Source organism: Amblyomma mixtum, chromosome 1, assembly GCF_055824585.1.
Source record: "Amblyomma mixtum isolate Tamu chromosome 1, ASM5582458v1, whole genome shotgun sequence".
Taxonomy (NCBI): Eukaryota; Metazoa; Arthropoda; class Arachnida; order Ixodida; family Ixodidae; genus Amblyomma; species Amblyomma mixtum.
This window is the reverse complement of record NC_143012.1, coordinates 317656906-317762987: the sequence shown is the minus strand read 5'-3', so window position 1 is coordinate 317762987 and position 106082 is coordinate 317656906. Positions and strand designations below refer to the sequence as shown.

At 47.6% G+C, this 106082-nt stretch overlaps 2 protein-coding genes across 4 annotated transcripts; one reads left to right on the top strand and one right to left on the bottom strand.

The window, feature by feature from the left end:
* The first annotated feature begins 20414 nt into the window (after positions 1-20414).
* Positions 20415-90540, top strand: LOC149372605 (sushi, von Willebrand factor type A, EGF and pentraxin domain-containing protein 1-like). Of its 2 annotated transcripts, XM_089567107.1 has the most exons (19): positions 20415-20616; positions 23902-24115; positions 38692-38849; positions 39574-39775; positions 53762-53971; positions 56488-56646; positions 64793-64984; positions 69208-69390; positions 71397-71597; positions 73817-74071; positions 74845-74972; positions 76076-76184; positions 78935-79135; positions 81259-81563; positions 83288-83501; positions 84412-84573; positions 86419-86580; positions 88963-89124; positions 90333-90540. In XM_089567107.1, the coding sequence occupies exons 1-19, from the start codon at positions 20539-20541 to the stop codon at positions 90413-90415; spliced, it is 3378 nt and encodes a 1125-aa protein (XP_089423233.1). In that variant the 5' UTR covers positions 20415-20538; the 3' UTR covers positions 90416-90540. The 2 variants fall into 2 exon arrangements, with proteins under 2 accessions (XP_089423233.1, XP_089423234.1); XM_089567108.1 differs by lacking the exon at positions 69208-69390.
* On the bottom strand, positions 90262-104842 carry LOC149372604 (dehydrodolichyl diphosphate synthase complex subunit Dhdds-like). Of its 2 annotated transcripts, XM_089567111.1 has the most exons (8): positions 104776-104842; positions 101194-101411; positions 97841-97983; positions 95917-96033; positions 94872-94973; positions 92788-93010; positions 92196-92334; positions 90856-90995 (listed from the first exon to the last, which is right to left on the bottom strand). In XM_089567111.1, exons 1-7 carry the CDS (start codon positions 104792-104794, stop codon positions 92200-92202), a joined length of 957 nt encoding a protein of 318 aa, XP_089423237.1. In that variant the 5' UTR covers positions 104795-104842; the 3' UTR covers positions 90856-90995; positions 92196-92199. The 2 variants fall into 2 exon arrangements, with proteins under 2 accessions (XP_089423236.1, XP_089423237.1); XM_089567110.1 differs by lacking the exon at positions 92196-92334 and having other exon boundaries at positions 90262-90995.
* Positions 104843-106082: the final 1240 nt, after the last annotated feature.

Below are 106082 nucleotides of genomic sequence, written 5' to 3'. Positions count from 1 at the left end.
CCTGACTCGACGTACGGGTGCCGTCGGGGCCTGGGTCAGTCGTCAGGGGCCCCCAGGCGACAACGTATGCGACGGTGTCACGTTTGCTTGCTTCGTCACACTGCCTTCTCCGCAGCGCGAAACAAAGGACCGTCTGTTCAGGTTGATTTAGGTCGACGAAGGGGTATGGCCCCGCCGAATGCTATCCCTAGTTTCGTCTAAATGTTGCGCACTTTGATATCATGCCGTGATGCATTATTTCCTGCTAGAAGAGAATGGAAACACAATTTCTTAGGGCCAAAGAGAGGTACAGAATAAGTCTTTTTGTTTCTTCATCATCGACGCCTGAGGCGCGAGTTCCAACTTACAGTTCGTCCTGCCCTTCCTCGCCCTGATCGACCACCAGAGACCACAGGGTACTTGCCGAGGACCGCTTGGAGAGCAGGCCTAACTGTCTCAGTTGCCCCGGTGTCATTACTTTTTGCTGCTAGCGGTACGCTGCGTGTGTGTATTGTCTTGGCATTTCACTCAATACGATATAATGGGACCCCCTGCAAGTCGCTAAATGTGCTGTTGGGAGTTCTTTTGTCAGGTGTGTATAGGGGTTATCCGCAGTCAGGCTGGGGAGTAGTCATGCAGCAAGCGAGTGCTACCGCCACTTCTGGGTGCATGAAAAACAAACAGGTCAGGGAAGCGACACGGGCGTCGGCAGGCACTGCAGCTTGTGTTTGTCTCTTCAGTTTTCCTGTCCCTCTGCCAGAAACAGTGAAGCGTTGCACCACGCGCTTTTCCTCTAACGCGACAACGGAGGGCGTCTGTCATTTTGTTTGGCTGCTTGAAGCTGCCGATTGCTCACTGCATGAATTTATCACTGTAACTGTAGAAGGACGCTGTAAGAGAAAACGGAAGTTTCTCAAGCTTACCCAGTGCGACAGATTTCCCCAGACTTAAAAACATGCACTGTGTGTGAAGATTTGTAGAGCAAAGAAGGATCATCAATGTTAGCTCTTGAAAGCAGAACTTACAGGCTGATATCAACATCAGCCCACTTGTATCCTCACCAGGAAAAAGCCTCCTCCAATGACTTCCAATTATTACTGTTTTATATGGAACATATTAGATTGTACTAATGCATCGAAACATGAATAACAATTCAAATAAAGTAATACTGCGAGTCAGTACCGTGACATCTTTAGCGCAGGGTTTGTTTACGGGCAGGGTTTGATAGTTCATTCGGGGAACACAGAAATTCTGGCGTGGCTTGCATTTTCCAGTAATCTGCGATAACCAACCCATACCTTTCTTTTTTCATTCTGGCATTTAGGAGTGAATCAAAAAATAAACATTCATCTCCACTACCTCCTGTCTAGCATAACACAGATGGCGTATATTCGCAGATACTCTATACCAGAACACGTTCGTGAATACGACGACGCAAATATTGACGCGACTCTAGTACATACTAAATTTGCTAGTTAGTAACAATGTTGTCAGCCTCGAAAGTACCGTGATAACCTCGGGCCCTTCCTTTTGCGAAGCACGCGAGGACACCTTTGCTCAGTTAGTTCAAGGTAAGGGGACGCAACCTCTCGGCACATATACGGCAACACGGGCAGTGAAAGTGGCGCTGCTAACGCACAGAAAATGCATTTCGCCCACACCGGCACGCTTGCTTGCTCGGATTGGCCTTGATCGCGTACTCCGCGCTTGCTCATGCTCACGTTGCTATGTCTGGAGCGGACGGAGCATTGCTAAACTACTCGAAGCCTAACCACGTACATTGCACCCCCGCGTTGCCTACGAGGAACTTGCGCAAACGATGCGTCAAACGGCCCGCTTAAAAAGGTGTGAAAGACCCGATTTTTGTAGATTCTCGTAAACAATCATATTGTCCAGTACGTGCCCATGAGCGTTGCTTGTCGTTTTAAAAGGAAATAACTAGTGAATCGTTAAGCTGTTGAAGTCTATAGGCCTGTTGTTTAAGATAATTGCGGTCGTCCTTTGACATGAAGCGATCGTGTCGTGTTTCGGCAGTGACTGCGACATGAGCAGGAAACATTTCTTCTTCCTTGATGAATATTAGGGCTAGCCTTTACTCCTGAGTTGAACAACCGAAGGTGTTCAACGAAAGCTTCTCCAAAAGCATTATGCAGATCTTCACACATGTGCTGGTAAGGTACGATGGATTTGTACCGACGTTTTGTGCCCTGTAATACTGGATGTTTGAACCAACTACCTTTGCATAGATGCACCAGACACTATAGGCACCTGCACTATCCGTGCATATCGCTAAAATACACCAAGCAACTGCACCGTTCGAGCTACCAACGTGTAAGATAATGATTCAGCAGAAAACTGTGCCCAAATCTGGCTACACCAAGTAGCCACACTATTATAGCACAACAAGATGATGACCCAAGCCGATGCGCTGATGGTAACTGCCTAGTTTACTGGATCCTTGAACGAGCTATCCGCGATTATCCTGGCGATGCACCTAGTAATTGGGGTAATTCGTGGTTTTTTTTAATGCTGATTGCTTGGTTGGTCTATTGGGGTTTAACGTCCCAAAGCAACTCAGGCTATGCGGGACACCGTAGTGAAGGGCTCCAGAAATTTCGACCACCTGGGGTTCTTTAACGTGCACTGACATCGCACAGTACACTGGCCTCTAGAATTTCGTCTCCATCGAAATTCAACCGCCGCGGCTGGGATCGAACCCGCGTATTTCGGGTCAGCAGTCGAGCGCCTTAACCACTGAGCCACCGCGGCGGCGTTTTTTAATGCTGAGTTGAGCTGTTTATGCGTAGTAGTGTGATGCACCGAGACTCAGAGCCCGCTGCTGACACGCCGCAGGTCATGTTCAGTGCACAACGAAGCGGTGTTACCAAAACATATCCTGATTCAGCACCAGCGAAAATGTCATCAGCCTTATGTGGGTGGGGTGCAAGCTTCACTCTCAAAGCCTACATAGAGACAGACGCCGCCATTCTCGTATTGTGACATTAATACTGCTTACGCAGTAAAAAAAAAAAAAAAAGAATATATACACAAAGAGAAGTTACGTTTTGTTCGGCAGAATGGCGGGGTAGGATACCTAACTGAGAATACGTAAGTAATCTACGATTTGCCGATGACATTGCTTTGCTAAGTAACTGAGTAGACGAACTGCGAACCATGATAGAGGACCGGAGGCAAAGAAGACCGGTGAGTCTAAAATTAACATGAAGAAGTCTAAAGCAGTGGTCAATATCCTCAGAAGAGTACATCAGTTTACAGTAGCAACGAATCATTAGAAGTTGTGAGGGGATATATTTAATTAGGGCAGATAATACCGCCGACGTGGACCATGAGAGTGAAAAAAACTAGAGGAATAAGAATGGGGTGGAGCGAATTTTGCAGGTGCACTCTGATCATAAATAGCGACTAAACAGTATCCCTCAAGATGAAAGTTTATAGCAATTGTGTCTTGCCAGTACTCAGTCATGGGGAGAAAACTTGGAGGGTAACGAAAAGGCTTGAAATTAAGTTGAGGACAGGACAGCAAGTCATGGAAATTAAAAAAGAGAAAGGTGTGACGTTAAGAGACAGGAAGAGAGTACAGTGGACCAGAAAACAAACTCCAGTTAACGATGCCCTATTTGAAACCAACAACAAGAAAAGGTCCTAGGCAAGGCATGTGTAATGCGGAGGAAAGCGAAATGGATTCCAACGTAAGGCAAGCGTAGCGGGGGCGGCAGAGAGTCAGAACGGCGGATAAGGTTAGAAAGTTTGCTGGGATAAGTTGGCCGCGGCCAGCATATGACAAGGTTGGTCATCATCATCATCATCATCAACCTGACTACGCCCGTGCAGGCCAAAGACATCTCCCATGACTCGCCAATTTACCCTTACTTTGCCAGCTGCGGCCTCCGTATCGCCGCAAACTTCTTAATCTCATCCGCCCATCTAATTTTCTGCTGCCCCCTGCTACGCTTGCCTTCTCTTGGAATCCACTCTGTTACCCTTAAGGACCAGCGGTTATCTTCCCTTCGCATTACATGCCCTGCCCAAGCCCATTTCTTCCTCTTGATTTCGACTAGGATGTCTTTAACCCACGTTTGTTCTCTCACCCACTCCACCCGCTTCCGATCTCTTAATGTACTCCTCTCATTTTTCTTCCATAGCTCGCTGAGCTGTCCTTAAGCTGCCCTGAATTGGTTAATATGGGGGAGGCCCTTGTACTGCAGTGGACGCAGTTAGGCTCATGATGATGATGGTGGCGGTGGCGGGTAGTCAGCACCCCATGCTGCTACATCGCGAGGCAGAACTTTTATCCCTTACCCGCTTGCCGACAGTTTGCTTCCTCACGTGCAAGACACGGACGCAACATGTCTTGACTGTTGTCACGGTGTAAGAATATATTCTTACCCTGTGCTATTCTCTAAACCACCATCAGTCACGTTTTCTAAAGCTGAAGAAGTTTGAAACGCTTCCACACAGCCTACAACAACAAACAGGATTCATTTTCCCTGTGCCTGCTGTTTACGTTTCCTCCGCTTTGTGACATGGGCGTATGCAACCGCGTGCAACAACGTGCGTATAGGCGGAAACAGGGAGATGCGCAAAGGCCCGACATGTGCAAATGAAAGAGAGAGGAAGTTCGCGTCCGGATTGCTGCTTCCACTTTGCGCTTTCTTCACCCGATTGCGCTCTTTCGGTTCCTGCGGCGCCTCACACTGAGTCAGATCACTAAAAAAACATTCCTAACGCTTCCTCAACTATATAGTTCTGAAACTGAGGCGCTGCAGGAATTTCACGTTCGAGTTGTGCTTAAACTGACCTCTAAGGCACTTCTTACTTTCCTCGCTCCGCAGAGAGAAAAGAATTATCGAAAAACATGCTTTCGTAGCCAAAAGCTTGACGTTTGTATTCTCTGGTGCTGTAAGCTTTTAGTGTCAGGTCCTTGTGCTTCACATTATTTGCCTGGAACCGGTTTCAGTGTTACGTATTTTTTCTCAACCATGTTTGTATAACAAAATTTCTTGTTATTTAACGGTGATCTATCTAACGGTCAAGTATTACTGAACTGTTCATATGCAGATTGTTTGCCACTGCCACTACAGAAAGTATTGGTGTACTATCTCAGTTTTGTGATCTAGTTACCGCATTTTTTTTAGAAATAATAAAACTACTGTTTGTATTCGTATGCAAATGTACCGTACGTCACTGCCGATGGGTGAATGGAACTCAGTCGAGCCGCAATGAAGCCGCTTTTTCTTCGATCACCCTTTTCGCTGTACGTTCTATGCGAAAAAAAAATTTATTTATTTATTTATTTATTTATTTATTTATTTATTTATTTATTTATTTATTTATTTATTTATTTATTATTTATTTACTTATTTATTTATTTATTTATTTATTTATTTATTTATTTATTTATTTATTTATTGTCTGAGTGAGCGATTGATTATTGAACGAAGTGTGTTTATTTCGGATAAAGTGTGTTGCAGATAAGAATGGAAAAAGTAAAGAAAAATAGTTTATTTCATCAAAAGTGACAAGGATTACATCGAATAATGATGTGCACTTTGGAGGCAACAAGAAGGGCACATTTGAAGGCAGGCATTTAACGGTACTTACAGATTACAATTTTTCGAAATACAGGTGTTTAAGGTTAGAAGCTCGAACGAAGTTAAATAGCTTCCCGAAATAACTTGTCACTGCTATGCAGTCCAAGAATGTATGTCGGTAATGAATCATTTAATCGTTTCAATCTTTGTCAATGCGACTCAAGGGTGGAACGAGTCCAACTCAAAGAAAAAAGAATAAGAATTTCTGTCTGGACATATATGAACATGCTCAGCCTGGGCACCTCGATATTTAGCACCTGTAGCACCCATTCCAATACAGGCCTAATAGTGCTAGCATCGCAGAACTACTGCAACTTGGGGTCATGGTTTATAGGAATAAATTTTTCACAAGGAAATCTCACGAAACGGAAAAGAAATTTCGACAAAAATTCGGCCCCGGAGGCGTGCAGTCTAGCGCGATTTGAAGGTTATCACGTTCGTTCCGGTTGAAACGCCCCAAACCTTTTTTCCTAGCAGGCATGACAGTCACTTATTGCGCAACACACATGACGGTGCAGGATAGCGAAATCCTTCAGCTAGCTAAACTAATGTATTCGTTGCAGCGTTCTTACGAAAATAAACCGCTTTAGAGCAGTCCAATAGGAGAAGGTTAGGCCTGAAGAGATCGCCTTCAAATCGCCTTCAAATGTACAGTCTTTGTCAAAAGTAACCAGGCTGCATGGTTTGCTTCTAGCTCGTACAATGGAGCCCTTACAGCTTCCCTGAAGCTGAAATGGTCGCTAAAGGTAAGGACTGGGGGTCTTCTTACCTTCCAACACCTTTTGAGCTTTAGGAAAGCCACAAGGGCTCCACTATACAAGCTAGAAGCAACCCATGCAGCCTGGTTACTTGTGACAAAGACTGTACATCGCTGCGATTTTCTTTTATATTCAGTGTTTGCCCTCTTCGGCATCGTCCAGCGCTGCCTATGACACCAGAGCCAGCGAACGACAATGCTGGCTTGCTGAGCCATGATGCTACAGGCGAAACGGACAAAAACGAAATGAAAAAACAACGAATTTAGAGAAATGTTTGCGAAAATTAGGCTATTGTCTCACTAAACGCGCAATATATCGCGACAACTCGGCCGCTGTCTAATATGACGATCCTGTCCCTGCTTTCAATCCCGTTATATCAGCTCACAGCGCTGACTGGCAGATTCCGGCGTTAGCGCAGGTGTGTCGCCGCTAGAACCAATTGGAAGAAAAGGACAAAATAATAAAATTTCTGTACATTTGCGGCTTTTCCTAGCCCTGCAGCTGCGCTCAGCTCATCGGGTGTCGAGTTCGCAAAACTCGTTTGCACGCAAAAGACATGCCTCCGCCTTGGCTGTCGCGATTCGCCAGTGCAGCGGGTGCCGCCTAATCAAAAAATGGTATCAAAGACTTTTTGGCGAATTGTGTCCCGATTAGGTGGCATCAGGGACCGTATTCTATGTGTTTGATATGACCCGACACATTTGCCTATCGCTCCAGCACTGGCTGCTTCTGCCTGTGACATCCGGGCAGGTAACTATGAAGCAATTTTATCGGCAGGACCGCTGTCGCAAGTAGGGCTCACCAAAGACGAAGAAGCAGAAGGAACCGGGAAAATATTAGTCGCAAAAGTACGGCCCCCGATTCTGTGTAGGCTCCACGAGCCTGCGCGGTATTAATGGGACGCCTACTATGTGTGTGGCTGGTGGGTCCACATTAAGAATCACAACTTTCGTAACTCAGCACGTACAGTCAATGTCATGAAACGCGAACAAGGCAATGAAAATGTAAAGAGCAAATTGACAACATTTAGCTGAAGGAGAAGGAATACTAGTGTACTTGAATTTCACTTGGATGATGCGAAGACCAAAGGGTGGAAGTTTAGGTCAACTAAGCCTGTGCTTCTTCTGCAGAACCTAATATTTCTGCGCTCTTGCGTTCTTCAGCCAGTCGGACGACTGCCTGAAGAGGTCGCCGCGGCACAAGACCTCCCGGCCAGCTTCTAAAGCGGTGCCTCCTGCTTCCCCAGCCAAGTGCCGAGGTGGGTGGCGAAATGCCATTTGTTGGACATTAAATGTTCTTTCATCCTCCTCCTCCTTTTCCTCCTCCTTCTCTTGTGTTCACGTTTCATTTATACTGTTTGCGTTTCATTTGGCACTGATGGTACATTACTCAGCGAATACGAGCCAAACAAAGGGTTTGCCTCGTGTGCGGCATAATCGCACACTTACCGTTTTTCACTGAATGGCGTGGCACGATGCGCCGCGGTGCGGTGAGGTGCAATAAGTTTGTTGTGTGCGTGATTTCTTGCGTGTGTGCGTGCGTGCGTGCGTGCGTGCGTGCGTGCGTGCGTGCGTGTGCCGTGAGGGTTGAAGCTATCGTCGGTTCGTTTACGCGCGACGAACACAACTCTCAGGTCAGTGCCAAGTTTTGAGTTTCCCGCACTCTCCATACTGACTGGAGAACTAGGCTACGTTAAGCACGTGTATACATTAGGTAACGGGAACTGGCACTCACATTTAAGCCAACAATTTAGCTGACGTAAACTTCCCTCTGAATATAGCTAAATATAGGTACCGCAATATGGGGAGAAAAAGCTAGTCCGTGGTTCAAATGCCCCTCCAGCTCAACGAGTCACATTTTTCGCTACATTAAGTTTTCTCTAACTTTGTCAGACTTATGCTTTCGCCGAGGCTTATTTTAAGCATCACTGCATGCTGTTGTACAACTTGAACTTTGCTTTATTCTTTGTATATTGAGTTTTGTAGCTTAGTTTTACAAGTCTTTCGTCCCCGTCGGGATCACAAGAAGCGGCTTGTTCGAAGTCCAAGTCTCATCAGTAGTCGCAATGACTCACTTAGACATTTGAGGAGCTACCTCAAAATGTCACGTAAAGAGCGCCAATCTTCTCTACACAGACTTAGAGTTCGTATATTGGAGCACCAGTCTTACAGAAGGACATCTACGCAATTAAATTTGGCGTAAAAAGCGCCATCCGCCTCTACAAAGACTTCAAGCGTGCCTCTAATGAAATCAATGCTCAGACACCAATTGCGATAGATTCGCTTCGATTTTTTTTTTAATCACTTCTGTCAATTTTGACTCCAACTCTGCCAGCTACCTTGATGCCGCCTCAGAGTCAGAGCGCGCAGGAACCCGCATTCCAACGCTCGAAGATCCCGTATCTGCAACAGGTTTGCCAAGCGAGCTTCGCCACACTCGGTGACGTCGCCTCTTCAACCTTTCACGGAAACCAGCTCGGTTTTCGAGGCATAAACCCACTGCAGACGCTAACATGCAGGCGCTACGGCTTCCCTGCGTCTTCCGCGTTGTACACGAGTATTTACGCACGCGCGCTGTTGCCACGCGCGGTCTTCGGAAAAATTTATGCGCCCCTAATTTTTCACCGCCGGCTCTCTTTCACCGGCCGCAAGGAAAAGAGGAAGAGGAAGAAAGGCAACAGCATCTGAAAGCGCCGCGTCGGCCGGCATCTCATACTTGCACTGGCGGGATGCAACCGCGAGCTGTGGAAGCAGCCTCGAGACGTCGTCGCGCACTCGCGCTTCGAGCTAAAACAAACAACGCCTCTGGTTGCGCGCGACCCAAATACGCGCCGAGGCTGCTTACCGCCGCCATGACCAAAGGGGAGTCGCTGTTTAATAATAGGGTTCGGTAAATCGCCCCCGCGCGTGCACACACCACACGGCCGCGCGGTTTTACGACGCCGACTCCACAGCTGACCCGATCCTAATCCAAACCGCCTGCCTGCCTAGCTGGCTGTTTGACTTGGCTGCGGTTCGTCAACTGCCTCGCCGAAAGGAGGCGCTTTTCGCGCGCTCACAACGCGGCTCTGCAGCGCACGTGACGGCGGCATTCCTCACAACGCTATGCGTAGTGCACTCCTACGTGCTTGGGCGACTGTTGCGCAGCCTTTTTGCGGCAGCTGGCTACTGTTGGAAAGCGCCCCGAAGAAAAAAACGCGAAAAATTCCCGAACCATTGAAAGAGTCCACTCACTTTGGAACCGCAGCCCACGGAAAAGTTATTGCAGCAGGAAGTAACTAAGTCGTTTTTGCTGGTCCCCTGTTTACTCGGCTGCCGTGTATTCCTGGTTTACGGAAACGCTTACAGCACGTGTACAGAGTGCGATGAAAGCTTCGGAAGTTATTGTGTATACATGTCGCGTTTATAGCCTCGAGCTGGTCTCATGAAATGGTTCAGCACTTGGCCAGACGTCAAAAGCAATCCAGGCATGATGTAAACGATTGCGAATCCTTTTGCAGCTCTTTTGCGGCATTTACCTTTACGAAGGGAGCGGGTTTCTTATATTTCGATAAGGTATATAAAACCCTGTGCCCTTTGGGTTATCGACTAGAAACATCACGTGGCGGTAATTTAGAGAGCTTAGGGCCTGTCCTGCTCAGCGCGCAGCTCTTGAGCCAAGACTTCGACATTTGCGTGTGACGTCACTCGGTTGCCAGTGCCAATGCGGTTGCATCTCTCACTTCTGCGGGAGGTCATCATGGACATCGGTGTGTGTCTTGAATTCGTTTTCTTCATACTCCTGACCGGCTACCGAGCAAGTTCACCGTCCAACTTCGACCTTTCTTGCTACTGATGTTTATAAGAACGTCTGCTTGAATTGCGTTAAAACTCTGAAAAGCCATTCATCGAGAAAGTTTGCGCAAAAGAGATAATCGGAATGAGATACAACAGTGATCTTGACCAGGGATTGTCCTGCTGAGACTGACACAGACTGGTAAAGACTGGTCCAGTCGTGTCTATTGCGATCGTCCCTTGTCCACAGCCTCTTTAGTTAATTCAACCTGCACTAACTCGTCCAGCAATGTATTCTGCTGAATCACTACAACATCATCCTTTTGAAAGTCTCTTGACCTTCAATATGTAACAGGCTATAACCCCTCTCTTGCGCAGTATATGCCTATGGTTATTCTAAGCATCATAAACACAGTATGGACGGCTTTTAGGCGACAAATGCATACCTTCATGGACATTAACAGGTTAGGCAGGAGTCCTCAAATCGTTATGCGTTGTTACTCGCTACGTGTGCTGCGTCGCAATGGCGTTGATGTCGATATATATGCTGATGGAGCCGATATCCATTGATGTCCATAAAGATTAGGAATATAGAGACAGAAAGATGGTAGTGCGGGCTAGTAAAAGGCTCAGCAGAATCCACAGTTGATGCCTCCAGGCATATGAAAGTGGCAGTCACATGCGACAAGGCCCATGCGCTCCAACAGTGTTTGAGGACGGTTCGGGGATGTCTCCCGAACTTATTAGTCTAGTCGGACAGCGAACGCTTCTTATTTAGCATGAAAAAGAATGGATATCAATGAAGGAGCTGTAGCTATGTCTTTAATGTCAGGTACACCTGCTGCAGTGCCTGCCAACATATCTCAAAACCATCCTCACACATTCAATCTATCCATTTTTTTAAAGAAAAAGAAACTATGTTGGCAGCTCGGTGAAATAATAGGGCAAACTCAGCAGCAGAAAGCTATGTGTTCCATAGCTTTGTCCCAGACATCGCGAGAAAGCAAAGTTTTGGTCACCTCTCCCGAAACCATCGAAACCATCAAACTTCTGCTCTTTTCTTCACCCCAAAGTGAGCGCGAACGAGTGTCCCATCGTCACTCGTCGTGAATATCTCATAGCCGCTCGCTTGCGGTTTCTTGTATATCTGATTGGAGGCAACCTTCAGGAAGCAAGCAACTGCGCAACGAAGCTTTGTTATTCCGTCTCGCAACGTTAGCGCAGCGACGCCGTTGCTATCTTTGAGCACCTGATACGGCACTGCTGCTGCTCCTAGATGCCTCGATCCGAAGGGCGAATGCAGACCATCCCCTTCGCGCGCACAAACCGCGCCGTCTCGGCGTCGTCCGCCAGAGCCTCGTCGGCGCCTGCGCCAGCAGCCTTGAACCTCGCTGCGAAGCGCTCGTGCGCGCATTCGTCATGTTGGCGACGCGCGTCCACTGGTCTCCGGCGCATAACGGGACACCTTCGCGCAGACTGCGCGCGTTGTTTGTGTGTGTATAAATTTGTAACGACCCGTTCTGGCAAAGACAAGTATGGTAGTAGCCTGGGAGGGGATGGGGTGAAGGGGGTGTGCAGATAGGGCTTCCGGCCTGCGGCCCTTTTGTTGAGACAACCCTGATCCCGACCTTGGAACTTGATCGTTTCGGAGCCGCTGGTGTCAACAGAGAGCCCTGCCATCATCCCGCTCCTGCTGGCCGGGAGCTCGTTGTTTAACGCTTGCCTGCTCGCACGCCTGTCCGCCTAGCAGCAGCGCATGGCAGAGACCGTTATTTTGCGAACGGCGGGGAGGACCGTCGGCTCGTTGCACGGCTGGCTCGTTACCCGCGCCTGTTTGTTTTCCTCGCGCCGAATCGAAGCTACAGACGACCGGGAAGCCAATCAGTCTCGTCCTGCAGACAGCAGCAGGTCTTCTTTCCTGTCCCCTCCCCCTACTGCTGTTCTCCCACCGCTGAATTGCACGTGCAGGCTGCGTTGCGAGTCCGCGGCGTTCGTTGGCGCAGCCGGTTTTTGCTGTTACCACACGACTATCTCTCACGCTGGCCGAAGGACACGTCAGCCCCGAGCGAGAACTGCGTGCGACAGAAGGCAGCGCTTCTTTTTCAGCGGGTTTCGCTGGCTCGTCGCGCTTTCGCGTACAGCGGTTCCGGCATGGTTGTGGGTAGAGTACTGCACGGGCCGTAATTATTGGCCCGGGCCCTGCCCAGACCCGGTACCATCTACCGTTAGCCGTCCGAGTCCGGCCCTGTTTCTTTAATACATTCTCGTACCCGGACCCAGCCCACGAAGCTCTCACCCCGGCCCGGCACGGCCCGACAAGTGGGTGGGCCCGGCTCAGGGCCGAAACAACACTAAAGCTATAAGCGTGCTACAGAAGCGCAAATGATGTTGTTACTGGGAATTTCAGGGGAAAATAGTGCGTCATTATTAGAATAAAGGTCTAGAATTTTTTAATTTCTGCTTCTGGTTGAGTTGGCACATTTTTATTTTTGGCCAGAAAGGAGGCACAGTGCCTTGAATGCCACACATGCCAATTTGCTGAAAATGATAAACTGAAGCGCGTTTTATGCCTCTTAGTTTCAGATTCAGTTTTTGCAGCAAGCATATGTCAAACAGCCTGTAACATTGCAATAAGTTCGCCAGAAGTTACGTGAGACCACAAGGCAGCGAGACGTCCGCTTGTGTCTGTTCGAACAGCTGCTTCTACCAATGTCGCTTGTATCTTACCATTCAGCAAAAAGAAAACACACAACATCAACTGGGCTCAGATATATTACGCAATGAAGATGTTAACTTCTACAGGCTCCGTACGTCTCTGAAACTAAGTCGTAGCGCTGTCGTATCTTTTACCATGTATGTAGAAAGCTTTTGTAGAAAAGAGCCAAAGAAATGGAAAAAAAAAGAAAGGTCTTGACAAACAAAAAAGAGAAGTCGCATAAGTATTATGCCATATATTACGAAAAGAAACTTAACACGAACACACTGAGAAACCACACTACACCGGCGTTATGAGCTAAGAATTTATTGCATGCATCCTCTAAGGCACAGACTTGCCCCCACGCGTAGCCTCCTATGTGCTCCGGGAAACCCGGAAAAGTACCACCACGAAACAAAAAAAATAATACTACAACTATCAGGAAATATGACACTCGTTAATATCGAGCGTGGAACATTACATCGCCAAGGCGAGTGCTGGGGAGGATCGAGATAAGTGTGACGCAATCAGAGCTGAAAATTTAGCACCAAAACAACGAAGTTAGTCTCACAGTTCCTGCTTGTCTCAGGCTATATCCGAATGAGTAAAGAAATTTTTTCGTCATTTCCTGTGTGGACGCCGGACATATGCGTCCAGCGTCCAGCATTACGATTTCGCAAAGCTAAGAAGGTGGCACGAACAAAATACTGCGTCGATAAGGCTTTCAGTGCTTCAGAACATGAGAGCTTTGCAAAGAGTGCCAATGAGCTTAAGTAGTACATAATGGCGTATATGCTGTTTAGCCTGAATTATTTTGTGTTTTCCGTATTGTTTTCTTTTTTTATGCACGATCAACATATCACATGATATATTACCGAAGATTAATAAGCTCGTATTCTGGAAAAACTTGAAAACTGGCTCTAATTGCCTTGACCTGCTGTTTGTTAACCCCTTGAGTACAGGACGCGGGTGTTCAGTGAAAGTATTCATTCACTACGCAAGCCCGAGCCCGGCTCAGGCCCGTCATTATACAGGCCAGAGCACGGCCGAGGCCGGCAACCCAAAGCCCGGGCCCGCCCCAGGCCCGGTAAAAAATTGCTGCACCCGGCCAGGCCAGGCTTTCGGGTAAGCCTGGGCCTGTTCAGTGCTCATGTGGGGTAGAACGACGCCGTCCTCACTCGGTGCTCCCACGTAGTTACAGTGCGAACGGATGGACGACAGAGACCGAGGACATTGCAACGAGCATTGAGCTTGGACTAAGCGTGACGCGAAGTGTTGCCATCAAGTTGAGGCTGCTGGACTCATACAGCGCTCCAATGTTTTACTAATGTCAGGGGAGCGTCAACAAGATGGTCGTTCAGCGCCCATGCAGGACCGCCGCGGCGAAACGGACGAGAGTATATATGCGCATGCGCACAGGGCGCCTGCCAGTCGCAGCATCGTCTGCTGAGCTGCTCTGATGACGGGACACAACCGCGGCTGCTCGTTGCAACTGGCAAGCAGCGAGGCTCCCGTGATAAAAAAAAAAAAAATTCCCTGGACACTCCTGATCAAACATCTTGTCGAACTGTATATCTAACTTACTCATTGCACTCGCGGCGTGCAGCACCGAACCACGAGCAAACCCGAACAAATAGCAGAGTAGGCATCCTTCGCTCTTTTCGGGCAGAGTTCCGCTTGCTGACTCTACCCTACTACTGCTACTACTACACAGGACGTTTTTATCTCGAGGGCACGAGATAAACGAGAGAGAAAAATACGCCTGCATCCGCACGGGCGCGTGCAGCTAGATCCCCTCGCGACCATATATGTATGCAGACGAGCCTCACGCGTTCCTTTTTCTGCGATGGTTTCGCGTTCGTATCCCTTACGTCACCGTCAGCACATGGTAATCTCCCCCTGCGCGTTCAGCGCGGTGAGTCAGAGGCCGGAGCTCCGGTGGAGGCTCCTCTTCCCGCCAGCTCGTGTTGTGCAACCGGAGATAACGACAGTTCCTGCGCCCGCGCGGAGCTTCTTGGCCGTCATCGACGGGCAAGGGCAGCGGCAACCGTGTAAACACGCGCGCTAATCGGCCGCGTCCATCAAGAGCGCCCTTGGTGTTTGGCGCGCATCGACGAGCCGAAGCTATATCGGGACGCTCACGCCGGACGCCATGTGCCCTGACTCAGGGAATCGCCGCTGCTCGCGGAGAAAGCCAGCGATGCACAGCGCCCTTCCTCCAAACAGGAAGTCGTCGTAGTTCGGTGAGAGGGTGGGGGGGGGGGGGGGACAGAGCTCTCAATAGAGGTGTTATGGATCGTCGAAAGATACGGTGGGCTTTAATGGAGCTGCGAGGGGCTTTCTGTTCAGGCTAAGCAAGTTCGCGCGAGATTGAACGCTGTAATTTTCTGACGACAAAAAAGATTGCATACCGCTACGAATTCCCCTGCTAGCAATGATAGCACTACTACCACTACTATTTCAACATTTACAGTGTTGAAGATTGAACTGGAACGAAACCTGCTAAAAGGGCATGGCTGCTGGACGACGGGGACGCAGCAGTAACCAACGGGCAGGAAGTTATCGGCGCGCCAACAAAACGACATGATGCTCGGGCCATTGATAAGACTGAGTCTCACTCGCACCTTTCTCGTTCTCCAAATAGTCAGCGGTGGAGCAGCACGCCGTAAGGAATGAGATGGCAGCAGGGCACGCGTGATGTTCAATGTTCGAACAGAACATGGTGACATCTCGAGAAAAAGAAATTGCTGTTGGTACATGCATGGGCTGTCTCTATGGGTCTGTCTGGCTAACAAGTATGATCCAGCTCCCGTCCAGTTCCTGCTTACTCCGCCACATTATTAGGCCCCTATTGATTAGTAAGTAGTTCGGCTGAGGCTTACTGGCGGCTCTTATCAAATTAGAACCTATTATTGCGAATGAAAGTCACTAGTTTCAAGTCTCGACTGCATCAAAAAATAAATCGCAGACGTCGCATTTTTCATTCGAATGGTATCATTGTTAATTACATAAATCTTCTGTTGTATGCCTCCTAGAAATACGTCGTTCAATTAAAATAGTTTTAGTTGTATATCAAGTTCTGCGTAAAACAATTTTAAACAGCGAGAAACATAGAAACGAAAGTCCGCTACAGAGCAGACAGCAGCGTTTTATGGCGTATCACATATCAGCTTATCCACAGCGTCGAACATATTCGAGTGATCTAGCAGAGCGGAGACGTACTAGGCACAGCATGCACGTACATGTTGAGAAGCTAAACTATGGACGAAGGACACTTACTAAGGAAACGTCGGACGCAGTGAGCACTGCGCGCGACCTGCGGAGGTTTGTTTCGGATTCCACCAGCGGCGTGGTTGTTTTCTTTCTTCTACTTTAGGGGAAATTATAATCTATCTCAACGATTCAGCGCCGCCCTAGAAAAATAAGTTACATTACACCATGCTTTCTAAGGTTTCAGTGATTGTGCGCTGCGTTAAAACTGTCAGATTTTTTTCTTTCAACTAAACATCTTCACTAGTCTGCTTTCGGCAAATATCACCAATACAATCTGCAAACTGTAAAAACACACAATTTATTTCTTTCATTTCATTGCAGCAAATGCTCATGTACAGTAAATATGCAAAGACAGAACTGAACGCAAAGCCCAAAGGGGTCTCACAAGCCTTCTCATTAGAAAGTCTTTCCGGTCACATTCACGTAATGTGAGCCGCTTCCATCACGTGATTCATTATGCATAATGATGGTGACATCTCGCACGGGCGCGGAAAAGCGGCTGCTCCCGTTCTTTCTCACGTCATTAAAGTCCGGGCGCTGACTGTCTCCGGAAAGAAGGCGAGTCGCCCTGCTTAGAGACTGGAGGCCCTCCTCTTCGGCCCAACAACTGATCCGCCTTGGCACCGGCGTGTGTGGACCGACGCTCGGGGATGATTGACGAGCTTCAGCTTCCGGTGATTCTGGGCGCAACTTCTTTGCTACGTCACACACCGCAGTGGTGGATCCTGAGTGACACAGCCGATCGCCTTCCGCTTTAAGGGCAGAAGAAAATAATACAAAGGGCAGCTCCTTTTGTTTTATTCCAAGCCTTTGGTCGAGTTTTGCAATGCTGGTGTCCGTGTGCTCGGAGACGTGAAATGCTATGAAATACGTTCCCATACTCAATAATGAAGGAATCATCGCCGACGAAGCGTACGTGAAAAGCTCTCAAAAAGGATATAGAAGCAGCCTTTCCTTCCTTTGTCTTTTTGTATCTCCCGATTCTTTCGAGTTAGTTCACTCCCGTTTCTTATCTGGATGGTATCTGCGCTAAGTATGCGCGAAAAAGTTTCAGGACGATCAGACATCTGGTGCGACAGTTCTGCGAAGACAGCTGGATTTGCCCTTGATCATTACCTTACTCTACTGAATGCTTTTCTACTCGAAGCCGAGGCTTCGCACAAGCGAGTTTTTTTCTGGAGGGTGCATGATGGCGGGCGGAAGCAGGTTGGCGGTAGAAGTGGGTGGGCAGCTTCCTAGCTATGGGTGTGCGGAGGTGGCTGGAGGGTGGTGCTTCAAGACCGCAGCTGGCTTTCTTACTACGTCTCTGAATTCGATTTCGCCGTGGCTTTTTCGTACCGCTCTTGCGTGGGCTTCTAGGGGGAAGAAAGCGTTGCGGCGGGTGCAGGTAAGCGGGTTAGGGGTGAGTGGCGATTCTGGAGGATATAGTTAGGTATAGGCACTTCTGGGGGGTGGGCAGTCCCCTAACTAAGGGGTGGTGGACAGGTGGCTGGTAAGTTGTGCTTTCTGGAGGGTGGTGGCTCCTCGTTTAGTGTGGAGGCTTCCGCTTTACAGAAGGCTTCCCGTAAACACACAAAATATTTCCGACGGGGCTACAGTATCACTGTTTTTGCGACAATAAAAATGATGAGAACTGCACTAAAATCAGAATCGAAAAGCCCTTCCTTCCTTCCTTCCTTCCTTCCTTCCTTCCTTCCTTCCTTCCTTCCTTCCTTCCTTCCTTCCTTCCTTCCTTCCTTCCTTCCTTCCTTCCTTCCTTCCTTCCTTCCTTCCTTCCTTCCTTCCTTCCTTCCTTCCTTCCTTCCTTCCTTCCTTCCTTCCCTCCCTTCCTTTCCGTTCCTTTACCTTCCTTCCTTTCGTTTTCTTTCTTTGGAGATTGAAAAATTGGAAGGCACTGTTACGGAAATATGGAAGGTATTGGTCCATTCTTCTGATATGTAGCAAAATCTTTCTTTTATAGTGTTTCTGTCGATCGCATCGAACAGTTAAGGCTGCTTTAGGAAACCACTGGAGAACCATTTTCACAATAGCAAAAACGTTAATAGAAAAAAAAAATGCGAGGCCGTCATCGAGTGATCTGGATGTATATTGATTGTTATAGTGAAATATTACATTGTATGAAAAAAAGTGAGCTCAGGAAAGGTTTTCCACTCAAAAATACTTTTGTCCAGAATCGTTGGATGTGTTTTAGAGCGGCGTCTGCTCCTGCGTTCTGCGTCGTAGTCGGCGTCGGCGATATCGGCGTAACCAATTGGCCAAGTAGTAGAGCGAAACGCCACCTGCCCCGGTGAGAGAGGAGGAATGGGCTAGCGGAAGGTGGCTGCCACGGGAAGATCCCGGAGGGTGGCTGGCAGCGTAACAACGCCACCTGCCAGCTGTGGCAGGTGGTGGCGTGCCAAGAGCTGCGCTCTAGTTTCGCATTACCGACTGTCGTAATCGTCTGTCAGTTTTTGTTGCGAAAGCAACACTACGCGAGTCGCCAAACCATTTCGCGGAGCTGACGAAAGGCCATACTGCGCATGCGCGAGGAGCAGTGACGTCACATGGCGCACAGCTGGCGCGCCGCCGCCGTCACTGCGCGGGTGACTCAGAGGTGCCGCCGTCGCGCTCGCCAGTTGCGCATGCGCAGTAGCGGCGCATAGGTAGCGTGCCCGGGCCGCCGCCGCTGCCGCGCGCTCTCCATCGCCTCTCTCTCTCCGCGTTGCTTTCGCAATCCTCCAGGTTTGACCAGAGTTAAGCCACTGTCAGTATTTTTTTCACTCCTGCTCACTGCGTGCCTCGAGAGCAGGGTCAGCCCAAACACCGCGATCAAACTCCGTGAGGTACGAATCGGGTTCATTACGTTACACGTACCGAACGGAAATTAACCGATATCGATGTACTCATCACAGAATGACGCTCACAGTGTTCAGCCACCGAGTGGGGCTTGTGCGGACGGTTGAGGTTGGTGTGAAACTTTTTGTTCGGGGCATTATGATGAAAATATCATTCCAATAACATACATACCAGTGCTTTTTGCTTGGAGTATTTCTTTTTTCACAACAGAACTGGAACAAAGCGCACTCTCTCATAGGCTGGGCAGTTAGACGCGATACGAATACAAGCTAGCAGAGGGCGGAATCATCTGAAAAAAAAAAAAAAAATAGTAGTGGGATATGCGCACAACCGCGTGAAACTATACAAAGCTGTACAAAGAAAAACGGAAGGGCAAAAGCAGTTTCCCTTGCGAGAAGCACCTAATTTCGAAATCATTTCTTCAAATCCCTAAATTTCTTATTGTTCAAAGGAAATCTTATCTAGCGTTATCGTTTGTGTTTGGCCAGCACTAAACTGCTAAACTGGTCAACTAAAATCGCGAAGCCATGACTGAATGCAGTTGGTAGAGAATCCTGTGCACAATGCAACCCACCGAAAAGCTACTTATCTCGATCGATCGATCAATCAATCAATCAATCAATCAATCAATCAATCAATCAATCAATCAATCAATCAATCAATCAATCAATCAATCAATCAATCAATCAATCAATCAATCAATCAATCAATCAATCAATCAATCAATCAATCAATCAATCAATCAATCAATCAATCAATCAATCAATCAATCAATCAATCAGTTTTGGGTCCAATTAGACGTGACATACAACTATGCTAACGAGTTCAAGTATGAAACCGACGATACATATACCAGGGGATGTAAAGCAGCTGTGCTGCTGCGATGTCCTTGAAGCGCCGACCGTTGTAAAGAGACAGGTTTTCAAAAATTTAAGCCGGGAAAATTTCGTGATTCCTCGCGACGTTGTGCAGCCCAGACTCTTCACAACCGAAAGGAAAGATCTCAAGAAACAAAAAAAAAAAATCCCCTGCGATTCAATTTTATCGCAACGTCCCTTTTACAAAAAAAGAAAAAAAAATCTTGTTCACTGTGAAAGACAGATTACTGTAAATCTACGCAATAGCGTTGGGCACGGCTCAGAAAGCCCGCGCGAGAATTCCTCGAGCACGAGGTCGGTCGGGATGCAACTTCTCAAGGAGAGCGTTGCTTTTCGCTTGAAAGAAAGCAACGCAAGTTTTATTTGTCGATTTTTTTTTCGTAAGTTTGCTGCGGCGGAAGCAAGCACGTCGGCATCTGGAGTTTCCACTAGATATATATATACTCTCTGGCTTCCTCTTCTCGATGCGCATCCGTTCGTTCCGTCCACCAAGTTAGATGGTGCGCTATCGGACCAATGAGAGCCGTGTGCGGCCGTATTGCAACCCGTGGCGGCATCGCTGTCTCTGGTGTTGCATTACAGAAGTCTGGACGGTCCCGAAACGCCGATAAGAGCGCCAAGAACGAAAGAAAGCGCCAGCGAGCACACATCTTCCCTCCGGCGAAGGATATCGTGCCTCTCGAGTGCGACAACACGCCGGCCGGCTCACTCGGGATCATTAGGAGTCGCTTAACGATGGCACCGGCGCTGCGGGCTCTAAAGGCGTGTTGCCTGATCATCTGTTTCCTCCACTGCAGCCGTTCATGGGCACAGGTAAGAAGCCCTTTCTTATCTCGAAGCAAACACTCTTCATGAACGAGCACTTGAGATAAGAAACTCTCCAGAGGACTTACCTCTGCACCCACGAACGCTTCCTAGCACTTCCTCCGGGCTGTGAGTCAAGCCTTCGGAGGGCGTGTGTTGAATCGTCACTGTCACTCAGAAGACGAAACATTAACGGAACGCACTGCGTCATGCCTCACACGAAAAAGGGAGCAACTGTGGCTTTGTGAAAGGGACAGTTTTGGGTAACCTTTGGCATTGGTAGTGTACTAAAATGAAGCACTTGGTCTGTCTAAGCGCGCTGCATGGCGGTGAATTTCGTCTCATTGTTGTGAAATAAAGTGACCACAATATTGTAATGGTAGACAACGCAACAACAATCGGAGAGTATTTCGCGATAGCAAGTTTTTAGGGCTTCGCGACTGTAGTTTAAAAAGTGATGACAGTTAGACGGCAGGGTTGGGAACGGAGTCCCGAATTCACGAATATCCTTGCCACATGTCCTAAAGGGCTTTCGCTAGTTTGATATTCATTTTTACGACCGTACATTTGACTAACGTCTGACAGGCGAGAATGATGTAAACTACTCCTAGTCTTTGTTATAATCGGTAACGAGTACCGCGTTATTTGACCTGTTATGTTCCGCAGGAATACGCACCTCTTAGAATACTCGTTACGTCCGCACTTCTCAGTAAGTGACAGTACTCTCCTACATGTTTGCATTTCTTCAGCCATATCTGGCCTGGAATGTCGAACCCCATATGGAGACGGTATTCATCAGCTTATAGAAGCAAGGCTTCCGTTTAAACTGGCGTGTTAAAAATAGATTCATCCGAAGCTCTATCCATTTATGGCCGGATTGTGCCATGCGCGGACGATGGAATGCTAGTTCTCTTGCTCCACGGTTCGGGTGGCTGTTGTGATAGTTTCGGAATCGTCTCCCGATTCCTCCACATCAGACAAACCTGCTTCCGCCCCACGAAACCCCTTGAAAGAAGGCAGAAGAATGAGTCACTTCTCAGGATGTTCGGCACATTATCGTGCCGAAAGTGCACGATGACGCATTTAGCCCTTTAGCAAACATGTATTCCGAGAGCACTGCCTTATCTACTGGCAGTCTTGAACCGCAGACTCATCTGAATGCTTTCCAAAAGCACTTGACTTTTGTTTGCTCAACAGAGTGCTTTCCGTAGTAGAGTGTAAGACCGTCTCCTGTGATCTGAATAACGTCCTTTGCGGCGTCTGCACGGGTCGTTGCTTTGGAGAACAAAAATTTGGGCCAGTTGGCTCATGCTGGTCTCTCCGCGTTTTTCTTTGTATTCGTCTTTTGCGCTGTAGAATTATGGCATCGTTACCTTAAAAGCGGCGATGACGACAAATTGATATTGGATTGCACTGATAGATTGTAGCTCGACTGCAGTGATTGGACACAAGGACGAAACGATACAAAGGCTTAACGTGGCGCAACTATCAACTGAAAATTTATTTGAGGGAAATGTAATTAAAGAAAGTGAGACGGCCAGCCTTCGTCTCGTTTCGTCCTTGTATCCACTCAGCGCAGTCAAGCTACAAAGCAATACCAACTAGTCTTTTTTGTCGCTTTACTAAGTTTACATGATAGACTACCACATCCTAGCGACAAAGATTGTCCTTTAACTGAAAATAACGGAGCTTTTGTACCCTAGAAAAATAAAAACAAAGAAACACAATTGCCGCCTTCACCAGCCGATCTCGAAAGTTAACTGCGCGTGCGTTGACGCAGTTCTTTTGGGCGCGAATCCCAGAAACTAAGCTTCACCACCACTGACTTCAAAACGGTGATCCCTGAGTCCTTTTCGGATTAGACATCACGAGTTTGAATAGAGCGCCTGGAATATTGTTTTAATACAGTCTTCTCGGCAGTGAATATGTCCTTTTCTGTTGGACAAACATGGACATACCCAAGTATAGAATCGTTTTTTACTGAAAAAAAAAAAAAAGAATTGGATGGTATTGTCCTCAGTGCCCCTTTAAAGAGAATGATCATTTGTTAGGGAGACAGTTAAACTCCTTTCAATAGAGTTGCCATTAAACGTATGTATACTCAAATTATTACATAAACCTTTATATTTAGCTAAGTTTTCGCAATGCTGCTTAGACCTATAGCCAAAGGCTAGCCGAGGATCAAAGTACCTGTGCGCAAAAGCAGAACACCGAGACAATTAAAACAGGCAATTTGTTTAATATAGAAGATAGAAAAAGCAAACACAAATCTAGATGAAAAGAATTCACACACCGGGAAGTTGAAAATTAAGAAATGCAATTAAGACAGCAGTAACAAGTGAATAAATGAATACAGGAACGAAAAAGACATGAGGAGTACAAAGAAATTATTAACCTACCGAATAAATTGATTATGACCAACAGATGGCTTCGCAGAAATCATATTTTTCAGCCAATATATATGCTATTAGCAAAAATGGTGAGATAATTTGGAGCCTGGGCTGTTCAGTTTAATGGGATACTGCTCACTTGCATTACGAAAGCGTTCATTTGGTAAACAATTCATGGTATGCTGCTCTGAACCTAGGTTCAAGTAAATGTTGGCTTGCTAGACATGTTTTGTTCGTTAAATTGCAGAATGGTGTATATGCACGTGTAAACTGTTGCAGGTTTCTAATATCTTGGTTTCAGCAAATTTAGTTAAATCAGTATATAAAAGCGACACCACGTGTAGTTGAGTCATTAAAGATTACTGTTCTTTCATCGACATTAACTTAAAACCTCCAATCACCAGCACTTCCGTTGCTCAACAAAACATATTTTTCACCTTGTGCTTCCCGTTGCTGGCGGACCCCTTAGAAAAAAAGGTCCATAGACAGTCTATAGAATTCTTATAGACTCTATTGTCTTCCTATAGATATTTCCTTTTGTCGATTCATAATCTCTAGACTGTCTATAGACAAAAGTCTACTAAAAGTGTATGGCCATAAATCTATAGATTGTCTATAGATTGCATATAGCATTTGTATTGCCTATACACTGTTCTCTAGGATTGTAGATTGTTCTCTAGGATCGTCCGTAGAATTCATAGACAGAAGTCTGTGAACAGTCCATAGACTGTCTAAAAAAATTTTGCTAGAGGAGGAAGGAGGATGTTTTTGTTGGATTTCGAGCTTTGATTTCTTCCTTCAATCTCCCTGCCTCTTCCTGACCGCTGTCATTGTGCACTGCTTGATTTATCTCGTTAAAACTTATAAGCGTTAAAACACTTTCCTACACTGCTGCGACTCACAGGAGCATAACCCGGGATACTACGACCTTAGTCGTTTCCCATGGGAGAGCCTGCCGCCCGCCAACACCGACCTCGTGTTCCTGCTCGATCGTTCGGGCAGCGTCGGTGCGGCGGGCTTCGAGATGCAGCTCGGCTTCGTGGAACGCTTCCTCAAGTACTTCGAGGTGGCGCCCAACTCCACGCGGGTGGCGGTCATCTCCTTCAGCGACGACGCAGGTGAGGCCCATCTACAGCCCCGTGCTTTAAAAGACCGTTACGCTGAAGCATCTGGCTTCAACTAGACAACAGCACTAGTAAGCGTAAAGTCACCACCGCCACTATACCATCACCGCCAGCCTGGCTCCGCTGTAAGGTTGTAGTTGTCCCTCGGGTTCAACGAAAACCGAGAACAAAGGCTTCCAAGAATGAATGGAACCATTTTGCACCTGAAAGATATCTTACAAACAACGCACTGTGTGTGGCCACATAATATGCGGTTGCCTCGCCAAACCTTTCTTACACCCTAAAATATCGCCTGTAACGCTAAACAGCGCGAGTACGTGGTATCCGCGCTGTATAAGTTCCAAGCGTATACATCAGCTCGTAACAATGCTTCAGGAGCACAATTCATGCCACCCGCAAAGTATTCCAGAATTCATAACCATCATCATCAGCCTGACCCCCAGGCCTCTCCGATATCTCTCCAATTAACCATGTTTTGTGCCAGCTGCAGCCACCCTATCCACGTGCGGCCACCCCACACTATCAATTGTGAAACTATATTAGGTTTCAAGCCAGGGCTTTCTCATGTTCTGTTTTCACAGAATCTCGCAGAGTCTTTCCTTACCATTTGTCTCTATCGGTCAGTCGGATAAAGTCTCCGCAGCACCGCAACGCCCCGAGGTCATCTTTGAGTTTCAGCCTACCACTTAACGTCGAAGAAAAACGTGGAAAGATAAGTAAAGAAAACGACTGACGACACTGGTTCCACGAGAATTAAAGGGTTGGCTGACCTAGGCCCGTCAAAGCAAGTGAAGAGCTTGCAATGCTGCCGGCGTAGACACACGCTTCTTGTCGCGGGAAGAAGAAAACACCCGAGTATTCGTATTGACAGAGACGGCGGACAGCTAAGGCGTCTGGCGTAACGCGCGCTGCATGTTGAAAGATGCAGAAAATTATTGAACATGCAAGTAAGAAATACGACGGTACCAAAGCGCTGTCGACGCCAACCTTCCGTGGCACCTTTGCGTAACTTATTTCGAGGCTGTAATTTAGTTCGTTTGTCACCATTCCGTGCTTAGCTCTACTGACGACCTCGAGAAACAACCCCCCATAGCCTCCTGCTTTCGTTGTGACTGTGGTTATTTCGGGGGAAAGCCGGGTGGGGAAGACCGACCAGAATAATTTCCTCCTGGGATGCGCCTAGAAATTATAGTTAATTTCGCCCTGTATTTTCAATCATCAGTCTCCCCGGGCCCACATTCAAAGGAATCCGGCAACGTTAGTGCATAACTGAAATCGTACAGCATCATGCCACGACCATTTCCTAGGTTTCTGTGACGTTGTTCAGCAAAGCAGACATTTGGGCTAGTTGGTGTGAATTCATGGTGGAAAAAACAGCGCAAACTAAGACAGAAAACACAGAAAAGAGGGGAGACACTACAAGCGCTGTAGTGTCTCCCCTCTTTTCTGTGTTTTCTGTCTTAGTTTGCGCTGTTTTTTCCACCACGTTGTTCAGGTTGCTGTGCACGCAGGCACTACCAAAATAGGAACCAGGACCAGAAAAACCCAAGGTTCTCAAGCTTGCCGAAATAATGCCCTTCCTCACCGTATGCACTTAGCTTTTTGCTGGGAAAACAGCGTGGGCCTAGACAGGACGTATGAAGAGACTGAACCAACACGAACGCTGTCAGTCTCTTCCTACAACCTGTCTCCGCCTAGCTTTCTTAACACGATCTAGCACCGAGAAGCCCAAACTCCAAACTGTCGTCAAGCACTTAGCTTCCGCCTGTTCGGATTTATTTGGCACTTCAACATGTTTATCCGGTGGCACGCTGCACGAAATTCTTGCAGCAGGCCGATTCAAAAGTGGACAACACGGGCACTGTGTCCGAATCCGGTTGTGAATTGAGGAACGCATTTTGAAAACTACCCGAAAGAGGCTTTTAGCCTACTAGCATGAACGCTCTCGTTTTTACCGCCGTACATTTGCAACGGTTTCTGCATTCCATATACGACATTTTAAATAACCACCTAAATATGAGAGAGCAAACTACTGCAGCTAATGAGGTTCGTGTTACATTCACTTCCCTTTTCCTTGGCTTCTCAGAGCGCATTATGGTGACGTCACGATTTAGACAGGCGTGCGGGCCGCAGCTAACAAGTGCAGAGAGTGACGACAGAGGCTGTGACATGCCGAGGCGCGTTACGCAAGAGGGCCGAGGCTCGCGCACGCATGGAGACTTGGCTGCTCGCAGAGCACGCGGCGCGTTCGTCACGCCTCCTCCGCCTCCACTTTTCCTCCTCTCCAACTGCCGCGCACTCTTTTGGAGCCCATGAGTCAGGTGTAAACATTACCAGACACGGGGGGAGAGCTCCTGGCACGAGGTAACGCCTCGAAGATGGGAGGCAAGGACAAACTCCACGCGTGAGAAAGTCGAAATCTGGCGAGGCAGAAAAGTGCATAACGATGAGCTAAGCTGGAGGGAGATGAAGACGAAGAAAGAGCATGGGGGTGTTGCACGTGAAGCAGGGGCGGGTTGAGTGGCGCTTTCACGCTATTCTCGGCCCCCATTTATACGAAGCAGAGAGGGAGGAGGGTTGAAAGAGCGAGGGTAGGCCAACAGCGGATGAGGAGCAAAGTTGGGATCTCCCCTTTGCCGCGTCTGAAAAAGTAGGTGACAACGCGTAACCGACCCGCGGCGGGCAACACGGCGCCCAAACTCCGGCGCGGTCCTTCGAGAATAGCAGCGCGGCCCTGGTTGCATCAGAGGCGCCTATCCGCTGCAGAACGCTAGGCCGTGTTTCCTGCCGGCGCTGGCGCGCGCGGCCTTTTTTTTTCTCTGGCACACTCTGCAACGTTCCGCGCTTCTTCTCGGAGAAGGGATCCTTGCAGTCCTCTTGCGTGGAATGTGGAGGGGGGAGACGAATATACGTGAGCGGGGGTCCATGAACCCGCTGTGTTTTGTTTGGGACTAAAGGAGCGGGCGGGAAACGGCCGACCGTTCCGTCCTCGGAGTTCTGCACAACAACGCTCTCCCTTCTAGTCCATAGTCCAGCGTACACACACACACACGCACACACACACACACACACACACACACACACACGCACGCACGCACGCGCGCACACACACACGCACGCACGCACACACACATACGCACACACACAGACACAAACACACACACACACACACACACGCACGCACACACGCGCGCGCACACACACGCACGCATGCACACACATACGCACACACACACACACACACACACACACACACACACACACACACACACACACACACACACACACACACACACACACACACACACACACACACACACACACGAGCGCGCACACACAAGCACGCACGCACGCGCGCGCGCGCGGAGACTGACGGTTGCGGCAGTTACAGGTTGGACAGCAGCTTGGGCATGTTGGTTATTCATTCTTGATGGAACAGCGCAAAACATCGGGACAAGAGACAAGCGCTGCGCTTGTCTCTTGTCCCGATGTTTTGCGCTGTTCCATCAAGTTACAGGTCGCCGTGTGCATGTTCTAATTCCGTAAGCACTGCGGCAGGTCATCTGACTGTGAATAACTGGTGCGTAAGAACAATCCGGGTCGAGGGGAGGAACGGTGTTCGGTTGTGCTGCTCGAGTCGCATGGTTGCCTGCCAGAGCGCTGTAGCCAGTGTTACAGTAGTGCGAAAGTAGGCTGGAAGAAGGCTGGTCGTTGTATTTGTGTAATGAACCACTTGCTTAGGTTCGCGAGTTCAAGCTTGAAGAGAATCTCGCTGACGGCAGAGCAAGAGGATTCGTGTGAGTGTGGTCCTCCCTTCTCCGAATAGATGTTGGGGAGGAGGAATAACCGCAAACTTGACAGGACTGAAGATCGAGAAGAGGACAGGACGAGCGGTAACTAGCAACTGAAGTTTATTGAAAAAAGACATGTTGCAGCAAAGGTTGCATCTGCGCATAGCGTACGGGAACTAAGATAGTGACACGTGGAACACACAAGATAATATACATCGAAACGAACAAGAAACGAACAAAAAACAACAAAGAAATGCCCGTCACAGGTTTAACAGAAACCGGGTCTCTTTATCTAAAAGCGCCACGGAAGGCTCACTCACACACATATCAAGCCCAAGTTTGCGCATGTGTGCCGCCTCTAAAATCTCTCTTTCGAGCCTCGACCTGCCCCTTCCGATGATGGTGGCTTTGTTGAACTGTGGGTAGCAGCCATCGCATTCCCTGCAGTGTCTCGGCAGATTTGCGCCATTATCAGGTTTCAAGGAGCGGAAGTGCTGTCGCTATGCGCAGATGCAACCTTTGCTGCAACATGTCTTTTTTCAATAAACTTCAGTTGCTAGTTACCGCTCGTCCTGTCCTCTTCTCGATCTTCAGTCCTGTCAAGTTTGCGGTTATTCCTCCTCCCCAACATGTCTGACCAACTGGCCCAAAGCTTCCCCTTGTTGAATCTCCGAATAGAGAGTGGGCTGTTCTTCACCGGTGTCACACTGCAGTTCACAGCTGCAGGGTTGTGGAATCAAGCGATGGACGGGGGATGAGGGCGTAGAAAGAGAACCGAACGCAAGCTCTACATCTGCGTGAGGCTGTTGATGATGATGATGAAAACTTTATTTATAACAAGGGAGTTTTGGACACGTCGGTCCTTGGGCCCCCGCACGGCCCCACTGCACTCAAACATTCATGTCCCGGAGGCTCATGACGCTGGCAGCCCGGCCGGTGGCGATGGCTTGCTTGGCCGGGTCCTCGGAGCGCAGTAGGGTCTCCCAAGCCTCCCATGAGGTAAGGTGCTCCAGGCCCCGCGGGGGAGGATCCGCCGGGCAGAGGAAAAGAATATGGTCGAGGGTGGCTTTGGGGTGGTGGCAGAGGGTACAGGAAGGGTTCGTGTGGACTGGGTGATATCGCGAGCGTATATAAGGGGAGGGTTGTTTTTGTCGGAGCTGAGAGAAATAAAGAGGTGCCGTTTTAAATAAACTAATAGGACTAAGCTTAACTTCTCTTTGGCGGTGCAAACCGATATAGACACGCGGGCGTGTCCGTCGTTATTTGCGCCACCGTTGTGCTTCATATGAATGGAAAGCTAGGGGAGTTGGTAGTCGTTCATGCTCATACAACTCAAAAGAAAAAGTGACAACACCTCACAGAGACGGCTCGCAGATGGGTAACATGCATTCTTCTATTTCCGTTGCCTTGCGTTGTCTGTTTTTGTCCCCATATTGTCTGTAAATGTAGGAGTTCCCAGCGGCTAGAAGAAGACCCATTCATTGAGACGTTATATGCTTTTATATTTTTTGTCTCTCTTGTTCAGTCATCCAACAGCGGAGCAAAGAAGCAAGGAAACACACTCGCTACGGCTTGCGACAAAACATGAACTCAGCGGAGCATAAGAGGTCACATGACGTGCACGGTTGCAAGATCATTAGTGTATGGAGAGCACGCGGATTGTTGCCAAGATATATTAGCTAACTCGTTAAGTGGCGATGTTCTCACGGACTCGCTTAATAAAGCAGTTGTGTCTGAGTTTCCGTGCAACGCAATAGTGGGGCACAATTACACTTGTATTGCGCATGACGACACTTTTTTTCAGTCATAGTCACTCAGAAGTAGATTTATGTGGTCGTTAGAAATGAAGTGCTTAGTAATTATCATCTTCTTTCAGTTCTGTAACCTCGGGAAAAGCGTAGTGCTCAAAACTATTTGTTGTTTTATGAGCGAAATATGGGCTTTTGGAGGGAGTAAAATGATTAGGTAGCATTATAATGTTATAAACTTACAAAACACGGTGGTACTCTTCAGGTGGTCCATGCAGTCAGAGCAAGGGTTGGCTGATGTTAACCAAGGACAGTTTTGCGAGTCAAGCCACTAATATGGGTCCTGCCTCGCGAGTTCTGTTTAACTAGGCTGCGACCAGTAGGCTCTACCGGCGCATGCATCGATGAAGGCGTACAGTATAGCGCGTTTTGAAGGTTATCACCATCATTCCGGCTAAAATGGACCAACATTTCTTTCCTGGTGTGATGGTCACTTAGTCCGCAACAAACATCGTAGTGCGGGTTAGAGGAATCCTTCGGCCAGATAAGTTCATTTATTCGTAGCAGCCGTGTTGTAAAAATACACCGTGTTAGAGCAGTTTAATCCGACTAGTCTAATTAACCCGGAAGTGATGACCTTCAAATGGCGTTGGGCGGTACAGTTTAGGCTCCAAGTCATTACATGGCGACGATGCCGACCTTTCTTGTTTGCGCCTGCAAACGCTACACACCCACAGGATAGTTAGGAGAGCTGACCCAGTGTTTACACCACCTGGATCCACCGCTCGTCTCAAGTTCAGCGCTCCACTCCTTCTTTGCACCATTTTCAATACAACTGACAGCCCAGGCGAAAACTGTTACCCCTGGCGACAAACCCGTCCGGAAAGGGGACACGTGTAGCAGCCAGGCCTCACGGTTGCTCCAGAGGGTATTCGTGAGTCAGCGAGTTGATTCCGTGATTTCGATAATTAATTGTACCGCGCCAAAGCCTGACTTTAGTTTTTCCCTGTGAAACGTACCATCAGAGTTCTCAGAGTGCACGTATCATCGTTGCGATGCTTGGGATCCTAACGACTACACCGCCATGCTTTTTAAAAGGGGAGCATTTACAGGACCAATTCTGAACATCGTTTTTTCGGTGCGCGGCGTAGCTTCGACAAAATTCGGTGTTGTTCAGGCGAACGCAAAACATGAATGAGGTGAAGACACGCCTCAGTGCTATCCAGGTAAATGTGGAAGAACGGAAATAACTGGTCAGCACAGTCGCCCGATGCTATGCAGTAATATTACGAAACAAAAGACGAGAACACGAGGAGTTGCATGCGAAGCTTTCCCCAGGTATGCGCACGAGGTGCTTTAACGGGCACCAGACGGTGTTGCTGTGGGGCTGCGGCTGACGACAGCAATGGGATGACGATGATGATGATGATTGGCCGTTATTTCAGTAGGTATAGGCTTCGCTTGACGATATCGTTACCTTTTAGTTAAGCTATGGATTCGACACTTGAAAAAAAAACTGATGTGGTGCCAAGGGAAGTGACTTGGACTATTATCGTACTGTAAGGCGGCAGCGTTCCAGAATTGTCAGCGGGAGTGCACCCGCGACAGCGTTAATTAACGCTTGGCCAAGCAGCAATGCAACCTTGGCATCCGAGTCGATCTGCAGTGGTTAGCCTCGCGCGTGGGCGTGACGGGTTTTGGGGCTGTCGACAGTCTTGGGCGCTAAGTCCTGACGTTCATGTCATCTATGACGGCAGCACTAAGCAGTCAGAGACTATTAAAGCAAGGTCATGTCATAGGCTGCTTCCGGGCCGGGTTCAAGAATAAACTCCAACCAGGTACACAGCTCCCGCTATGGTGGAGCGAATAAGGCGCAGTACCGAGACAATTCAATATAGCGAAAATTTTCCTTGTATTTCAATTCATTTCTTAACGCCCGCTGGGCCGAATAGCAGGTCCTCGAGATAGGCGTGGTGTGGCTTTGCTTAAGATAATTACGAAGACGAGAAGGACCAAAACACAATAGAACTGTGTTAATATTGGTATGTTCACATTGAGCCATCAATGCCTAAGGGCGTCGCTGCTCCTTTCATATCGCCCACCCAGTATGCACCACTGGCTTAATGTCGTAAGGCAGACGAACTCTGCCGTCGCAGTTGACCGCAGGGTCGACGATAATGCTAGATGAATCCCTAGCAGCCCTGATGTATACATTAGCATTAAGGAAAGCGGGCTTTGAAGACGCAACGGTCCGAGATTTTCCCCAAATGCATGAGTGCCTCTGTGATGTGGTTGCTAAGAGTGTCGCTCGAGCGGAGCATGTGGCTTTGCCCCTACACAGGGCTAGGCCAGCCTGTAAACAAGTGTGACTTTTTATTATGATCTTAAGATGTCCTGTCTACATTTGGTATGCCAGGGCACCTCAGTCTCGAAAGGAGATGTTTCGATATATGGCCTCGTGAATTTATATTTGCTCCCCCAAGTCGTGCACGCTCAAGCATTACGAAAAGAACCACCTCCCTTTTCACGCAACGAAAGACTACTTGCCAAGTATGAATAAAAAGTGAACTTGTGCAGCATTCGCTGTACGGGGGATTTTTTTCCCTGGATCAAGCTGTGTAATCGCCGCTGTCGTATCATGTGACAATTGGAAACTCCCTTTTTCACTAGATCTGTGCGTGTGTCTCCGTGTGTGCATGTGAGTGTGTGTGTTTGAGGGTGGGGGGGGGGGGGGGGGGGGCGCTAGAAATGCTTGTGTCATGATTGTAGCTTGAAGTCTTTTTCTAGGAGGACCTAAGGTAATCTTTTACAAAGGCACTGAGTGCGGTAGGGGACGGTGGGTGGCTCATGCCCTACTATACGGCACTTCGAGGAGCACAGTGGCCTAGTGTGTTTGGTCTGTGGGGGGAGTAGTATCTGCTCTGGTTAATCTTTCATACTTCTCATTGTTTTCAGCTCTCATCATTATGCTAGCAACAAGCATGAATGAGGAAAACACAAAACTACAGGACTTTCGGAACCCAGTGGTATAATTAAATTAATAAACTGAGGGGTCGTACACATGAGAAAAATCTCATAAAACTGGCTTGTCCATGAAAGCCGTATACTAGCTGTCGCAACGAGCTCATAATCCGCGAATCTCTGCTGGTCGCCAGTCATCCTCCCCGGTCAAAATATTCTCAATGAGGTCGTGAATGCGACTCGGAGGCACTCAACAGATTTCGGGCCTCTCATTATGGTAAACAACTTGGGCGACAAAGTCGTTTCCACGCGCGCCGTTTCGAAACAGCGCCACGCGCCGGACGCGCGAAGGGACGAATCCCACGCGGCGCGGCGCTACTACATCCGCATTCAAGACTCGGTACGCGCGCGTGCATACGCGACGCCAACTCGAGGTCTAGCCCATATCCCTCGCGGCGTCCTTGCTCAAAAGCGACAGCGGCGGCGGAAGAAAACATATCAGCCACGCCGCCCCGATTGCCGCAGACGCCGGAGACGAAAGACGCGGGATTTACAAAACTGTGTCAGCGGGTCAAGTTCTCGCTGGCGACAGCAGTGCGAAGGAGAAGGGGCGAAGCGTTGGCGCGCGCTGAGCGCGACAGACAACGAGGTGCGGTGACAGGGCGTCAACTACGCTGGGGCACACTATGGGGGAGCTCCAACCCGTGCCAGGTCGTGTTTGCCTCCGAGACCGAAAAGAGGATGCTGTAGCGCTTGCGAAGACTTTCTGGAGACGCTATTTAGTCGCTGGAGGCGTAGTCTGTGAGGCCGCAGCAGCTTGTTTGTCCTCCGGAGGCGATGACTGAGCCGGAAGGAAGAGAGAAAAGAAAGGGAAACAAAGAGGAATAAGTAAGAAAAAAAGAAATGAAGGAACGAAGGAAGGGAAGGCGAAGTAAAGAAGGAAGGAAACAACACGCAAGGAATCAAAGAAACAATGAAAGGAACGGAAAGGAAAGGAAAGGAAGGAAGGAAGGAAGGAAGGAAGGAAGGAAGGAAGGAAGGAAGGAAGGAAGGAAGGAAGGAAGGAAGGAATACAGAAAGAGAGAAAGAACGACAGATGGGAAGAAAGAAAGAATGAAGGAAAGGAAGAAAGAAAGAATGTAAGAAGGAAAGAAAGAAAGAAGAGAAAGAAAGAAAGAAAGAAAGAAAGAAAGAAAGAAAGAAAGAAAGAAAGAAAGAAAGAAAGAAAGAAAGAAAGAAAGAAAGAAAGAAAGAAAGAAAGAAAGAAAGAAAGAAAGAAAGAAAAATTGTTTACGCCAGGTCGGATATGTCGACAGAAAGCGATGTGTCCGCCTGCTCTTTATTCGCCAATGTGTTTCGTACGGTGGAGCACATAGGAGGGGATTTGTCGTGATGGTAGGAGAGCGTCGCATATGCAAGAAACTCCGCCACTGAGCATGCTGAGGCCGCCGGTTTCTCTCTTGTGCAAGCGGCACTTCGCGCACAGTTACTCAAGTGACCAAGATGATCCAGATTATGCGGCGTCTTCTATGTCGAGCATTTTTTTTGAAGGAAACCATACCTGTTGTCTCTGCAGCGAGTTCTGGAGGGTTGCGAGCACGCGCTGTGAACAGTGGCGGCGGCTTGCAGAGCGAGCATTGTGTGCTTCTTTCCAACCGTGTTTTCACTCGGCTGCGTAAAAATAGGTAAGGCTGCTACCAAGGCCTCGTCCGTACTCCGCGTGTTGTCCTGGGCAGCTATGCGTCAAGAGTTCTAACTGGGTGCGCGTAGAAAGAAAACGTAATTATACTAGGCGAACGCTAGCAGGTGGGCAGAGGGAGTAGAAAGCTAAAACTGTATCCAAATACACACCTTCGCTTGCTTCAAAACAACTGCACAGAAACCAAAATACACGGGCGATGAGTCAGGCAGCAAAACTTGGAAAGTATAATAAACAAGCCAGGCGAAGGAAAACAAGGACTCAGCTCGTGATGAGAAGGGGGGGGGGGGGGGGGGGGGGGCGTGGTCGTGACGATGCACTTACTTGGGCTTATGTGTGCCCTGCATTTATTTGTGTTTGTGGGCCCGGTATATAAACTGGTGCGCGCAATACTGCTTATTCTTGATCGCGGTATCGGTGGCAGCCTCGCCGAAGAGCGCCCAGCTAATGGTTTGGTTTGGTTTATTGGGTTTAACGTCCCAAAGCGACTAAGGCTATGAGAGACACCGTAGTGGAGGGCTCCGGAAATTTCGACCACCTGGGGTTCTTTAACGTGCACTGACATCGCACAGTACACGGGCCTCAAATTTCTCCTCCAAAGAAATTCAGCCGCCGCGGCCGGGATCGAACCCCAGCTAATGGATACGGAACAGTAGACTTACTGCAATGGAAGTAAATCAGCAGTAGCCTTGAGAAATATTAAGTGGCTTTCATGCATGCAAACTTCACAGCCGTTTGCCGTCCATAATTTTGTTGCAGCTCACTCTCTGTAGGTGCTCAGGTACCTTAAAAGTGATTTTTTATTGTGAATGCGTGTTGATCAGTCGGGTCCTATGCTATGCTTGGCCCTGAGGGACGCTTATCAATTAAAGTAAAATGGCGAAACAACGCAGAACAGAAATATACTGCGAAAAGAAAAAAAATGTCAGTCAATTTGCGTAATTAGGCCAAATTTGAATTAGGTGAGCTAGAACTTCAATTTCTCACTTAGGTGCCGGTGTTTGGATCCGTTTTTAGTTGTTCGGAGAGCGGTAATGGGTTAATACACATTATATGCGGAATTAGCCGTACTCTAATTCACAATCATAGATTCCTGGGAGTTGTCATACCACTCAGTGGTGCAGCGGTTAATTAAGCGATGCGCCACTGCCCTGCGATGGCAGATGCTGCCATCGGTGGGGCTTCTGAGATACAGTTTGCTCTCCCCGAGCAACCTCTCGAGACAAATGAAGAGTTTAACTGCCATCTGCCACGGTGAGCAGTTTGCTCACAATCCAGTGTGCAGGGCTTCACTTCTAGGGTTTCATTCCTAGGGCTTCGCTTAGGGCTTCACCTATGGATTCACTCTGCTCGGCCACTTTCTCCGCGACGTGTCCCCTCTAAGGCTCATGCATTAGAAAGACATTGGAGGCACATACTCAAAACGCTCGGTTCAAGCGGTGCAGAACTGGATCCCCACCGACTGCCCACATAAGACCATGTGTATTTTACCAAGGCTAACTTCTACGTCATGCAGTACTCCTCCTACTGCTCGACCCCGTCTGTAAGCGCAGGCGTATAACGACCCGGATGTTCTCTATTCTTATGCAGATCATCTTGGACAGTGATCATTATGCAAATGAACTCTTGAGGGCGGACATGAAGTTGGGTCTCCGAAAATCTCTCGTGCAAGCCGCAAGCTGTAGATCGTATTACGGCAATAGAAAACAGAGATAAAGAAGCAGAAGTTTAAATTATTTGCTGCATTTTCTCTTATATTTTGAAAGTACGAAAAACCGCGCAATTCCTCGTTTCTGAAAAGCGACTGCTCCGTATGCTTGCAAAAGTTCCACCGCTGCCCGCACATGAGGGCGCTGGGCGCGCGTGCCGGCTCGAGGAATGCTGCGCGCACATGGCCACCGCGGAAGCGACCTCCGCCAGGGGCATTCCGCGACTCGCAGTCGCCTGCCACCACAACGACGCCGGCGTTCAATGCCGAACTGACTGGCGATACACTTCCCCTTTCGTTACGTGTTTATTTCCTCTCCGAGAGAAGAGGAAGGAGCGATGATAATCTTCTCTGTGAGCGGACGTGGCCTGATCTCGGCCACTCGCGCCATTCGCGCGCGCAAGAAGGCGGACCCCTTCTCTTCGCAGTTCGATTCAAAGCTTGAGTTGCAACCCAGTGCATCGCTTTGTGCGGGTGGCCCTGCGTTCTCTGGCGGTTATGGGAGGTGCTCCTGTAAAGATAAGGAAGTAAAGAAAGGAAGAAAGAAAGAAAGAAAGAAAGAAAGAAAGAAAGAAAGAAAGAAAGAAAGAAAGAAAGAAAGAAAGAAAGAAAGAAAGAAAGAAAGAAAGAAAGAAAGAAAGAAAGAAAGAAAGAAAGAAAGAAGGTCGACGACACCTCAGGCAGTGCACTAGTGAGAGTACAGCGACAGGTTTCGATGCAGGGTTACTTCAACGCAGCTCCATACTTAAGTCATTCGAATCGTACGCTTGGCGTCGTGCCAATGGAGAAGAGGGCTGGCAGTGAGGGTTGATGTCGGTTTCTTTTTTTTTTTTGATGAAGGGGAAGCATCCTCACTCCCTTTATAAACTTATAAAGCATATTAATGCATAGTACTGTTCGTAGCTTTTGAATTTGTTATTTGCTGGCAGAAACACCCTCGATGTGAAATGCACGTGCACCGTTTGTTGAGGAGCATTATAGAGAGTTTCTTGATGCGCGCGAAACGCCTGTATTGAAACGCTGAAAACCACACGGCTCCTGTTCGGAGCTGTCTTAAACTTTCCAACTTTTGTATATTTAGCAGAAATTCTGAAATTCTGCGTTATGTGCATATGGCAGCGTTAATTCGTATAGATGAACGCAAATGGCTTTGTTTGTGATCCACGTGGACGCAGCGCAACAACAACAAAGATAAGATTCGTGAATGCGCTTATTCATAGTGTGTGACGAGGAAACTTTTTCGGTATTTGTGTAAAATGTCGCCGAGGACTAGCAACTGCCGAAAGTACTACGCCAGCAGCAATCTAAGCCAAAAACTTTTCTCATCATCCCGGGTCTTTACCAATTTGTTTTTTTTTTATCTTTTCCTTAATATTTTCTCTGCACATCTGCCCTTGCTGGCAAGCGGCACTGCACTTCTTTGGGGTATTTAACCGGGTGTTGCTTCGGGCCATCCGTAAAATCTATCACTTGTCCTTGTACTTCCCCGCAGCATTTATAAACAATGCATGTAAACAATTTCTGCAAAATGCAGCACTGGTTAGGGCGATTTCAGATAGAAATACCTTATCAACAAGAAGCTATCAGGATCCATTGGAATTAAATAAAAGAAGAAATATTGCAATTTTTAGCACGATAGCGATAAGGAACTCTTGTTGCAGAAAAGCGGGCGTCTGCGACGTTGTCTCGCGAAAATCCTGATTGGTCTATAGGGTCACAGCCACGTGACCTTACGCGGGAATTTCAAACTTGACGCTCACGTGAAATGACATCCCACAATAAAGCCCGAGGTTTCGTCGACCGGGCAGTGGATGAGTCTGGCTCCCTGAATTTCACGAAGAACTCCATGATCACATATCATGATCTCACCAATAATTTTAAACTAGAGAGGAGAATTTTTCCCCCTCCAGACAAAAGACTTACTAAAGAACAAGAGGTTACGTGGCGTCGTCTACAGACGAGATCGATACGCACCCCATCACTCCTCGCGCACATTTATCCAGATCTTTACAACCCAAACTGCAAACACTGTGGCCAACGTGCTACCTACGATCACATCCTGTGGGACTGCAAAATAGAGCCACCTCCGGGTGATCTAGTTACAGCTCCTTCTCTCGAGCGGTGGGAGACCGTGCTGGCTAGCTCTGACCCCGGAACGCAAGTTTTGGCGGTGGAGTGGGCTGACAAAGTCGTCGAGGGCTATGTACTCTCGACCACTTAACGCGACCTCTTGCCAAGCTCTTTCCGGCGAATAAAATGTTTTACAATCAAAACATCACGCGTGGAATGAAATTGATTAAAACATGACATGTAAAGCAAATTCTTAAATGATATAACTTTATAAAGTAGTTCATTTCGCTTAGATTAAGAATTTTAGCCGGAATTCAAAACCACAACAGTTAGGTTGCCAGCCAGACGCGTTACCGGCTGCTAACCGGCCACGCAAGGCACGTTTGCGCATCTTGGGAAAAAGCGGAGGTTTATGTGTATGTCGTGGGGTATTTCACGTAAAGTGGCAGCTTACAACTGTATGCCAGTGAGTATGTGTATAATTAGAGAGGACTACAGGCCGTTATCGCTTCATACTCTTAAGGTGGAGCCTAAGTGTATCCCTGACTTTTTGGTCAAACGATCGCCGACACTTTCCCGTCGTCCTCACGCAGAGGTGCACGCCGACTTCCTCAAGGAACCCGGCAACAAGTGTCAGCTGGTGAGGCATATGCAGGGGGCGAAGTACTTGAACCACTACGCCACCAACACGGGCGCCGGTCTGCGCGAAGTCCGAGAAGTATTCCAGAACAGCCGCCCACAGGCCCACAAGGTGAGTGCGGTGACCTACGCGGGTTGGCGCTCGTGCACGAAGCGCGATGAAACCATTCCCTCTTGCCCATCGCTGGCTCGGGAGCCATGCAAGACGCATTCGAGATTAACCGAGCTTACTTACTGAAGTTCAGTTCAGCTGAACTTAGCTGAACAAATTCCAAGTCAACTTTGGTTATCCTATGGTGTATGCGACTGCAATAAGAGAATGGCCGACGTCCCACGAGCGGTAAATCAACTCGTGATACATGTGCTCCGGTCGGAGAAGTAATGATACGCACATTTCTTGATTGATTTATAAGTCTGTAAACAAAAAAACGAGTCCCTGCTCTTTTTTGTTTTTACAATTGATTTCTTAATTCATAGTTTTGTCTTTTTCTGCGTCTCTCATAGCCTCAGTCACTTAGGGGCGTTAAATATAATAAACCCATTTTGTATTTTTCTGTGTTGACAAGCTCACCTTTGGCTTGATTGGCACTGCTTGCTGCAGCTATCAGTACTGATGTCACTCAAGTTGCATCAGTTGGCAAAAAAGTTAATCATGTAAAGAACAAAGTGCCGTCCAACTATGCGTAATTTTTAATTACACTCTCTTATTGCAGGCGCTAAACTGCGTAACCCCTTCTTTTCTTGTCTTTACTGAAGGGACGGCTGGATGACCTCGTGTGTACGAGATACTTTTCTCGTCATGGTTCTGTTGCACTTTGCGCGCCATTCAATTGCAGGTGCTGGTTTTAGTGACCGACGGGATAGCAACGACAGGCCCGGATCCTGTGGAAGAGGCGAATAAGCTGAAGGAAGCCGGCGTCGAGGTATTCGTGTTCAGCATTGGAAGGTCCATGAGGAAGCACCTGGACAGTCTCGCTTCCTCGACGAAGCACGTGTTCGAGTTCGAGAGTTTCGCCCAATTCGAGACATTCGACAAAGGCGAGTGGGCGCTATCTTTTAAATACATGCATTGTGCGTTTTCTTTTCTTTTTAGTGCTGTGCCCTCTTTCTTGAGGTGAGACCGATGACGTCGCCTTGACAGTGAGTGATACTGACCCCGGTCGCAACAGTTATTTTTCTACTGCAACCATTTCTCACGCTTCCATGTCTTTTTCGGGCTTTTTTTTTAACAGTTTCTGCGCTGATAAGCCCCAAACTACTTCTCATCCTGTTATATTCTAACCACTTCACATTTGTCTCAACGCTCTGGTCATAAATGAGCTTTTAGTTTTTCGTATAAGTACTAAATCTCCTAGCGTCTCTCTAACCCTCTCGCCTATTTGTCTAGAGCGGGTTACACTGGAGTAAGGTACTGTTTATGATTTTTAAGTCTTTTGGGCAGTCCTAAATAACGTGACAGCTCAAGCCCCCAGGACATTCTGCCAATTCATTGTCCGAAGTTCCTCTAATGCTGCTGGTGATCTGAGTGGACGGGTAAGCGAGCCTTCCGCTTTACCTACAGTTTCGGGCTGTGGAGAATTAGGATCAGCAACACGCCCTCTGGTAACTGCGGGGTATGGTGGTGCACTGGTAACGTGCGGCGTCCGTGCATAATTTTGACGCGGCCGTTTAAGACAAACACAGCCTTCATTCAGTGCCAAGGAACAACGCGGCGCCCAATTTCTGCGCTGCACTTTCTGCGCAATTTCGATGAAGCTAGTTTTTGATATCTGTTGTAAGAGTGGCGAAGCCTGTACCTCAACCTTTCCCTGTTCTACAATAAAATGTAGGTGAGTGCTTGACGCAACTCTTTGTGGAATATGGCACCGTCCTTAAACAACTTCGTGAAATAGACTATATTCTAATTTCATTTTCCTTTTCATTTTCATTGACAAATGTGAACGAAGACGTCGGTGCCTGCTTAGCAGGCAGCAGCTACTCTTTGCCACTTAAGCGAATAAGAACTCCTGAACACTAAAATTTTTCATGGGAAAAGGCCAACCGATACGAAACATATAACACCTAAGTTACCTTACACAACGCAGAACACAATACGTCAAGTTGTTGTCATGGTGGAACCAGCGGAACACAGACGCAGGACAAGAAAAAGGAGGTACACCAGCGGTGTGGTGTGTGTACCTTCTTTTTCTTGTCCTGCGTCTGTGTTCCACTGGTTCCACCCTGACAACATTAGGAACCAACTAGCCCAGCAATTTACACAATACGTCAACAGTGCTAATAACAGATTTGAGAGAAGCAGCCTTAAACATCACAGTAAGCGAAAGCAAACCTGGTGTCCCACTGTTAAAGCTTCTTGCTCGATTAAACGGTATTGGTTGACCGCAATTTTTTGCTCTAATAATACTTGAGAAAGCCACGACAGTGATCACGATCCAGTACCATTCTTAGATAATGTCAGTCTTGTATTTAAGTGCACAATGTATTAGTGGTGCGAGCAAAGTCTTCTGTCGACCTCAACCTAGAGTCTGTCTTTCTTGTCTAAGTGTAGTTTGATAGTTCAGGCAGAGATTCGCTAGCGTGAAGTTAGGAAGCTGAAAAAAAAATGCATTTGAGCGACCTAAGTAATGCCGAGGAGAATTCAATTTGGCAACCCTGCAAGAAGGGAAACGACATTTCTTCTTCAGTGCTGGAACTTGCTGCGTTAGAGTAATAGTTGCTTTTGAGCTGCGGCGTAGATCATACGCATGCTATGCAAGCGCATGGACGTTCTCTTCGGGATCTCAGTTGCGTAGCTCATTCGCAACAAAAGCTTTTCGATCACACGTGCTTCTGATTGTGTCGTCTCTGGCGAAGTACAACACCCCCTGGCGCAGTTGTCACACGATTCAGCCTGGTTGTCCTTGAGTCAGTACCGACAGTACTACGGCTCCAATAGTTACCCGTAAAAGAAAGTTAAACGCGAGTGAAAACTGAACCGTCGTTCCACGTCTGAGAGCACCAAAGACCGGATGCGCGATCGCTCAGGCTGCTCAGCTTCTGTAGACCACATGTTGCGTCTGGCGGAAGGCTTTCACTGCAGTTCGACGTTGCAGTGGCTTTTGTTTTGTCAGTGGTGCGGGGTAGGAGCCAACGTAAATATGTGAGTCGAGCCGTATGCAGATGGACGTTGTCGTTCCGAAGCACTGATGCGTCCCCCGAACCCGGACCGCATCGCGCTGTGCGGAGTCGAGTTACCCTGCAACTCAACCGAAATCAAGATGTGCGACAGGACGACTGAACGCCGGTCTGCTGTACGCCTGACGCCACACGTCGTGCCTTCGGGGATTCGCGAGTCCCAAAACTGATTGATGGCGCAGATGTGACGCACTTAAACGATGCCAGGGTCGCTCGGAGAGGGATACCGGGGTCGCCTCGGAGAAGCCTTTTCCCGGTTGACGCGGCAAAAGCTAACAAACAAATATTGCCGAGGAACACTGACGACTCTGAGTGTTGTCTATGGCAAGCGGTACTTCCGTCTTCCGGGTTGCGTGACTTGTGGTCCTTTCTGTCTCGCAGTGAGGTTATTGTTCGAGGATCTTTATCTGATCCTGACAGCATAGCTTACTTGCTAACATGGTGTTGCCTTAGTGAAACTCGCCCTGTCCTTGGTCACCAGCTCTACCTTGACAAAACCCAAAACACGCTCTTTCTTCCGTATGTCTTCCTTCTGCATAGTCTATAATAGCCGTAAGTGCAGCGAAAGGTTGATCTTAACAGGACCCACTAAAGTGAAAATAATTAAAGGCCTTCGTGGCTGTCAGAGCACAGGATTGATTGACGTCTAATGCGAGAGTTCTTTGTACCGCAGTGCATGCAACATTTCTCATGACGATGATAATGACGGATCCGTTGTTTTCGTCACTGCTTTCTGATCGCTAAAATTGCAGCACTACTTAAATACTCTTTCTGCCGTTCGTGCAATCGATTTCGACCTTACTGTGTTGGTCAAAGTACTTAATTTTGTGCGTGCCTCGAAATTTTGAAATAGAGAGCAAGAACTCCTCACCGGACATTTTGGAGCACCCACTTTTATTATGCAAAATCAGCGGTGGCCTCGCTGTCAGCCGACCAATGAAACGAACTGGTCCGCGAAGGAGATGGAACACGTGCTGGGCGCGGCGTATGCAAACAATCCCGCGAAGAACAGAGCACGCGCTGCGTGTTCCAGGTGAGCCTGCGATGCCGGAACGACTGTGAAGCGGGCGTCACTCAACGGGACAGCATGAAGCATTCCGGACGGGGCGAACGGTCGCACCGTCTATCGAATACCGTGCAGCCTTGGCGAAGTTGTAGCTCGCGTGTCGGTCGATAAAGGACCCCAACTCACAGAGCTGCTCCCTCTTGAGTGAAGACCGAATCATCCTTATTTCTTTAATGTATTTTCTGATTGGTACTGCTAGCCGTACGGTCATTGAGGGGTCTCCTGGAAACAACGCACATAAATACACTTTGTCAGGTGTTTCCAACCGCAAGCTTAACAGCTTAATCAATATGCAAAGGTAGAAAAATAAATTCGAAGACTATCGCAACTCAGGTGCTACCATTGTGCAAATGTAACCATCAGTACAAATAAAATGGGCTTCCAGTGTTGAGGAGATTACGATCGGTATTCATACCACGCATTGTAGCACATAACGGCACAGAAAGCACCATTACGAGAGGCAACGAATACCGACCATAACAGCAGGTAACAGCTGCTGATAATAACAGCTGCTGATAATAACACCATGAGATATGGAATTGCTAATAAGCCACAGCATTGAGTAAAACAAAAGTTTCAGTTCACTCGGAAGGTCTCCTCGCATGAAAGGAAAGCAAAATTGCCTTCAGCTTTTGTCTTGGGATATTTAATTTAGTATTTAAAGGAGCCAGTTTTTCAATCCATATTTATTAGCGCCTTGAAGAGGTGAAAGTCAGAACCTAAGAGTACAAGATAGAGACTTCAGTTCATAAAATCAGTGAAAGCAAAAAGAAATAGCCCAGATTTCTAGCCTACCGAGTTCATTCGAGCCAATATGGTTGGCAGCTGGTTCTCGTGTGAACTTCTAATCGACCGATGTGAACACAGTTTTAAACACAGGCCGGCGCTAAAATTAATAATCGTTAACAGTTAACGTGGTCAACCATGTCGCTTTTCATCCCCGTTGACCTGCGAACCGATTCCGTAGCGCTGCATGGATTTTAGCGAAACAGAGCACAAGGAGGAAAACGGGAGAGGGGGGGGGGGGGGGGGGGGGCAGCAGCGGAGACGGCGCAGGTCACTTTCTCCGCTCTGTGGGAACACGTTACCTTCCAGGAACGAGAGAGGTACAACGAAAAGGAATACCTGCGGGCGTGGAGCCGTGCCCCCTTGATTGCGGTCAAGGGCCTCGGTTCAAACAGACCGTGTGAGTGTATGCGCCTGTGTCGTTCTCGTTGCATTACTGCCAGCAACCAGCCGCATGAGACACTAACAAGGTGAGAAAAGGCGAGGATTGCTGCTCGCTCCCTACCGAAGTTCAGAGAAAGGAGGCAGAAGAAAAAAGAGTGAATAAAAGAGGCACAGAAAACGGGGTCATCTTTTTCCCTCGACGTAAGAGCATATGCCACCCGGCGGCCTTGGCTTCCGTACGCTGGCCGTTTGTTGCTCGCCGTCACTTCCTAGTTCTGAGAGACTCCCAACGGTGCCAGGAATGCCCCCCCGTCGTGACTGGCAAAGCTTGGACGTGGCTCGCATGTCGGAAATACGACTTGGCAAGGAAAGTGTTTACAGACAAATTTTTTTTTTTTTTCAACCACGTGTGAACGATTCAAAAGACCGGAAAGTGAGACGCTCCGTGGAGATATTTTGTGCAACATTTTAGCCCATCCGTTTGTTCTAGGCGAGGGACGATGAATATGGTGGGGTTGAAGTACTGTTTGCACGGGTAATGCAGCCGCAAGCGAGCCCGTGCAGTATAAATACTTAAATTTTCCTCCCGCTGCTTCTCTACTCAGTGTTCTCAAACTCATATACGCCTAACATGTTCGCATCTTATACTACAACTGATTAACTTAAGTCATATGTAATGGTCATTAATTTCAATTGCTACCAATTTTTTCCTCCTCCCTTTTTAAGCCCTTCATTACCCTCTCCCTGCTCACAAATGTTCTGGTGCCAGCTGTGAGCCCAGCAGTTAAAGATGGGGCCGGCATGCTTCATTTTTTTTCTATAATAAACAATATCCCCTGCATCCCCACTAGTTTTAGAGCTGCTAGCCTGATGCCTTAGGATATTTGACTTGTATATTCGCTGGCTATCTAATGGAACTTTCTGCGTGAAAACGAGCTGAAACTGCTATAGACCTGTGTTGAGAGGCGTTTCCTGACTTTATAAAAAAAAGCAACATCTAAAGTGATAAGCATGTTTTAGAACTTCAGACTAAGCCAAGTTAACCAGAAAGTGGATCCTTTGAACATACGGTGCCCGGAAAAGTGTGTCACGGGCGAGCTGATGGGCTAGCTCATTGCCGTCAATCTCTGAAAGCCCAGGGACCCAGCGGAGGAAAACGATGGAAGGCTGCGGTGCGGAGACCGCTCGTTCGACCTCCTGTTGGAGAGAAGGGGTTAGGGTGCGGTTCTGTATGTGGTGTATAGCGGATTGTGCGTCTGAATAGACTGCGCACTCTTGGAGATAGGGATGGAGGGCAAATGACTGGAGGGTATCCGCAATGGCGAGGACCTCGAGGGACAGAGCGTCCGGAGGACGTAGATACGGCCCACTAGTGTGGGTTTCAGGAGCGGGGAGATGGGGATGGTACAGGGTGCAGCCGCAGGAACCTCGAGGAGCCACGAAGATTGGGAGCCGGGGTGGGAATAGGAGAGGCACACGGGGAGATGGGAATGAGCGAGATACCCGCTTGAGTCAATAACCACTGACCCTGACAGGTAATGGAAAACTGAGCAAGCTGCGAGTCACGATGCAGGATGAGAAGAGAGCGGAGAGGATGGAAGAGGCCTGTGGCAAAGAGCTTAGCGGTAGAGGTAGTGACAGGGAGGTGGAGAGCTTGTGGAGGCCCACAAGGGCAGTCTCAGGAGCGTTACGTTGAGTCTGAGTGAATGAAACGTAAGGAAACTCGGTAAGGAAGGGTAAGGAAACTCGGCACGCATGAGCCTCGTGGAGACCTGAGCGTCGAGTGACCACGCGCCGCAGGAGGTGAGTTACCGAGTAGCAGGCGGTGACAGCGTGGTGGAGGGCTTGTACATTCTTGTTCGAAAGCAAAGGGAAGCCAAGAACTTTGCACTGCGTGACGACATGAATGGGAGAGCCAGAAAGGTGCAGAGAGGCGAAGTGATTGTGTGAGCGCTGGTATGAGGAATGGTTGAGAAGGAGAAATCCGAGCTTCTCCTTCTCAACCATTCCTCATGAGCGCACAAAAGAGGTCTACCTCGAGCTCCGCCTCGACAAAAACCTTTACCCTACCCCTCATCCATCACTCACTGTGGCTTAGGCTTGCCTTCTTCGGCACATTCAGATGAATGCAGTCATCATCCCGTCCCGCCTCTATCTCTATCGCTATCGATCGGACCCTTTCTGTCCAAACTGCACATGTATATATGCGGATCTGGCCCATTGCCTCTTCTATTGCCCGGTTGCTCAGCAGTCGAGTTACTAACCCCCACTTTATCACCTGGCTCGACTGGCTTGGTGCTGAAGGGGAGGAAGAACAGCGACGTCTGGTCGCCCAGGCGGTCGACATGCTAGGCCTGTAAATTATGGCCGAATAAAGGTCTACTACTACTACTACTACTACTACTACTACTACTACTACTACTACTACAAGAAATGCGTGTTTGAAGTCTGAAAGTTACTTTTAGCACCTGGAATACTTCATGACTAAATATCTGCATAATTCTTGAACTCTTGAATCGATTGCTGTAGTATAGATTTAATTTTTGTTATCATACTATCATTAAGTACGAAGATAGAAAAAAAGGACCCCAAATGCAGTCACTGGGAACATTGCAGCCTTAGAATTGGGCATCCAGGAGTACGACCATCCGCATCCACTTGTTACCGCTCGAAGAGGATTTCTCTTTTATCGTAACAGTAAGAGGTGATATGTTCCTGGCGATCGCCCAAGGACAACGATTCCGATTTTGCGTCTGGGGTGCGAGTCGACGTGTGTGGAAATGTGAAATAGATTGTCGCCGGTGATAGCAAGCAGTCCGAATGACAGACATTTCAGTGAAAGTCATCTGATCTGAGCAAACAGATAACTCCTTCGAGAGAAACAGATTAGCACGAAAAAGATCGGCTGGATTCGAGCGAAGAAATTGTCCCTGCACGGAGCAATCTACCATTTTCCATCAGAACCGGAGTGTTTGATCTGAAGGCGTGGCAAAAAAATGACGACATCCCAATGTATGAAGTGTCACCGACGAAATAAATAAAGAAAAAAAAAAAAATGAACCGATATTGCCCAGGTGCTTGAACGTAACTCACGTGATTTGGAGCAGTTAGCTTTCCAGGAAGAAAGGTATCTTACGCTGGATCATGCTAGTTCTCTGCCGCAAAATTGATAATCTTCAGGGACCAATATGGGAAGCTGATAGTTGAGCACTGGGAAAAATGGTCTTAATCTTTTACCCGAGGAAATGCTTTCGCAGATTGTTTTATCAGGGTTCATCATTCAGAAGGGGCTCCTTCTGAATGGTGACTGACGGTCATAGGAAGACATATGAGGCGAATTAAAATTGCTACAAATTTCACTTTTCATAGAGTTGGGCTTCAATCACGACTCATTTAGATCAACTGAAGTGAATTCGATAGCAACAGTCGAAAGCAAGCACTCTGTCTCAGGCCAACGAACTTTGACTTTCCGTCCATAAAATTATCCCTTGTAATTGACTGGTCAAATGTTTGAAGAAATTATGACATTAAACCGCCGTCCTAGGAGAAACCACGGCAGGCATAGAAGGAGGTTTAGCACCGTAAAAAGCCCCCTTTCTCGGCTTCTTTTTGGACCTGCGCTCCTATCGGGAGAGTACGGTCAAAGTGGTACTTTTTCTCTCCTCTTCGGGAGCTCTGAAAAAAGGTAGGAGTGAGTGGGAGCGCGTTTCACGGTGAGGGAGAAAAAGAGCGAGCGGACTCGCCTGTATTTCAAAAGATGTTAAAGAACTTTTAAGCAGGAATAGCACTCATAATAGTGCAAGCAGCACATATAAGCATACACTGGAGCGAAGAAGGGAGTCTACTTTACCTGTGCGTTTTGAAAATAACATGATTTTTTCCAGCACACATCCAAAAGTTCGAAACGCAACAAATGATACTTCAACCACGTGATGGATCCTAAGTTATCACATCCTTAGCTACTGAAAAAAATCGGAGGCTCAGCCAACACTCCGGGTCTCAGGAGCTTATATAATTCTCACGGTATTCGCTACAAGAATGACTCTCTGCGTTGCGCGGGCAGCAGGGGCAACGCTGACGCCTTCACGTCGAGGCACCGTCGGCTCGTGCGTGCCAGCAGTCACGCCTCATAGCGACAGATGGCGGAACGTTTTGGGTGCCCTCCTCTCCGCTCTCTCTCCTCGATGGCGCGGGAATGCACGTCTACGCAACACGAGCACAAGCGGCAGGCTTCGGTGCATTCCACGGTTCAAACACCCTGCCTTATTCCCATCTTGCTTAGCCTTGCGTTCCCCGGTGGATCCCTGGACCGAGCCGTCCAAACGGAGCTCCGATCTGGCCTTCAGAAACCCCTCTCCACTCCATTGTCGCACCGCTCTTGAGGCCTCTATGGGTCAGCCGCTGCTCTTGTCTGGGGACAAAAGAGGCGTCGGGAGCTGCGCTTCTGAGAGTTTTTGGTGTATCGGAGACCGCAATGGCTTCAAGCGTAACACCCGCCTTGCAAGGACGAGGGAATGCGGAATTGCATTGTCGCGTTCGTTTAAGAGGAACAGGCGCGCTTTCGATCGCGCTGATGTTGGCTTTTGCTGTCCACCTTGCCAGTTCAAAGCAGCGCTGCAGACCGAGTCACCGAGTCCGAGTCCTGCGCCGACTAGTTGTCGGTATCTTATAGAGTGCGATATTCCACTGGAACAACTCGCTTCGTAATATTTTGATAGTTTTGTCCGGAGGGGGGGGGGGGGGGGGTGGCTAACAAAGAGAGTTCAGCTTAAGTTAAGGACAACGCAGCGAGCTATGGAAAGAAAAATGGTGGGTGGAACGTTCAGAGATCGGAAGCGGGCGGAGTGGGTGAGAGTGCAAACGCGGGTTAATGACATCCTAGTTGAAATCAAGAGGAAGAAGTGGGCTTTGGCAGGGCATGTAATGCGAAGGCAAGATAACCGCTGGTCCTTAAGTGTAACGGAGTGGATTCCAAGAGTAGGCAAGCGTATAGCAGAGGGCGGCAGAAAATTAGGTGGGCGGATGAGATTAAGAAATTTGCGGGAATATGGGGCCGCGGCTGGCGAAGGACAGGGTTAATTGAAGAGACATGGGAGAGGCCTTTGCCCTCCAGTGGGCGTAGTCAGGCTGATGATGATGATGATGTCTGGGGGTACCTTAAAGGAGTGGACAGAGCAAATTTTTCGGAGTGTGTTTGGCCCTGGATTGATGCGTACGACAAACATGGATCACCACGTGCAATTCATCAGCGCTAGATAAAAAAAAATTGCAATTAATTTTTTTTTCTCTGTGGTTTAAGTTTCGGTTTCAGTTGCCAGGCGATTGTTGCGACGTCACAAGTGAGTATGAGATCACGTGAGGTGCGCAGAAACTGTAAGATAACCGCTGCTTTTTAATACGAGAAGAACTGCTCATTCGCATCCAACCAAGCGCAGTCACAGGGCTACAAAAGAAAGCATAGCTTGGGTGGTTGATAATTAGTATTTACTCCATCATTACAAATCTTGGACTAATAATCACAGCTTTGCTGTTCTAATTCATTCAAAACTCTTACGCTGAGCTGCTTCAGAAGCCGGAATGACAGCAAGGGAAGAAAGAGCTATTCCGTTGTAGTTTTTATATGTCTCACATGGTGGGGTGCTCACTTGTGACGCTTAAACCGTTAAGCCTTTCATGGATCGCCAGTTACTCTAGCGCTACCAAAAGATGGATTTTAGTGGTCTGCCTTCCTTACACACAACTGCGCCACGCAGAAAAAAAAACACAAAGCATAAAAAGCCTCTCAGCAGATCGTAGAAGCACAAAAAAACAGCGACAAAAATTATAAGGCAAACAAAGCGTAGACGAATGAATCAGTATTAATAATGGAAGCAACTTAGAGCGGCGAACTGTGCCGCCTGTGGGCCATCCGTACCACTACAATTAAACGAACACTCTTGATTTTTTATTTTTTTTTACTGTGGTTCCTTTTTGACACTGACGTTAACATTGGGGGCTTACAGGCGCTCAAATATCTCAATGAGACTTGCGTAATTCTTTATGTGGTGCCGCACCTGGCTAACATGCTTCCGTGAGATTCCTGCACTAAACAGCGCGAGCTTGTACAAAGCATTTTTCTTTCTTATTTTTTCTTTTTTTCTTCTCGGTGTTAATCTGCTCAAGCAGGCGGATGACACCACTCTTATTATTATCATGTCTTGTAGCGCTTTTTTGTACTTTCTTTACCATGTATGCTCACTCCTGCCAAAGGCCTTCTGCGAAGGCTGGCAGTACCTCTGAAAATAAAATAAATAAACGATCATAGTTTATGGCTGTTTGGTGCTGCCGGTATGTTAATAGACGTTGTACACCCTGAGAGTGACAGCAAGCCGAATCTCCTGTAGAAGTGTCTTGTATTTTAAACACGCACTTGTCGAGTTATCCTGGCGTGTGAAGTATCCACGCTGATGCTGTCGAGAAACTGTGGTACTCGATCAAAGTGACAACATGGGCTTGAGAGTGAACAAGTCAGAGTTTAACCAGACGTGCCCAAGTCGACATTCTTTTGCGCGCACCACTCTAAAGTCTGCATAAGCGCTAGCAGGTAAGCGAGTAGAAACAAGAATTCTTAAGCGAAGTTGTATGTGGACAGATACAGGTACTCGTATTATGAGTAGATAAGCAGAATATATTGCTGTTACGGACAGGGTTAATTGGAGAGATATGGGAGAGGCCTTTGTCCTGCAGTGGGCGTAGTCAGACTGATGATGATAATGGTGATGATGATTGTTCTTGTTCCTTTATATTCCTCGCTTTGCATAGGCTCATGTGGTGTATGCGGCGGTAATTTGTCTGAGCTCTCATTCAAGAACAAATTACTGTGAAGTCACGTTGTTAGGGTCGCCGCAACGGCGACCTCATGGAGTGACAATAAATGCTCCACTTCCCCAGAGACATTGCACACGGCACGCATGTACGACACGAGACGAACAAGTGGTAATTAACCGGCACCAATAGAAAAGTCCATTAATTATTACGCAAAACACGAGGGACCCCTAAACGACAACTAGAATAATTATCAGCTCTCAAATTGCCGCCCCATACCACTGCACAACGATCCAGTTGCCTGAACACCGTTCCCTTGCCACCATAGAGGAGCGTGCGGCTGGCAAATGCTAATTGCTTGCCGGCTGCAGCATAGTTCGTGCCGAGAGTGTGGAGTCAAAAGGAGAGCCACACCCAGTAGCAGGAGCGTGATTTATCGAATTATAGATATCGGCCATCTGAACTCCATACCAGACCGCCGAAGCCGTCCGTTAGCGTTCGCCTAGGCTCTAACAAGTGCGCTGAATCGAGAGGCGCTGAAGCAAGGAGCGGCGGTCTCCCCGCTCAAGGCTCCTTCGACGCTGTTGGCCCTCTCTCTTGCCCTCCTCCTCCGCAATCTGCGCGTTTCTGCAGCGGCGGCCGACGCCTCGCATTGCGCCAACCCTTTCGCGTGTACAGAGGCCGCCTGGGGCCGAAGCGCCTGCTTCTCGTGACTTCTTTTTTAGCTCCGCACTGCGTGACTGGTGCGGTGTGCTTGTTTTCGTTGCCTCTGCTATCGCGCCTCCTTCTGTTTTAGGACGCCCCTCCTCGGGGTCAACTTAAGCCGCGACTTCCCGCGAAAAGCGCCGGCGACAAGCACCACGTCGCGCAGCCGCCGCAGTTTCCAGCGCGCCATTGCTCTTAATGAAGATGGGCCGCGCGCGTGTCGCCCCCGTCGCCTCCTTGCGACGGATCTTTCCTCTTTTTTTAGCTCTTTCATTTATTTATGTTTGCCGCAGCGGCTTACGGAGTGGCGTATCGTAGTAGGAGCGAGCAGCGATTCAGGCGCGCCGCTTCCCGTATCGTGTTTCGCTCGAGAGATATAGGCCACGCTCGCGTTTGCAAGAACCACACATCCTGCGTGGCAAACAAGGCAGCTAATTTATGACACCCGCCGCGTCGGTTCGCCACACGGCTTCTGAGATTTTTCTTTTTTTTCTTCTTCTGGGGAGCGTTGTACCGGCGGCGCGTGCGTTCGTCCTTGTGCCGCGGAGCTGATCCTGTCCTTTTATGGGATTCGGACCCGACACTAGCGGAGGGCCGCGGTCACGAAGGACTGCCCAGTTTGCTCCACTTCGCATCTCTCCTAATTCTGTTCTCTTAGTTACGTTTTTCACGAACTGTCGGCCTCTGTAGTGTTTTGTGCCTTACCTTGGAACACGAACGAGCGCTTCTCTTTCCGCAGGAGACGGTAGCTTGTAAAGCTCTGAGAACGCGAAGACTTTTAAAACACCTGGAACATTAAGCAGCTTATGTAATAAATTTTAGTTGCACCTCAGAGAGAGGATATGTTCCTTGGCTGGAGCCCATCATTTTGGAAAGTCATTGCGAGAACCCAACCACCTCCGCTACCCCCCCCCCCCCCCCCCCCCCCAACCTCGACACTACAACTGCATATTTTATTGATGTGAAAGTGTCACCAATCAAAAGGAACGAATGAACACAGGCGATGTGGCGTTCCCCTTACACCAACTCTGAAACTCAGGCTGCATTCAAACTGAAAAAGAAGTATCAGGCTGAGATACCGCGTACCACCTGAGGGTACGGAATACCCATCCTCCAAGTGTCGAGCGAGTTGTTGCACCAAGTGATCTACCGAGTCCACCACCCACCACTATATCCTTGTGGGTGCTCTCTCAAACACGCGCTCCCTAAACGTCACCAGGTCGCTTGCTGAACTGTTTTGATCATGTGGTGGCAAACAGAGGGCAAGTAATTGTACGAAAGAGCCCAAGAGACAGCCGTTTTGAGCCTCAAGTGAAAGCAATACAAAACGTCTGTATGCACTAATATGTGGGCTAAGGTTCACAGCACTGACGAGTGTGAAAGGAAGTGAACATCACACAACCTGCCATGGTGCCAGGTATACAAAAGCATAAAGCTATGGCGCTCACGAAACACTCGTTGGTGGCGCAGCGGAGTCCTTGTGTTCAATAGTCAAGAAGGATCCGATGCAGGCAGGAAACCATAACCGTGAATTTGAATGCCTTCCACGCATATCGACAGATAATGCCTATGGGGCAGAAACGTGGAGGCTAACAAAGAGGGTTCAACTTAAGTTAAGGACAACGCAGCGAGCTATGGAAAGAAAAATGATAGGTGTAACGTTAAGAGACCGAAAGCGAGCGGATTGGGTAAGAAAGCAAACGCGCGTTAATGATATCCCAGTTGAAATCAAGAGGAAGAAGTGGACTTGGGCAGGGCATGTAATGCGAAGGCAAGATAACCGCTGGTCCTTAAGGGTAACGAGTGGATTCAAAGTGAAGGCAAACGTATAGGTGGGCGGATGAGATTAAGAAATTTGCGCGAATGCGGTGGCCGCAACTGGCGAAGGACAGGGTTAATTGGAGAGACATGGGAGAGGCCTTTGCCCTGCAGTGGGCGTAGTCAAGCTGATGATGAAGATGATGATGATGACAGTACAGTGCTACCTCTAACAACCGGCAGTCCGCACATACATAGATCTGACTGATGCCGAGCAATGCGACTGAAATACTGCCTTGCCGACATGCATGCCCAGTCCACGACACTCATTTTAAGATGGTCCTCAGATGGTCCGTCCGACCGGTGGACCGTGCGTGACAGCCCCCGGGACTGCGACCGCCTCTGCCGCCGCTCCCTGGACAAGGGTCCGGACGGCTCCGAGCTCGGAAGCTGCTGCGACAAGAACGCCGTGTGCGGATGCTCCCTCTCGTCGGGGCTGAGCTCATGCCTCTGCGGACCAGGATTTCACGGGAATGGATTCCGAGGACAATGCACGCGTGAGTGCTTGCTAGATGTGCTTTACCATGTTCACTTGTTGATCGAGTCGATTGACTGACTTATTGACTTATTGGTGAAACATTTAATTCCTTGATTTATTGATGAATTTATACATTTATTTTACTTATTTGTTTATTGTGGATAGTCTTCCTACGCTGCGCTTTCCTTGAACGACTAATGAGTGTGGCTAGGTGGTAAGGTTAGTCAAAGACATTAATTAAGAAATAAACCTTAACTGACACGACAATTTCTTTCTGGTTCGCATTAGCACTTTGCACAACATGCATGTCGTGTTGTTTCCCTATGCATTTCTCGCTAGGATTCTTTCACTCATTTTTAGCCAAGGTTCCATACAACTTGAAGAAGTTGTTTAAATCGCCCAAATTCAGACAAGCAGAAACGAAACAAAGAAACGGATCCCTTATCTGCGTCTTGAGCTCTGTCAGTAAATAGAGAAAAAACATACCGCAATCTACAGGTATGCATATTGTATCAAGCTGCGATCGTCTATCGCTACAGAAACACCTGCCAGGAAGCACCGGCTCTGTACTCCATAAGCGTCTATATCTTACAATGAGAAAAAATGCATCACAGCGACCTGGTGGTATAGCTGCATTTAAGATGGCTGTCGCCACTGTCCGCCAATCATTCTCACCACACGTCTTCGATGTAAAGAAAGGCAAGAAACCTCGTCCGAACCACCTCTTTTTCCCACGAGCATCCGTGCGTCTGCAAACCCAGGTAACGTACGCCCATAACACAAAAGGCCCATTTCAACTTCATTTGCACTCCAGGTAGAGACGTTGATGATGCTCGTCTGTCAAAAAAAGCAGGAGTCTTGTCGATATTGAAGCAAATGAAGTTCGTTGCTAGAGAGGCTGTGCTGCTTAATTTTGGGTATGCCAGGCGCGGACGAGACCTTGGATAAGTGCCTTGCTCTTGGAGAGGGAAGCCTAGCGGTCGTGTTCTTTGCAGCGGTGGGCCGAGACCAAATTAGCTCGGGTTTATGCACAAAATAAAAGGGTCTGCGTGCCCCTCACCCTCAGCGAGGACTCGTGAGAAAGGAAAAGGCACGCTCTGGAGAGGTCGTTTTCTTAAGCCTATCGGAAGCGTCACAGTGAGACGCACGAAAGTGAGGGGTTGAGAGGCGAGGTGAACAGCTACACCGGTCGGCGCGCGCTAGATTGATAGAGACGGATCACGAGCGGAGCAGACCTCCTCGCACCTCGTTAGACGCGCGCGGAGACGAAAGCAGTCTGTCACTGTACCGCTGCACGGCAGCAGCACACCTGGAAAACAGGCGGGAGGGTTGCGGATGATCTCACAGGGCGTGGGAGAAAACGTTACGCGTCATTAAACTCGGGCCTTCCCGGCATCGTTGCGGGGTGAATGGAATCGATATATTCGTTTTCATCCGGCTGATTGTGCGCAAAAAGCAGGACTTAAGAGCAAAAAATAATCTACTTACTACTCGAGTAGCTTAATGGATTCAGCTTTGTTGAATCGGTGGCAAGTCATTGACTCTTGCAACCAAGTATACAGATCTTTACAGCGATTGGTTCTATGGTCCCGGCGTGCCCACAAAGCAACGTGTGGAAGGCGTTAACAGGTTTTTGTCGTCTCAAATACCTTTACACTTCTAAAAAACTGATGGCAGAAAAGTGGCCTACTTCTGAAGCCATGGCTTCACTGGCATGGACTCAGTGTGCAGCTTCAGCTTGTAGAAGATAGCTTTCGTGCGCGGTAAAATTTGCATTTTATGCAACATTACTTGTACATCATGTCCTGACAATCCAGTAACACTGAACACTAAGTAACCGGAGGGAAGAACAATGAAATTAAGACTTTGTAATACCGCTTTCGCGAAACTGAAAATAAAAATTCAGTTGAAGAACGAGCTGCCAGTAAAAATATAGCAAAATACACCTCATTCATAAACCCCCATAAACACGGACATGGAAGTTAGGAGAAACAGTGAGACCGGGCAGAACAGTGAGTAAATTTGTCCGTACGAACGCACGAGCTATCGAGTGGCGAGTGTGCGTAAAAACAATGGGAAACAATATGCCGTGCATAGAGAAGTACTAAACCTAGCCTATCATTTCTTGGAGGTTGGAAATGACAATCCCGTTTCATGGGCTCAAGGTACGAGCCGCCCCAGAGAAGTGCGAAATACTATATCAAAACGGTGAATACAGAGCCTGATGCAATGAATTATTCACCAAACATAGCGAATTTATGTTGCTAGAAGCATGTTACAGGCTCTAACTCTGCCGAATATTCAAAGGCCATATGGGACTACACACGCTAATTGCAGGCACTAAAATGTCGTTTCATCGATTTTAGGTACTTAGCAGATTGATGTCGGCAGTTATCTTCTCTCGTTGTGTCCGGCTGGCCGTTTAACCGTAGTGCGAAAATTGCTTTCGTGTACTGTTCATCGTTCCTTTAAAAAAAAAAAAAATCCCGGAAGTCCAATTCTGAGCACTCCTTATGCGGTTTCCCATCGAGACAGCCTGCAAGCCGGACACCTACAAGGACACCTACGACAGCGGTCCCTGCTTGAGCTGCCCAGCGCACAGCGGTACAAATCACGAAGGAAGCCGGTCGGTGAAGGACTGCACCTGCGAGGAGGGTTACGCTGGAGATCCCAGCGCGGGAGTGCCCTGTGCCGGTGAGTAAATAATAAACTGCTAGACAGCCATCAAAGATGCTGCGAATTTTAGCTCTAGCTGGCTGCTTAAGCCCGCCTCACTACATGTCGTTGCTGATTGATGAGATGGTTAGGCGTGCAGTATACCGGTGATATCCACAGAACCTTCTTGTGTGCGTCGCTGATCCCAGTACAACGAGCTCGATTTGAACTCACGCTAAAACGCCCTAGTAGCATAATCGTGGCTCGTACCACCATATAGGAAAGGTGCTTTTTAAAGCGGCAGATCAGAAGCCTGATGGGGCCAAAATCTGTCGCCTCTCATAAAATTTAAAATTCGCCCATTTGATGGGGAGGAGGATAGTGATGTCACCAGAACGAAAGTGACGTCAATTCCGGTGAAGGCATAAACAATTTCTAATGCGGCTGCATTGCCAATACGGAATGTAATTAGGTGTCCCTGTGAATTATTTTTTTTTTCAACGCTGATTCATTAGCGGATGGGGCGCCTATACTGCCCGAGCACACCTCGGATATGCCGCCGCGGTGGCTCAGTGGTTATGGCGTTCGACTGCTGACTCGAAAGACTCGAGTTCGATCCCGGCCGCGGCGGTCGAATTTCGATGAAGGCGAAATTCTAGAGGCCCGTGTATTGTGCGATGTCAGTGCACGTTAAATAACCCCTGGTGGTCGAAATTTCCGGAGCCCTTCACTACGGCGTCCCTCATAGCCTGAGTCCCTTTGGGACGTTAAACTCCTATAAACCTGTAAACCCATAAACATCTCCGATATGCTGCACCAAGAGCGGCAGCAGGAGCTGCTGTGGCACAGGATCCGACAAAGCGATCGGTGCGTTTGTGTCTGAGATGCGATGACATAGGGCACTATCCTTCGGTCACCCTTAATGCAGAGGGGGCCAAATTGATATCTGCCAAATTGATATCTGCCAAATTGATATCTGCCAAATTGATATCACGGTTGTGCCACACTTCGCAGTGTGAACGTCATGGTGAGCCAGTGTACCCCAGCACTCAATAAAGTGTGCGACTTGCTTGGAGAGAAACTGCATAAGCGAACGACACGCATTCGGTCGCACAACTGAAGAAATACTTTGTTAGAACCTTTCCTGGTTCGCTCGGGAATATATATAAAAAAAAAATAATCGCTGTTTTCCTTTAAAAGAAAAAAAAAAGTCCATTAAAACCTGTGCCTTCACTTCTACAGTCGTCCGGGCAAATGTAAGTCGTAATGAAAGGGATACGTATGCTATGTGAGGCGATCTAATTAAGTAGCCTGACAATCGATACCATGTTCGTTTTCCTCATGGCCATTCCTCTGTCGTAAAGCAGCTAATCTCGCCGATTATGTAAACGTATTGCAATCTTATTAAGTCTGTTAAGTGTTACAGTGGGTCAGTGTATTAGGAACTTGTTCTCCCGAAAGAACAAAACAGCGTGGTGAGGTTGGGGGCATGAAGCGTCACTGCCATTCCTTTTCTGGCTAATGTTTCAGTAAATGTTTCTCCTGCCAACGGGCTCAGGTATTCAACAACTGCCGGACTGCTCATAGTCGATCTGGAATGGAGCCGTGGCTACGCAGGCAAGGCACATGTGCCAAATGTCTCTTTAAGAGTTTGCGTGTGGCTTTCGGGAGTAATATTCAACAGATCTTTACATGACGGATCTTTACCGGATGACTGGAGGACAGCCGCGATTAAACCTCTGCACAAAACCGGAAAAAAAGCACACATCGAGAATTACCGACCCATATCTCTAACTTCCACATCATGTAAAATTTTAGAACATATAATTCATAAACATATATTAGGTTTCTTGGAACAGCACAAAGTACTTACCGATTTTCAGCATGGTTTCAGGCGTGGGTTTTCCACAAGTACACAATTAGTTGAAACTGTGCATGACTTTGCTCAGTCGATTAACCAGGGGAAACAAACAGACGCAATATTCATGGATTTCCGTAAAGCATTCGATAAGGTGTCACATAACAAACTAATTCATAAATTAAGTTATTACATTAAAAATGACAGGATACTTGCATGGATTAAAGCTTATCTCTCGAACAGATGTCAGTTCGTCACTCTGAACAATATTTCTTCTAGCAGTGTCCGGGTTATGTCTGGCGTCCCCCAGGGATCTGTTTTGGGACCACTCCTATTTCTTTTGTTTATTAATGACATTGTGGCAGATCTTTCAGTTCGCGTGAGGCTGTACGCGGATGACTGTATCCTTTATCAAGTGGTGTCTTCAGTTGACGACCAGGTGCGTCTAAATAATGACCTAGAGAAAGTGGTTGCGTGGTGCAACAAATGGCAGATGTGCATTAATTTTGAAAAAACCGTGTTCATGAAAATTACAAACAAGAAAATGCCTCTTCATTATGTGTACGGTACTAACAGCATATCATTATTAGAAGTCACAGAGTATAAATATTTGGGCCTATGGATTACTAACAACCTTTCGTGGTCAAAACACATAGACGCTGTAGTAGCAAACTCAATGCGGAAGTTATTTTTCTTGAGGCGCTCCCTAAAGTCATCCCCATCTAGTGTTCGTCTATTGGCCTACAATTCTCTCATCCGTCCATTACTAGAATATGCCGTAATCATTTGGGACCCTTTCACGTTAACAAACATTCAGAAATTAGAGCGAATACAGCATAAAGTGGTTAGATTTGTTTTTAACTCATATGGCCGTGCATCTATAAGTGAGCTCGTGAGGCGAAGTGGGTTACCCCCCGTCACTGAGCGCAATCGTGTTTGTCGACTGAAGTTTTTTTTTCAGCTTATAAAAGGACATTATAAAGTTGATACCTCTAATTACTTTTCTTACTCCTCAGGTTATAACACGAGACAAAGGCATGCACTAACAATCACCCCTTTGAACGCGCGAAATAACTGCTTTAAATATTCTTTTTTTCCGAGGACAATTACTGATTGGAATAAACTTAATAGCGAGACTGTTAATCAAAATTCTTTACTTCTGTTTGAAAAGTGCCTGTAAATGTTGTGAATTTGTGTGTGTTTATATGCTTGTATTTTGTTTTGTCCCACCCTGCTATGATCTGTACAAGATCGCAGTATCTATAAATAAATAAATAAATATGGCGCGTGTTCTTCCGCTGTGAGAACGAGACATGACAACTGCTTGAACTGAAATCGCAGCCAGATGAGAAGTCAAGTGAAAAACAAAACGGCATTTTCGAAAGCTGGACGTTTGAGTTCAAGGCCCTTTCGTCTGGCTTCGAAGTTGTATTTAGCGCAATGTCTCCGTCATGGATCCCTCGACTATTCAGTTTTACGTCACGTAATTTGCGTGTTTTGCATCTCCTGGAGTCTGCTACATCCACGCCTACATTCTGTTCGCAAGAGTAATGACTTCGTTTACGCAACTGCGTCCGGTCAGATGACATCTGCACTTCTTTCATACACATCTTCAGGAGAAGCAATTAAACGTCGGCGGTGCTTTGTCGATGACGCAAAGCGCAAGACGCGGTGACTGAAACACCTAAAGCATCTGCTTGTGCGCCCTTACTTTCTCGCTGCAAGCAGTCAAGACAAACCGGTCAAGGCTGTTCGTTTGAACTACCTCGACGGCGACCGTGAAACTATTCAAGTGCAGCTGCTAATCTGAGACGTCGTTAGTGCTCCATACGATGCTTCAGAGACGGGCTTAGCGAAAAAAAAATGACAACTTCAGTCGGCCGTCCGTGGTCGGTTAGTCGTTCATAAACCCGAGTACGACAGCTGAGACATCTGCCTAGCTGGGTATCCCTTAATAACGAAATAGAGACGAAGTGAGCCTTCTAGCCTGCCCCATCTTGTTATTAAGATTGTTCATTCAAGAACCTGGTCAAGGCCGTTCGTTCGAACCGCGTTGGCGGTTGCTCGCCAGACATTACAGCCAGCAGGCAACTGACAAACACGGACCCATATCTGACGCCTCAGCCAGCCGTTGTCAATCACGGTATGACTCAGGAGAATGGCGTCCTGTCCGGGCTAAACGGTTCGTGTTACTACCACTAGCACCGCCCACTCTGAAGCCGAATGCCACGCGATTTTTCTTTCGAGACGAGGGGATGGAAAGAGGGAAGGGGGGGGGGGGGGGGGGTAAGATGGGGGCGGCATATCTGGGCATACATAGCGCGGGGAAGAAGGCTGGCGGACGCAGAATGGCACAGCGGACGTTGCTTCGACGTCGCATCCTGAAACGAGATCCCGTTCGGCGGTGATGCAAAAGTGTGTACGAAGCCGGGAACCACGTCGCGGCTCGCGTATGTATGTACGTGCGGAGAATGCGTGCGCATATCTGCGTTCCGGGAGGGAAAAGGCAGTCGTCAACAGAGCCGTGAAGAGTGACAGGCTTGTTTTGCCGACAGTTCGAGGGGCACAGTCATTCGAACAGAGAGTCTACAAAGCTGCGCGCCAGACGCTGTTTCGCCCTCGAAGGAAGGGGGCCCGGCTATAACTCATCGAGAAGTCGTCGTCGTCGCCGCTCGGGCCGGCGAGGGCAGGTTGCTTCACCGACGCCTCTTTTGCATGACCCCACGCAATAGTTCGCAGCGGGTGCGCGTGCAGAAGTCTTTTTTTGTTTGTTTTCCCATGCGTTCGACTTAGGCCACGCACGCACACACGCACGCGTGAGCGCGCGCACACAGACACACGGTTTGGCTCGTCGCCTTCACAACAAAAGCAAACGCACAATGAAGGCTGCTGGTTGGACGGAGAGGGAGGGAGAGGGAAGTTGACCTTGAGCACGCCGAGGCATATTTGGTGTTTCAGGCAAGTGGTATGGAGAGCGAATAAGTGCTGCTGAGTTTTTTCTATCCGATGCTGTGGCTAAGTGGCTACGACTTTCAGAGGGCTGAGCCCAATACCGAGGGATCGAATACCGGCCGTTGTGAACGCATTTCGATGCAAGAGAAATGCTAAAACATCCGTGTGCTGTGCGCGACAACCCAAAATGGTCGAAATTAAACCGGTACCCTCCACTACGGCGTCTCATAGTGTGCATGCACAGCTTCGGGAGTACCGTGAGAGTACTGTGGGAATGAGTACTGCCCCGGCGTGTGCGCGTGTTTCCAGACATGCACCTACTACTCCGCCAGAAAGTACTGCTGGAAGGTCCTTCACAGCCTCTCCCCATTGGCTGTGGTCCTGTTGCCGCTACTCTGTTTAATCGGTAGCGCCCCGCTCAGCCACCGAAGGATGCTGGCAAGGGAGGCTGAGTAAATTTTGTCAACTTTGAAGCTGAGGGACGTCGTAGTGGAGGGCTCCGGTTGATCCTGGATTCATTAATGTCCGCCCAAGCATAACTCTCGCGAATATGCTAGATACCTGGATGGGCTCGTATGACCCACTGATCAACAGGACAGACATCACGACCAGTGCACGGGCAAGACAGGGGTGTGTTATATTCTTTGCTGCCTGTTTTAGTCCCACTAATTGTTTATATCTTTTTTCGTCTAGATATAGGAGGCGTAAAGGCGGACCCCTTGGCTAGAACCAGATTCAAAACTCCTGCCAAATTGTCTTTCGTATGATATGTGAATGCACAGGCACCGGCAAGTCACCGTAACGTATAAGACAGCATTTTATTTTCTCTGTCAGGACATATAAATATCTCAGCTGAACTGAACTGCAGTTGAGAGCCCAAATGCAGTTGGTACTAGATCACTGCACGGGCCGCGTTCTGACGCACGAGCCCGACCCGAGCCCGAGACGCATAGCCCGAGCCTGGGCCCGATTCTGGCCCACTACATTATCACTTTGCTGAGCCGGGACAGACCCCGAATACCGGTCTCGACAAAAAGGATTGAGCTTAAGCCAACCGAATATTATGCATGGTTAGGCTCACTGTCTTTTCTCTTTTCATCGGTACCTTCTGCTAGGTGTGTGATTCCTTATCAATAAGGATATAACTGGCAACATGCGGAAATTCTTAAGCATTAACAAGAGGATGGGAGTTACCGCAATTAAGTTTTTTTAAGAAGTGCCATTAACGGTTGTGCAGGCCCAGACACCTAAATCCTGTTATGAAGAGGTAGTCGAAAACGTTTATGGAGACATGTAATCGTAAATGAGTGCAGTAAAACACAGTATACTGCACTAATGGGCGACTTAAATGCCAAGGTGGGCAAGAAGCAGGGCTCAGTATGGCATAGGTTCAAGGAATAGGTTTGGTTTGGTTTATGGGGGTTTAACGTCCCAAAGCGACTCAGGCTATGAGAGACGCCGTAGTGAAGGGCTCCGGAAATTTCGACCACCTGGGGTTCTTTAACGTGCACTGACATCGCACAATACACGGGCCTCTAGAATTTCTCCTCCAAAGAAATTCTAGCCGCCGCGGCCGGGATTGAACCCGCGTCTTTCGGGTCAGCAGCCGAGCACCATAACCACTGAGCCACCGCGGCGGCAAGGGATAGCACTTGGCAGTTATTTGGAGTTCGAAGAACGAAATAGTTTACGGATTATGAATACCTTCTTCCGCAAACGGGACCACGCAATGCGGGCAACCTTGTTAAACAGTTTACAATAGGCAGCGAAGCATTGGAAACAGTCAAGGAACTTTTGACAGGTATAACTCACCCGCACCAGGATAGTTAAATAATAAGAATTGAAATTGGTTGGAGTGCATTTGGCAGGTACACTCAGAGGTACATTCAGAGGCAGGTAAACTCGGCGTCCCTCATAGCATGAGTTGCTTTGGGACGTTAAACCCTAATAACCAACCAACCAATCAGATTATGGATAGAAGCTTACCAGTATACATCGAGAAGAAAGTACACAACAGCTGTACTTTGCCAGTACTTACCTTGTAGGCGGGAGCTTGGATTCTGACGAAAATGCTTCAGATTAAGTTGAGAACGGCGCGACGAGCAATGAAAAGGATAATGATGAGTGTAACTTTAAGAGACAGATAGAGAGCAGAATGATCCAGGGAACTAACGCGGATTAATGATGTCCTAGTTGAAATCAAGAAGAAGAAATGGGCATAGGGAGGGAATGTAATGCGAAGGCAATATAAAAGATGGACCCTCATGGCAATCGAATGCATTCCGAGAGAAGGCTATCGCAGCAAGGGTGAGTCCGGTTGGCGGATGAGATGGGATTTTGAGGGGTAAGGTGGCCGCAGTTTGCACAGGGCAGAGATAATTCAAGAGACACGGGAGATGCCTTCATCCTGCAATGGACGCAGTTATGCTCATGATGATGATGATGGTGATGGTGTAGCATACCACACCATACCGCAACATACTCTACCATATCAATCCCTATCATACCATAGCCTGTCATACCATAACACAATAAAGAACGCACCATACCATAACCTACCGCACCTTAACATACCATACCATACCATACCATACCATACCATACCATACCATACCATACCATACCATACCATACCATACCATACATTACCTTACCATACCATACCATACCATACCATACCATACCATACCATACCATACCATACCATACCATACCATACCATACCATACCATTCCATACCATACCATACCATACCATACCACACCATACCATACCATACCACAAACTACCGTATCAAAGAGTTTCTCATCGTGATTGATTTTCTTTTACACTTATTTGAAATATGCGAGAGCAGCCCAAAAAAGACACGGACAAAGGAACACGGAAGACAGGACGGGCGCTGGCTACCAGATGTTTATTGTGAAGGAACCCATCATAATATAAGCCTACAAGACGGTGCCACGTGGCAGCCAGGTAGCCAGTGAAGGCGGATTAAAGGAAACTCATCAGTTGATGGCAGTGTTAATACCGAAACCGAAGAACCACAAACAGTGCGCTGTAACATGTGCGAACAGGTAGCAAACAGAGGCTAAAATCGCGAATCGTCTCTTGAACGTGTTACAGCGCACGGGTTCGGGTACTTCAGGTTCAGTATCAACACTGTCTGCAATTGATGAGCTTCCTTTAGGGTTCCTTTATTGACGCCCTGATTGTCACGTGGTCCAGTGTTATAAGCTTATGTTATGCTGGTTTCCTTGACAATAACCAGCTGGTAGCCCGCGCCCGCCCTGTCGTCAGTGTTCCTTACTCCCCGTCTTTTTGCGCTGGTCACATGTTTCAAGTCTGGACCGAAGGACCCTAACTGAATTCTTGCAGTTGTGAGGTGCCCGCCACTCCAGCCGCCAGAGCACGGTCGGATCGTGGAGTGCGACAACAGCTACGACGGACAATGCATGTTCGAGTGCGACGACCAGTACGAGATGGAAGTCGGAGAAGGCGACGAACACTCAGACAGCCGCTTATGCCAAGCCGATGGCACCTGGAGCGGCACGACGACCGTGTGCAAAGGTAAATCTCTTTCGGCTGAGAAGCGCCACTCCGTTCTCTGTCTAATAACTCACTGAATTCCTAGCGAACATCTCTGCTGCGTACATACGACAGACTCGAAACATGTACGGGAGCAAAGCCTCCAGAACGCATGAGCACGGGAGATCTGTGCCTGCGATCACGTGATTTCACTGGCCCACATCAGAGAAGACAAGCTCTGCTTTCGTCTGTACATATGCCATCTCGAGCCATCGGGTGGTAACTATCCGCTTCGATTGCCACCCGCACGATCGCTGTACTTTTCTTCCCTGTAGTATACCGGGTGTTTTTTTTTAGAAGGTCTAAAATTTTTTAAAGAAAGGTAAATTTCTTTATATTTATTTTAACCCTGGGGCTATACTGAGGGCTACGGCGGACGCCAGGTAAGAGGCAAACTACTTTAATTAATTCGCTCATTAACTGAATATATTTATTAACTTTTATAATTCTTATTTTAGGGGATATGTTGTATTAGCAGAATTGGAGATTGTCTTCCAAACAGTCCAGAAAAGAAAAAAAATTTCATGAAAAAATTTTTTCGCGCGTTACGAAGCGAGAAAAAGTCACCCTGGTAGGCAGCTTCACACTGTAGCACAGCGTCTGTGAGCGCCTGTGACGTAGTTCGCTCTGCCCTGCGCTTTGTGTCAAAGCGTTTTTGTTCCAACGCGGCATTCCGTGAGGCCGCGGAGCGAAGCGAAACAAGCAGCGATAGCGCAGGCCGCCCGTCCGGGCTTCAGGTGATATCCGCCGTGTGACGCAAAGCGCAGGGCGGAGCGAATACGTAAGAGGCGCTCACGCCGCTGAGTTACGGTGTGAAGATACCTACCAGGGTGACTTTTTCGCGCCTTGTAACGTGCGTGAAAAATTTTAATTAAAATTGTTTTTTCTCGGTTGTACTGTTTGGAGGACGATCTCCAATTCTGCGAACACAACATAACTCCTAAAATAAAAATTAGAAAAGTTTATTATCATATTTAGTTAATCAGCGAACTAATTACAGCAGCTTTCCTCTTGCCTGGCGCCCACCGTTGCCTCCAGTATAGCCCCAGTGCTAAAATAAATGTAAAGAAATTTACCTTTATTTAAAAATTTTGGACCTTCTAAAAAAACACCCGGTATACAATAACACGCTGCTGGGCTTGTTCATTCGCGGCTCCGTAAAACGAAAATGCGTGTGCTATTGTAAGTTCAATCTTTTCTTGTTTACAAGGCACTCGCCTGCCGAAGTGTTGCAAAGGCGCGAAGAAAGCTCTTGCTGCTCGCCTCATGCTACTCCGTGCACAGCGCATCGTCACATTTGAGAGAAAGCTGCGTGTGCAGTCGGCGTAAACTTGTGCGCAGCACTCAATAGCGACACACTGCCCTAAAAGCAAAGCGGCCTCTTGCTTCAGCCGCTATGTTCGAGAGGCACCGTTTGCGCGAAAGTATGGCGATACAGTTCTGCAAGCTAGTTGGGCATGGACATGTTACTGAGTCATGAGCTGATGATTAATATCTCTCTACTGTCTCCTGCGCACTGCTCAACATTCTGAAAAGGTTTGTTGCATACTGTACTTTTCCTTCTCGTCTTTTTTCGTCATCCCTTCATTTCTTTTATCGCTCCTTTTGCTCTGACCTCGAAATATTCGAGAAAAAAAAAAAAACTGCGTTAAAACGGCTTTATTTGGTTCGTATGCGTACAGACGCAGCTTCAGTGTGCAGCCACCTTGCAGCAATAAGTAACCATAAGGCGTCTTTGTATCTCGAAGCTGATGCCCTCCCGGCGTTCTTATTTTTGTGGTCGGGAGCCCAAGGCGGTACAGGTAGGTGTCGCAAGTTGTTTCATATTCGATAGCAAATTAGTTACAGCCTTTCAAGAGCCCGTCAGGCGTTAACCGGTTATTCAGCTCTCACGGACAACTGGGCGTTAGCTGAAATATAATCACGCGAAATCTCCAATGGCCATGGTTTCTTCTGGCCTTAATAAAAAAAAATTATTCGAAAACGAAAGTCGGCTTCCGTTCACGGTGTCGCAGTAATTCTTCAAGAGTTTCAAATATCGAACGTAAATTTGGTTTCGTAAGCATTAAATGCATTTAGGTCCCATTCTCGGCACATTAAGTAAAACATCGTAGGGAAACCGCGGCTAACTTCAAGCAGAACATGAGGATGAGCATAAAGCCAAACGTATAGAAAACATTCCGAAATTTTCAGTCCGAGGTTAGAGCATGCACTCATCAAACGAGCCTCTTCGGGCGCGTGTTCTAACTGGTAGCCTGCCGCACTGTATGTTTAGAATCATCATTCTCGTTATCTTTCGTCCCTTGGTTATGCGCTGCGAATTCTTGCCAAAGCCAGACGCTGATAAGTGCGAGCGAGCGCTCGCAGTTATCAGCGAGAGACGCAAAGCAGCGAGAGACGCTGCTCAACACGAAAGAGGAAGCTTCAGAACGCAGCGGCATGTAAAGCATCAAAGCAGTGAAGGAAAGCGGCTGATCACGGAGGCTTCTCAAGCCAGGCAGATCACGCGTGCTGCCTAACTTGAATAGTAGAAGTGGGTGAAGTCGGTGGCGCGTTCAGCAGCCGAAACACCTGACCAATACTTGAGTGCGGCTTCCATCATCTGTGAGCCATCCTACAATATATGCCTTACCTGCAATGCATGTCATGCTTACATCTGCTATCGCCGACAAGACAGACTTAATTTTTCCTTCGCCATGTTCAAAACAGGCCTGAAAACAAAGTATCCCTACATGAAACGCCAATTCTCGAAGGGTTCCTTCTAGTGCATTGTTAAGCAGTTCCTTTCTCTACTGATTTTAGGAAGACAGCCACCTTAGCTTCACTGTAGGCGGGCTATTCTATACCTGCACAGTATAACTTCTTGCTTGTTGATTATCTTGATTTGTGATGTGAATAATTGACTCGACCCTCCAACACTCCATATACCCATACAATAAAAAGGGTATGTTTGTGCCCGTGGCTTCACTGGGTCGTCAGTTACATGGGTGAAGTCACAAACTCAAATCAGTGCACATGCCTCTGAGCAAAACAAACATGGATCAGGAAATGCGCCGCTCTGGAGTATTCTCACTCGTTTCTGTCCTTGCCCGTATACGCTGTCAAGTTCTCCGAAACTCCTGTGAAACGCATTACTGTGCGGTACTCACATACGCGCGCATGAAAAAAACAAACAAAGAACCGGAGGTAGAAAAAAAAAGAACAAGCAGATCAAAGGGACGCCGAATGGATGCGCAAAGAAATGGCAGTAGTACAGGACTTCGAATAACGGACATTCAGTCAGTAGCATACAAAAGTCAGTCGCGTTATAGTTCTGGGATGAGGCCATAACAGCATACGACTGCTTAATAATTTGCAAGGAGATAAAGCCTTAACAGCGGACTTCGGTCTTTTATTTTTATATCTATATCTGCGAGTCATCCTCTATCACCTATCTCACTTTATTTAGTTGCTGCATCCTGCGCGCTTCTATTTTTCTATTCCTTCTTGAAATTGGCTTCTGGCATTTCTGCTGTTCGTTCAGTGCTGTATGCAGTATTTAACCGTAAAGCTTGCGTCACTTTAGGGCCGCTTTGCCTCCGGCGCTAAACACGGCGAGTTATTTTTGTCTCGTGTTCAGTAACAATTTACAGTACTGATTTTAGTATAGTCTCCTCAGTCGTTGTTGTTGACCTCTGTAGACATGACACTTACCTACGCAGGGGGATTGGCTATAGAATTTGGTAGCGAACTTCAAGGAATGATTTTATTCCTATATTTCGTGTTTCCCCTTTTTCTTCTTTCTCTTTCCTATTTCTTCATTGCAGGGTATCTAACCAGAACACAGTTCTGGTTAACCTCTCCTCCCATCTTCCTCTTCTCCCCCCTCTCTCTCTCACAGTACACGTACTGTCCAACGCACCAGAAATGAGACTTGCAGGTCGAGTTTCTTTTCCATCGCTTTTGAACAGTGAAATGAGAGCACATAGACAGAAATGGTTGCAATGGCGATACAGGAGTCCTCACTGGCCCGTGTGCTCCCTCCGCTCTTATGCAGGAACTGTCCTAAATATATCTTGGCAGTGTCGTAATTTATTCTTCACCATCATCATCATCAGCCCGACTACGCCCACAGCGGGACCAAAGCCATCTCAAATTGGTTACCGATCTAATAAAACTGGAAACTATGCGTGACGCCCTCGCACTCATTTAACCTGTTTGTGCAGCGAAAAGCTGCGACAAGCCCCAAGACTTGGATAACGGCTACGTGACCGGCTGCGACAGCCCCTGGAAGGTGAATGCGACCTGCACGTTCCACTGCAACCACGGCTACGAGCTGCGCGGCGGAAGCGCGACGAGGACGTGCGATGAGTGGAAGGCCTGGTCGGGAGAAGACGTCTTTTGCGAGCGTGAGCGCCTCTTTGATCCCGCAGGTCACTGGGAAGAAGTCACTGATGACGCTGGAAGGTATAGATCAGGGCGCACGATAGTGACAGACAACTGTTAAGGTTAACTTAATTGCAGCTTTGCTCTGTCAGTATTCGCGACCCCCATGTTGTGCGCGTTAAGTCAGAACAGTTGTGGGGATATCCGCACAAATTTCCACTCGATGGCATCACCGACTCACAAAAATGCTCTTTTGGGGAAGCTATATTGCATCAACCCTACCGCAGGGATGGTGCCGGTTAATCTGGAGTCCACATGTGTTCCGTAGCTCCAGCAGAAACTATAAAACTTGGGGTACGTTTAAGCTTCGCCTTGAACAGTAGAATGTGGCAGCGTCATCTGGCCCCGTTCGCATCGCCTACTCAGTTACCTAATTCCTAATTAGCATGCTCATAATTACTCACGTACGCATCAGTACATGTCTCTAAGACACTTAAGCCTAAGACCCCAGCGCGCTCACTAGGTCCGCCTTTAATCAGCCTGAACCAACTAGCCTGTGTAACCTATGGCGAGTCTGCCCATTCACAGTCGGAATGTCCTTTGTTCGATCCCCGCCTAATTTATCCAAACTCACACTTAACTGTGATTACTTTATTTTGCATATTAAGCGATTCTGGCACGTTTGTGACCGATTCCAAAGTTCTCGCGCTAATTTATCTGACTTTTTAGTTTCTTTACTTCTTTGGAGATTTTCGCGTTACGACACCACAAACAACGACGACAACGCCAACGCCGCCTTTTCTACGACACGGGGCTCTTAACGCTGCCGCTTTAAAAGCGACACCAGACACGCTCCGAACACGAGGCACCGAAAAAAAAACGTAACAAATGTCTGCGCTGACTAACAGCTTTGTCTACTGAACGTTGTCCGTGGTGGTGATTTGATTTTTGACAACGACAGAGCAATCGAGAAGGGTGAAACGCTTCTATCTGAGGCCCGAAACATACAGTAGTGAGATGACACATGTGTTAGCTATCCGTCAATGACCCTGCTGCCTCCGGCAATTTATGCCTCTTAACCAGTGACTCTATAAAAGAAGGTAGCCACATTACTCTTGCGGCTTAAATTTTTAACCTCGATTTTTTTTTTTCTGTTTTTGCAGCCTAGCTTACAGCAATACATATGGGTTGCCGGCCAACGATATCCTTGTCACTTTCTTCACTTTGTCGTATTATAAGCAGCACTTTGCGCCTTTCCTCACATCAAGATCACACCGCCTATCACATCACATCACACACCACATAACACGCAAACTATTACGACACCTTTACACTATTTGGCTACACTGCTCCGTCTCATTAAAGACATGGAATGTCGTGCGGGGTGCACGTGACACCGGCTAATAATGAGCAAAATTCACAAGGCAAGTAGCAAGAAAACAATCACTTGATCGCCGACGCCCTCATGTGCTCTGGCCAGGTCTGGAAGCAGACTATGCTGCAGTCAAGGCGCCGGCCGCTGGCGTTCCCACCGAAAAGCAGCTTTCTGAATTTGATCCTTGATTAGGTGTTACAAAACTAGGAGCTTCCTAACCACTTGACAGGGTTAATAAGGCGCAGTTAGGTATGTGCGCAAAATATAGCAACTGCCAAAGCGAACCGTCGTGCCGAGCTATGCGAAGGAAACCGATAGGTTTCAGGTTGAGAGAACAGATCAACATGGATTGAAGAACAAACACGAGTAAAGCATATTCTAATTGGAAAATAATACGAAGTGTACCTGCGCGGGATGATGTAATGCATAGAACGATTAACCGGTTGTTTTCCGGATGAATTGAATGATACCTAGAGAAGGGAGACACCACTGATGATGACAAATAGTCATGTGTGGCGGTGTCAGTGAATGAATACTGTTATCACAGCTGGCTCAAGACATGCATGGGTAGTTGATCAGTCACAGAGGTTATAGAAGGCAGTAGACTTAACACGTATGAAAATGATGATGACCCTTGTTCCTGTTTGTCACCAGCGGTCCAGTGCCCGCCGGCTCCCGTCGTTCGAAACGCAATAGTCGGCGCAGTCCTGAGGGCGAAGGTCTACCGATTTGGGGATTACTTCAACCCCAAGTGTCCCAAGGGGTTGACCCTTCAAGGTCCGCGCGTTCTGTACTGCAACGCACAAGGCCAATGGGAGAGCGATGACGACGACCACTCCGAGATGGCTTGCGTCGGTGAGTATCCAGTCGCCGTGCCGGAAGTTATCGCTTGCCAATGTTGCGCATTGCCCTGTAGGCGGTGGCGTAGCCAGAAATATTTTTCGGGGAATGTTATACGCCACCGGTAAAAAAATAAAAAGAGAGCCTGCACTCAAAGAATATTTTTGGCATTTGTGTTTTGCGGGAGTTTACACTGTTACATCGGCACTTTTAGTTCAGCGCATGCAAACGGAGACGCGGGTTCGATCCCGGCCGCGGCGGCCGAATTTCAATGAAGGCGAAATTCTAGAGGCCCGTGCACAGTGCGATGTCAGTGCACGTTAAAGAACCGCAGGTGGTCAAAATTTCCGGAGCCCTTCACTACGGCGTCCCTCATAGCCTGAGTCGCTTTGGGACGTCAAACACCAATAAACAAAACCAAACCGGAGACGCAACGATAACCTCAGCTTGGTGGCGTCATCTGGTTTTAAAACAGGAACCATTTTTGTGAACCAGCCGGCACTCTTATTTTCGTCTGACAATAAGGCTGAAAGGAGGGGGAGGGGGGGGGGGGGGATGATGCAGCGCTCAGAAAACTTCGGGGGGTGTTCTGACACCGAACCCCCCCCCCCCCCCCCTTTTGCTACGCCCCTGAACCTAAGTAGCCGGGGAACTAGCACTCCAGCGCCGACAGTACAAGACTGCACGCGCCACGCTTCTAGACTGCGGCGCATGTGCGCGAGGTTGCTCGAGCGGTTTCTGTCAGCAACGACGGCAAAAGCGACACTTCTGCAGCCATAAGGCCATGTACAACATTCGCGGATAAAAACTGTAAGATACTGGTATAGAAATTTTGGAGGTAATGGTTCATTCTTGCGATGTGTTAAAAATCTTTCTTTTATATTGTTTCCATCGGTCTCATCGAGTAGTTAATACTAGCTGTCATAGAAAACTAATGGGAAACGTTTTATACAATAGCAAGAACGTTAATAGCGAAAAAAAAAATGGAAGCCTGACGACGGAATATCTGCGGATATATTGATAGTTAAAGGGAAAGCTTACAATGTAGATGCAATAATTGCGCTCATAAGCTTTTCTCGTTCAAAAACGCTTTTGTCCAGAATTACTCGGTATGATAGCGCGTCAGATGAACCTGAGACGTAAAATTCAGGTTCACTTAGCCGATTTCATAGTAACTGATAAAGACTATGTTGTGCCCACATGACCTGAAACTAAATCAATATAAAGCATCAAACTTAGAACAGTCTGGCTCTGTCACATCGTTCGATATAGTCGCTCTTGCAGTAACGCTCGCTTTGCAATAAACAAAGGCTGTTTTCAATCAGTTTAGTCCTCAGTAGTATTTATTGCTTCTTAAATTCAACGAACAGTGGCAATGAAGGTAGCAAAGAGCAAATAACTACTTGAACAGTCGCGTTAAGTGGATGCCTGAAGCATCGCACTCGTATTCAGAACTCGGCCACGACCTTTAAATCTTAGGCTTGTCCCTTCGCTCTTGCTCCTTTAGCTTTGGAAACAGATCATTCGTGGCGAAAGTGAGGTGTAATGGGTTCTTTAAGGGATGTTTCACGAATGAGAAGAAACGCAGCTGCTTGAGTGCAGTTTGTCTGATAAAAGTTTTTGCTCGCTTGCGCCTAGATGTCCCAGCAACCGAGACAATGAGTCCGAACGAAGGTGCGCACATGAAAGAATATGATGCGCTTTGCGGTCTTTCATAGTTACCAGGAATTATTTCATGGATAAAAGTATCCCTTTTTAGCGACTGGGATATGCATGGCTTTTTCGCATAGAGTGTTTCAGTCTAACCATGGCTGATTTATGGGACGATTGTCTGCTACACAATTTTCACTACCGTACAGCGTAAGCGATCAACTCGATAGTGAGTTTATTCTTCCAGGTGCCGTCACCAACGCGATCAGGTTTATTATAGCAGTACCGATAATGATTGCTGGCCTTATTCACCGACACTTTGTGTTCATCAATAAAGGCGCGAGATAATGAAATACAGGGGCTCAAAAAAAGTTTTGCAAGAGGTACAGTTAAAAAGAACTTTGTTCGGCGGTAGCCGTGTTAACGTCTCCGACTATGACGATGGCAGTGCAGAAGAGTAACATGTTTTTGTTTTTTTTTTCATCAAAGAGCTCTGTCTCTTCGTATTTCTGCAATGACCACAGTGATGGGGATTTCGATAATAATGGCGGTGTAAATGAAGAAAACACAAACGCTTTTTGCAGATCAGACCAAGCCTACGATCTCGTGCCCCGAGAACATCGATGTACCCACGGAAAACCATTCGGCGTCCGCCTTGGTTCACTGGGACCCGCCAAAGTATCGGGACAATGCCGGCGGCGGTAAACTGACGCTGCAGCAGATGCCCCCCGGCTTTGTGTCACCGCATCGATTCGAAATTGGGATGCGCTCAATCCGGTTCCGAGTGGTGGACGCGGCCGGACTGGACGCCACGTGCAGTTTCACCATCACCGTGCGTGGTGAGCATACGCGGGGTGCACTCGCGAAGGATCGCACAACTTCTCTCTCAAATGTGGTTGGTGACTCGTGGGGGGGTCTCACTCGCGCTCAGTCTCTCTTGCGAAAGAAGGGATTTGAGAACGCATGCTTTCGTTGTTAAGAATTAGTCCTGAATGTTAAACACAAGAGAGATAAAAAAAGCGGGCCAATAAGTTGAGTTTTTGCGCGCTTCATAGTGTTAGTCGGATGAACCGCCGTTTTTGCGATTTCGGACGGATGAAAATGCAGCCACCGCAGCCTCAAATGGAGCCCGAGAAGCCCGCCACGAGGACAACCGTATCCCAAGTGCAGAGGTCATCCTAATCGGAAGCGTGTTTTCTTCCGGCTTTTCCCACTCCGCCTAAAATCATAAAAAAAATTAACAAACAGTAACACTTCATTTAATTTAAAATACGTACCACAAGTACCCCGTGCTTTCCGTGGCTGTAATGACTGTTGACTCCCTCGGTTTGTATACTTATCGACACCCTCCTTTCCTCCACTCCTCAAATCATCCCTCATGATTGTGTATAGGATGGTTTCTTGAACGGTCCAAGTGCTGGCTCTTTAGCGTACCATAATATCGGAATGAAATTTCAGTCAGAGCAATACAAACAGAACAGAGCAGTATAGGTACGTTATGGGTTCTGTACTAAAAGCAGGAAATACGGAAACCGAGCCGATAGTACAACAAGTGCATCTAAGGGCCGTTTAAGTGTTTTTCACACACTCAGTGCATTTCGTTCCCACGCAGACAATGAAAAGCCCCAGGTCCTCTCGTGTCCTCAAGACATAAGCACTAAGACGGCCGAAGATGACGTCATGGTCACCTGGGATGAGCCAACCTTCGAAGACAACTCCGGAAGAGTGGAAGTGACAGCGGTGAGTAGGATACTTATTAGTTTACAATTCCTCCTTTCCTGACGTTTCACAAGCGTCGAGTGAAATGTAGGATCTTCTGGACTTTCCAAAACTTCTGCCACGCGGCGCAAGGGTGCTGGTGCCGACCGCATTAAACAGCGACAGTGGGCTCTATACTCAGCCATATGTAAGACTTTAGCGGAGCGCGATTCGCATCCATAACTTGTGAGACGAACGTGTTCGTATTACATTCAAATCTCTCGGGCAGTCCTGCACATGTTTCCTTATGAGTGAGCGGGCCGAGGAGGCAGCAAGAACCAATGGGATCCTGTACCTAGGAACACCACCTGCTGCTCAAGACCCCAACCCCTAAACCCTGTCCCGTTTTCCGGAATAAAGTATTTTACTACTACCACTCCTTATGAGTGATACTAGTAGTAATGGTATTGCTAATTATTGCTACAAAAGAAATTAATGATCATACGACAGTAGTAATTATAACCATTACCAGATTTATATGTAACCTTAATACATAGCTGTTAGCTTCGGTTCGAGCGGCTCGCGCAGTGTTCTTCGAGAGCTGCCAGCGATGGTGTTGGTGATGATGTCCTGGGCTATAATGAATTATAGAGGAGTCCATTCCACTTGTTGTGCTGCCACTGAGCGTCCGTCAAGCGAGATGGCAGATAATTCGCTGTCTAAAATCACACTAAACACTTATTTAAGCTATCACAACCTTGTCTTAAAAAGCATGTTAAAGTCACCTAAGTATAACTGGTTTATTAGAAGATACCTCTTCTGACATGGACAGATTCAATTCCTGCGAATACACCAATTACGACCGTCTCCCCATGTGCATTCCTTCCATTTATTATGAGTGTTCAATGTACAAATGCATTTTGGAATATTTTACATATTTTCTCTCGAAATCAAAAACTTGCCGGCAGAAAACCTAAGGAAAACCTCAGCCCTTCATTGCACTCTTTTTTTGAGCCCGAGCATCGGTAACACGCGGACGCAGCCGTACGAAAGCATTTACGAGTAGTGGTCGCTACTTTACTCACTGCCAGCATCATTGCGATTTTTTTACGAAAAAAAAAGTACTGAATTTTTTCTTGTTCCAGAATAGGAACTCGAGCTCCATATTCGGGTACGGAGTTCACAAGGTCATCTACACCGCTCGGGATCCCTCTGGAAATAACGCTACCTGCAATTTTCGCGTGACCGTGTCAAGTGAGTCGGATGGTCTGCTGAGTGTCTCCTCACCTCACTCCTTGCCCCTTCCCAAATTTTACTTCTATGCGCCTTTTTCTCTGTTCTTATGCCCGCGCCACAGGGGAAAAATATAATGCCATCAAGTGCTTACTGCCTTAACCTTCAATGACATTCGTGCGGTGCCACACACATCAATTTAATAGCAATGGTCTTACTGCCATTCGCGACCCACTGACTTTGCCGCAACTTATTCGCAGGAGTTATTCGTACTGTCGTCCCCATTACGCACGCATAAAAGCATGCAACTTTGTTAGTGACAACTTCCTAACCAATAGCAAATGGTTCATTCATAACTTAGAGTCAGATAGTGCATCTCTAATGCATTTACGATGCGAAGGGCTCCATTTCTGCCAGCACTTCTGACAGACACTCTCGGCTTGTGTCTTGTGTGGCGACACGTTAGTTCATGACTACTTTTTCGACTTGTCAAGCAAGAACAGCGGTATTTTCTGCAAAATGATCGTTATATTGCATAACAACATTCTCGATATATTATGCTCATTATTCGGGTGAAATTTTTGACTACCTTGCAAGTGCTATCGTTATCGCGACTTTCGTATAATGATATTCAATGTCGTGGTGTAGCACCAACTCCAAAAATAATGGCGTTGACAAACTTAAGGCCTTAAGCATTCACTGCCATTTCTTGCGCATGTGTGGCACGAGTATTATAAGAGCTTTCTGCTAGGAAGATGCTTTCGCTTCTTCCCTGCTTAGTCGGTACATCACTGCACCTAAATAGCCCCGCCGTCCATTTTGAGTGAATGGATGGTGCGATCTTATTAGACAAAACTAAACCACCTGGGGCACTGCGGAAGGGGAAGTAGTTAAATTTGTTAGAATTAGTATTGCCACCTTCCCAAAAAGCGACCGTCCCAGGCGGCAGATGCGTGTGGCCTTTTTGTAAAATTTAAGGGGCGAAATGGGGAGAGGAGAGTGACGTGGGAGATAGCCGTGGAGAGCAGAAAATCACACCGGCCAATCAGAGCCGGCGGGCAAGGCAGTGAGCTGGAGGATGAGGAGGATGGCACGATCTCTTCGCGCGCGTTCGACCGTTACCGTTGGCACCGTGATCCACGCATAGCAAGCTCCTGCAAGTGCGCGTTCGATACGACGCTACCGTGTACTCCACGCAACGCCTTCAATAGGTCGGCGCGGAGTTGTCACCCTTCGACCGCTCCACTCCGACGTCTCCCACAGGCCCGGTCACAGCAGCCGTGAGTGCATTCAGTTCTTGAACACAAATCAGTGACACAGCCGGAATCGCAATGGTAAAATATCCCTCAACGTCAATCGCATTAATTCTCTTCACATTTTGGAGCGAAAAGCTCCGCTTCTCGCATGCAAAGGTGGTCAAATCAGGCCTGGATTCGACCTCTAACTGGAGGCTCACCGGAGGTGTGACTGTGGCGTCATACCACGTGACTTGTCGCAGTTATTACCGCTCATTCCGCCGCTGCACCGACCGTCACTCCGACCACTCGCTCTCGCCAATTGTGTCACGTGATTAACCGCGTGATTAGCTCTTGCTGAATAAAGGCTAGCGCTCGCCGCCTAGACACCGCAGAGACATGGAGCCAGAACCGGTCACCGGGACGAGTTCGACTGAGCACTCCTTGGAGGCGCCGGGCTGCTACCTATAACGATCCCTACGACAGAGAGCGTCACGAAGCAGCGTTAGCTTGAGATAAGTTGCGAAAGCGGCCTCGTATAATTGATGAAACCGATGAATAACGGGAGCTATACTACGTCTGGAGAAGCAGCGGCACAGGCAACAAGAGTATCTCAAGCGGAAAAGGGCAGCGGACGCTGACAGCGTCTCCACGTCGACACTGGCCATTGGTTCGGTGGCCATCGCTCCGATAACCTGGCTCAACTTTTTTTGAGGTGGCTGTTGTTGCACGCTCAGTTCTAGAGCAAATGCCGAAAATGGCAAAAATCTATACTTTTGAACACCACTTTGTGACATTCCCTGTGCGAAAGAAAAACGAGCACCGAAATTCCAGTCGTCATGTTAATTGACAGATAGATAAATGCAATAATTAATTTATTTGCTAATTAATTTCAGAAACACCGCTGCTTTTTGTATACTGTAGAATGCAGGCTGGTAGAAACTTTCTATTCTGCTCTGGGACCGCGGAGCCCCAGTGTCGGGCGTCTTGTAAGAGTCGTGTCGCTTAGTCGTCTTCTGCAGCTAGCGTCGACGACCGCGCCACCACAGAGCCGGCGGTGGTAACCTGCCGCTGCTATAGAGTATCCAGCCTGAAAAAAAGGTAGGACGAAGAAGGCTGCTTATTATTAGGAAAAAAAACTCGTATGTTGTTGCGAATAAAAAGCTGACGGACGATCATACGATGTGATGTGACTAATCTGCGTTAGCAGTAGTGGCTGTACGTTTCGCATCTGCTGGGTGAAGGCTTCTGGATGGGGGGTGATCGACAGATGAGTAATGGGTACAGACACCTTCTGCCAGGTTAGGTGGGTAGATGAGTGGTGGGTGGCGCTTTTGGAGGGCGGAGGCTTCACACGCCACCATTTTGAGGGAAAGATACTCATGCTGCTGACGCAGTAAAACTCGCAATATGTTACCAATAAAAACATAATAAAACTTCTTCGGTGTTTCATAACCATTTGGAATATCGTAGTATCCTGATTATAATTCCGAATTCGACACAAGATGTGATCATTTGTCCTCTTCCGTTCCGCAGAGAAAGAGTGTCCGTTCTACCCGGCGCCGCTCAACGGCGCGCTGTCTTGCGACCACTCGCCGTACGGCCAGTTCTGCTATCCACTGTGCAACGAGCGCTTCGATTTCCTCGAGGAACCGGCCGATATGTATGTGTGCGCCAAGGACCGGCGCTGGTACACCGAACCCGAGGGGAAGCCCGTGCCGTGGCCGGACTGCGCACGTAAGGATTATTTGCAACTTGCGCGCCTCTTCTGTCACGATGAAAGATGCGAGTGTGTCACCTTGAGACAAAGGACCAACGAAACAGAAGACGGCACGGCCGCTGGCTAACAATTGAAGATTTAGTAGCAAAACCCAGGAAACATATAAGGCGTAAACGCGCGAAACTTAAAACAAAACAAACACCGAAAAACATCAAGGATTACACGGCTTCTCCATTAATCCTTCAGTTGTAGAGCGCCCGTGTCGTCTCCTCTTTCGTTGGCCCTTTGTCCGTTTTGCGCTGGTCCTCAAGATAAACTACTTCCAACTCGCCCAGTGTACAGCGTGCTGTTAAATTATACGAATCTGTCTCGTATATAGACAACATGCTTTAAACAGCCCATCACCTTAAAAACTAATTCAGTTTGATGGCTGGCATAGTTTCTCACCTGATCATCTATGGTTAGCTTCACGTGTAAGGTGATGATTTAGGATCTACGAGAGGATTCAGTGCTCCTTAGTTTCCTTTGAGGGTGGGTAGTTATATCTCTGTGAACCCTTTACACTTACGCGACCAATCTTTACGCCATTGAGTGCTACTCTTTCCTTGTGTATGTGCGCACCACTTTACTTTTTTCAATCTCACAGCTCACGCTTCCGTTCTGTAATACGAGGGTTATACCGAAACTAACTGGAAATAGTGTTTTACTATAAATTTGGGTTTTGTACAGTGCAACAGCCTTACTTCCAGTAATGTGCTGCACCACTGAGATTAGAAGTTGCTTCGTACTATTTTGTGCTCATTTGGTCCCTTTTTTATGTTTCGCACCCGCCTTCCCCACCTGTCCGGCAGTTGGAAAGCATCTATGCGACAAAACTCAGTTCTTGCCTTGTGAAGCCGTGGCGTAGTGTTTCGAGAAGTGTTTCTGGTGTCTCGTAGCGTTGGCTTGGCATCTGCGCCCTTTAATATACCAGCCCATGAAGTCCGACCAAGCCAGATCGACGGTGTAGGCCTAGTTCGGAAAAAATTCTCACCGAATTCCATTTTTCCACTTTCCTTCACTGTTATGCGAACGATATGAGGGATGACTTCCCGCATTTCAGTTAACGCACAATGCATGACGGAGCTTAGGAAGGGTTTCAACATAACAAGTAGCATTTACAATTCTCGATAGATTCAAAGGGCTCATCGAAAACTAAACCCGCTGGATCCTATATTACCGTGTCTATATGCCCTTGGTATTCTGAGCAGACAATGGCCCTAAGTTTCTTTTCTTTCACTTTTTTTTGCATGCTTTGGCTTTCTTTTTTTCGGGCACCGGATGATGGAATAATTTTTGTGAACAGTCGCAACAAAAAGGAGGAAATCGTCTCCCTCATTTTCCAATCTTTGGAAAAGCTTTGCAGTTGTGCATTTTGCGTTCGGCTAATAAGCACTGAACAGAGTGGGAAAGAATTACCCAATAAGACTAGACTTGAAATAACCTTGTCGACAGCGTTATGGTGAATTTCAAGCATCCTCGCTATCTGGTCTTATGTAACGCTCCTGTTTGCTTCAGTGATGTCTACAACAGCCTCCTCTTTGGCTTTTGCTGCGATCGTCTGAAATAGCCACTGTGAGATTGATCTTCGATTCTTGCCTGACCTTTAAAAAATCTCACCCACATTCCCACACGCACTCACGCGAATATCACCGTGTGCTGGTACTGCAGATCTCTGTTGTGTTTTCAAGGAATGAACCTCCTCTTTGACGAGATATTTCACGATCGCACATTGCCGAAACGAGACGTCATCGACGGCCATTATGTTTTGTTGGCTAAAGGATAGCTTAAGTAATCCGTTGATGCCAAATGATACGCGACGATTACACAGACATGATGGCGCGTATCTCGAAACACTCGAAACATTTTTTGTGTTCTTGCCGACGTCCGTACTAACTTGCTGCTCATTGCCTTCAATACGACCTTAATAGCTGTCCTTTCAATGTAATGCAGCCGGTAATATCGAATCGCGCAACTGGTCAAGTTACTTTAGCCGCCATTTTTTCTCGCGCACCTTTGCGTCTGTGCTGTTTGCGTAATACAAACATTTGTTCGTCATTAATTCAATGATCTGATATGACTTCCATTTTTCCTGCGCCAGCGTTGTCGTCGCCGAAGCAGGTTAAAAAGAAGTACTGGGCTTTCTACTACTCGGGTGACTGCCGTGACGCCGAGGTCCAGAACACCATCAAGCAGGCATTCGAAACCAACTTCAACTACGTGAGGAGCAGGTTGAAGGTGTGCAATAATGGTGCCGGGTGTCAGCTAAACAACGTGGTGGTTAGATGTGGAAATATGTCAGAGTTGGCCGGACACCTGCCCGGAATGAGGCGAGCGAAGAGGAGCGCGGGACTTGGAGCCGCCTCCACGGCTGAAGTGAATGCCGAGGTCGTTCTGGAATTCGGAGTAAGTGTTGCGGCCTTGGCGGTTTTGCGCGGGACCATTCAAATGCAAATGTATCTCTTGGCATAGCTCTTGGCGTTTTTGTGTTATGTTAGCTCAACGCATGGTGCACAGTGACTGACGAAAGTTTGTGGGATGCGAATTTTCAGCGGAAAAAAAAAAAAACATATATTTCTGCGTGGTCAGGCAAATAAGGTCAACAAAAAGCACCGAGTCATGAGCGTACGTGAGTTCTTCACGCGCTAGAACGATTACAAACTGGCTAGCGAGGCAACGGAGAACTACTTTTTTTTTTTTTTTTCCAGCGAATTCGCATCCCGTAAACTTTTGTCCAAGACAACATAAGACAGCTCCTGCCTCATCGTATGATTGTAATGTAGCGACCATATCTCGAATTCGCAAAGGACTGCACTCTTTAGGACGGTGTCCAGCAGATAAACAAATCTCTGTTGGACAAGCAGCGCTATCTAGAGGCGCATGACGCTGGTATTCACCGGAAACGCCCATGCCTTGCAGCGATGTCATTACATTGCCTCTGCCACTACTACAACTGCACAGAAATCGGAACCTCGCAGTGCAATTGCGTACTGAAGAAACATTTCCGCAGCGTCATCACTTCTGGTGCAGTAGCAGACACACCAACATCTCTTTCCCTCAATTTTATTAGAGCAGGTTTTCATCGCGAATAGTAGAAAGTGGCACTTGACGTCAGCAAGTGCCCAGGAAAGCAAAAAGGTGGGGATCACAAAGAGTTTGACGTCAGCACTGTTGCCTGACTGACTCATGTTAGGCTGCGCACCGAGCCGACCCTCTTCGCCACACCATTTGTCGCCAGATGTTGCATGTTTGTCTCAGCGCTCTCACGCATTCTTTACGATAACATTAACAACGCTTAAAATTTATCCATAATTGTTACTCGTTAAAGCACGCACTACAAGCACGCCTCGAACCACTCCGACTTTCCAGACACTTCCGTGCTTTATTCGATCATACTTCAACTAAATACCTCAAATGCATACATCAGTAGCCCATTCGAGGCGTCCACATTGCGTTACCAATGTGTTCCTCGAGGTTTTAGAAATGCTCTGCAGCTGCTCATCAGCTCGCCTCGGACATCTCTTGTTTGCACAAAAACTTGGATGACACGTAATTACCATTAGCTGTGACTATGCGATGACATAAGAACCTCGCTGTTAGCTGCCGGGCTCGAGCACACATAACAAAAAAGTAGAGGAAGGGATTTATCTCTCTCCACAATGCCGCCTGCCGACCATAAAAAGTTGCCGGCTTAGCGCATTAAGTGCCGAAAGCTCACTGGCCCGGGTTGATTCACCCTCCACATTGCACGGTAGCCATTGTTGTTTCCATGACAACCACCCTCGGGTATCGACTTCCTCCACCCCCACCAGAGCCTCTTCCTTCCACGGCAGCCACCCTCTGGGTTTTTCCCCTGCCAGCCACCTTCCAATTCCTCTCTCTCCTCTGCCCGAAGAAAGAGGAGGGGGATTTCTCCCGCTCCACTTTGGCACCTGCCAACGGTGGCAGATCGCTGCAGGCTCTTCAGTGTACCACCCGAGCAGGTGGCAAAGTGTCACACCACTGCTATGTGCGGGAAAACGGGGCTGCTGTGCTACCACATGAAACACTTCACGCATTCTTCGGTTGTTGGGCAGTCGCGCGGTAAGTGACGCCGCCGGAGCATACTGTATATGTGGGCCTGGTCGCAGGCCAACGGAACCGCTGCCCTCGTCAACGACACGGAGGACTTGGCTGCAGCCATCGACGAAATTGTGGACAGCATAGGCGAGATCGCGCCTTCTGTCCTTGAGCAAGTCAGCGGCGAGGAGAACGTGACCATGCAGATGGACCTCATCGACTCCACAGCCGAAGAACTGGTCATCGTCTGCGCGGAAGGGGAGACACTCAGCGGCCAAGGATGCGGTGAGTTGGCATTGCCTCTCTGAATGAGGCGGCAGGGCTGAGGTCTTCCCGTTATGCATTATGGCAGGAGTCTCTGCATTAAAATGACAGCAAGCTTGAAACTAAATGTGCTACGTTTCTTCAGGTGAACCTGTCATGGCACTGTTATTTATGCCGATTCCTTTCCAGTTTTTTTTTTCATTCACAGCGACTCAGTCGCTACTATGAGGTCGCAGTCGGACTGGCATTTTTATTGACGACCCGTCTACTCCCATCTCCCTTCCCGAAGCAAGCGCTCCGCCTATATGGCCATAACCAGTACTGAGCAACGGCGGCATTACGATAAGAGGGAAACGGAAAAATAGCGACCCTATTATCATCATCATAATCACCACCACCTGCGAGGTGGGTGGATAGATGACGTAACGAGTTCCTTCACTCACAGCCTCGCGCCGGTGACCAGGTTCCGGTGGCAGCTTCCACGCGAGAGAGGGTAGGGTGCTGTGGAAGATAATGCAGGATAGTTCGCAGTGGCAGTTCTTCGCTTCGCAGCTTGGGCAAAGATGTGTTTCACGGCGCAGCAGACCAGTAGCCTTGGATCTCGGAGGCCTAACTGATCCCGAACTGAACCCTAATTCCCTAAATTTATCCAGCGCTGCTAGGTGCGCAGCGACAGTATTCTCTAAGGGAACAGATGCACGTGTGCGATGGGCTGCACAGGAACGACAACGTCGCAAGCGAAATTTTGAGGAACAGGTCACTGACGCAGCCCAACTGCGACTGAGTTTTGCAATTTGTGCGTCGTAGCGCGAACTCTGTGTAAGTTTTTGTCCTGTCGAGCTGTGTTGTCGTTGGCATCGCTTTCGCTTGGCGCACCTTTCTGTGTCGTTAATTCCCGGCTCTTCGCTTCTCCCTAATTAACCGTACACAGCCAAGTGTCCCAAGGGCACGTTCCACGACCGAAGCCAGGGCGTGTGCTCTCCGTGTCCAATGGGCAGATACCAGGACGAGGAAGGCACCGTGTCTTGCAAGCTCTGTCCAGAGGGCGCTGCCACCGCGGCTCCCAAGAGCACCAGCGTGGATGACTGCCAGGGTGAGCAGTCATTCCCCTTGCCTTCGTGCCTTTCGTGCTTTTCGGATGAAGCCTGGCAATGGAAGCCACTTATGGAATTAAAGTGGAGCCTAGGACTAATGTCAACTCGGGCTCCAATTTATGCTTCGGACTAAGCTCTCACTTTCTTCTGCAAGTTTCTTCTCCTTAATATGTAATCTACAGCCTTGGTCTGTAGATAGAAAGACTTGGCAAAGGTGTCGAAGTTATTTAATAAGCCCAAAGTAACCGACATAAGGAAGCATAATATGCAGAGAATCGAGCATGCTCTGAGAACAGAGGGAGCCTAAATTGCTCAAGGTATAGTCAAAAGTCAGCTGTGCGTACTAAGAGACAAGGAGGGCATGTAATGCCATCACGAGTATGGATAAGATAGTTAAGGTAGCCGAGGAGTTCTACACAGATCTATACAGTATCTGAAATAATCCGGGCGATAATGACGTAGGCAGCGGTGCATAGGAATTGGGCATCCTGCCGACAACAAAACAGAAAGTAAAAAAACAAAACATTACAAACAATGTGAAGAGGGAAAGCAACTGGGCAGTACCAGGTAACTGTAGATGTGTTGAAGAATGGTGAGAATATTGTGCTACAGAAACTGACCACCTTGCATATGCGATGCCTCATGACCTCGAGCGCACCAGAACACTGGAAGAACGGCAATATTGTCCTAACCGATTAGAAAGGGGTGTAAATGATTTGAAAAATTACTGACCGATCAGCTTGCTGTCTGGTGCTTACTATTTACTAGCGTAGTTACAAATAGAATCAGAGCAGCCTTAGACATCAGTCAACCAAAGTACCATGCTAGCTTTGGTAAAGGCTAAGAGACAGTAGGCCATATTCACGCCATCAGTCTGGCCATAGAGAAATGCGCAGATTATAACCGGTCCCTAAATATAGCCTTCATAGATTACGAGAAAGCACTTACTCAGTGGAAACCTCAGTAGTCATGTAGGTATTACGCAACTAGGGTGTATTAAAGGCATACGTAAAAGTAGTGAACAATATCTATAGCGGCAGCACAGGCCCCATAGTCTCAAAAAAAAAAGTAAAACTAGGTGGGCTTCTTCATCACATTCTCAAACAATGTAACGTGGTAGTCTTTAGGTTGCCTACTGTGGTGTCTACAATGAGTGTTATGCTCTTTTGCGATCTTTCCGACAAACTCCGTTTGGAATCAGTTCCATTGCACTTATATGATATGCATGAGTCATCACCTTATAGAATGTTCGAGTACCGTTCGCTGGATTATCTTATGGGATTATACTAATCCAACCCATTATTCCACCTTAAACAATTTTTGGGATGGGCCTGGTTACAAAATTTCGGGTCGGGGGCCCTTTGAGATTTTCGGCGTGGGCCAACTTCTAGGTTTTAGGTCCACCTGCCACAGTGAGCATGTTGAGATGACGTCATGAAGTCACGTGACCTTTCGACGAGTATAGACTATTGCGCATCACCTCTTCTGAGTACTATATCAGACTTAATGTACTCTCAGGAAAGAGGGCATTTCGTACTCTCATTTGGATGTTACATCTTTCAATTCCATCAGTTCATAAAAAAAGATAATAGAACAAAGTAGAACATGAACCTCTTCGAGCACACAGAGAGAATAGTGTAATTGCATAAAATGGCTGCGTAATTGTATGAAAGACGATAGAAGCGATGGAAATAAACTGAAAAATGTGTTTCACTGAAGCTTACGCTACCGCGCGAAGTGTGGTCATATGATTGACAAAACGAATGCATTCCGCTGCACTTGTCGATACGGTCAGTTAGTTACCTCTCCATTCACTAATCTACTACGTTCACCCTGCTGCGCAGTGGTTTGCTCTCCGGGTACCTACTCCAAGGACGGGCTGGAGACGTGCCTGGCCTGCCCTCTGGGCACGTACCAGGACCGACACCAGCAGACCCGGTGCAAGCGCTGCCCCGCGGGATCCACGACCGAGGCGTTCGGAAGTTCCCAAGAGACCGACTGCAAGAGTCAGTGTCAGCTCAGCCAAGAGTAGTAGCAAAACATAGCCTCCTCTTTAAGCCACTTCCTTGCGTAACTACACCCTCTAAACAGAAAGGAGTAAAAAGGGAGTAAAGCTGTCCTCTAGCACACTCCCTTTTATAAAAGGGGGTGCTTTAGACGACACCTTACTCTCTTTTTACCCCCATATAGGCGTATTCGTGTTTAGTGTGCGGCGTGTCCTTAATTAACTGCACTCGCTGACTCTTCACACTGCTCTTGTCTAGAGATGTAAAATTTCAGGAAAATTTGAATGGCGTGAAAAAAACCGTTTTTTTTTTCAGGGATTTTTTCATGAAAAATTGGAAATTTTGCAAAACATGACAAAAACAGATTTATTTGCAATAGCACAACAATCAATAATAACGCTCCGAAGTTCAGTCGAATATGCAGTTATAGATGTCGTATTGTGAAACAAACTTCTGGTTCTATTGCACCGAGAAGATAAATAATGATTTGCACTTCGTGCGAATATGGAGGTATAACTATCATATTTGTGGAACGAACTTCTTGTTCTATTGCGCCGAGAAAGGGAACATGAAAACTGATCTATAAGTCACTCCATATGGGACACAGAATCACTGTCGCTGGATGCGGCACTACGCGCAGCAGCATGGATTGAAGCTGTGTCCACAGCTAGGTTCGACTGCACATACACAAGCTTTCGAACGCGTTCCCCTGAAAGCCTGTTGCGAATCTTTGTATGGACATTCCCGAAACGTGACCAGTTTGTTCGCAGCTGGCGGATGATGGTGGTATCTGCAGCAGTCGGCAAGCCAGACGAGTTAGCGACTGGTTGGGGTAAAGGCCTTGCCACCAGGTAGATGGGGTCACGTGCTTCGCTGAAGACCCTGTACCAAATTCCTGCGGATGTTCTGTACTCTCCTATGTTGGAAATCAAGAAGCTAGGCTTGTATTTGGCTAAAACCGCTTACATGCACAGCATCCTATGTTATTTATGCCGTGTGTGTAGCGCTGTAGAATTTGCAGCCGTTTTGTTCTACTTCAGCCGTGAGTTCAAGTATTAGTGTGTTTTTAAGTCAAGCCTGGATCTTATTGTGACCTGGCCATCAACCCGCGTACTCGTAGCACGAACGTTTTAAAAAGCACTATACCTGGCACCGGCGATGACGACTGCCCTCCAATCGTTCAAAGATGCACGCTGTAATTGTTTTCAAAGCAAAAACAAAAACCTAAACTAAAAGCAAGCAATTGTAAAACCTTGAAATTTCATTGTGAGATTTTCAATGTTTTTTTCCATTTTCCCTCGCCTGAAAAAAACGAAAAAAAAAACGTTTTTTTTCCCAAAATTGCAGTGTTTTTTTCAGGCCTTCACATCTCTACTCTTGTCTCGTCACCGAGGCAGTGGAGCATGTAATCGCGGTACGCGCCTGCGTATGCGCGGAATAATGGCGTTGGTCGATACCTTGGTGCATTTGAGAACAGTGATGTTCCGACCGGGGAATCTTCTCTTTTTTCGGGAATTGAAGAGGATAAAATTTAGCGCCAAGTGAGTTTTTACAGGGTTTCAGGAAAATTTAAGAGTCGAAATTTTCAATTACCAAATGGGCAGTTTTCAGATTGCTGCCTTTCCCGGTAGCAATTCGAAAACTAAAATAGGGAATATTAGGCCTAAATGAGTGAATTTTGGGTTGGAGCACGGAGCATCGCACTTCGAGAGCAGGCCAGGCCATTCTTCTTAGAGGGCCTTGTACTCGGCGCTTGGCCAGAGACAGTTCGTTCTCAGGGCAACTCGGGCGTTCCTTCGTTTCTTGTGTAACAAGGGGGTTCATTTATGGTTGTGATTAGGCGCGCTCATGTCATGTTTGTATATACTCGCACCTCTGCTCTATCCTCATCGTTCACCATCCTAGCTCCTTTTACACCTTAGATGCTATGCAAAACAACTCGTTGTTTAGCACTGTCTAATTCATTTTTTAGACCGGCCAGCACTACTCGGTTCTTTTAGCCCGAGGCTTTTTTGGAGCTTTAAATCGCCCAGCACTAATAATTTATTATTTTTGCATCAATTTATTGGCATCGTTCACATTGCTCAGCGCTGTAAATTATGCTTAGAAAGCGCTGTTACCGACGGTGAGCCGTAGATTTCCCCATTCAGAGAATCCCAGAGTGATGAATGCAAACATGTGACGTCAGAATACGGTATCGGGAAGGTACGTTTAAAATCCAAGGAACGTTTAAAGGAGCTTTTCAAAATGACAAAAACCAACAAACATTGGTGCCAATGAAAAAGAATTCTAAACGCGTTATGAATCAGTGCAGTGTAGTGCGATTTCGATCTCGCCTCATCAGCGCCTCCTTTAAGCGTAAGCCGTGCCGTCAACTTGCAGAATACTGCGCTCCCGGCTCGTACTCCGACAGCGGCCTGCAGCCGTGCACGCCTTGCAAGAGGGGCACCTACCAGAACCTGAGTGGCCAGAAATCGTGCTCCGAGTGCCCCGCCCCGACCACCAGCCTGCACGAGGGATCCAAGTCGATCATCGACTGCGTCGGTGAGGTGGACGCCGCGTCACGGCACATCTTAAGTCACCTTGTGGTTTGCTTGAAACAGGCTTAAAACAATCGCAAGTTATAGAGGCGCTGATTGGTCGGCTCGCATATGATTTGGAGTCCGTCTGGGGTGCCGCAATTTTAGAGAAATGAAAGGAAAAAGCGAAACGACGCCAAGGATTGATTTAGGTAGTGCCTTTTTTTAAGCACAGGTGTCAATTAAAGTACCCAGACCGGTAGCCAGAGCACCTGTACACGTATGGTGGTGCCCATTTTTACTTGGGTTAAGACTTAAGAAGACTGAATAATACTTTTGCAGGTTCTTGCTGTTTGTGTGTTTGCTTCTTTTTTTCTTCCTGTTGCGTTGGGAAGTCTCGGAACTAACAAAGCGCCGCATGCTATTGTATTCCTTGCCGATCAGCGTAAATAAAAAAATTATGCGTATAATTAAAACATGTCACACTACCTTTCGACAGAACATGCGCAAGTGTGTATGCATACGTGGGCAATGTGTGCATGTGTATGTGTACATGAGTGTGTAGATGTCTGTGAACACACGCATAAACTGTTCCAGTGCCCCCTAGGGGTATGTGTAGCTCCAGCGTCGGAAGCTGCTTTTGAACTGGCGTGGAAGTGGAGGGTGAATGCGCCTAAATATCGGAAATATCAGTGAGCACCGCGAGTACGTCCACATGTGTGCGGAGGTTTTGTGTCAGTGTGCAATGAATCAAGTTCACAAAGGAGGTGAATAGGGCTAGTTGTGCTTAAGATCACTGAAACTTGGCATAGACTTGGATGAGAGTTACTTCTAACTTATGAAAGTAGCATTTGTCCATGTTTGCCTCTTTGTGTCCATGTCTGTCAAATTTTAGCGCCTCCGAAATGACGTCCAATGAATGCTAGTAAATAGTGTCCGCAAGGTTTTGTAACACCAGACAGCAATATATACAACCAAAAATGTGGTATCACTATTGTACCGTCTGTTGCAAAAGTTCACAATCCACCACTCCGATCATTTCAATGGCTCGGTGGACTCTAAACTTCTCCAACCATCGGTACGTGAACAGTCTTCACACCACCGCACAAAACCGCAAACCAAGAAAAACACACTGCAAAGCTGAGTGCGGGGCAACATTTTTTTTAATACAATTAGCCTTAATCGACAATAGCTAAATTGAAGACTGACAATTTTCCTTTCTTTCCGTTCCAGATGTTGACCACTGTGCCTCGAACCCTTGTCTTAACGGCACATGCGTCGCTCACCAGCACGGCTTCATCTGCGAAGAGCATTAATACCATGACGGCGAAAAAAATGCATGGAAATAGATCTCCCCTGATGAATTACATCAGGTCATGCGGCTCGTTTTCCTATTAAAACTGCTTTTATTAAAAATAAAAAAGTTATTTTGGCCACGAAAGTGTAAAGTTAGTAAACACGACGAATGTTATAGTCGTGTCCCATATACGACACTTGCCTACCCACCAGTAATGCTTAAGTTAGCTAATATTTTCGACAAAAACTAAACGCCACTGCAGCTGCCAGCGCAGCGTCGCTGCCAAGGACTTGCGCCTCTGTCGAACAATCTGCAATTTCGTCGTTGAAAGTAAAGTAATGAGAATGGGTCGTTTTTTTTTTTATTTCCGCAAATTGATAAAGCCTTCCGTAACTTTCCCAGTGCTCGCGATCATGGTCATCATGAACATCAGTCATGATCGCTGCTTATGTGTCAAACCTAGAGAGAACAAGGCATCGAGCAGGAAGACTCAACCGCACTTCACAATAACCCTTCGATGCTGGAGCCTCACCCGAGGCACCTCCGTGCGTGGCGGCGACAAAATGGCAATGTGGTAAGAACTTTTCCTCCCGGGGTACCTGCAGACAAACGCAAAAAAAAAAGAGGAAGAAAAACTGCCGCGTTACCGCGGCTCTACAAACGGGTATTTACGGCAAACTGTTGCCAAAGACGTGAAAAATGCGCCGGTGGGTACAATAACAAACTTAATTCGACTCAAATGAAAGAGTATTGAATATAATTTTCTGTGCTTCTTCCTCTACATACTTTTCAGCAGGCGAAAAAAAATGGAAGACTGGTGGAGCGTACCTCTCCCTCGCCACCGTTCATGCTTTTATCTTATCTCCGTTACATGCAGTACACTCGTCTTTTGACAGCACAAAAGATAAGAGAAAGCATGCGTGGAGCCTAGTAAGAGCAGCTCAGCTCAACTATCCTTTCGACAAGGGCTGTAATAGTCCTGACGGCAATGACAGAAGACTAAGACCACTGTAGCAGCACGTATACGAAATAGTCGCACGAAATAGTTACACTTCAACACCCGAAGACAGAACGCGGAGTATATTGTGCTGTGACTAACACCAGACTTTTAAACGCTATGTGAACCATATTGTTACGGACCACAAGAAGACGACAAAGTGGACAGTGTCGCGAGACGGAGCGCTCGTGCTGGGCCCGCTGGCCGTTGCGCATTTTTCATCATACACTCTGTCTTTCTGTTCTTCGGCTTACCATCGCGCTACAATATATACGCCATTTTACCGGAAGAAAGGCATATTGTTTTTCTCAGGCATTCTCTTCGAGTGCAGCCACTTCCGAACCATTGCGACATTGATAAGGTAACGATTACTGAGCACTGATCAATCCCAATGCGCTCTTACGTAATAACGAATTCAAGAATATCATCTCAGATTTTTAATATTTTTCAGTGAAATCGCTCACACGGAGCTAAAGTAGGGGGGTCCTCATGTCGCTCGTGGACGCCTCGAAGGCACACACTAGTAAATACAGCTGGCGGCGAATGTGCGTGGAGTCCATGGTTGCCATGACAACCAGCTGCCGCCCTGCCCAATAAGGGCAAGCAAGGGGCACAGCAACGGCTTTCGCTGAGTTTAGTACGTTACGAAGCCCAGCGTAAGCAAGTTTTATTTCGTGTTATTTTATAATTAGGCAATTAGTCGCCCCTCTACGCATAACCGCTACAGAGAACCATCATTAAGGCCTCTTACTTGATTATTTATCTCTAGTAGCGGGAAAGGACAAGTGATCTGGGTCCTCACCGGCTCATATATGCGCCAGCTTCTGAAGGTGGGCAGTTCTCTCGGCTTCCACACTTTTGAGAAAGGAGAGCTGCCGCACAGACCGCTCGACCGGAATGTCTTTCGATGCGAAAGATAAAGGGCCACGGCTTCTCGCTACCTGGAAAGAAAAACGAAAGGAAAAGGCCACTTTAATTAGCTCCGAGAGGTCACATTCAGAGGTATGCTGAAAACACATCGCGAACCATTTCTGTTCACCTCTCCCCTTTTAACATATCAACATTGGACTGACAGATATCATCAAGTCGTTCTTAACGAAAGCCGTATTGTACATTAGCTGAAGTGGTGCAAATGTTTAAAAGTAGTTATCTTCCAATGTCTCTAAACATGAGCATGGACAATTGGTACATACCAGGGGAGATTCTTCAGGTACACATCCTGGTCTTAACCAATCTTGGTATACGGGTACAAGTATACGGGCCGCGAGAGGTAATCAAGAAAATAAACGTGTTTCTGAACAATACCCCTCTACGACTCGTGATTTCGCACCCTCGGAATACGTGGCAGGCAACTTCTCGTACAGAGAAAGCAGGAAGCACACGCAGTGACCCACCGCGAGCTGCCAGTAGCGCACTTGGAATCCGACCAGGGCCCACAGGTAGTCGCTGAAGGTGATCTCGGGAAGTGTCTTAGGCTCAAAGTGAAGGCAGGCGTGGCTGCTCTGCCAGAGGAGGAAGTCGCTGAGGCGCGTCTCGCCCGACGTCCTGAGGAGCATCTCCACACTGTCTCCTTCTTCCAGGGACGCGTACCCGTCGACGAGCTCGTCCGTAATGTCACTGTGACGAACAAGCCCGCGTGGCAGAAACAATCTAAGGGGCTCGAACGTTGAATTCACTGCAGTGTCTCAGTACAGTCACGGCTTTCGACTGCTGAGCCCGAGGTGCCGGGACCGAATTTTGGCAGCGGCGGACGCGTTCTGAAGCAAGTGATCGAAATAAGAGAATGCTGAACTTTGTCAGTTTGAGTAACTTCAAAGTTGAAGATACTCCAACTGAAAGTTAGTCGGTTCGTAAGAGCGACTCTTAGGTACTTATTTAAACGGGAACGTGCCGAATCTTGCTGTTCTCAAGGCAATACTGGTAAGAGCTAACATATTTCTTTCGTGTAATTTGGAGAAGCACAGCCTTATCACTGTTTACATCCATATTCCATTCTTCACATCGGTGAAAAGTTTTTACCAGTCATTCTTGGAGTATCTGATGATCTGGAAGTGATGAAATGTCTTTAAAATTTACCCAGCCATCTGCGAACAATTTTATTGATACTAGTGGGTAAATAACATGCATTCGATCATTTATATATATTAAATAAAGCGAAGGTTTTAACACGCTTCCCTGAGGGACAGCGGAAGCAACAGCAAGTTTTGCAGAACAGGCACCGCTCACATCGACAAATCGAGTTTTATTTCTCAGATAAGCTTTCATCCACTCGACAAGATGAGAGGGAAGTCCAGTCAGCTGCAGTCATTTTCGAACCACATTGCCGATTAGGAAAATATATAAAAAAAAATGGGCTCATCTGCGAGGTTGACGGCCCTCGATTTCAGGATATTTGTTTTATGGAGTATAAGGTCCCAATGCGACTCATGATATGCCGCCGTAGTGGAGGGCTCCAGAAACTTTGATCACCTGGAGTTCTTTAACGTGCACTGACATCGCACAGTATTTCGCCTCCATCGATATGCGACCGCTGCGGCAGGGATCGAACCCGCGACTTCCGGGTCAGCAGCCGAGCACCTTAACCGCTGAGCCACAGCGGCGGCACTTTTCTTTCAGGATATAATTTTACACTTAAAATAAAAAAAATAAAACTTGTTTAGCTAAGTTCAGTTAATTGACTAATTATTGAGCTCTACCACGTACATGACGCCTGCCTTGCTTTACAGTAAACCTGCATAGACCTTACCACTATCTCTCTCGCAGACTTTAAAATAAAAATCTGCAAATGTTAAACGAGTATAGACACCATGTTTCGGTCATATGTTTTCTTTTTGTAATGATACGTGAAACCGTACTATACGCGAAGCACCACGTAGTATTCGCCTACGACCGCTAAAGAATTTTTGATCGAATTTCATCTACTTGTCTCGGTTTCGTTTTCAACAGCTGAGCGATGGCGACGACGTCACAGTTCCGTATAGGTCCCGTGAAGAATGTGAAATATTGCGATATCATCGACGCTTCGTCGTTTCAATACACTACAACGCCAAGACAAGCCTGTTTCAAGAACCGGTACACGATGACTGAAGAGGCAGCGATTATATGCCGCAGTTTTTCTTATGCTTCACGTCACGTGTACGAACATCTGACGTCATAGCCGTCACTCGGCTGTTGAAACTGAAATGAAAACAGGTGAAAGAAAATATTCGACTGTAGATAATTCAGCGGTCGTAGGCGAATGCCACCCGGTGATCACGTATAGTAATGGCTTATTTATTTATACATACTGCAGCGCAATTATTCCGCTATGGCAGGAGTGGGAAAAAACAAAAAGCAAAATATGCAACAAAGGTAACAAAGGCTTGCGCATCAAGAGAAGAAAACACGCAACGAAACATCAGATGTCTACACTCGTTCTTTAAAAAAATTCACCCGGTATGCGAATAATCCCAGTATATATGAATGAAATGATTTTTACTCTGAACGTAGGTTCCCCTCCTTGACAGCTTGAGCCAGACGCCGCGCCATGCGCGTCACCTGTCGACGAGAGGAGTAAGCCACGCAGGCGACCGTTGACGTCCTGCGCGGGAGGCAGTGCGGACCATGTTCATAATTCTGTTGGGAAACCACAGTGTTATATTCGGCACATTCAAGAGGGGCAAAACTGCGAAGAGGTAGAACATGAACTCTGTGCCTTTAAAGAAAAAAACGAAACAAGGCACGTCTTTCGTCCGCTGTTTCTCCAAATTAAACGGAACAGGCACCAGTGAGAAATTATGAAATGCGGAATCATTTACTTGGCTCGAAAAAAACCCATGACTGTTTAACACGCTGAATAGGCATTTCATATCTTTTATTTGCACTCAAGCAACTTAGCCTCTACATCTAAACCAAATGTATATTAATTAAATTCCGGCTACAGGTAGTTTCCACAGTCTGTACAGGCGAATTGAGAGACGGCTGAATTCAACGTTGTGTCATTGGAGTTGACTTCAATAAAATATTTAGTAATTAACATCATCGTCACCATCAGGCGGGTTAAGTCCATTCTAGGACAAATATCTTTCCCATTGATTTACACTTACTCCAGCCCTCCACCGGCCCCGTGCCAGCAAATTTCTCGATCTCACCAGCACAACACACTCTCCACCGCCCAACTCGCCTAATTTCCGTACTTCAGATGTATGCAGGTTCAGTATGAATTCATTTGTTCCAGGTGACGTGCGCATGCTCCTAACTCTCGTTAACGTCATACACTCGTAAATATATGACATGGACACCGGTAACGCGAAAAAGTCGTCAAGAATAGTTGTTCTAAACAGCGGTAGATGTGCAGTATTGCGAGGTTTTCATATCCAAAAATAAACAACAGCACATCGCGTATGTGAAAAGGCACAATCATGGGTTATATCAGCATCCATGCTCCAAGTTTTGATCCTCTGCCACAAACACTGTGGGAGAATTGAGATAACTGCTAGAGTTCTTCAGCTAACCACAAAGCTAGTTGGGCAAGGGTCACTCACCCTGCGTTATTCATAGTGGCAAGGTCAACTCTTGCCAGGCAACGCTGCAAGTCTTTGGGAAGCCTCTCCAGGTCGCCAGCGCACCGTATGCGACGTCCGGTTTTCCTGAAGTCGTCCCTGAAAAGGAGCGTCAGGTAGCTTGTAGCATGTCTAGGCGTTTGGGATGAATGAAGCATATATGCTTACATCTCTGAACGCCTTGTAAGTCCTCAATTCATTGCCTATGTATTGCAGTGAAGCGTATTGAAACGATTGGCGTGCCTCAAGAGTGCTGCGTGTTTCTTTGAGTAATTTAATCGAGCTATCTTCTAATGATTGTGTTATGTAAGGAAAAATTACTAATGACACTGATAGTCCATCCCTTCATTCAGATCTGGATGCAGTATGCCCATGGTGCTCATCCTGGTTAATTACATTCAACAACTCCCTGGCTGCTATGGAAACGTGTAATGAACTTGGTTCATGCTCTCCGTGTTCTGCTTCTTGCCATTTTGCTTTTGTTTGTCCTAAAATATACTTTTCCTACAACTGGTTTCTATGTAATGCTTAATAACATTCAATTTGTTCGACGTATTATTAATCGGAATGGCCGCTCTCTTTGTCAGAGCCTTGAGCGTTATCGTGAACAAATAATACAAGGAAAAGAGAACAGTATTTTGCCGCGTCACCTAATGCGCTAACTGCGGAGAGACTGGGATTTCTGAATGTAGAACTAGTTATGAAAGACACAAACCAGTTCCATTTTTAGTTTCACGATGGTTGAAGCAAAGCTTCTAGGATTGGGAGGACTTTTACCAATGCTCCCTCTCCCCACGATAAGAAAAGAGAGGAAGAACTGAGAATTTGCGGGGGAACCTGGTTCAGTTCTCGTGCTGTGCCTAGACTTCAGCCACTTAGATCTCCAGCAATTTTTTTGCAGCGAAAGTTGTTATAGCTTTGGTTTAGCCATTTAGTCCTGCCAATCTACCGTGTGATACACCGTCAGCCGTAATACCTTAGTGACTTAGGTTAATTAAACTTAATTAGTGCAGTTTATATAAGTTTATTTCATTAAATTAAATTCAATTACTGACTTTCACGCTGGACTGGTAGCAAAGTGGAGAGGGAGAGAGGGCGGGAGGCGACGGGCGGCATAGTGGCTTGGGATGTTATGGTAAGGGTGCAGGAATGTGCAACCGGAACGCGGCTGCCACGGGCAGAAGAGTGGAAGGAGGAGGTTATGACGAGGGTAAAAGAGTGCGAAACCTGAGGGTGGTTGCACGACAGAACGCAGGGTTACGTGGCTAGCTAAACCAAAGCTAGCAGCTTTCGCTGATTCATGTGCTAAATCGGTAAGCCTAGCTCTAGAAATTTTTCCTTTTTTTTTAACGCGATAGCATTAAAATAAAGCCAGCATCGTCTTTGGCATCGGTGTCGTTGGCCATGAGCGGAAAATCCACGAAAAATTTCCTTAGGAGAAACTTAGGCGACAGTGGGACACCTAGGTCATGGAACCTTGCGACGTCAACAACCTGCCCATTGGATTGTGAGCAAACTGTCGACCGTGGCAGGTGGCAGTTAAATTAATTGCTGGTCGCGAGAGATTGCTCTAGAAGAGCAACCTAGGTCTCACAAGCCTCACCAGTAGCGGCACCTACCACCTCGCATCGCTTACCGCTCCACCATTGCACTGTGCCAGGAGTGATATGAGGACTCACAGCGGTCTATGAATGTTAGAGAATGGCAGAGAGAGTTAAGCTCCGTCATACTCTTAAGACAGAGCTTAACTGTCCCCCCCCCCCCCCCCCCCCCCCCTAGTTTTAGTGCACTAACACTAAGGCCCCCACTCCTAACCGCACTAAATCATTCGTTTTTTTTCTAACGCAATGTACAACCTGCATTTCCGTTGAGAACAGTATTTTATGAATACTGACTAGTAGCTTACATGTTGTCCAAGACGTATCGGCAGCGTCGGCAGATTTCGCTGAAGATGCCGTTCTGCTCGCTCTGAGGACGCGTGAAGTTATCGGCGCTGAAGACGTAAATGACCGACTCCTTGACGCCCACCAGAGAGCACCATGTGCCTACCTGCGGCGCAGAGAAGAATCAGGAACAGCAGGCCGCCCCTCTCTACAAGGGAACAGTTATGATTAGCACCCGCTCGAGCGTATCATATATGTGTGCAGAGGAAAACAGCACAGCTTTCGCTGATATTGGTTGCTGAATAAAAACTACAGGCTTTTGCATCGGACCCAAGAATGCTGCCAGACGACAGCAACCGAACTTTAATATGAAAGGGTCAAGATGAAATTCTGGCACTGCCGCGCAGTCGCTTTTCACCCAAGATTGGTTTATTTATTTATTTATTAGTTTGGTTTATTGGGGTTTAACGTCGGCTCAGGCTATGAGAGACGCCGTAGTGAAGGGCTCCGGAAATTTCGACCTCCTGGCGTTCTTTAACGCGCACTGACAACGCACAGTACACGAGCCTCTAGAATTTCGCCTACATCAAAATTCAGCCGCGGCGGCCGGGATCGAACCCGCGTCTTTCGGGTCAGTGTCGGGTCAGCAGCCGAGTGCCGTAGCCACTGAGCCACCGCGGCGAGAACTTTTCACCCAAGAGGAAACTCACTGAGTCAAACGGCTGCTCACATGTGCCTCGAAATCTGAAAACTTCTATGCGTCGATGAAATCGTTGGTAGCTCCGTCAAAAATGCACTCGATGTTTAGTATATTCTGAAGTTGCACACACCGTTTCAACGCGAGTTTTTGGACTCCGCGATTTTAAAGATGGCCTTTACCCAATGGTATACGGTCTTGAGAGACTGAGGCTGGGATAAAAGAAAATACGGTACTTTTTCGTACCGTACAAATGAGTTGGAAAATATTGTCTTGACTTGGTTTCCTGGCGTATACAGCGGGTATGAACGCTGTAGGACTTACACAGCGGCTTACTCAAGAAACCGCTTCAGTTAAGCTTTTCGGGATAGTTGCTTCACTAAGTGAAGGGGTCAATTACGGCGAAAAAACACTTAAGGAACACACTGCGCTTGTGTGTGTGTTCTTTACCGTCTTTGTCCCTTCCGCGTAGCAGTAATTTCGCGTTAAGAAACAGTATCTGCACAGCGTCAACGACACGAGTCTCACCGGGCTGTTCGACCCGATCTATAAGGTGGCTTTTCGGCGTGTTCACCTAGTCTCCGGGGTGTCTATAACTGACAGACGTGCAGATACCAGCGCGCCGCATTGCGTTCGACACACGTCAATATTTACACGCTGACGTCACGCAGTCAGCGCATCCCTTTGCTCTGTCCCCCCACTTCCTTTCTCTCGCCGACGCGTCTTTGTGCGCGTTTTTGCCGTTTAATCAACTTCCTTGCAGTTACGATTAAAGTCTCATTGTCCCTAATAAGTCGACGGGCCACTTGTCGATACTGATACTATAGTAGGATACAACTTAAAAAAACAGTAGTTGCTAACACTGGGCCGCGGTCCGCGGCGTCTTGTATTACTCCGCTGGCCAATCGCAACCGTAAACGAAATCAGTTTTTTAATGTTTGACTACATCAAACAATCCATGTATCAAAATTCTAGAACTCGTAATTCTTCTCCTTGTGATAACCTACACGTTTACGTAACAAGAAACGTTTAAGCAGCGGACTACTTTTTCGTCGTGGACGAATTCTGTGCGCGGAGGCTGAATGTGGGCGGAGCTTCACTGCAGACTTAAGTTGTATCAGACTATAACCAAAATGTCAAACGAGCAATGGGCGAAGAGTCACCGATCAGCGACTCTTGGCGGAGCCGTCGACTGTCCCCAAGAAAGGAGAGAACGGCTCCCAATAAGCGCGGCCGGCAGGCAGGAACACACTAACAGGCCAGGGCCTCTCATTAAGCTCGCTCTTTCCCTACCGTGCCCATTGAACGTGAGTTACCAGTGGCCCGTTGATGTCCCGAGTGACGTAACTACGAAGCTGTGAATTTCGGTGCGGATCTGAAGAGAATGGTGCGCAACTTTTTTAAAAGAGCATGGTAGACTCCCTGGTAGCCAGGCCCACTGCAAACGATCTCGGTTTCTCAATTTGCTTGAGTCTTTAGATATAGATATTTTTTTTAATTCCTGTAATAGCAGTCAGCTTAAGGATAGTGTCAGATAATTTATTTTAGCTCAGATGATGAAAACACCAAGAAATCAGGCCAGAACATACCCAGCTATCCACCTGGAAGCTTAGTTTTTTTTTTTTTTTTGCTTATTTCCTGTTTACCGGTATTTTGTGTCTGTTAAGAAGATGAAATTGGAATGTTCGCAGTAATGTGGCCCTTACTTGCCGTGATTATACATGTGTGGTCAGGATTTGATGTCGTCACCTCTTCGGAGTTTGCTGTTTTGCCTAAGGAAGGATACTACGAATGCCAGAACGGCGCGGTGCAGTGAACGGTGTTACCCTACAGTGCATCTCTGCAGAACGGGAGTCATAGCTGTTAGGCATGCATAAACAATTCATCATGTATCTACTGTGCCTCACCCATGCCGTGCAAAAACACGAAAAATACACTTGGCATACCACTTTAATCACGTAGCAATATCGTGAACACAAAACATAACGACGGTAAACAATACAAAACAACGACCACACAGTATTAGCGCACCTAATTCGCATTTGGCCTAACTACGCGAATCGACCGTCATTCTTTTGCACGCTCGTACACTGTAGCCGCTTGCCTGAATTTTTGCGTTCGCCTAATCCTAGAGGAATGCAAGATAGCGTTATTCGGGCACTCGATGCGTCTGCGGAGCTGATTACGCGTTTCTAGCCCCAAACGAGCCGGCAGTACTTGGATAAGTTCGGAACAGCTGGTTAAAAGGTTGGTTTGGTTTATGTGGTTTAACGTCCCAAAGCGACTCAGGCTATGAGGGACGCCGTAGTGAAGGGCTCCGCAAAATTTCGACCATCCGGGATTCTTTAAGGTGCACTAACATCGCACAGTAGACGGGTCTCTATCATTTCATCCCCATCGAAACGCGACCGCCACGGCCGGGATCGAACCCGCGTCTTTCGGGTCAGCAACCGAGCACCATATCTGCTGAGCCACCACAGCGGCGAGCTAGTTAAAAGTGCTATAAAATAAAAGTATAGGGTGTCAAGTAAGGGAGTAAGCTTGACATTGCATTTTTCAGAGAAGAAAAAAAAATGGTACCGGGGGCTGCGTAGACTCGGAATTCTACCCTGGCCAATCCCCCACCGCGTGTAACTGAGGACATCATCATCATCATCACCACTCGGAATTCCCTCTCACCCGGCTGAGCATCTGTGAGCCGGCAACGTGACCATCGTCCACGGAGACGCCGTGCTTCCTGGCGAAGCGGCGGTTTCCGTCGGGGATGATGCCGATAGTGTGTGGTACGGGCCCCAGGCTGAGAAGCCAAATGAGCAGCCGCTCGTACCACGACACTGGCACGAAGCCGAAGACACCGCACTCGTCACCAGCGGCCGAGTGCACAGCCGAGGAGGCACCTGCACGCGAGACGGACACCTTGCAATCAGTCTTGCCGTGCTTTCGAACGCAAAGCGCAGTCAATAACATAGCGTATAATAAGATAAAAGAAACCTGTTCGGGCAACACAAATGTGTTTAAAAATTAAACATTTCGTCAGGAAGGACGCTTTTACATGTTTTTTCGGCCTTCCCCCTAGCAGCACCCATATCCCGTCATACGACATAATCATAAGACGAGGCCATGACGTAGACATCTGGCGTACCCCGCGACTCTTTCAAAAACTGAGGAGAAAGGAAAGTTTGCTTGCGAATGGTTGTCGACGGGATGTGTTCTCGTGTTCTCGAGGGACGTGTTCGATTGAAGCGGGCACTCATTAGAGATCGGTGGTGAAATCGCTTGATTGCGACGACTGTAACTTTGCTGTTAATTAGTCTTTAAAAATATTATCTCGCTGTTCCTTCCAGAGCCGATACCTGACAACCGCCGGCGTATAGCAAATTTTCGACCAGAAGGTGGCCAGGGGTCCTTTAAACCGTCTTATCTGCGTAACTCGATAAGCACAAAAGGTATGTTTCTGCGCTGAACTCAAACGCGTAAATATTACTTTCTAGTTACTTTCTCGGCAGTCTCAATCAGCTTGTCTTTTAAAAGGTCACATAGATATATATATACATTATATTCTTTGACGTGATTTAACATTCTGTTTCATATATCAGCACTGCAGTAATAAAGCATCAGAATTCAGAAAACCTTATACCCGCTGCAATGCGTCCATTTGAAGTAATTCCTAAGTTTGAGTGGGCCGCCTACCTTGGAACAAGTTTGGGTCTACCTCGCGTTTCGACATGCAAGGAAAAGTAGCGGCAGTCGTTTGAATCAGTGCCTACAAGGCTACAATCAAAGGTTCTCAACCACTGCCGGCCGGCATGGTCAGCAGCCAAGCACGATCCGACCTATACCCGTGCGTGTCCGGCCAAGAAAAACTGGCCACCTGCTATCTGCCAACCCTTTACCAGCTGCCGGCCATCGCACATGTCTGCTCGGGACGTGCCTCATATACGGTAGCGTTCCTTTGGCAGGTAAAAATGCAATAAACACTAAACAATGAGCCGCTTATCACTCTGCACGACGATTTCATTTGAGCTGGAAGGAGCAGGCACCTTGGGCTCTTCAGACCCAAGATTAGTCACCGTACCGCCCAATGCGCGCAGTTGTTTATCGTTTATGGAGTTTAACGTCCCAAAGCCGTTCAGGCTATGAGGGACGCCGTAGTGGAAGGATCAGAAAAATTTCGACTACGTTGGGTTCTTTAACGCGCACTGACATCGCACAGTATACGGGCGTCTAACATTTTGCCACCATCGAAATTCGGCCGCCGCTGCCGGGATCGAACCCGCGTCTCTTTCGGGTCAGCAGCCGAGCACCATAACCACTGAGCCATCGCGGTGGCTCACGAGTTACGGCCAATATGTAAGCAGCGGCAGTGTTTTAATTCCAGATTTTCTTGACTGTTACGAATAAGGTAGGTTAGCTTAACCCTGTGCAGCAGCTCGGAAAGCTTTCGTGTTAACATCCCAGCGTCTTCAAGCTGCTTGCACCTACCGATCGAAGCTCTCTTCTCGCGTCTTGATTATAGTTCTCTCCAGGAGCGGCCTTGTAGCGACAGCTGTCAGACAGCCATATTAACTGTGCACCGTGCTGGGAACACACCCGCCGAAACACGAACTACGTCGATAACGCGAAGATAAGAATCCAGAAGAGGTCTCTTAACTAGGGATGTGCGAATACTACTCTAATACCGATAACGTAACTTTTATGCCGAATCGGATACGAATAATATGGCTGAAAACCGAACGGAATCGAATATTTTTACAAATATTCCCAACTTATGCGAATCGTTCAGAATGAGTAATTGTGCGATACAACTAAGCGTTAGCGTTGTCGCGTTCCAGCTGTTAAAAAGCGCAACCAACATTGACCTTCAAAACAAGAAGTCAGTATATCAACTCTATGACCGTCGAATTATACGCAAAAGGAAATTACTTTTTTGTTACTGGCGACAACAGAGAATAAACTAGAGCAACACCTTAGTACATGAGACGGGCGAGGGTTGTCACTTAAGTCATGGCCTACGAGATCGGGCATAAAGGCAGGGTTTGCTGAACCTGCCCGAGTCCTGCTGCATTGTCTAATCTTCGAGGCCACGCATGAACATTGTGAACGCCGCCACATTAATAGACCACGCTAAGATACCGAATTCTCCATCCAGCACATGCCGGTCACGACAGCATCGTACGTGGTATACGTGCTGGTGTAGGTCCTGTTTTGTAGAACAGCCGCCGAAAAAAAATCCGGCGGGCCTTATTCGAACAGTATTCGAAACTGAAAACACATTCGATTTGTTTCCGATAATTTTTTTCATGTTTTACTTGATTCGTTGGAAGAATTGATTATTCGCACACCCTTAACCTTAACTATTGCATAGCACTTGTGGGTGCATGTTGATACCGATTTATAGACTTTTAGAATGAAATGTTTTCTTTGCATGGCGTCTGCACCTCGTGCAGAAGCGGTGGCGAGCTGCAGAACGTCAAGGCAAACGTTGTCGCAAAACGACACGCACCATGCCATACTCCGACACAAAAGAAGACTCGCGGCAACAGTCGCGTTTCTGTCACGAAGCAATATGACACTGGGAAAAGCAGTCATACCTCGTTTCGGTAAAGTGTTGAGGTCAGATGATGGATTGAATTGCAACCAAATTTCTCCCAGATGATAATTCAATCCGGAAGAAAGAATACCTTGGCAAACTTGTGCCAAGTCATCCGCACCGGAATAGGCGCCGTTTCTGGCGTGTCGAGCCACGGTTAACGACCAACGGAGAATGCAGCAGATGCTACAGACATGATTCCATGGGCAACTCCCTCATACAGATACTTAGCACACCTCTATCTCAGCGTACGTGAACCGCTGACTCATGGTGTAGAGTATGCGCTTGTTGTATGGCCGTAACTCGCGAGCCACCGCGGTGGCTCAGTGGTTGCGGCGCTCGGCTGCTGACCCGAGAGATGCGGGTTCGATCCCGGCAGCGGCGGTTGCACTTCGATGGTGGCGAAATGTTGGACGCCCGTGTACCTTTGCCTACCAAATTTCATTTGGTGTGCTCTAACTTATGAACTCATATTCTATAAGACTTTTTCGAAGACTCTCAACTATCTCAAAAACCCAACCAGACGGATCTCCGTCGAAGATGTTTTCGTTCAGGTAGAAACAATGTTCCTAGCTCCAGACGTATGCAGTTTTCTTCGTATTCTACAGGGGAATTACATTCTGCAGCTAGTATGTTCTCAGCATTCAGAAAGAACATTGTGCCACACTCACCGATTTGTTCTCTTGCCATTTGCCGCCGCGGGAAGACCAACCAGCCCGCTCAGTGCTTATTCGTGCCAGCATGGAGATCTCGATAGACGCGGAAGCGGCTTTTATACCTCCTCGAGTGTTGGTTGGAGTAGCAAACACGCCGTCTCCTTCTCGGTGTTTGGCTTCCTTTGAGTTCGCAAACACACATTTCTGGAGGTGCTCGTGGCTCGAGTCGTGACTTTCCTCAACGCTCCAACCAAGTTTGCTTCCAACACACAGGTTCACTTTCTCATGAAGACGGTTTGTTCCTCGACAGGGTGTGAGAGACAGCTAAGTTGCTGGGGTGGTTGAACAGCAAGAAAGGTTCGTTAGATAGTGAAACTGACCGACAGCCCTCATTGCTTACGTCAAGGTCTAATTATTCGTTAACAACGCTACCGCTAAAAAAAAGGGCAGTGAAAAGGTAGTAACTACAGCAGTTACTAACTCTTACGGAATTTAGCTATTTTTTTTACTAACTACAATCTAGCCCGTTTATAACGAAGCCACTTATAGCGAAATAGCGGTTATAACGAAGGGATTTCAATTTCCCATTCCCATTTTTGCATTTTCAATACATTTTGGGTCCGGTTTTAACGAAGTAAATAAGAGCGCGTCAGCGGATATAACGAAGAGATTTAATACCAACCGAAAAATAATCTGCCAAAATAAGAGCAAAATTCGGCTGACGGCGTCCTTTCGTGGCGTCGTCTGCTCTCCTGTGGAGCGAAAGGTTGCTTCACTGCATCTCATGGCACGCCGGTCTCGTGTTGCGCCGTCCTTGAACGGCGTCACGGCGTAGAGCGGCAGAGCACGCCGCGCAGGGGAAAAATGTAAAAAAGAACAGAGGCGATTTTTTTTTTTCGATGACGTCGCAGAGAGCGGCCGTCTTGGCCAATCTCGGTTCTCTATTTCTCCCAGGCAGTTGGAAGCGTGGTTCATTTTTATCGTTATCGCGTTATCGCGGAGTTCGACCAGATCTTTGCTTCGCAGTTGGATAGTATGGAAGCCGCAATCCTGAAGTCCGCACTCGCGAAACGTCTTCAGGGGACGCTGGACGACTTCTTTCAGCGGCAATAAATCGGTATGCCGATGTTTGCATTTTTTTTTCGTAGTCCACATATAAGAAAATAGCGGATATAGCGAAGTGATTTCCGATTCCCGCCGACTTCGTTATAACCGGGCTAGACTGTATTTCTACCCTCTTCAAGGTAGCTAGTAAAACTCAGCCTTTCCCATCCTTTTACTGCCTATGGTAGCTAGTTAGTACCTGGTTAGAAACCTTTCCT

Bases quoted from the DNA above. Each gene is read 5' to 3' on its own strand.
- LOC149372605 (XM_089567107.1), top strand. From the start codon at position 20,539: ATGGCACCGGCGCTGCGGGCTCTAAAGGCGTGTTGCCTGATCATCTGT. The intron at 24,116-38,691 runs GTGAGGCCCATC...GTCCTCACGCAG, and splicing joins CTCCTTCAGCGACGACGCAG to AGGTGCACGCCGACTTCCTC. The intron at 53,972-56,487 runs GTGAGTGCTTGC...CCATCGAGACAG, and splicing joins ATTCCGAGGACAATGCACGC to CCTGCAAGCCGGACACCTAC.
- LOC149372604 (XM_089567110.1), bottom strand. The intron at 97,984-101,193 runs GTGAGAGGGAAT...TCTGCGCCGCAG, and splicing joins GCTCACAGATGCTCAGCCGG to GTAGGCACATGGTGCTCTCT. The intron at 90,996-92,787 runs GTGGGTCACTGC...GTTTGTCTGCAG, and splicing joins TGCGCTACTGGCAGCTCGCG to GTACCCCGGGAGGAAAAGTT.